The sequence below is a fragment of the Arachis hypogaea genome, chromosome 12 (genome assembly GCF_003086295.3).
Source record: "Arachis hypogaea cultivar Tifrunner chromosome 12, arahy.Tifrunner.gnm2.J5K5, whole genome shotgun sequence".
Lineage (NCBI taxonomy): Eukaryota > Viridiplantae > Streptophyta > Magnoliopsida > Fabales > Fabaceae > Arachis > Arachis hypogaea.
This window is the reverse complement of record NC_092047.1, coordinates 112,107,501-112,250,317: the sequence shown is the minus strand read 5'-3', so window position 1 is coordinate 112,250,317 and position 142,817 is coordinate 112,107,501. Positions and strand designations below refer to the sequence as shown.

At 36.0% G+C, this 142,817-nt stretch overlaps 11 protein-coding genes, 2 long non-coding RNA genes, 4 other non-coding genes and 2 pseudogenes across 22 annotated transcripts in view; 15 read left to right on the top strand and 4 right to left on the bottom strand.

The window, feature by feature from the left end:
• The window catches only part of LOC112728326 (serine/threonine-protein kinase Aurora-3), a 4,277-nt gene extending 2,679 nt beyond the window's left edge, over positions 1 to 1,598 (top strand). For all 3 annotated transcript variants that reach the window (XM_025778408.3, XM_025778409.3, XM_072209752.1), the window contains 4 exons: positions 271 to 366; positions 741 to 955; positions 1,044 to 1,116; positions 1,212 to 1,598. In XM_025778408.3, coding sequence (XP_025634193.1) covers positions 271 to 366; positions 741 to 955; positions 1,044 to 1,116; positions 1,212 to 1,310 — 483 coding nt within the window. In that variant the 3' untranslated portion in view covers positions 1,311 to 1,598. The remainder of the gene's footprint in view (positions 1 to 270; positions 367 to 740; positions 956 to 1,043; positions 1,117 to 1,211) is intronic.
• Positions 1,599 to 26,157: 24,559 nt separating this feature from the next.
• Positions 26,158 to 32,127, top strand: LOC112730571 (disease resistance protein RPV1). The gene is made up of 6 exons (XM_025780642.3): positions 26,158 to 26,911; positions 27,547 to 28,048; positions 28,304 to 29,399; positions 29,518 to 29,868; positions 30,465 to 30,666; positions 31,234 to 32,127. Exons 2-6 carry the CDS (start codon positions 27,597 to 27,599, stop codon positions 31,932 to 31,934), a joined length of 2,802 nt encoding a protein of 933 aa, XP_025636427.1. The 5' UTR covers positions 26,158 to 26,911; positions 27,547 to 27,596; the 3' UTR covers positions 31,935 to 32,127.
• A 98-nt stretch (positions 32,128 to 32,225) lies between these two features.
• On the bottom strand, positions 32,226 to 33,016 carry LOC140177135 (uncharacterized). The gene is made up of 3 exons (XR_011868905.1): positions 32,881 to 33,016; positions 32,690 to 32,795; positions 32,226 to 32,608 (listed from the first exon to the last, which is right to left on the bottom strand). It is a non-coding gene; the product is annotated as an uncharacterized lncRNA (long non-coding RNA).
• A 15,965-nt stretch (positions 33,017 to 48,981) lies between these two features.
• LOC112731277 (small nucleolar RNA R71) lies at positions 48,982 to 49,088 on the top strand. The gene has a single exon (XR_003167063.1). It is a non-coding gene; the product is annotated as a small nucleolar RNA R71 (small nucleolar RNA).
• Positions 49,089 to 55,708: 6,620 nt separating this feature from the next.
• LOC112728325 (NADH dehydrogenase [ubiquinone] 1 alpha subcomplex subunit 8-B) lies at positions 55,709 to 60,001 on the top strand. Of its 2 annotated transcripts, XM_072209751.1 has the most exons (5): positions 55,709 to 56,151; positions 56,265 to 56,342; positions 57,920 to 58,020; positions 58,136 to 58,332; positions 59,634 to 60,001. In XM_072209751.1, exons 4-5 carry the CDS (start codon positions 58,145 to 58,147, stop codon positions 59,764 to 59,766), a joined length of 321 nt encoding a protein of 106 aa, XP_072065852.1. In that variant the 5' UTR covers positions 55,709 to 56,151; positions 56,265 to 56,342; positions 57,920 to 58,020; positions 58,136 to 58,144; the 3' UTR covers positions 59,767 to 60,001. The 2 variants fall into 2 exon arrangements, with proteins under 2 accessions (XP_072065852.1, XP_025634192.1); XM_025778407.3 differs by lacking the exons at positions 55,709 to 56,151; positions 56,265 to 56,342 and having other exon boundaries at positions 57,859 to 58,020.
• A 1,436-nt stretch (positions 60,002 to 61,437) lies between these two features.
• On the top strand, positions 61,438 to 61,511 carry TRNAV-AAC (transfer RNA valine (anticodon AAC)). The gene has a single exon. It is a non-coding gene; the product is annotated as a tRNA-Val (tRNA).
• Positions 61,512 to 61,539: 28 nt separating this feature from the next.
• On the top strand, positions 61,540 to 64,319 carry LOC112728324 (pentatricopeptide repeat-containing protein At4g32430, mitochondrial-like). Its single transcript, XM_025778406.3, has one exon. The coding sequence runs from the start codon at positions 61,669 to 61,671 to the stop codon at positions 63,994 to 63,996; it is 2,328 nt and encodes a 775-aa protein (XP_025634191.1). The 5' UTR covers positions 61,540 to 61,668; the 3' UTR covers positions 63,997 to 64,319.
• A 7,718-nt stretch (positions 64,320 to 72,037) lies between these two features.
• LOC112730567 (pentatricopeptide repeat-containing protein At4g32430, mitochondrial-like) lies at positions 72,038 to 74,999 on the top strand (annotated as a pseudogene).
• Positions 73,383 to 73,456, top strand: TRNAV-AAC (transfer RNA valine (anticodon AAC)). The gene has a single exon. It is a non-coding gene; the product is annotated as a tRNA-Val (tRNA).
• A 3,900-nt stretch (positions 75,000 to 78,899) lies between the features above and the next one.
• On the bottom strand, positions 78,900 to 82,584 carry LOC112730565 (uncharacterized). The gene is made up of 4 exons (XM_072208430.1): positions 82,203 to 82,584; positions 81,524 to 81,630; positions 79,847 to 80,180; positions 78,900 to 79,518 (listed from the first exon to the last, which is right to left on the bottom strand). The coding sequence occupies exons 1-4, from the start codon at positions 82,582 to 82,584 to the stop codon at positions 79,088 to 79,090; spliced, it is 1,254 nt and encodes a 417-aa protein (XP_072064531.1). The 3' UTR covers positions 78,900 to 79,087.
• A 1,598-nt stretch (positions 82,585 to 84,182) lies between these two features.
• Positions 84,183 to 88,237, top strand: LOC112730564 (pentatricopeptide repeat-containing protein At4g32430, mitochondrial-like; annotated as a pseudogene).
• TRNAV-AAC (transfer RNA valine (anticodon AAC)) lies at positions 85,527 to 85,600 on the top strand. The gene has a single exon. It is a non-coding gene; the product is annotated as a tRNA-Val (tRNA).
• Positions 88,238 to 92,034: 3,797 nt separating the features above from the next.
• On the bottom strand, positions 92,035 to 95,058 carry LOC112728323 (growth-regulating factor 9). Of its 2 annotated transcripts, XM_025778404.3 has the most exons (4): positions 94,777 to 95,058; positions 94,299 to 94,670; positions 93,008 to 93,484; positions 92,035 to 92,654 (listed from the first exon to the last, which is right to left on the bottom strand). In XM_025778404.3, exons 1-4 carry the CDS (start codon positions 94,823 to 94,825, stop codon positions 92,224 to 92,226), a joined length of 1,329 nt encoding a protein of 442 aa, XP_025634189.1. In that variant the 5' UTR covers positions 94,826 to 95,058; the 3' UTR covers positions 92,035 to 92,223. The 2 variants fall into 2 exon arrangements, with proteins under 2 accessions (XP_025634189.1, XP_072065851.1); XM_072209750.1 differs by having other exon boundaries at positions 94,299 to 94,899.
• A 603-nt stretch (positions 95,059 to 95,661) lies between these two features.
• On the top strand, positions 95,662 to 99,463 carry LOC112728322 (peptidyl-prolyl cis-trans isomerase CYP18-1). The gene is made up of 5 exons (XM_025778403.3): positions 95,662 to 95,834; positions 95,957 to 96,031; positions 96,841 to 97,002; positions 98,694 to 98,852; positions 99,004 to 99,463. The coding sequence occupies exons 1-5, from the start codon at positions 95,832 to 95,834 to the stop codon at positions 99,085 to 99,087; spliced, it is 483 nt and encodes a 160-aa protein (XP_025634188.1). The 5' UTR covers positions 95,662 to 95,831; the 3' UTR covers positions 99,088 to 99,463.
• Positions 99,464 to 109,504: 10,041 nt separating this feature from the next.
• Positions 109,505 to 110,637, top strand: LOC140177376 (uncharacterized). Its single transcript, XM_072210472.1, has 2 exons — positions 109,505 to 110,133; positions 110,221 to 110,637. Exons 1-2 carry the CDS (start codon positions 109,558 to 109,560, stop codon positions 110,407 to 110,409), a joined length of 765 nt encoding a protein of 254 aa, XP_072066573.1. The 5' UTR covers positions 109,505 to 109,557; the 3' UTR covers positions 110,410 to 110,637.
• Positions 110,638 to 112,130: 1,493 nt separating this feature from the next.
• On the top strand, positions 112,131 to 118,254 carry LOC112728321 (uncharacterized). 2 transcript variants are annotated; one of them, XM_025778402.3, is made up of 13 exons: positions 112,131 to 112,528; positions 113,209 to 113,381; positions 113,618 to 113,721; positions 113,935 to 114,015; positions 114,274 to 114,377; positions 114,464 to 114,550; positions 114,716 to 114,918; positions 115,613 to 115,814; positions 115,923 to 115,973; positions 116,057 to 116,155; positions 116,247 to 116,306; positions 116,584 to 116,705; positions 116,941 to 118,254. In XM_025778402.3, exons 1-13 carry the CDS (start codon positions 112,265 to 112,267, stop codon positions 118,070 to 118,072), a joined length of 2,682 nt encoding a protein of 893 aa, XP_025634187.1. In that variant the 5' UTR covers positions 112,131 to 112,264; the 3' UTR covers positions 118,073 to 118,254. The 2 variants fall into 2 exon arrangements, with proteins under 2 accessions (XP_025634187.1, XP_025634186.1); XM_025778401.3 differs by having other exon boundaries at positions 116,581 to 116,705.
• Positions 118,255 to 133,605: 15,351 nt separating this feature from the next.
• On the top strand, positions 133,606 to 135,714 carry LOC112728319 (uncharacterized). The gene is made up of 2 exons (XR_003166211.3): positions 133,606 to 134,176; positions 135,275 to 135,714. It is a non-coding gene; the product is annotated as an uncharacterized lncRNA (long non-coding RNA).
• A 585-nt stretch (positions 135,715 to 136,299) lies between these two features.
• Positions 136,300 to 139,522, bottom strand: LOC112728318 (4-hydroxy-tetrahydrodipicolinate synthase, chloroplastic). Its single transcript, XM_025778400.3, has 3 exons — positions 139,013 to 139,522; positions 137,670 to 137,750; positions 136,300 to 137,386 (listed from the first exon to the last, which is right to left on the bottom strand). Exons 1-3 carry the CDS (start codon positions 139,111 to 139,113, stop codon positions 136,459 to 136,461), a joined length of 1,110 nt encoding a protein of 369 aa, XP_025634185.1. The 5' UTR covers positions 139,114 to 139,522; the 3' UTR covers positions 136,300 to 136,458.
• An 877-nt stretch (positions 139,523 to 140,399) lies between these two features.
• On the top strand, positions 140,400 to 141,656 carry LOC140176872 (uncharacterized). Its single transcript, XM_072208429.1, has 3 exons — positions 140,400 to 140,493; positions 140,545 to 140,920; positions 141,305 to 141,656. The coding sequence occupies exons 1-3, from the start codon at positions 140,400 to 140,402 to the stop codon at positions 141,654 to 141,656; spliced, it is 822 nt and encodes a 273-aa protein (XP_072064530.1).
• The last annotated feature ends 1,161 nt before the right edge of the window (positions 141,657 to 142,817 follow it).

Below are 142,817 nucleotides of genomic sequence, written 5' to 3'. Positions count from 1 at the left end.
TATGGAACTACACAGAGAGGAAAAAGATAATTGTGCACCATGTTCATGGTAGCGATTAGCCTGCAATTAATCTGTGTCGTGGTGCAATATGTGGTGTTCCTAGAGAATAACTGATTGCATTATGTGGTGGTCTGTGAGTTATACTATTGTGTGATTATCTAATATACACACACTCTGTAGTGAGCAATGTGTATCACCTGTTTCACTGGCTCTTTGAAGTAAATCTCTCATTTATGTTGACTCTAACTTCTGTTTTTCTGAAAATTTTAGTATATTTTGAGTCTCACAGAGGCATTGGCATATTGCCATGAGAAGCATGTTATTCATAGGGATATCAAGCCAGAAAATTTGTTGCTTGACCATGAGGTATTCTTCTCCCTTTGCACCTCCTTGGTCTTTAACTTCTTATGCAAACTATGTGGATACTAAGTTATCTATCGAGTTATTGGCAACACGACATTTTGTAGTTCATTATTCTCCTTTTTCTGCAACTCTTCTTTTGGCCTCTTAATGATTATTTTGTGTTTTGCAAATTATAAGATTCCCTCCGAAGTTTTCACATTTTTGTCCAAAACATTTAGCTTTTTTGCTCACTTAGGGAGTGGAAAGGAAAAAAAAAATCTTACTGAAAATTTACTATACTGTGTATGATGATAACATTTAGTAAAGTTGAATCAGCTAATTAGATTTGGAAATTTACATGAACTTGAGTAACCAATATGATAATGGCTTCATTGCAGGGTCGTCTTAAAATTGCAGATTTTGGTTGGTCTGTACAATCTAGGGGCAAGAGACACACTATGTGCGGAACATTAGACTACTTAGCTCCCGAAATGGTAGAAAACAAAGCTCATGATTATGCAGTCGATAACTGGACTCTGGGTATCCTTTGTTATGAGTTCCTCTATGGCGTTCCTCCATTTGAGGCCGAGAGTCAAGCTGATACCTTCAAAAGGTATATATGGAAGTACATGATGAGACTAGTCTGTAGTCAAATAATGCCACTTTTGTTATGTTATTTAATGTATTTAATTTTTGTATAGGATCATGAAGGTTGACCTATCCTTCCCTGCTACGCCAGTTGTTTCTTTAGAAGCAAAAAATCTGATTAGTCGGGTATGTTCACATTTACATATCCATATTCAGGCGTAATCATACACCTTCTATCAACATAATTTGTTGTTCTTACTACAATATGTAAATTGATGTAGCTCTTGGTGAAAGACTCCTCAAGAAGGCTCTCGCTTCAGAAAATAATGGAGCATCCGTGGATAATCAAGAATGCAAATCCCATGGGTAGCTGCACCTAGCGTCAATTTTAGCCATTCACGTTGAAGTTTAGCTGTGTCCTTGAGGATAAAGGCTGTATTGTACATCAAGTACTGTAGTAGTATGTATGAAAAATTTATGATATTGTTGGAGTTCAAAGTATACTACCAACTTGAACAACATTAATCACTTCCAGTGGTTTTAGGATTTCAGCTAGGTAGTTGAAATTGTGTGTACAGAATGTACATGAGACTGAGTTCCATCTATAGGAGTTCATTCATGTATCATTAATCATGCATAATATTGATTTTTCCTTCTCTTTGTTTTAATTTTGGTTCCAGGCATTCAACTTTACAACCTGGATGCACTCCATAATAGTATGTTAAAAATGTTAACAGGGTCCTTTTGTTTTAAAATCTTGACAAACAGTAAACATATTCTTCTGACTTCTGCTTTGCACTTCTCTCCCCAATGCACAACACAAATACGAAGTTGTACAAATGGCTTCCATCTTGGAGCTCAAATCAGCTTTAGTTTGGCAATTGGTCCTCTAGCATTTTTGAGCTTCCCATTTCTTGAGAACTTTTCGTTTGTGAAGTTGAATCTAAAATGTGACTCTCTCCTGCAAATAACGATCATCCCAATGCCATGATTATATAACAGAATGTTCATAACTACCACCTAAATGCCTCAAGAGGACTAAGTAATTGATTATGACATATTCACAGGCAAAGCCCTGATCATAAAAAAACAAAAGGCTTGGTGCTCTGCAAATTAAGCTATATAACGAACATGCAAACAACTTACAACTAACAATCTGCAAGGAGTCAGAAGCAATTAACTTTAACTAAACATCTTCTAAACTTTGACTATCTTATTTTTAGATGATTATAGGGGTAACTTTTTTGTATCTTATTGTGTAATTTTTCTTTATTTGACCATTAGGCCAGTTTAACCCAAAAAAAAAAAGGAAATTTATATATATAATATATATATATAACCCTCACAACTCACAAGAGCCCTCCTACATAATCATACTCGGGTACGAAAACAACACAAAAAGGTGATTGGGGTTTGAGACTAGTGATTACGTGTTTGCCTCTTAAGTCCACATATTTTGGGTTTGAGGACTAGGTCACTCAGTGGAGAACTCTATAGTGAGTGTGTCTCTGTGTGTTAGTTAACCGTTATGTGTTATTCTGTCCAAAAATAATAAAAAAAATTTCTCCCTCGTGCAGAGTGGGTCCCAGTCGAAAACGGTCTCCTGCAAATTACTGAACTAGCACTGTTACCAATGCTGGCCCCAACGTTACACTTGTCACATGAAGAAGTGGTATAAAAGAGAATGGAAACTCAGTAATCAGAAATCAGAAAAGAGACTGAGGAATTCTCCTCCACTTCCCCTTCTGGTTCTTGATTCCATTCTCTAGTCATTTGCAGCTATGACTTGAGGTGGATCAAGATAGCCTGTTTTTGTCACTAGACCTTCAGTTTTGCTGCAATTCCATTTATTCCATTTTTCAACACTTCATACATATACCTTCAAATACACTTTCCCTTACATCACACATCACAGTGTATTCCCATATAGTCTTACTCAATTTTGTACTAACATGTTCTATTTGAGATTTTTTGACACTATATTTATACTTGGCTTCTAGTATTTGACTTTAAGCCTTCGAGGAGTTCTTCAAATCATGTGTCGTGGAAGGGATGATACGAACCATTGTTGAAGAAAGATCAACAAATACAGTTTGTGCTACTTAACTTTCTTTTTATTTGATATTGAATCTGTGCTCTTAAGAATATGATCTTGGTCTTAAGATCTAAGAACTTGGTTAATTATTTTAAGCTTGGCTCATGTTTTTGTTCTTGTTCTGTTTTATTGCTTTTATTTTGTTTTAACTGCAGATGTTAAAGAGTTGGGACAGGTTTGAGTACTTCCCTCAAATGCCAACCATGATCTCATCTTTGTGAGTTTTTTATATCTAGTTTATCTACTTATTTAGTTTAATTAATTGTAGAATTCTATGAACTATGATGATTATTGTAGATAGAGTACGGTGATTATGATATTTCGATAATATTATATTAAAAATTTACATAGTTAATGATGATATTTTTTATTATTTAATAATTCTTAATTTAGTTCTACTTTATTTTTTTAATTAAAAAATATCACTAAACAGTAAAATATATAATCTTAATCAAATTTAACTACTCTTTTGAAACTTTATCAAAATAGAATACACTTTACTAATTAATTATGTCTGTTCTTTACCATGAAACCTCGTACTACCGGCAAGTATTTTAATTATGTCTGTTCTTTACCATAAAACATACTGCTGGCAAGTGCCTTGCTTTATCTTGTTGGCATATGTTGTTGTTAAATAAATTTAAAATTATGTTGCCTTTTTCTTTTGTTAGAGAATCATTAGCATCAATTAGGATCCATTAGTATCGTCTATATTTATGTAGTATATCTGTATATTAATTATAGGATTCTATGCCTTTATTACTCTGATTCATTTAGCAGCTATAAATACCTCTTGTATATTGTACTTTCGATCACAACTCAATAATACACTTTTCATATTATTCTCTCAGTCTCTTGTTTCTAACATGGTATCAAGAGCTTAGGTCTTTTTTTTTCCGATGAATATTAGTTCATAGCCCCTTTGTTTTTCCTTGTCGGCAGTGTTCTTTGGCCTCCTTTTTCGTTCTCTTTTTGACGCTTTGGTTCGTCACCCCATAACCATCTTGTTCGTCTTGTCGCCGTGATTCCAACGCAACCAGAACCGTCGCCATCCGCCTCTGGACGCGCCTCCACGCGCCGCCGAAAGTCGCTGCCACGACCAGTTTGATCTTCCCTCCCGCTGCCACTCGTGCCTATTTGATCGCAATTTTCGAGCTGTTTCCGACGCTTTGGTTTGTCACCTCCAGCATCATCGTGTTCTTCTCTCCGTCAGCTTTCCAAAGCCGCCGAGATCGTCGCCAAAGACCACCGCACTCGCCCCCACGCGCCGTCAGAACATCGCTGTCCACCACCATTTTTTCTCATCCAGAAGCTTCAGCAGCCGTTGGATCTTCGTTCAGATCGGACGTCCCTAGAGCGTCCACGTGTCACCCGGTAAGCTGGTTGGCAACCCTGACCCGCGACGACCCGACCCGAACCTCCCTTGACCCGCGTGTCACCTGTGCGCCAACGTGCCCCCCTTCCGCCTATCCGGTACTGCCACGTGTCGTCGCTCGCTGACGTGGCGCTGACGCATCGCTGACGTGGCGCTGACACATCACTGACGTGGCGCTGACGTGGCAGACAAGTGGGACCCTCCCTAAGGTTTTTTGGTGAGCTCTTTCCGATTTTGCCATCCGTTTCCTCATTTTCTGCTCCGAAATTGCAGTTTTTCTCTCCTCTCCTTGTTCTCTATGACTACTTTTATGGAAAAATCAGATGTTTTTGCTACCACAGACAGAAAGGGGGCCTTCTGTCGCAACTGTAACCGTTTCGGGCACCCGTTCTCCAGCTGTCCCTCTGTTGAATGTCGCACATGCCACCAGAAAGGGCATATTAGCTACCATTGTTCACAGTTGTTCTGCCGTTATTGCAAGCTCTCGGGACATTTGCTTACTACCTGTCCTACTCGTCCACCACGTCCTGCGCCTGCTTCTGCTGTTGCTGCTACTACTGAACCTACCACTGTCTCTCTATCTGATATTGCATCTCTTCTACAGCGTCTTCTCTCTGTTTCTGGTAATACCCCTGCTGCTTTATCGAGCCCTCCAGGTACTTCTAAATGGTACTTTGACTCGGGTTGCTTTAATCACATGTCTCCGTTGCGTAATATTTTCTCGTCCATGTCTGCAACTACACATGGACCTTCTGTCAATACTGCAAATGGCTCCCTCTTGCATGCAACACACAAGGGTTCTATATCTCAGTCATCTCTTAATCTTCCTGATACTTACTACATTCCCAAATTAAACTTCAATCTTATTTCTGTTGGTCAACTTGTTGATCTGGGTTTTGACGTCACCTTTTCTGTTTCTGGTTGTCGTGTACAGGATCCTCGGACGGGACAGATCATCGGGACTGGACGTAAGGTCGGAAGGTTGTTTGAACTCGAAAGTCTTCATATTCCTCCTGTACCAAATCTCTGTGCTGCTTCTTCTCCCTCTACCCTTCACTTATGGCATCAACGTCTTGCCCACACCTCCTTAGGAAAACTGCGTCCTCTTGTATCTCAGGGTGTTTTAGGTCAGGTTCCGAATGAATCTTTTGACTGCATTTCTTGCCAAACTGCCAAACAACCTGCTTTATCTTTTCACAATAATTCATCTCTTGCTTGCTCTCCTTTTGATCTCATTCACTCTGATGTTTGGGGCCCCGCTCCCACTTCCTCTATGGGCGGAGCTCGATACTTTGTTGTTTTCATTGATGATTATTCCCGTTTTACTTGGGTTTATTTGATGACTAATCGCCATGAGTTACCTCAGATCTATATCAACTTTGCTACTATGATTAAAACTCAGTTTTCCAAGGCCATTAAGGTTTTCCGTCGTGATAATGCTATGGAATACCGTGATTCCAAACTCTTAGCCTTTCTTGCAGAACAAGGTACTCTGTCTGAATTTTCTTGTCCTGGTACGTCTCAACAAAATGGTAGAGCTGAACGCAAACACCGTCACATTCTTGACTCCGTCCGTGCAATGCTCCTTTCCTCTTCGTGTCCTGAGCGTACTTGGGGTGAAGCTGTTCTTACTGCTGTTCATGTTATCAATAGACTCCCTTCTTCTGTTCTTGGTAATGTTACTCCCTTTGAGCGTCTTTTTCATACCCCCCCAGATTACAGTTCTCTTCGAGTTTTCGGTTGTGTATGTTTTGTTCTTCTTCAGCCTCATGAACATAGTAAACTTGAACCTCGGGCTCGTATGTGTTGTTTTCTTGGTTATGGCACTGAACACAAGGGTTATCGTTGTTGGGATCCTCTTTCTAAACGTATTCGTATATCTCGTCATGTTGTCTTTTGGGAGCACCACATGTTTTCTCGGTTCTCATCCTTTGAGTCGATTCCTACTACTCAGTCACCTTTGTTTACTAACCCCAATGTTGATCTTTTTCCTAGTGATGATTCTACAGGTTCTATCTCGAGTGACCCTCCACAGCCTCCTGTTCCTCCGCCTTCTCCATCTCCCAATGATTCCAGACTGGACGATGATCCTGCTCCTACCGTCATGCCTCCTCCTCCCGCTCGTTCTTCTAGGGTAAGGAATCCACCTCCTCATCTTCTTGATTACCATTGCTTTTCTACTATTCTTCATCAACATGAACCTAAGACATTTAGAGAAGCCTCCTCAAACCCAAATTGGCAACAAGCAATGCAAGAAGAATTACAGGCACTTGAAAAAGCACACACTTGGGATCTGGTTGATCCTCCTTCTGATCAGGAAGTTGTGGGCAGTAGATGGGTATACAAGATCAAGACTCGCTCTGATGGCTCTATTGACCGTTATAAGGCCCGCTTGGTTGCTCAAGGTTGTACGCAAGAGTATGGTATTGATTATGAAGAGACTTTTGCCCCTGTCGCTCGCCTTACGTCTGTTCGAGCTCTTCTTGCCATTGCCGCGGTTAAAAAATGGTCTCTCAGTCAGATGGATGTGAAGAATGCATTTCTTAATGGGGATTTGAAAAAGACAGTCTATATGAAACCACCTCCGGGATATCCTTGTCCTTCTGATAAGGTTTGTCTCCTTCGCAAGGCACTTTATGGACTTAAGCAAGCTCCTCGTGAATGGTTTGACAAGTCCAGCACTACCATATGCAGTCTTGGTTTTACTTCTAGCCCTCATGAGAATGCGCTCTTCATTCGTAAAAGCGAACGTGGAGTTGTTCTTCTACTTTTGTATGTTGATGACATGATAATCACTGGGGATGATGTTGATGGTATCTCTGCTCTCAAGGCCTCACTTCACCGTACCTTTGAGATGAAAGATCTTGGTTCTCTCAGGTATTTTCTTGGTCTTGAGGTCATCTCCACCGATGATGGCATCTATCTCTCTCAGGCTAAGTATGCTTCAGATCTTCTTGCTCGCGCTGGGATTACAGATAGTCGCACTGAGTCTACTCCTCTTGAGCCTAATGTTCGATTTACCCCTATGGATGGCACTGTTTTGGATAATCCGACACTTTATCGCCAGTTAGTTGGAGGTCTCGTCTACTTGACCGTCACCCGACCAGACATTGCCTATCCGGTTCATGTCCTCAGCCAGTTCTTGTCAGCTCCTCGTACTACTCACTATGCGGTAGTTCTTCGCATTCTTCGGTATGTCAAAGGCACTCTATTTCATGGCCTTCATTTTTCTGCCCATTCCTCTTTGACCCTTCAGGCATACTCTGATGCTGATTGGGCTGGTGATCCCACTGATCGTCGTTCTACTACTGGTTACTGTTTGTTTCTTGGCGACGCTCTCATCTCTTGGCGTGCTAAGAAGCAAACATTCACTGCTCGCTCAAGCACAGAAGCTGAGTACCGTGCCCTCGCTAACACCACTGCTGAGGTTATCTTGGTTCGTTGGCTTCTCAAAGATCTGGGTGCTCCTCGGTCATCTCCTACTGATGTTTTTTGTGATAACCGCAGTGCTATTCAGATTGCCCATAATGATGTGTTTCATGAACGCACCAAACACATTGAGATTGATTGTCACTTTGTTCGACAACGTATCCTTATTGATGCTGTTCGTCTCATTGCCGTTGGGACACTGGATCAGACTGCTGATATCTTCACGAAAGCTCATCACCCGACTCGCTTTCGAACTTTGTTATCCAAACTCAAGTTGGTATCCTTAGCTCCCACTTGAGTTTGAGGGGGGATGTTAGAGAATCATTAGCATCAATTAGGATCCATTAGTATCGTCTATATTTATGTAGTATATCTGTATATTAATTATAGGATTCTATTCCTTTATTACTCTGATTCATTTAGCAGCTATAAATACCTCTTGTATATTGTACTTTCGATCACAACTCAATAATACACTTTTCATATTATTCTCTCAGTCTCTTGTTTCTAACATCTTTCATGTATGCTAATTTTTAGTAAATGAGTTCTTTCTACAATTATGTGTCGTTACTTGTTTGAGAATTTTAGAGGTGATATGACTCAAATATCTTTAATTTCATAGTAACTTTTTTGAAAAAGGGACAAATAGGTCCCTAACCTTTTGTCTTACGGACATTTTTGTCCCTAACCATTGAAAAATGCTTTTAAGTCCCTGACCTTCACAAAACTTGGACGGATCAGTCCCTCCGTCCAAATGCCTCCGTTAGGGACTGATCCGTCCAAATGCCTTCGTTAGGGACTGATCCGTCCAAGTTTTGTGAAGGTCAAGGACTTAAAAGTATTTTTCAATGGTCAGAGACAAAAATGTCCGCGAGGCAAAAGATTAGGGATCTATTTGTCCTTTTCTCTAACTTTTTTAATCTTTGTATCTTTTAGTAATTATTTAACAAAAATTTAATTAAGTAAAAACATTTTATCTAAATATTCTAAATATTTTTAAATATGTAACTTAATAATTTATTAATATGTATACTAAAATCTTAAAAAGAAAAAATTAAGTGTGTAAATAATACAATTTTGATTTAATTATTCGATTACAAGAATTTAATTTGAATAACCTAGAACTCTAAAAAGAGGAATGTGAGGAGTTATCAAAATTTATGATTTTTAGTTATTATTTAATTATTAATATTTAAAAATATAGACTAAAAATATGTTATTAGATTATCAAACTAAATAATCGATTGATGACTAAAAGTAGAGATATTCATGAGCTAAATTAGATCGAGTTTAATTAGACTTGGATTCGATTCTAAAAGGTCACTAGATCTATTTTAACCCAATTCACTAGATCTATTGTCACGGCCTTGGACACACTCTAACGCTACCGTACCAACACTCGAACTTACTCAACCTCTTGAGCTAAAACCAAGTCAGCCTAACCCTCAATACTTAGCAAGAAAGCTAAGAATACAAGAGAACACAAGAGAAAGGAAGCTTTGGTGGAAGAACACTTTATTGCCTAAGTGTTTGTTACAAATGATTCACACGTAACAAACTCTAACTCTCACCTCCTATTTATAGCCATCCACCTTCTTAATGGATGGTTAGGATTAAATCTAATCAACGGTCTAGATTAATCATCTAGATCCTTCACTACAAATATCTATCCTACCATATTTTTCTAAATATTTCTAGATTATTCCATACCACTCTTTATACTTCTATATACATCTACACTCTTCTAGAATACTCTATGACCCTCCAGAGTCTTCTAGAACCTTCTAGGGTATTTCGGGATCTTCTAGGACATTCTAGAACATTCTGAAACCATCTAAAGCATTCTCAAACACTCCAGAAAACTATACAAACACTGTTAAATTTAACCTTCTAAAATTTACCGTGACATTCTCCCCCACCAAATACGCAGACGCCCTCGTCGCGTTCTGTTCATGATAGCGCTCTAGGTGTTCTTGGAATTGCCACAGATCTTCATGAGCTTTCCAGCTAGCTTTAGTTATCGGGAGTCCTTTCCACTTGATCAAGTATTGGATACATAGTGGTACTCCTCTTCGTCGCACGATGCGATTAGCTAAGATCTCTTCGATTTCTTTGTCAAATGATCTAATCACCACAGGAGGAACACGACTCGAGTCACCTCTACTCAATTCATCTTGGTCTCCATGATATGGTTTAAGCATACTCACATGGAAGACCAGGTGGATCTTCATAGAGGGAGGGAGTTGTACTTTGTAAGCAACCTCCCCAACATGTCCAATGATCACAAATGGTGCTTCGTATTTGCGGATTAAACCCCTTATGAACTTTGCGAAAGGCTTTGAATTGTTGTGGAAGAAGTTTGATCATTACCTTCTCCCACTTGATAGCTTGCATGCCTCCTCTTCTTATCTGCCTATTTCTTCATCCTCTTGGCAGCTTTGTCGAGGTAAGAACGAGTGCCATCTGCTTGTTCTTCCCATGACTTAATCATATGATAAGCTCCAGGGCTCTTCCCTGAGTAAGAGAAAGAAAGAGAGTGAGGTGTAAGCGGCTGTTGTCCAGTCACAATCTCGAATGGGCTCTTCCCTGTAGACTCACTCCTTTGCAGATTGTATGAGAACTGAGCAATGTCTAGGAGTTTTGTCCAATCCTTCTGATTAACGCTTACAAAATGCCTCAAGTAACACTCAAGTAAGGCATTCACTCTCTCAGTCTACCCATCGATTTGAGGATGGAAGCTTGTTGAGAAATGAAGCTCCGACCCAAGGAGTTTGAACAGATCTGTCCATAGTCGTTCTTTGAAGCGTGGATCTCAATCACTAATGATGCTCTTAGGCAATCCCCAGTATTTCACCACATTCTTGAAGAATAGTCGTGCTGCTTCCTCTACAGTGCAGTCAGTAGGGGCATGTATAAAGGTAGCATACTTCGAAAATCGATCCACTACCACAAGAATAGATCCAAACCCCTCGGACTTCGGTAAGGCAGAGATGAAATCTAGAGAGACACTTTCCCATGGTCGTTCTGATGGAGGCAGAGGTTTCAACAACCCGCTTGGTGTCTTATTTTCAATTTGATCTTGTTGGCACACAAGACAAGTCTTCACATAGCTCTCCACTTCATCTCTCATTTGAGGCCAATAATAAGAAGATTCAATGAGTGCTAAGGTCCTTCGCTGATCTTGGTGACCAGTCCACTTGGTGTCGTGGCATTCCTTCCCTAATTTTATTCTTATATTTTTCCATTTAGGGACATAAAGTCTTCTCCCTTTAGTGTAGAGAAGGTCATTTTCTAACCAAAATCTTTTGGTCTTACCTTCTCTAGACAACTCCACCAACTTATTGGCTAATGGATCGTGATGCAACCCTTCCTTGATGGTATACATAATATTTCCTTCAACCATAGAAATGGCCGCTAACTCAGCCTTGCGACTCAGCGCATCTGCTACCACATTAATCTTGCCTGACTTGTATTCAAATTTGAAATCATACTCAGCCAAGAAATCTTGCCACCTAGCTTGTTTAGGGCTTAACTTCTTCTGAGTTTGGAAGTAGCTTGTAGCTATATTGTCTGTCTTGATGATGAAGTGTGAACCAAGCAAGTAGTGACGTCAAGTTCTCAGACAATGCACTACCGCGGTCATCTCCTTCTCTTGGACGGTGTATCGCCTCTCTGTATCATTCAACTTACAACTCTCAAAGGCAATCGGATGTCCTTCTTGCATCAGAACCCCTCTAATAGCATAGTCAGAAGCATCAGTATGGACTTCAAATACCTTTGAGTAGTCGGGTAGTGCTAGTACTGGTCCTTCTGTGATAGTAGCCTTCAACTCATCAAAGGTCTTTTGACACTCCTTTGACCATTCCCAAGAGTGATTCTTCTTGAGAAAATCAGTTAATGGTGCAGCCTTGGCGGAGTATCCCTTGATAAACCTCCGATAGTAATTAGCCAACCCAAGGAATGACCTCAATTTAGATACCTTATTTGGCGACTCCCACTCTTTGATAACCTTCACCTTTCCTTGATCCATACAGAGAGTTCCATCTTTAATGATGTGTCTCAAGAAGAGGTCTTTGTCCCTTGCAAAGGAACACTTTTCCTTCTTCACATATAGGTTATTCTCTCGCAAGATCTTGAACATTGTTCGTAAGTGTTCTACATGTTCCTTCAAGGTATTACTATAGACAACAATATCATCCAAGTAGACTACTACAAACTGATCAAGGTAAGGTCAAAAGATCTTGTTCATCAAGGTACAGAAGGTCGCAAGAGCATTGGTCAAGCCAAAAGGCATCACCAACCACTCATACGATCCATACCTCGTGATACACGTGGTCTTAGGCTCATAACCATCGGCAATTCTCACTTGGTGATATCCTGACCTCAAATCTAGTTTTGAGAACCACTTGGCTCTACCAAGTTGATCAAACAAATCGGCTATCAAAGGAATGAGGTATTTGTTCTTGATGGTTACCTTGTTAAGTACTCGATAGTCGATGCATAGTCTCAATGGACCATCATGCTTCTTTTGGAACAATACTGGTACACCACAAGGTGCCTTTGATGGACGGATGAACCCATCATCTAGCAAATTCTTGAGTTGCTTCTTCAACTCCTCGAGTTCTGGCAGTGCCATCCTATAAGGTGTTGAGGCAGGCGGCTTTGCTCCTGACTCCAATTCAATCTTGTGGTCCACCTTCCTCCTAGGTGGTAGTTGTTTTGGTAACTCAAGAGGCATCACATCCTTATTTTCTTCAAGGACTTCCTTGATTTTCGGAGGAATGTCTTCTCTTTCGTAAAGGAGTTCATTACTCTCATGCTTCAAATCCCCAACTTAGCATCAGATGATGCATTGTTCTTCTTCATTGATGGACTCCAACCTTTGGCAAAGCAAGAACTATAAAGAATGAATGTTAAGGATGTCAATGAGGTCATCGTGGTGGCCGAATCACTCACTGAGTATCATAGGGAAGATTCTAAACCCAAGTCTTCCTCCAAGCCTAGTTCTGCTAAATGTGGGGGAGACAAGGGAGAAGGATTTCTCAACCAAGAAGGAAGGAAAATACTCTTCAAAGAAAGAGTACGAAGAAAAGAAGAAGGCTTTTGTGCCCAAAGGAAGATGCTTCGTGTGCAAGGGACCACACCAAATGAAGAATTGTCCTAAGCTAGGGACTTTGGCATCTATCGCCGAGGAACGAGAAGCTCAAACTCAAGTAACTGAGTGTGTTGGATCTATCCAACACATAAATACTGTGAAGGGCAAAGAGGGAAGCACTACAGAAAAGAAATGCTTGATATATGTCGAAGCCTTTATCATTGAAAAACCTGTCATGGCTATGATCGACACTGGTGCTACACACAACTTCATCACGCCTAATGAAGCAAAGAGGCTTGGGTTGAAGATCAGCGAAAAGAATGGCTGGTTCAAACCCGTGAATACCAAGGGTGAACCCCTTAAGGGAGTACAAAAAGAGGTTGAGATGACTCTTGGTTCTTGGAAGGGCCTTCTGGATTTCTCAGTAGCACCCATGGACGATTTGAAAATAGTCATCGAGCACAATTTGCAAAGGAAGACAAATATAATACCTATGCCATACTACGACGTAGTATGCGTCATGGAGAAAGAGTCTCCATGCATGGTCCCTACAATCTCTAAAGTTGGTGGACCACCGATACTTTCTGCTATGCAACTCAAGAAAGGGTTCAAGAAAGGAGAGATTACATATTTGGCTCTATTACAAGATGAGTCAACATCCGAAAGAGAAGACGTTCCTCCCAAAATCAAGAAAGTCCTTGAAGAAAATAAGGATGTGATGCCTCCTGAGTTGCCAAAACAACTACCACCTAGGAGGAAGATGGACCACAAGACTGAATTGGAGTCAGGAGCAAAGCCGCCCTCCTCAACACCTTATAGGATGGCACCGCCAGAACTCGAGGAGTTGAAGAAGCAACTTAAGGATTTGCTAGATGCTGGGTTCATCCGTCCATCGAAGGCACCTTATGGCGTACCAGTCTTGTTTCAAAAGAAGTATGATGATCCATTGAGACTATGCATCGACTATCGAGCACTTAACAAGGTAACCATCAAGAATAAATACCCGATTCCTTTGATAGCCAATTTGTTTGATCAACTTGGAAGAGCCAAGTGATTCTCAAAGCTAGATTTGAGGTCAGGATATCACCAAGTGAGAATTGCAGATCGGGAATGAGCCTAAGACCACGTGTGTAACGAGGTATAGATCGTATGAGTGGTTGGTGATGCCTTTTGGTTTAACCAATGCTCCGGCGACCTTCTGTACCTTGATGAATGAGATCTTTTGACCTTACCTTGATCAGTTTGTAGTGGTCTACTTGGATGATATTGTTGTCTATATACCTTGGAGGAACATGTAGAACACTTACGAACCGTGTTCAAGATCTTGCGAGAGAATAACCTATATGTGAAGAAGGAAAAATGTTCCTTTGCAAAGAACGAAGTCCACTTCTTGGGACACATCATTAAAGATGGAACTCTCTGTATGGATCAAGGAAAGGTGAAGGCTATCAAAGAGTGGGAGTCACCAAATAAGGTATCTGAATTAAGGTCATTCCTTCGGTTGGCTAATTACTATCGGTGGTTTATCAAGGGATACTCTGCCAAGGCTGCACCATTAACTGATCTTCTCAAGTAGAATCACTCTTGGGAATGGTCAAAGGAGTGCCAAAAGGCCTTTGATGAGTTGAAGGCTACTATCACAGAAGGACCAATACTAGCACTACCCGACTACTCAAAGGTATTTGAAGTCCATACTGATGCTTCTGACTATGCTATTGGAGGGGTTTTGATGCAAGAAGGACATCTGATCACCTTTGAGAGTCGCAAGTTGAATAATACAGAGAGGCGATACACCGTCCAAGAAAATGAGATGACCGCAGTAGTGCATTGTCTGAGAACTTGGTGTCACTACTTGCTTGGTTCACACTTCATCGTCAAGACATACAATGTAGTTACAAGCTACTTCCAAACTCAGAAGAAGTTAATCCCCAAACATGATAGGTGACAAGATTTCTTAGCTGAGTTTGATTTTGAATTTGAATACAAGTCAGACAAGACTAATGTGGTAGCAGATGCGTTGAGTCACAAGGCTGAGTTAGCGGCCATTTCTATGGTTGAAGGAGATATTATGCATACCATCAAGGAAGGGTTGCATCACGATCCATTAGCCAAGAAGTTGGTAGAGTTGTCTAGAGAAGGTAAGACTAAAAGATTTTGGTTAGAAAACAACCTTCTCTACACTAAAGGGAGAAGACTATACGTCCCTAAATGGGAAAATCTAAGAAGAAAATTAGTGAGGGAATGCCACGACACTAAGTGGGCTGGTCACCAAGGTCAGCAAAGGACCTTGGCACTCATTGAATCTTCTTATTATTGGCCTCAAATGAGAGATGAAGTGGAGAGCTATGTGAAGACTTGTCTTGTGTGCCAACAAGATAAGATTGAAAACAAGATACCAAGCGGGTTGTTGGAACCTCTGCCTCCATCAGAACGACCATGGGAAAGTGTCTCTCTAGATTTCATTTCTGCCTTACCGTAGTCCGAGGGGTTTCGATCTATTCTCGTGGTAGTGGATCAATTTTCGAAGTATGCTACCTTTATACCTTCCCCTACTGACTGCACTGCAGAGGAAGCAGCACGACTATTCTTCAAGAATGTGGTGAAGTTCTTGGGATTGCCTAAGAGCATCATTAGTGATCGAGATCCACGCTTCACAGGAGGACTATGGACAGAACTGTTCAAACTCCTTGGGTCGGAGCTTCATTTCTCAACAAGCTTCCATCTTCAAACCGATGGGCAGACTGAGAGAGTGAATGCCTTACTTGAGTGTTACTTGAGGCATTTTGTAAGTGCCAATAAGAAGGATTGGACAAAACTCCTAGACATTGCCCAGTTCTCATACAATATGCAAAGGAGCGAGTCTACAGGGAAGAGCCCATTCGAAATTGTGACTGGACAACAGCCGCTTACACCTCACTCTCTTTCTTCCTCTTACTCAGGGAAGAGCCCTGGAGCTTATCATATGATTAAGTCATGGGAAGAACAAGCAGATGTCACTCGTTTTTTCCTCGACAAAGCTGCCAAGAGGAAGAAGAAATGGGCAGATAAGAAGAGGAGGCATGCAAGCTATCAAGTAGGAGACAAGGTAATGATCAAACTTTTTCCACAACAATTCAAAGCCTTTCGCAAAGTTTATAAGGGTTTAATCTGCAAATACGAAGGGCCATTTGAGATTCATTGGACGTGTTGGGGAGGTTGCTTACAAAGTACAACTCCATCCCTCTATGAAGATCCACCCGGTCTTCCATGTGGTTATGCTTAAACCATATCATGGATACCAAAACGAACCGAGTAGAAGTGACTCGAGTCGTGCTCCGCCCGTGCTGATTAGATCCTTTGATAAATAAATCGAAGAGATCTTAGCTAATCGCATCGTACGACGAAGAGGGGTACCACCAACTATCCAATACTTGATCAAGTGGAAAGGTCTCCCGATAATCGAAGCTAGCTGGGAAACTCGTGAAGATCTGTGGCAATTCCAAGAACACCTAGGGCGCTATTATGAACAGAACGCGACGAGGACGTCTGCGCATTAGGTGGGGGAGAATGTCACGGTAATTTTTAGAAGGTTAAATTTAACAGTGTTTGTATAGTTTTCTATGGTGTTTGAGAACGCTTTAGATGGTTCCAGAATGTTCTAGAATGTCCTAGAAGGTCCCGGAATATCCTAGAAGGTTCTAGAAGACTATGCAAGGTTGTAGAGTATTCTGGAAGAATGTGGATGTATATAGGAGTATGAAGAATGGTATGGAACAATCTAGAAGTATTTAGAAAAATATGGTAGGAAAGATATTTGTAAAGAAGGTTCTGTATGATTAATCTGAACCGTTGATTAGATTTAAACCTAACCATCCATTAAGGAGGTGGATGGCTATAAATAGGGGTGAGAGTTAGAGTTTGTGTATGTGTGAATTATTTGTAACAAACACTGGAGCAATAAAGTGTTCCTCCACCAAAGCTTCCTTTCTCTTGTGTTCTCTTGTATTCTTAGCTTTTATTGCTAATTATTGAGGGTTAGGCTGACTTGGTCTTAGCTCAAGAGGTTGAGTAAGTCCAAGTGCCGGCACAGTAGCGTTGGAGTGTGTCCATGGCTGTGACAATTTGGCATCAGAGCAAAGTTTGAGAGGGAGCACAAGTCGCTTGTGGGTATGGCTTCTAGTATCACCATGGAGCATGTTGAATCTCAAACGGGAAGGACTCTAACTTCTTAGAAGAGAGAGTTTCTGTGTTGGAGAATGTTCTATCCTCTATGGATAAGCGTTTCCAAAGGATAGAACATGATAAGGAGACCCTCGAGGCACACGTATTAGGAGAACTAGATGCTTTCAAAGAAAGCATGCTCCAAATCGAAGAGATGCTTGAAAATTCCTTAAAGCTATTTGAGGAAGTTCGAATTTGGTTCGAGGAGGCAAAATCTCGACCAACCATTATAAGGGAGACCACAAAGATTGATCTCCCCAAGCCAAAGGAGTTCAAGGGCGTAAGGGACGCTCGCGAGGTGGAGAACTTCCTATGGCAAATGGAGAGGTACTTCGAAGGCCAAGTGGTGGCCGAAGAAGCAATAAAGGTACGTACTGCAGTTCTCTACCTTTCTGATAATGCTACTTTGTGGTGGAGGAGAAAGTGCGTAGATATGGAAAAGGGTACTTGCAACATAGCCACATGGGAAGATTTCAAAAGGAAGTTGAAAAGACAATTCTTCCCTGAGAATGTGGTTTATGAAGCAAGGAAGAAGTTGAGGGAGTTGAAGTACAAGAGTACAATTAGCGATTACGTAAAGGAGTTCACTACTCTCACGCTTCAAATCCCCAACTTAGCATCAGAGGATGCATTGTTCTTCTTCATTGATAGACTCCAACCTTGGGCAGAGCAAGAACTACAAAGAAGGAATGTTAAGGATGTTGATGAGGCCATCGTGGTGGCCGAATCACTCACTGAGTATCATAGGGGAGACTCTAAACCCAAGTCTTCCTCTAAGCTTAGTTCTGCTAAAGGTGGGGGAGACAAGGGGAAGAGTTTCTCAACCAAGAAGGAAGGAAAATACTCTTCAAAGAAAGAGTACGATGTAAAAAAGAAGGCTTTCGTACCCAAAGGAGGATGCTTCGTGTGCAAGAGACCACACCAAATGAAGGATTGTCCCAAGCTAGGGACTTTGGCATCTATCGCCGAGGAACGAGAAGCTCAAACTCAAGTAACTGAGTGTGTTGGATCTATCCAACACATAAATGCTGTGAAGGGCAAAGAGGCAAGCACTGCAGAAAAGTAAAGCTTGATGTATGTCAAAGCCTTTATCAATGAAAAACCTGTCATGGCTATGATCGACACTGGTGCTACACACAACTTCATCACGCCTGATGAAGCAAAGAGGCTTGGGTTGAAGATCACCGAAAAGAATGGCTGGTTCAAACCCGTGAATACCAAGGGTGAACCCCTTAAGGGAGTACCAAAAGGGGTTGAGATGACTCTTGGTTCTTGGAAGGGCCTTTTGGATTTCTCAGTAGAACCCATGGACGATTTTAAAATAGTTATCGGGCTCGATTTGCAAAGGAAGGCAAATATAATACCTATGCCATACTACGTGGAGAAAAGGTCTCCATGCATGGTCCCTACAGTCTCTAAAATTGGTGGACCACCGATACTTTCTGCTATGTAACTCAAGAAAGGGTCCAAGAAAGGAGAGATTATATATTTGGCTCTATTACAAGAGGAGTCAACATCCGAAAGAGAAGACGATCCTCCCAAAATCAAGGAAGTCCTTGAAGAAAATAAGGATGTGATCCCTCTTGAGTTGCCAAAACAACTACCACCTAGAAGGAAGGTGGACCACATGATTGAATTGGAGTCAAGAGCAAAGCTGACTGCCTCAACACCTTATAGGATGGCACCGCCAGAACTCGAGGAGTTGAAGAAGCAACTCAAGGATTTACTAGATGCTGGGTTCATCCGTTCATCGAAGGCACCTTATGACACACCAGTCTTATTCCAAAAGAAGCATGATGGTCCATTGAGACTATACATCAACTATCGAGCACTTAACAAGGTAACCATCAAGAACAAATACCACATTCCTTCGATAGCCGATTTGTTTGATCAACTTGATAGAGCCAAGTAGTTCTCAAAGCTAGATTTGAGGTCAGGATATCACCAAGTGAGAATTGCCGATGGTGATGAGCCTAAGACCACCTGTGTCATGAGGTATGGATCGTATGAGTGGTTGGTGATGCCTTTTGGCTTGACCAATGCTCATGCGACCTTTTGTACCTTGATGAACGAGATCTTTCGACCTTACCTTGATCAGTTTGTAGTGGTCTACTTAGATGATATTGTTGTCTATAGTAATACCTTGGAGGAACATGTAGAACACTTACGAACCGTGTTCAAGATCTTGCGAGAGAATAACCTATATGTGAAGAAGGAAAAGTGTTCCTTTGCAAGGGACGAAGTCCACTTCTTGGGACACATCATTAAAGATGAAACTCTTTGTATGGATCAAGGAAATGTGAAGGCTATCAAAGAGTAGGAGTCACCAAATAAGGTATCTGAATTGAGTTAATTCCTTGGGTTGGCTAATTACTATCGGAGGTTTATCAAGGGATACTCCGCCAAGGCTGCACCATTAACTGATCTTCTCAAGAATAATCACTCTTGGGAATGGTCAAAGGAGTGTCAAAAGGCCTTTGATGAGTTGAAGGCAGTTATCACAGAAGGACCAGTACTAGCACTACCCGACTACTCAAAGGTATTTGAAGTCCACACTGATACTTTTGACTACGCTATTGGAGGAGTTCTGATGCAAGAAGGACATCCCATCGCCTTTCAGAGTCGCAAGTTGAATGATCCAGAGAGGCGATACACCGTCCAAGAGAAGGAGATGACCACAGTAGTGCATTGTCTGAGAACTTAGCGTCACTACTTGCTTGGTTCACACTTCATCGTCAAGACAGACAATGTAGCTACAAGCTACTTACAAACTCAGAAGAAGTTAAGCCTTAAACAAGCTAGGTGGCAAGATTTCTTAGCTGAGTTTGATTTTGAATTTGAATACAAGTCAGGCAAGACTAATGTGATAGCAGATGCGCTGAGTCGCAAGGCTGAGTTGGCGGCCCTTTCTATGGTTGAAGGAGATATTATGTATACCATCAAGGAAGGATTGCATCACGATCCATTAGCCAAGAAGTTGGTGGAGTTGGCTAGAGAAGGTAAGACCAAAAGATTTTAGTTAGAAAACAACCTTCTCTACACCAAAGGGAGAAGACTATACGTCCCTAAATGGGAAAATCTAAGAAGAAAATTAGTGAGGAAATGCGACGACATTAAGTGGACTGGTCACCAAGGTCAGCGAAGGACCTTGACACTCATTGAATCTTCTTATTATTGGCCTTAAATGAGAGATGAAGTGGAGAGCTATGTGAAGACTTGTCTTGTGTGCCAACAAGATAAGATTGAAAACAAGGCACCAAGCGGATTGTTGGAACCTCTGCCTCCATCAGAGCGACCGTGGGAAAGTGTCTCTCTAGATTTCATCTCTGTCTTACCGAAGTCCGAGGGGTTTGGATCTATTCTCGTGGTAGTGGATCAATTTTCGAAGTATGCTACCTTTATACCTGCCCCTACTGACTGCACTGCAGAGGAAGCAGCACGACTATTCTTCAAGAATGTGGTGAAGTACCGGGGATTGCCTAAGAGCATCATTAGTAATCGAGATCCACGCTTCACAGGATGACTATAGACAGAGCTGTTCAAACTCCTTGGGTCGGAGCTTCATTTCTCAACAAGCTTCCATCCTCAAACCGATGGGCAAACTGAGAGAGTGAATGCCTTACTTGAGTGTTACTTGAGGTATTTTGTAAGCGCTAATCAGAAGGATTGGACAAAACTCCTAGACATTGCCCAGTTCTCATACAATCTGCAAAGGAGCGAGTCTACAGGGAAGAGCCCATTCGAGATTGTGACTGGACAACAACCGCTTACACTTCACTCTCTTTCTTCCTCTTACTCAGGGAAGAGCCCTGGAGAATTAAGTCATGGGAAGAACAAGCAGATGTCACTCGTTCTTACCTCGACAAAGCTACCAAGAGGATGAAGAAATGGGCAGATAAGAAGAGGAGGCATGCAAGCTATCAAGTGGGAGACAAGGTAATGATCAAACTTCTTCCACAATAATTCAAAGTCTTTCGCAAAGTTCATAAGGGTTTAATCCGCAAATGCGAAGGGCCATTTGAGATCATTGGACGTGTTGGGAAGGTTGCTTACAAAGTACAACTCCCTCCCTCTATGAAGATCCACCCGGTCTTCCATGTGAGTATGCTTAAACCATATTATGAAGACCAAGACGAACCGAGTAGAGGTAACTCTAGTCGTGCTCCACCTGTGGTGATTAGATCCTTTGATAAAGAAATCGAAGAGATCTTAGCTAATCGCATCGTACGATGAAGAGGGGTACCACCAAGTATCCAATACTTGATCAAGTGGAAATGGCTCCCGATAACCGAAGTTAGCTGGGAAACTCATGAAGATCTGTGGCAATTCCAAGAACACCTAGGGCTCTATAATGAACAAAATGCTACGAGGATATCTTTGATAGCCTTCACCTTTCCTTGCAAAGGAACACTTTTCCTTCTTCACATGTAGGTTATTCTCTCGCAAGATCTTGAACACGGTTCGTAAGTGTTCTACATGTTCCTCCAAGGTATTACTATAGACAACAATATCATCCAAGTAGACCACTACAAACTGATCAAGGTAAGGTCGAAAGATCTCGTTCATCAAGGTACAGAAGGTCGTAGGAGCATTGGTCAAGCCAAAAGGCATCACCAACCACTCATACGATCCATACCTCATGACACAGGTGGTCTTAGGCTCATCACCATCGGCAATTCTCACTTGGTGATATCTTGACCTCAAATCTAGCTTTGAGAACCACTTGGTTCTACCAAGTTGATCAAACAAATCGGCTATCAAAGGAATGGGGTATTTGTTCTTGATGGTTACCTTGTTAAGTGCTCGATAGTCGATGCATAGTCTCAATGAACCATCATGCTTCTTTTGGAACAAGACTGGTGCGCCATAAGGTGCCTTCGATGGACGGATGAACCCAGCATCTAGCAAATCCTTGAGTTGCTTCTTCAACTCCTCGAGTTCTGGCGGTGCCATCCTATAAGGTGTTGAGGCGGGCGGATTTTCTTCTGACTCCAATTCAATCTTGTGGTCCACCTTCCTCCTAGGTGGTAGTTATTTTGGCAACTCGGGAGGCATCACATCCTTATTTTCTTCAAGGACTTCCTTGATTTTGGGAGAAACGTCTTCTCTTTTGGATGTTGACTCCTCTTGTAATAGAGCCAAATATGTAATCTCTCCTTTCTTGAACCCTTTCTTGAGTTGCATACCAGAAAGTATCGGTGGTCCGCCAACTTTAGAGACTGTAGGGACCATGCATGGAGACCCTTTCTCCATGACGCATACTATGTCGTAGTATGGCATAGGTATTAAATTTTCCTTCCTTTGCAAATCAAGCCCGATGACTATTTTAAAATCGTCCATGGGTGCTACTGAGAAATCCACAAGGCCCTTCCAAGAACCAAGAGTCATTTCAACCGCTTTTGCTACTCCCTTAAGGGGTTCACCCTTGGTATTCACGAGTTTGAACCAGCCATTCTTTCCGGTGATCTTCAACCCAAGCCTCTTTACTTCATCAGGCGTGATGAAGTTGTGTGTAGCACCAGTGTCGAACATAGCCATGATAGGTTTTTCATTGATAAAGGCTTTGACATACATCAAGCTTTTCTTTTCTGCAGTGCTTGCCTCTTTGCCCTTCACAACATTTATGTGTTGGATAGATCCAACATACTCAGTTACTTGAGTTTGAGCTTCTCGTTCCTCGGCGATAGATGCCAAAGTCCCTAGCTTTGGAGAATCCTTCATTTGGTGTGGTCCCTTGCACACGAAGCCTCCTTCTTTGGGCACGAAAGCCTTCTTCTTTTCATCGTACTCTTTCTTTGAAGAGTATTTTCCTTCCTTCTTGGTTGAGAATCTCTTCCCCTTGTCTCCCCCACCTTTAGCAGAACTAGGCTTAGAGGAAGACTTGGGTTTAAAGTCTCCCCTATGATACTCAGTGAGTGATTCTGCCACTACGATGGCCTCATCGACATCCTTAACATTCCTTTTTTGTAGTTCTTGTTTTGCCCAAGGTTGGAGTCTATCAATGAAGAATAATGCATCCTCTGATGCTAAGTTGGGGATTTGAAGCGTGAGAGTAGTGAACTCCTTTATGTAGTCGCTAATCGTACTCTTGTGCTTCAACTCCCTCAACTTCTTCCTTGCTTCATAAACCACATTCTCAGGGAAGAATTGTCTTTTCAACTCACTTTTGAAATCTTCCCATGTGGCTATGTTGCAAGTACCCTTTTCCATATCTACGCACTTTCTCCTCCACCACAAAGTAGCATTATCAGAAAGGTAGAGAGCTGCAGTGCGTACCTTTATTGCTTCTTCGACCACCCCTTGGCCTTCGAAGTACTCTCCATTTGCCATAGGAAGTTCTCCACCTCGCGAGCGTCCCTTACGCCCTTGAACTCCTTTGGCTTAGGGAGATCAATCTTTATCGTCTCCCTTATAATGGTTGGTCGAGATTTTGCCTCCTCGAACCAAATTCGAACTTCCTCAAATAGGTTTAAGGAATTTTCAAGCTTTTCTTCGATTTGGAGCATGCTTTCTTTGAAAGCATCTAGTTCTCCTAACACGTGAGCCTCGGGGGTCTCCTTATCTTGTTCTATCCTTTGGAAACGCTTATCCATAGAGGATAGAACATTCTCCAACACAGAAACTCTCTCTTCTAAGAAGTTAGAGTCCTTACCTCTAGGCTCACTTGAAGAACGAACCTTCTTGCCTCCCCATTGAGAAGGAATAGCATTCCTTCCCCTTTGAGACTCAACGTGCTCCATGGTGATACTAGAAGTCATACCCATAAGCGACTTGTACTCCCTCTCGAACCTTGCTCTGATGCCAAATTGTCTAGCTTGGGACAATCCTTCATTTGGTGTGGTCCCTTGCACACGAAGCATCCTCCTTTGGGCACAAAAGCCTTCTTCTTTTGGTCGTACCACCAAATATCCAATACTTGATCAAGTGGAAAGAGCTCCTGATAACCGAAGCTAGCTGGAAAACTCGTGAAGATCTGTGACAATTCCAAGAACACCTAGAGCGCTATCATGAACAGAACGCGACGAGGGCGTCTGCGCATTAGGTGGAGGAGAATGTCACGGTAAATTTTATAAAGTTAAATTTAATAGTGTTTGTATAGTTTTCTATGGTGTTTGAGAACGCTCTAGATGGTTCCGAAATGTACTAGAATGTCCTAGAAGGTCCTGGAATACCCTAGAAGGTTCTAGAAGACTATGCAAGGTTCTAGAGTATTCTAGAAGAGTGTGGATGTATATAGGAGTATGAAGAATGGTATGGAACAATCTAGAAGTATTTAGAAAAATATGATAGGATAGATATTTGTAGTGAAGGATCTAGATGATTAATCTAGACCGTTAATTAGATTTAATCCTAACCATCAATTAAGGAGGTGGATGGCTATAAATAGGAGGTGAGAGTTAGTGTGAGATGTGTGAATCATTTGTAACAAACACTTGAGTAATAAAGTGTTCTTCCACCAAAACTTCCCTTCTCTTGTGTTCTCTTGTATTCTTAGCTTTCTTGATAAGTATTGAAGGTTAGGCTGACTTGATTTTAGCTCAAGAGGTTGAGTAAGTTCGAGTGCCAGCACGATAGCGTTAGAGTGTGTCCAAGGCCGTGACAATATGGAAGGAAACTAGATACTATCCTTTTTTTTTTTTGGAAAATACTCACATTATGACATTTTCATGGCTTAGCATTCGATGGTTCCAGAACGTTTGGATCATTAAATTATCCCATAACAAAACATGTTTTTTAAGTTTTTTTAATAATTGCTAAATAGTCTTTTTTTTAGTTTTAATTACAAATTAACCCCATATATTTTATTTAATTATAAAAACTATTTTTTATTTTATAAATTATTATTTTATTATTCATCTATCATGTTTATTAACAATAAAAAACAAAAACAATAACGAATTAGATATTCCATTGATCGTAATAAACCTTTTGGTCATTCCAATCAATTAAAAGTTTATATTTGATCCGTGACGTTCGTGATGAACCATAAAATCGTGTTTCCTTGAAAATCAATCGATTGAATTATCAAAACAATCAATTGAATTATAACTCAATCGATTGGATTACAATTTATCACAAAACAATCGATTAAAAATTGCAAGGCAGCATGGTTTTCGCATAAATCAATCGATTGGTCATATTACCCAATCGATTGAACGATGAATTAAATGTGAATTTTTTATAATTCAATCGATTGTTTATACTTTTCCAATCGATTGAATGCTTTATAACAACCTGAGGTCTCACAATTAAATCGATTGCTTTTGTTACGTGAATTTGGCAAATCCATATTGTTTTGGTGAATTCAATCGATTGAATCGTGAGACCTCTGGTTATTTTGAAGCATTAAATCGATTGAAAAGTATAAACAATCGATTGAATTATAAAAAATCCACATTTAATTCATCGTTCAATTGATTGGTAATATGACCAATCGATTGATTTATGCGAAAACCATGCTGGCCTTGCAATTTTCAATCGATTGGTTTTTAAGGAAACACGATTTTATGGTTCATCACGAACGTCACGGATCAAATATAAACTTTTAATCGATTGGAATGACCAAAATGTTTATTACTATCAATAGAAGATCTAATTCGTTATTGTTTTTATTTTTTTTATTTTTATTTTTTTTTACCAGAGATAGGAGACTCGAATCCGCAACCTCTTAATTGAGTATGTGGAGACTATGTCATTTGAGTTATAACTCATTGGCTTATTGTTTTTATTTTTTATTGTTAATAAACATGATAGATGAATAATAAAATAATAATTTATAAAATAAAAAATAGTTTTTATAATTAAATAAAATATATGAAGTTAATTTGTAAATAAAATTAAAAAAAAAGACTATTTAGCCGTTATTAAAAAAACTTAAAAAACATGTTTTATTATGGACCATTTAATAGTCCAAACCTCCTGAGACCATCAAATTCGATGTCCATTTTTATATATATTGTAAACTTTTAGATGATTGATCAAACATATTTAATTAAACATATCAATTCACCTTATAGTCCACAATGCTATCTTCACGCAAATGTGTCATGAAAGTATTCACCTTTCTTTTTTGGTCATGGGATTTGCCCTACAATCAGATCCGACCCAGAACCCGCCCCACCCAACTATCGTATCATGGCAATCGTGCAACTAGACAACTAGATTCCTCTGATCTCCTTCCGATTTGCCACCTGATGCTTCACGCTCTGCCCAGGTTTCCGCCATCAATACCCGATTCCTCTGATCTCCTGAAATCTGGACTTGTTCTGGCACAAGACCTATCATGGACGGCCGCTGCTATCTCCGCGAAAAGATCGGCACTCGGGCAGCGCACACACCTGACACTACCTCGGACAGTGACGCGCCGTCGCTCACTCCGGCGAGCCCAGCCCCTCCTGGCATCGAATCGGTCCCTTTCTCCTCTTCTCTGGATGGCGGCGTCGAGGCTGATTCAGAAAGCGCTCTCAACCGACGAGATCCGCTCTTTGACACGTCATTAATCTGTTCTTTACTCGTTGCTGCTTGCTTTCTTCGCTCCACTACTAATGACTCCATGAACGCTGCTCATGTTCAGCGCTTCATTTCTATTTCTTGCCCAATGAACTTGCCCTTGTTGGAGTACATTCCCTTCTCCTTCGGTTGAGTGCTGCCATTTACTTCCTTGCTTCAACATCGCTGCTGGGGATTCACTCCCGGATTGGCTCTATTCTGTTCTCTTGATAGGTTGAAACCGAAACCTGTACATTCATGCTTATTTGGCGAACCCTAAACCTGTTCTCTTCCAAAGGTAAACAATCATATTCCCTTCCCTAAGTTGTTATATTCTGCTGTCCAGTTAGCTGCACTAGTTATAGCTCCCATAGGACTGACCTCCTGTCTTTGAAACATAAATTGGTTTCTGATCTTCCATATTGCCCACCATGTAAAACTGATGCTGCTTATTAGTTCCCTCTGCAAATAACCTCCTTCCTTCCTAATCCTTTTCATAGTTTCTAGGAACCAACTGCCAAACGAGGTGACTATCTTATGAGTAATGTATTTTTTTTTAAAAAAAAAAAAACACTTCTTTGAGGGACACCGTTGGTCTTTGTACACAACCAAATGTCAATATGTGACTTTTATTATTGGTTTATATTTTAAAAATAAACCTAAAATTAATTTATATTATTAATTATTAATAAATAAAAACATTACACTTTAATATTATTAAGATATTATTATAATTTACTTGTATATTATTAGTATATTTTTTGGAGCCAATAAAAATATATATTGTAATTTACCACAAAGACCAGGATTAACCTGTATATATAGATGTAGATTCAAACAGTCATCAATGAGATTCTTCACATCATCATTATCTGCTCCATATGTTTTTCAATGCTTGTTATTTTCTCTAAGTCAAAATCTTCTCTGTTGTAGATCATAAAGAAGACTGCTGCTGACTACATTGGCATATTGGTTTCTATAAGATGACTTCTTCTTCTTCTTCTTCTTCTTCTTCATCCACTGCTCCTCAATTCAAATATGACGTCTTCATAAGTTTTAGAGGTTCAGACACTCGCTGTGGCTTTTTCAGCCATTTGCTTACAGCATTACGTCAGAAAAAGATTCATGTATATGTAGATTATAACCTTAAAGAAGGAAATGAAATATTACCAGCACTTTTCGCAGCAATTGAACAATCACAAATTGCATTAGTTATTTTCTCGAAAGACTATGCCTCTTCGAAATGGTGCTTAGAAGAGCTTGTCAAAATAACTGAATGCCAAAAAGAGAAGGGTCAAATCATCATACCTATTTTCTACAATGTAGAGCCTTCAGAAGTGCGACATCAGAAGAGGTCCTATGCAGAAGCATTTGTTAAACATGAAAACATGAAAATGATTTCAAGGACAAAGTCAATAAATGGAGAGCTGCACTGAAGGGAGTCTCAGGTTTATCAGGATTCCATTCCAAAAATTTTAGGTTTGTGTTTCTTTTTTTAAATATATGACATTTTTGTTCTAAACTTTTGAAATGCACGAGCTATTTTTTTTATTTTTTAGATAGAAATTAAACAACAAACATCCAATCATAGGTGAAACTATAATTAATCTTTTTATAAGTTAGAAGAATTTTTCAATTTCCATTAATAATAATGATGATATGATAATGATGATGCTCTTTTCTTTGTCAGCAGAAGTGAGGAAGAAGTTGTCAAACACATTTTGAAAACTTTAGATGATATGCACCCAGCTTATGACTTTCAAGGCCTTGTTGGAATTAATAAACCAGTCGACGAACTTGAGTCAATAGTTTTTGCCAATGGCTCAAAAGATATTCGTGTTATAGGAATTTGGGGCATGGGTGGCATTGGTAAGACTACTATTGCCACTGTATTATTTAACAAATTGTGTTCTCAATATGAAAGTCGTCATTTCCTAGCAAATGTCAGAAAGGAGTCAGAGAAGTGGGGAATAATTCAATTAAGAGACAAAATTCTTTCTGTATTCACAGACGAAAAAGATTTAAACATTGGTGTTCCCAACGGAGTACCGAAACATGTTTTGAGAAAACTTCGTCGCAGAAAGATTCTTGTTGTTCTTGACGATGTTAGTACTTCTGATCAAATCACAAACTTAGTTGGAGGACATAATTGGTTGGGTCCTGGTAGTAGAATCATTGTTACAACTAGGGATAAACATGCAATTTGTAAAGAAGCAGATGACATATACAAAGTAAAGGCATTGGAATCTAGTGATGCCCGACAGCTGCTAAGTTTGCATGCCTTTGATGGAACTGATGGGCATTGCCTTGAATTGCACTGGCATAATCTTGTGTCGAAAATGGTTGAATATGCTAAAGGCATCCCATTAGGATTGAAAGTTTTGGGTTCTTTTCTTTATGGCAAATGCTTTGAAGAATGGGAATGTCAATTCCAGAAGCTTCAGAAAATGCCCTTTCCAGAGATTCATAATGTGTTGAGATTAAGTTATGAAGGATTGGATCACCAAGAGAAGAGCATATTTTTATATGTTGCTTGTTTCTTCAAAGAGGATGAAGGAAAGGATACTGTAGAGAATTTATTAGATGCTTGTGGTTACTCAACATCTATTGCATTAAAAACTCTCCAAGATAGAGCTCTTATAAGTATTCAACATTGTGTATCCATGCATGACTTGATTCGAGAAATGGGCCGATGGATTGTGCGTCAACAAAGCATCAATAAGCCTGGAGAACAACGTCATTTATGGGATCCTCATGACATTCATCGTGTATTGAAACATAGAGAGGTATGAAAACTTTTATTGTGACATTTTTCCATTTAAAATAGATAAAATAATTAAAGAAAATTCTATGGTTATTATTCCATGATACATATAATTAAGTAGATTTAGTTGTTTTGGACAGGGCACGGACCATATTGAAAGCTTAACCTGGAACATGTCAAGTGTTAGTGCTGACATAAGCCTAAGTCCTCATTTGTTTGCTAGAATGGAAAATCTAAAACTTCTGAGGTTTTATTTCAATAATAATAATAATAATAGCAGTGATTATTACTATTATTATTATTATTGTTCGGATAATAACACATGCCAAGTGCATCTTCCAGAAGGTCTTGAAATACTGCCACAGAAACTACGACTCTTTCATTGGGACAATTACCCTGCGAAATCCTTTCCAACAACATTCAATGCAGAGTGTCTTGTTGAACTTCGTATGAAAGAAAGTCGCGTTGAAAAGCTCTGGGATGGTGTACAGGTAAGTGAAAAATTATATTGTACTATATTATATGTGGGTTTACTTCAATTCTTTATTCAACTGCATTCAATTCATGCGAAATCAAATTATATTACACGAAATAGATAATGTCATTCTTATTTTTGATAATGCCGATATACAATGTAAAAACATCAAGTATGATCATGTGTGAAATGACATTATCAAATTATGAAAAAGAGAATCACCGAATTGGCCACTGAGTTTCCAAAACGGTTCCCTCAGATGAAAACTTTTTAAAACATAGTGATGTCATTTCTCCCACACTCTGAATGATTTTCCAAAATCAACTACACTTTTTCAACGGGTTCCATTTGCATATCTGAATATCCGATGACTCCACCATTGCACATGCATGATGATGCATTTATAATTCAAATCATTAATTAGATGGACGACTAGGATGTATACAAGATATTCGATGCCAAAATTATAAAAGAAAGTTAAATGAATGAAAGTCAATCTATTATCCTCTTGCCAGCTAATCCTTAATTTTGTAGAGTTTAATCTAGTTATTTATTTTCTGAATCAATTACTAGCATGAAGCATCTAATTTTGTATATTTTTATTCATTTTAGGATATACCAAATATGAAAAGGATTGTTCTTAATGGATCCAAACAATTGATCGAGATTCCAGATTTATCTAAAGCCTTGAGTCTTCAAGAATTAGAACTCATGGGATGCATAAATTTGCTTTCGGTTCACCCATCAATTTTTTCTCTCCCAAAACTTGTTACGGTGACCCTATGGAATTGCCGAAGGCTTGAGAAACTTCCAGGTGAGATGCCTTAATATAAAAGTAACATTATTAGTGTTAAATGAACAAATCCCTTTTTAATATCTCCCAATCAAGTTTTCTTTTTCAGCTTTTTTCCCCCTTCTCATATGTTGCACTAATTTTTTCCTCTTTCTCCTCCCCATCCTTATGATTGTTGTGTTTTCTTTTTAACATTTTCATTCTTTTGTGTTTTTTTTTTCTATTTTTTTATTTTATTTTTTTGTATTGATTATAGTATTGTTAAAGATATAGCTATCAGTATAACTTCTCCTCTCAGCTCAATTTTTCGGAACAAGTAATTTTGTAACATGGTATTAGAGTTTCAATAACAAATTTCAAAATTCACATAATTTCAGAAAAAGTTTTCTGTGAGAGAAAGTATGCTAGAGATATAAGTAATTTATATGACATCAATGCTTTAAATATATTCCCTTAAGATTTTACTAATAATTGTCATTTGTTATCTTGTTAAATTTATTAATATTGGAAACATCTAAATTCTTTTTAATAAATACATTATAAGCTCATTGAAATTTTTTTTTTCTTTCTTACGTTTACATGGTTTAGGGTGGTGTGAAGTGAAGAAGGAAGTATTGAGTGAAGCATCAGCATCATCAACATCATCGTGCTCAGGATCATCACATACTTCCCGCTCCAAGCTTCAATACTTAAACTTGGATGGATGTGTGAATCTGATGCATCTGCCAGACAGCTTTTCTAATCTCACCACTCTTAAAGTGCTTTATCTTGGAGGGTGCATAAAGTTAGACGCATCAAATCTATACATCTTATTTGATGCCTTATCTTCTTTAACACAGCTAGACTTGGATCAATGTGATAAGTTGTATGAAATCCCACATAACATCAGCAACTTATCATTGTTAGAGTCGTTATCACTCAGGGAAACTAACGTGAAGAGCATTCCAGAAACCATCAGACACCTTCCACGCCTCAGAAATCTCTACTTAACCAGTTGCACGGTGCTCCGGTCAATGCCTCGAATTCCACCATCCCTCCATTGTTTAACAGCCAATAACTGCAAATCGTTGGAGAGAGTGTTCACTCCAACACCTGAACTACTCCAACAACACCTCGCATTCTACGAAAAGGAGTATTATATTGGAGGCACGGTTTTTTCATTCAGGAATTGCCCAAATTTAAAGAAAGATTCAATTGATGCTATTCGTGAATATGTCAAGTGCTGCAATGAAGAGAAGAGATCAATGAGAGATGCTAGGAGTGTAGGGAATAAGAGAAAGCGTCATTGATGCATGCATGCACACACAAGAAACATTTCCCATGCTCACCTCTCTGTTTTTGTTTGTTTTTGTTTTTTGTTGCTTAATTGCTGAGTTCTATTTTCTTGCTAGTTGTAGTATGTATGCACATTTCTGAGATTGTTGGAGTTCTGACTACAATTTTTGGTTAATGAAGACAAGCTGACTATTTTTTGTTATCAAATATTTCTGTTCGTAAATTACACACCGAAATCATCATTTACCTGTATTACATGTACATAATTATCATATCAGAAAAAAAAATCTCAAGTTCTCCATGCATTTGTGTTACCTTAAGCATTAGTATAGCTTGTTTTTTTTTTTAACTTTTCATTACCTTATGAAACAATTATAGTAACATTACAATCATTATTAATTAAAATTCGCCTAACTAACCATATTGACCCAATAATAATCAAAAGAAACTAAGACAGAAGATGGTAATTGACAAGTAGTCAAATTGTATCTTGTTTAACTAAAGGGTGATTTTATTGGAGGAGATACGACCGTGGAGGAGGCTGACCAACTGCAGAGGAGCAAGAAAAAACTTTGAAATGATGGGGGCACTTATATCGGAGAGACTTTCAGGATCCCCAGAAAGGAGGATTGAATGTACGAGAAGACCACTTTTGTGGGAGTCAAAGGAAGAAGGAACATATGCTGACCTGGTAATTCATGGTAGCACAGAAAACAATGAGGACTCTGAAGACTCGGATGAGGAAATGACCAACGAAGGGGAGTCTTACGATGAAGAGGAATCGGGGATGATGGAAGAAATGTTGGATTGGAGCCAAGCACAAAGGGAAGCTTACAGGAGGGTACGAAAGGAGGAGAGAGCAATTCCTTCCATCACTGTGAACCGTTTACAGAATGGCATTTTCAACATCCAAGTAAATAGAGCTGAGAAGAAAAGACTAGAAAGGTCGTGGAAACATACCTTGATTATCAAGTTGTTGGGAAGGAGTAGTGTTTCTTACGGGGTACTTAAGAGAAGGCTCGACACAATGTGGGCGAAATCTGGAGGGCTAGACTTGATTGATCTAGGGAATAACTTCTTTGCGGTCAGGCTATTCAATGAAGATGACTACTGGTATGTTCTAGAAGTAGGATCATTAGTGTTCCGGTCAACCCGCTCTCTGCAAGTCTATCGTGCTCCATATGCTCTAGGGCCAGTGGGTTCTGGCGTTCTGCTTTGACGGATGGTTAGTGACTTAGTGTTCCGGTCAACCCGGTGAGAATTGGACCGTACCAAACTGCTTCGGTTGAAGGCGAATCTACAACGCTCCAGCTCTCTGCAAGTCTACCGTGGTCCATATGCTCCAGTGCTACCAAGTGTCAAACTTGTGATATTTGGAAAATTTGTCAAAATGCTTCAAAAGGGGTTCAAATGCTTGCCCCAAAAAATACAAGGAAGATAATCATAGTTACCACTATGATGGGATGCTTCTTACTATTATATAAACAAATTATAATATATATAATAATCTTTTATTTTACTTATATTCAATTTATTTTAATTTTAAAGTCTCTCATTTTAAAATTAATTATATTTTATTTAATTATAAATTTTATTAAATATATACAAATTAAAAAAATAAACAAAAAAATTTATTAATCACAATTTATTTTTTTTATGATTATATGATATCTATTAATATTATTTTTTTAATAAATACTCATAGTATATAATAATAGGTAAAGACTCACATGTAGTTGTCTTCATATGAAGTTAATAATTGAAAAATTTTAGATGATATTTACTTATTTAGTCAAACTTGTCAAATCATCTAATAGTTCTTAAATATCAATTTCACATGAAAATAATTGTATGTGAGTTTTTACCTATAATAATATAATAATACAATACATATAAACTAATTAATAAAGTATTAAAATTTAAAAATGATAATTATTTTTATAAAAATAAAATAAGAGTACTTATAATAAAAAAATAATTAAATTTTATATAATTATTTAATTATACCGGATTAATCGGTTCAACCGGTAACTCACCGATTGAACCAATGATCCAGTAACCCAATAATCTTATACCGGTTCGGTTCTCATCCATTAGGCTGGTGTGGAACGCAATAATTTGCATGAGTTTAATGTAAGATAGACTTGTAATTACATTGCTCAACAAATATTTTTATGTTTTGGCCTTGCAAGTAAGTGGACAAATTTGGCCCACTTTTCCCCCATACCTTGGAACTCTGGCCTGTTTCAGTTTCTCAGGCCAATCAACCAAAAGAAACCTTAGCCCATTTTTTCCCTATACCTTCCTCAAACATACCCAACCCTTTTCAAACCCAACCCACTCTTTCAAATGAAAAAGTGATAGAGGAGACCCCTATGGACCCAAACCTTAACCCAAAACCTTCGGACCCAAATGTTTTGTGCTTCTCTAGATCAGACTTAGATGAATTTATGGCAGAAGGCACTTCGGCTGTGATGGAATGGGGTAATAGAGATGCTCCCGCAGGGGAGGATATGAACTTGGCCTAAATAGGCCCATATGGTTCTCACAGTACATCTTTGAACACTGAAGCCTTAAGCTTCCTTCTTTTCTTTTTATAGTGATGATTATTTTCTTATGCAATGCTAGAGGGGCTGTCAGCCCAAATTTTACTAGAGTTTTGAAGGATTATGTGTCTAAATACAAACCGGACTTAGTTACGATACAGGAGACGAGGTGCAGGGGTACAGTTGCACACAATGCTATTAAAAAAAGGTGTTTGTTATGGTGTCTAAAAGATATTGTCTAATTGTTAAAATAGGTTAAATAATTAATTAAAAATTTAAAAGTATAAAAGTTAAAATTTTTTTAATATTTTAAAATTACTATAAAAGATAATTTAGACAAAAGTTGGACACCAAACAAAAGACATCATAGAATTGGCCATTAAAATAACAGGTTTTAACTTCAGTTTGGTGATTGATGCTCAGGGGTTCTCAGGAGGAATATGGCTCATGTGGAATAATCCCAATCTTTCGATTCAAGAGATAAGTAAAAATGAACAACCTTTGCACATCTCGATTTCAGACAATCTAAGGGAATGGTTCCTTACTATCGTCTATGATAATCCAAACGAAGAAAGGAAAAGGGAGTTGAGAAATTATATTGTTGATCTAGTCCCTACGATGAACTGTCCTTGGATGCTCTGCGGGGACTTCAATGATATCAGTGACATAAGTGAAAAGAAAGGAGGAGCACCTCCTAACTTAGCTCAGATAAGGCATTTTAGGGATTGGATGGACTCGTACGGGTTCATGGATTTAGGTTTTCAAGGTACGTGCTTTACTCTCAGAGAGAGAGAGAGAGAGATTGGAGGATTTGTTTTCATGAGGCACTTGTAGAGACTCTATTGCGAATAAAATTCGATCACCATCCCATTCTGATTAAGTATATAGGTAACAGTCATGTTCTTAAAAACAAGCCATTTCGGTTTGAATACATGTGGATGCAGCACAATGAGTTTCAGCCTTTTCTCAAGAATACCTGGAACAGAGATTTAGCCCTTAATCAATCTATAAAGGTGTTTGTGGAGAAAGTTAAGCAGTGGAACCACAACACTTTTGGAAATATTTTCAATCAGAAGAGGATAATTCTCATCAAGTTGAAGGGGATTCAGAACTCTCCTATATATGGGAAAAGTGAGTTCTTGGACAATTTGGAGGAAGATCTTAACAAAGAACTAGTGGTGATGTTGGACAGAGAACAAATGCTTTGGATTCAAAAATCCAGAGAGACTTGGATGGTTGAAGGAGATCATAACACAAGATATTATCACACCAAAGCCATTATCTGCCGAAGAAGAAACAAGATTTTCAAGCCAAGAGACTCCGGTGGTAGCTGGATAGATAACCTGGACAATCTCAAAGTTCATGTTTGTTCCTACTTCAAGAATCTGTTCCAGGAAACCAATCCCAATAGAGATTGTAATATTCATACGCAGACTATCTACCCAAAGATGGAACCAGGCTACATGCTCAAAATGAGAAGCATTGTAGAGGCTGATGAGATAGAACAAGCCATATTTTTCATGGGTTCTCTCAAGGCCCCTGGTGAAGATGGTTTCCATCAAGTTTTTATAAAGATAATTGGGAACTAGTAGGTAGCAGTTTGAAGAGTTTTGTCATGAACTTCTGGTCTAACCCTAGTAATATTAAGGAGGTTAATAACACTTTCCTTGCTTTGATCCCCAAGATTGATCAACCAGAATTCGTTACTCAGTTCAGGCCTATTTCCTTATATAACATTTCTTACAAAATGATTACAAAGGTAATTGCCAATAGAGTTAAGTCTATCCTAGATAAAATAATTTCTCCTGCTCAATCAAGCTTTATTTCAGGTAGAAGAATACAAGATAATATAGTGATTGCCCAAGAGATTATTCATAGTATGAGAAGATCCAATGCGAGAAAAGGGTCCATGGCTATAAAGATAGACCTAAAGAAGGCTTATGACCATCTTAATTGGAATTTTGTTGAAAAATGCCTTATGGAATTCAGCCTGCCCCGAGAAATGATTCACATTATTATGCAATACATTCGGACAACAAGCTTCCAGGTTTTATGGAATGGGGAGCCTTCGAAAAAGTTTACACCGTCTTGTAGTATTAGACAAGGGAACCTTTTGTCTCCCTATATTTTTGTTATTTGCAAGGACAGATGATCACATTTGATTGAAGATAAGGTTGTCGAGGGTGAATGGAAGCCTTTCAGAATTGGTAAGTATGGTTTGGCCATCTCGCATTTGATGTTTGCAGATGACTTGATGCTCTTCGAGGAAGCTTCTTGTAACCAAATGGAGGTTATTAAATCCTTTTTGGATCATTTTTGTGAAATATCGGGACAAATAGTGAATGGCCAAAAAATACAAGTTTTCTTCTCCAAGAAGGTTAACCCAGTTAAAAAATAGGAGATTGTTGATCTTGAAGGTTTCAAAGAGACGAGGGAAGTTGGTAGATACTTGGGGGCCTACATCTTAGAAGGAAGAGGCACTAAACAAAGATACAATCATATTATTGACAAGGTGAAGGGTCATTTGCAGGGACAGAAACGAGATAGCTTATCGATGGCGGGGAAAGTTGTTATAGCTCAATCAGCCATCACACCTATAGCCTTTTTTTATGCAACATAGCAAAATCCAAAAGTCTATCTGCAATCAGGTGGAGAAAGAGCAGCGACGCTTTATCTGGAGCGACGATCAAAATAGGAAAAGGGCACATCTCATAAATTGGAACACTTTGTGTTTTTCCAAGGAGGCAATGAAGGGAAGAGATCAATGAGAGATGCTAGGAGTGTAGGGAATATGAGAAAGTGTCATTGATGCATGCACGCACACACAAGAAACATTTTGTTAGGATTTGGTTGAATTAGTCCCACATTGCTCAGGATAGCAAATGGAGTGGGTGGCCTAGGTTATAAATATGAGGCTAAGTTCTCCATTTATTTTTGCACCAGTCAGAAACACTTTAAGCTTGTATCTGATTTTTCTTTTCCTCTGTACTCTTTGACTATAGAGTGTTGTGAGGTGTAGTTAGATATTTGCTTTGAGAGAGTGTGGGTGTACTGGGGTGCCGGTGAGAGAAAGAAGTCTATGTGTTGTAACAATTTTCACATAGTGATATTCTCTGGTTGTCATTTGACAACGGCCGTGGTTTTTTCTCCGGTAATTGGAGTTTCCTCGTTAAATTCTTGTGTTGTGATTGTGTCTATTTTATTTCTCTGTCAAAGGTGTTTTCTCAAGGGGAATGGTGTCTTATTCCCAACAAGTGGTATCAGAGCTTCGGTTCGGTAGGATTTATTCTTAGTATGCTCTGTGGTTGCAGCCTAGTCTGACCTTCCACATCAGAAAAGAATTTTGTCCTGTGGCTTGAGGTTGATCTTTGGTTGCTGTTGTTGTTGCTGGAAGGCAGTGTGACACTGTGAGAGTGCAGTTTGGAAAGGTTCTGACTAAGGAAAGACTTGGTATTTAAGTGTGTCCATTGTGACCCACCTCTCTTTCCTGGGGACCCTTCCTAGTGCACGGTTGAGTTATACTATTCCAGTATACGGTTGCAACAATGTCAGGATATTCAAGTGCTGTGAAGCTTGAGATAGAGAAATTTGATGGAAGAATCAATTTTGGCTTGTGGCAAATACAAGTCAAGGATGTGTTGATACAATCAGGTTTGCACAAGGCGTTGAAGGAGAGGATCTCTGGTATGAAGGATGAAGAATGGGAGGAACTAGATTTGAGAGCTGCAAGTGCTATTCGCCTGTGTTTGGCTAAGAATGTTCTTGCAAATGTGCAAGGAATGAAAACAGCCAAGGAACTTTGGGATAAACTCGAAGGGTTGTATCAGTCAAAGGGCATCTCAAATCGGTTGTTATTGAAGGAGCAGTTCCATAATCTACGCATGGATCACAATGTGAAAATCTCCGACCATCTTAGTGCTATCAATGGTATTGTCTCTGAATTAGAGGCAATTGGAGTGAAAATTGATGATGAAGATAAGGCACTAAGGCTCATATTGTCTCTTCCCTCTTCCTATGAGTATATCAAACCTGTTTTAATGTATGGGAAGGAAACTCTGAATTTTGAAGAAGTTGCCAGTAAGCTCATTGCTGAAGAAAGAAGAATGAAAAATGAGGGTAGTACTTCATCAGATTTGGCGCTTGTAGCTAGAAGTGACAATTATGGAAAAGGAAATCGTGGAAGGAGTGTAACATGCTGGAAATGTGGAAAGTCTGGGCATGTAAAGAGAAATTGTCCAGGTAATGCGGTTTCAGAAAAAGACTCTCAATCTGATACTTGTAATATTGCTCTCTCTATGAGAGAAGACGATGTTCTCTAGAAGACAAGAAGTATCCTCATGGTATTACCGCACTGCCATGGATAAGGATAAGTTGTGGCAATCGGGTCCACAATTGCACACGGGCATTGGTTGGCGTTGAGATGCAAGGTGTGTGGCGGAGTTAGGTCGATGGCTGAAGAACTTCCAGGAAAAGCCAATTTGGAAGTTGCACCATGAATTTTCAGCAAGGTTTCGATCTGTACCAAGGCGAAATGCTTGGAGTGGTCTAATTCCAAGTGAGTATACTTTCATGGTGGAGTATGATAGTTCTCTGAACTATGATTGTCGGTATAGACAATGGCAGCAAAGAATTGTCGGTGTTGACAATAGAAACTGAAGATGTGTGACTATTTCAATCAAGGTGGAGATTGTTAGGATTTGGTTGAATTAGTCCCACATTGCTCAGGATAGCAAATGGAGTGGGTGGCCTAGGTTATAAATATGAGGCTAAGTTCTCCATTTATTTTTGCACCAGTCAGAAACACTTTAAGCTTGTATCTGATTTTTCTTTTCCTCTGTACTCTTTGACTATAGAGTGTTGTGAGGTGTAGTTAGATATTTGCTTTGAGAGAGTGTGGGTGTACTGGGGTGCCGATGAGAGAAAGAAGTCTATGTGTTGTAACAATTTTCACATAGTGATATTCTCTGGTTGTCATTTGACAACGGCCGTGGTTTTTTCTCCGGTAATTGGAGTTTCCACGTTAAATTCTTGTGTTGTGATTGTGTCTATTTTATTTCTCTGTCAAAGGTGTTTTCTCAAGGGGGAATGGTGTCTTATTCCCAACACATTTCTCATGCTCACCTGTCTGTTTTTGTTTGTTTTTGTTTTTGTTGTTTAATTGCTGAGTTCTGTTTTCTTGCTAGTTGTAGTATGTATGCACATTTCTAAGATTGTTGGAGTTCTGACTACTATTTTTGGTTAATGAAGACAAGTTTTGACTATTTTTTATTACCAAATTATTTCTGTTTGTAAATTACACACCGAAATCATCATTTACCTGTATTACACGTACATAATTATTATATCAGAAAAAAAATCTCAAATTCTCCATGCATTTGTGTTGCCTTAAAAATTAGTATAGCTTCTTTTTTTTTTTTTAACTTTTCATTACCTTATGAAACAATTATACTAACATTACAATAATTATTAATTAAAATTCGCCTAACTAACCATATTGACTCCTTAGCTGTATTTATCTTTTTTTTTTTGTCCCCTTCAATCTATACTATGATACCAATAATAATCAAAAGAAACAAAGACAGAAGATGGCAATTGATAAGTAGTCAAATTGTTTCTTGTTTAACTAAAGGGTGATTTTATTATAATCAAATTGGAATATAATAATGCGGGAGCTTGACAAAACGAAAGAAAGATCCTTCGTACAACACTCCAAAAATGCCAATTTCAATTTTCAAGTTCATAGCAGTTTCAGAATATGGCTAACATATTTCGAGGACTAAAAATAGGTTACCAAAATGACAAGTAAAATACGATGGAGATGTATGCAGCTGATCAGCGATCAATTAAGTAACTAATATCTACCTAATTTTTAGGAGTAAAAATCTAAAATAATTCCTGAAATTTACATCATATCTCAAGTTTACGTGCTCTTTGCCACTACAAAAAAAAAAAAAAATAGCGATAAATTTTTAAGAGCAATAACATAATGGCCACTATATTTTTTATTTAACTTGTATTTTTACGACAATTATATATTTATTGTTATTACTGTATGTTATAATGATAATTATATAATTTTTGCGACCATTAAAAATGTCTTTACCGGTAATTATATAATTACGGCTAAAACTTTTTAGTGACAAAGTATAAGATGATTAATTTTTAACTGCTAGTAAATATATTAGTAACTATTTTTATTGCCGTTAAAGGTAAAACAAATGACTGCTAAAAGTATTTTTTTTTTAATAGCGTGTGAAAAGAAGCAAAATTATTCTTTTGATTTTAAAGTAAAAATTTGTGATTAGTGACTAAAGCAGTAACAAGTGCTGACATATAGAAGCTTTAACTTAGATAATCATGATTGCCAAATATGAAACTTGATAAGTTTAGAAGAAATAAGTTAATAAAATGGTGATTTGCATAATTAAACTAGTCAAGTTATAATTTTTTATTTGATCAAAATTGAATAACAAGCTTAGTTAAAATCTTTGACTTAGTAAAAAATTCAATCATTAGCTAATCATGTATTAAAAATAAGGTGTACATGATGATACGATTAAGTTGATATTTATCAATTTGTTATATAACTTGATAAAATTGTACAAGATGACAAATTAATAAGATTAAGTTGATATTTATTAATTTGATAAAAATTGAACAAGTAGTATGATAAGTTGTATGCACATTTCTGAGATTGTTGGAGTTCAGGTTTACTATCAACTTGAACAACATTATCCACTTCTAGTGGTTTTAGGATTTCAGCTTGGAAGTCGAAATTGTGTATACAGAATGCTCATGAGACTTTAGTTCCATTTATAAAAGTTCATTCATATCATCGTATAATGCAATTGCATTTGTGGTCTTTAATGTTCATGGATAGGATTGGTTTCTCCTTCCTATTGTGACATATTTTGCTTTCAGGCATTCAACTTTATCTAGCAATATTGATTCCTAGTTCTAAGGAATCCTCAACACCAAGCCATGCAAAGAATGGTGCAACTAATTCTGCACGACTCCAGCTCTTGAAATTTGCCACGTATCTTTATTAAAAAGTGATATATCTTTCATAGTTATAATTGAAGTGGTCTAATATTTGGGTGTAATAATATATCTTAAAAAATTTTAAATAGAATTTTTTTTTTGGTATTGTACAAATTTTGAACGAGAATCTAAACTAGTTATACAATTTAAATAAAATATTACTCAACTACTCTAAGTCTCAAGCAATACCAAAAATAATTCATGGGAATCTAAACGAGTTAGACACTATATATATATTACATATAGTTATTCAAATGAATGTTCTAGATTATAAAGAATAGCAAGCCCAAGTTGTTCAATAGTTGGTTCTCATAATTACAAAATCGACTCACATCAAATCACTCATCCTTCTATTCCTCTTGATACCTCCCATGCTCTCCGGATCAAATATGATGTTTTTAATAGTTTTAGATGTTCAAGCACCCAATACAGTTTTTTTAGTCATTTGCATAAAGCATTGGAAAGAAAAAAAGTTAAAACATATGTTGATTACAAACTTAGAGAAGGCAATGTATAATTATCAACATTTTTTTACGACAATTGAGCAATCACAAATTTCACTGCTCATATTATCAGAAGATTACACATCATCAAAATGATGTTTAGATGAGCTCTTCAAGATAATTGAATACATGAAAAAATATGGACAAATTGTGATACTCACATGCTACAATTTGGATCTATCAGATATACATCATAAAAATTTAATATATATTGAATTGAATAATATAAAATAAACGAATTAATACGATATAAATTCAAGAACTTTAAATAAAAATATAAACTGAATAGAAAATTTTTGTGCATGACACGAGGATCGCACGTACATTGCACGAGAATCTAAATTAGTTATACAATCTCATCAACACCAATTGGATTAACAATCTCGCTGCATGCTTGTTAATCACATGTCTAGTAATATAGAAGTTGTTCATCTGGATCATCAAATCTATTTTTAACGTAGAATGAAGAATTTTTAAAGTGACTATAAGCTACAATAACTTCAAATATCTTACCAATAATGATATCTATTTTATTAGCTGCTCTATTAATGACACCACATATCCTCTCAACTAATGGTGTTATATTGAGCGATAGTACAATACACATGATACAAATAATCCTTCAGAACATCAACCTTTCTCATTTTTTTCCAAATCTTAAATCTCTTGCAGAGAATTGAGAGGTCGTGAGGCTTCTTGGCTATTTTGTCAAATTTATACTAAGATTTCCGTATATAGTATGGTAGTAGCTCTCACTTGTTTCTCTAAAATCTTAGGTTACAACATAGTAATATCCATGTTGTGGGACTACACTATCAAAATAAAGAATTGGAGCTGATGAAGCCAAAACACCATGAGCAATATGAGGATACTTTTGACGAAATCTTGCTACAAGAATTCCACCATAAGAGCCTCCATAATCAAGTTTAGGAGAATTATAAGCATTTAAACTTTTCTTGATGTGTAGATAGCATAGTCTGCTAATGCATGTGCTGAGTTCAAATACTCCATAGTACTTGAATTTCTCAATATATAGCATTATCTTTGAGAAATCCAACAGTATTGATTCCCAATTCTAAGGAATTCTTAGCACCAAGCCATGCAAAGATTGGTGCAACTGATTTTGCACGACTCCAGTTCTTGAAATTTGTCACGTATCTTTATTGGAAAGTGATGTGTCTTTCAGGGTTATAATTGAAGTGGTCTAATCTTTGGGTGTATTAATATATCTTAGGAAATTCTAAATAGAAATTTTTCTTGTGGTATCGCACAAATTTTGAATGAGAATCTAAACTAGTTATACAATTTATATATAATATTACTCAACTAATATAGCGGTACTGGTGCGAGTTTTTTTACAACCACACTTACTAACCGGCAAGTGCACCGGATCGTACCAAATAATACTTTACGTGAGTAAGGGTCGATCCCACGAGGATTGATGGACTAAGCAACAATAATGTTTGATAGGCTTAGTTAGACAAACAAAAATTGGTGTTGAGATGCAGTATAAAAGAGATTAAACAATATAAAAAATATTGAAGAAGGGCAAGTAATTAAGTTGGGAATAATATATGGAGAAGACAGTTAAGGCTTCAGAGTTATCTATTTTCTGGATTAACTTTTCTTATTAACTATTTTAATTATGCAAGATTTAATTCATGGCAAACTATTTATGACTAGACCTTAATTCCTTAGACCTTCCTAGTCTCCTCTAAAATTCATCAACTGCCAATTCCTTGGTCAATTAATTTCAATTAGAGGGTGATGATCGAATCCTAGTTTATATGCCACAAGAATCCTAATTATTCAAAGATAAAGGGATTATATGTCACGTATCCCGTTAAATACAAACAATTAGAAATTCAGGATAATATGTTTTCAAGCTATTGTTCAAGTAAAGAGCTTTTCCAAGTTTTACAAGAACTCAAATAGAACATGGGTCATACTTCCGTTCCACCCAAATTCATAAAATAAAGAACGAAAACAATTATTGAATTATAAATCAAAATATGAATTAAAATAGAAAAATAATATTATCAATCCATACAATAGACAGAGCTCCTAACCTTAACAGTGGAGGTTTAGTTGCTCATGGAAAAGAGAAAATAAGGATTCAGGTAAAAATGTACCGCGTTCAATCTGATGGCATCAGATACCTTTTTATAACTAATCCTAATAAATTTAAAATCTAATATTTAAAATTAAACTTAAAATAATATCTTTTCCTAATTTAAGATTTGAATTTAAATTCGAATTAATTAACAAGTCTTCAACTGATGGGTGGAGACCACTTGATTTGTCCATTCTGCAACTTCTAATATGTGATTTCTGGGCTAAGAACTGGGTCAAAACGGTCCAGAAATCGCCCCCAGCGTTTTTCTACATTTTCTGCATGTGGCGCATGTGACGCGTCTGCGTCATCCACGCGTTCGCGTCATTTGTGCAGATTCCAGTCCACGCGTTCGCGTCAGGCACGCGATCGCGTCATTGTGATTTCCTTCATTCCGCGCGGTCACGTGAGCCATGCGTCCGCGTCGGTATTCGCTGGTCATATCCTTGGCTTCTTCTCTTTCTCTGCAGAAACTCCATCAAATTCCGCCAAATGCTACCTAAGATAAACAGTATTGTACAAAACTCAAAATAGCATCCATAGTGGCTAAAATATAATTAATTCTTAATTAAATTCAACAATTTAGATGCAAATTCACTAGAAAAAGATAGATAAGATGCTCACGCATCACAACACCAAACTTAAACTGTTGCTTGTCCTCAAGCAACCCAAACTAATATAAGCTTAGGATGTGAATTTGCGTGAGAATGAGAGTTCAATTAAGCCCATATCTTCTCTTATAGTGGGGTTTACAACTGCAATCCTGAACAGTTTTTGCATCTCACTTTATCCTTTGAAGTTCAGAATGATTGGCATCCATAGGAACTCAGAATTCAGATAGTGTTATTGACTCTCCTAGTTCAATATGTTGATTCTTGAACACAGCTACTTTATGAGTCTTGGCTGTGACCCTAAGCATTTTGTTTTCCAGTATTACCACCGGATACATAAATGCCACAGACACATAACTGGGTGAACCTTTTCAGATTGTGACTCAGCTTTGCTATAGTCCCCAGTTAGAGGTGCCCAGAGTTCTTAAGCACACTCTTTTTGCTTTGGATCACGACTTTAACCGCTCAGTCTCAAGCTTTTCACTTGACACCTTCACGCCACAAGCACATGGTTAGGGACAGCTTGATTTAGCCGCTTAGGCCATGATTTTATTCCTTAAGGCCCTCATATCCATTAATGCTCAAAGCCTTGGATCTTTTTTACCCCTTGCCTTTTAGTTTAAAGGGTTATTGGTTTTTTCTGCTTGCTTTTCTTTTCTTCCTTTTTTTTTTATATATATATAAATTTTTTTTTCGCAAGCTTCGTGTTTTTCACTGCTTTCTCTTGCTTCAAGAATCAATTTTATGATTTTTCAGATTATCAATAACATTTCTCTTTTTCATCATTCTTTCAAGAGCCAACAATTTTAACATTCATAAACTTCACTATAAAAAAATATGCACTGTTCATGTCATGCATTCAGAATCACAGAAAATACCACCACATTTAAGTAAATAAGACTATTATTCAATATAGACCCACTTTCTTATGCAATATATCACTCCTATATTTTTTTATTTTTGATTTAAGCTCAGTGAGTAATACATGAGACATCTTTCAGAATTAAAGCAATAGGAAAACTAAACTAGTCCTAGGATTCTAACTAATAAAGGATCATGCAGCAAACAAAGCAAAATAACAGGAAACCGAAACATAACATAGAAAAAGAGGGGAGGAATAAAAATGAAAGGAACTCAACCACCTTAATTATCCTAGCGGTCGCTTTATTCTTCAGGTTGTGCTCCTTCGCGAAGATGATTTGCCTCCCTTTTGTACTAGAAAACCTATAAGCACAGCGTCAACACCAAACTTAAAGGTTTGCTTGTCCTCAAGCAAAGAAGAACTGAAAATAGAAGAGACAAATATTTAAATGAAAGAAAAAAATAAATGAATAAGAGAATAAAAGAGAATTAGGATTGGGAGAGAGAGAAAACTGGGCGGCGCAAGTGACGCGGCCGCGTGGGGCACGCGGTCGCGCGCATTGCTCTTATACTGATTGACGCGATCGCGTCGGTCACGCGGTCGCGTGACCCAGTTTGTGCTTCTGGCGCGAGTGCAGCCTCGCGCCAGCACAACTCTCTGTTCAAATTGATATAATTGCCAAAATTGGGGTGACACGATCGCATGGGGCATGCGATCGCGCGAGTGGGCAGTTAATGGGGTACGACGCGGCCGCGTGGGGCATGCGGTCGTGTGAAGGGAATTGCGCGTCCAGCACCGGTCCAGCACCACTCTAGCACAACTTTCAGCTGTGCACCCGTTTTACGTCGAATTCCATGGCACGCGATCGCGTGAGCGACGCGGACGCGTGGGTGGCGAAAATCACAAGCGACGCGAACGCGTGGGGCACGCGTTCGCGTGGGATCATTTGTGCAAAAGGCATAAGTCCAGCGCCACTCCCTCGCAACTCTCTGTCAAATTTATTTTTCACGCACACATGATTGACGCGTTCGTGTCAATGACGCGATCGCGTCGTGTGCCTCTTTTTTTTTCTTTTTTTTTTTTTTGAGATATAGCTTGAGGTGTTCGGTTCCTGGAAGAACATAGCTGCATGATCAGAAAAATTAGTAAGAACTCAATAAAAATAAATTAAAATAACTAAGAAAACTACTACGATGAAAAATAAATAAGGATACGAAATTATCGGGTTGCCTCCCGACAAGCGCTTCTTTATCGTCACTAGCTTGACGATCAGTTCCTCTAAGGAGGAGGATCATAGGGGCTCAGCTCTTCACCCCTTACTTTGAACTTCTTTCCTGTGTCTCTATAACGTAGCTCAATATGCTCCAGAGAGAGGATTCTGATTACTGTATAAACCCATGCTGGATTGCTGGTCAACACCACCTTCATTCCTGGGGAGAAATCTTCAGTGGGGATCTTTTTGTTTCTCCATCCTCTGGGTATTTTTTTTCTTTTTGGGGACCTCCTCCTTGGTGGATGATGCAGTTCCAACACCAAACTTAGGTTTGATGTCAGGCGGAATTTTATCGGTTGTCACCATAGGAGGTTTGAGTTGCAAATTCTGCTGTGCATCATGAGGGGGTTCTTGAAGGTTTGGATCAATGAGTTCAGCCTGCATGCACCTCTCTTCTTCACCTGTTGAATGTACATCTTTGAAGACATGAAAGACCAGTTGCTCATTATGCACTCTAAGCACTAATTCACCCACTTCTACATCAATCAGAGCTCTTCCAGTGGCTAGGAATGGTCTTCCTAGAATTATAGAGGCATTCTCATCCTCCCATGTTTCAAGAATCACAAAATCTGCTGGGAGGAAGAACTTACCCACTTTGACCAAGATATTCTCCACTAATCCGTATGCAGGCTTCATAGATTTGTCTGCCATCTGTAATGCTATCTTTGTGGGTTGTGCCTCTTGGATATGCAGCTTCTTCATCACAGATAAGGGCATTAGATTTATGCTTGCCCCTAGATCACATAGGGCTTTCTCAAAGGTTGTGCTCCCAATGGTGCATGGAATTTGAAAGCTCCCTGGATCTGGCATCTTCCTTGGCAAGTCATTCTGGATGACAGCACTACATTCCTTAGTCAGGACTACTGTCTCATCTCCTTTTAAATGCTTTTTCTTTGACAACATCTCCTTCATGAACTTGACATAGATAGGCATTTGCTCCAAAACCTCAGCAAAAGGAATATTGATTTGTAACTTTCTGAAGATTTCCAAGAACTTTGAAAACTGCTTGTCCTTGGTCTCCTTTTGAAGTCTCTGAGGATACGGCATCTTAGGCTTGTACTCAGGAGCCTTTGGCAGTGTAGGATAAGTGTCAAGAGAGTCTGGGAATGGGTTGTCTGCACGCTTTGGAGGGGCGTGCTCCACTTGTCCTTTCTTCTCCTCTGGAGCTTCCTTTTCAACTAGCTCTTCATTGGCCTTGGCCTCAGAGCCAACTACTTTACCACTTCTCAATTGAATCACTTTGCAATCTTCTCTTGGGTTCACCACTGTAGCCTCTTGAAATGTACTTGCAGACCTCTCAAGTATTTGCTGCTCAGTTGGCCCACTAGCACCTCTAAGTTTGTAATAGAGGCTCTGGTTTCCTGTATAACTTGTGCTTCTGTACTTGCCACTTGTTCACTTATTACAGTGATAGCCTTGCATTCCTCTCTTGGATTTGGAATTGTATTACCAGGAAGGCTATTAGTGGTCCTCTGATCAATTTCATTAACCTTTGTGGCTAATTGACCCATTTGAATCTCCAAGTTCTTAATGGATGCTCTGGTTTCCTGTCTAAAACCTGTCAATATTGCTTCCATATCATTGTTTTGCTGGAAACCACCCTGAGAACTATTGTTGAAGTTCTGAGATCTCTGAAGTTGGTCCCTCCACCCAATGTTTGGGTGATTTCTCCATCCCGGGTTGTATGTCTTAGAATATGGATCATTGTTGGGATTCCTAGGACCACTCCCCATGTAATTCACCTGTTCATAAGAAGGCTGAGCATAATCATGATTATCATTTTGAACAAAATTACCTGCCCCGTCATAGGAGATTTCTTGGGGTGGATTTTGAGTGTTGATAGCTAAGACTTACTTGCCACCCATCTGTTGAGTAAGAAGAGCATTGGCAGCTTCTACTTCCAACACGCCTCTCTTTTGAGAGGTCTCAGAGTTCACAGGATTCCTGTTAGATGAATATAAATATTGGTTGCTTGCAACCAATTCAATCAGCTCAATAGTCTCCTCTGGTGTCTTCTTCTTGTGCAATGAACCGCCTGCAGAGGTATCTAAGCTCATCTTGGACATCTCACCCAAGCCTTCATAAAATATATCTAGTTGAGTCCACTTGGAGAACATGTCTGGAGGGCATTGCCTAGTCAGCAGCTTGTATCTCTCCCAAGCTTCATAAAGAGTTTCACCCTCCTTCTGTCTGAAAGTATGAACCTCCAACCTAAGCTTAGTCAGCTTCTTTGGTGGGAAAAATTTAGTGAGAAACTCTATAACAACCTTTTCCCAAGTATTCAGACTCTCCTTTGGTTGGGAATCTAGCCATAGCTTTGCTTTATCCCTCAAAGCAAATGGAAAAAGCATGAGTTTGTACACCTCTGGGTTCACTCCATTTGTCTTCACAGTATCACATATCTGCAGAAAATCATATATGAACTGATTTGGATCTTCATGAGGAAGACCATGATACTGGCAATTTTGTTGCACCAGGGTGACCAATTGTGGCTTCAACTCAAAGTTGTTTGCAGTTATAGGAGGCACCACAATACTTTTTCCATAAAGATCCGCAGTAGGGGCAGAATAAGAGCCAAGCACTCTCCTCTGTTGATCATCCCCATTCAGATTTACCACATTGGCATTAGCATTATTTGCCATAGTGGATTCTGCAGCCTTGCAAAGTCTTGCTTGTTGTAAACGTCGCCTGAAAGTTCTTTCAGGTTCAGGATCAAAGTCTAAGAGATGTTCTTTGTCTCTGTTCCTGCGCATACACAAGCAGAAAACAAGAAAAAATGGGACTCTCTACGTCAGAGTGCAGAGACGTCCCTGTGAGGTAATTTGTGTAAACAAAATAAAAATGCCAAATAAATAAAAATTCGAAAATTTTAAAAAATAAAAATAAACAGAAAAAAATAAAATAAAAATAAAAATAAATAGAAGACACCAAACTTAATTTCAAAAATTAAAAAAAATATTAGTGCTACTTTTTATTTATTTAAATATTTTTTTTAGACAAAAATAAAGTAAAACTAAAAAATTATAGAAAATAAAAAATATAATAAAAGAAAAACAAAATAACACGGAAGTAAATAAAAAAAAAAACGAAATTAAAAGGAAGTAAGAAAAAAAAAAGAAAACAGGGGATACGGGGAATGGGAAATATTAAGGTAAAGAAAGAAAAAAAATGAAAAATAAAATAAAAAATAAAAATAAAAATAAAAATAATAATACTAAAGGAATATAATTAAAGAAAAAAAATATCTAATCTAAGCAATCAAACAACGAGTAGTTGTCAATCACAGTCAATCCCCGGCAACGGCGCCAAAAACTTGGTGCGAGTTTTTTTACAACCACACTTACTAACCGGCAAGTGCACCGGGTCGTACCAAGTAATACCTTACGTGAGTAAGGGTCGATCCCACGAGGATTGATGGACTAAGCAACAATAATGTTTGATAGGCTTAGTTAGACAAACAAAAATTGTTGTTGAGATGCAGTATAAAAGAGATTAAACAATATAAAAAATATTGAAGAAGAGCAAGTAATTAAGTTGGGAATAATATATGGAGAAGACAGTTAAGGCTTCAGAGTTATCTATTTTCTAGATTAACTTTTCTTATTAACTATTTTAATTATGCAAGATTTAATTCATGGCAAACTATTTATGACTAGACCCGAATTCCTTAGACCTTCCTAGTCTCCTCTAAAATTCATCAACTGCCTTGGTCAATTAATTCCAATTAGAGGGTGATGATCAAATCCTAGTTTATATGCCACAAGAATCCTAATTATTCAAAAATAAAGGGATTATATGTCACGTATCCCGTTAAATACAAACAATTAGAAATTCAGGATAATATGTTTTCAAGCTATTGTTCAAGTAAAGAGCTTTTCCAAGTTTTACAAGAACTCAAATAGAACATGGGTCATACTTCCGTTCCACCCAAATTCATAAAATAAAGAACGAAAACAATTATTGAATTATAAATCAAAACATGAATTAAAATAGAAAAATAATATTATCAATCCATACAATAGACAGAGCTCCTAACCTTAACAGTGGAGGTTTAGTTGCTCATGAAAAAGAGAAAATAAGGATTCAGGTAAAAATGTACCGCGTTCAATCTGATGGTATCAGATACCTTTTTATAACTAATCCTAATAAATTTAAAATCTAATATTTAAAATTAAACTTAAAATAATATCTTTTCCTAATTTAAGATTTGAATTTAAATTCGAATTAATTAACAAGTCTTCAACTGATGGGTGGGGACCACTTGATTTGTCCATTCTGCAGCTTCTAATCTGTGATTTCTGGGCTAAGAACTGGGTCAAAATGGCCCAGAAATCGCCCCCAGCGTTTTTCTACATTTTCTGCACGTGGCGCATGTGACGCGTCCGCGTCATCCACGCGTTCGCGTCATTTGTGCAGATTTCAGTCCACGCGTTCGCGTCAGGCACGCGATCGCGTCATTGTGATTTCCTTCATTCCGCGCGGTCGCGTGAGCCATGTGTCCGCGTCGGTATTCGCTAGTCATCTCCTTGGCTTCTTCTCTTTCTCTGCAGAAACTCCATCAAATTCCACCAAATGCTACCTAAAATAAACAGTATTGTACAAAACTCAAAATAGCATCCATAGTGGCTAAAATATAATTAATTCTTAATTAAATTCAACAATTTAGATGCAAATTCACTAGGAAAAGATAGATAAGATGCTCACGCATCAGGTACTAAACATAATTCATGGGAATCCAAACGAGTTATACACCTATTATATATATTACTTAGTTATCCAAGTGAATGTTCTAGAGTATGACGAATTGCAAGCCCAAGTTGTTCAATAGTTAGTTTTGATAATTACCAAGGTGATTCACATCAAATCACTCATCCTTTGATTTCTTTTGATACCTCCCATGCTCCCTAGATCAAATATGATGTCTTTAATCATTTTAGATGTTCAAGCACACAATGCAGTTTTCTTAGTCATTTGCATAAAGCATTGGAAAGAAAAGGAGTTAAGACATATGTTGATTACAATTTACAAACTTAGAGAAGGCAATGAATAGTTATCAGCATTTTTTACGGCAATTGAACAATCACAAATTTCACTGCTCATATTATCAGAAAATTATACATCTTCAAAATGATGTTTGGATGAGTTCTTCAAGACAATTGAACATGTGAAAAAATATAGACAAACTGTGATACTCACATGCTACAATTTTGATTTATCAAATGTACACCATAAAAATTTAATATATATTGAATTGAATAATATAACATATACTGATTAAATGAATTACTACTATATAAATTCAAGAATTTCAATATAAACTAAGTAGAAAATTTTTATGCAAGACACGAGGATTGCACGAGAATCTACACTAGTTATACATTCTCATCAACACCAATTGAATTAACCATCTCGCTGCATGCCTGTTAGTCACATGCCTAGTAATATAGAGGCTGTTCATCTGGATCATTAGATCTATTTATATCATAACATAAAGATTTTTTAAAGTGGCTATAAGCTACATTAACTTCAAATATCTGACCAATAATATCTGTTTTATTAGCTACTACATCAATGACACCACATATCCTCTCAACTAATGATGTTGTACTGATAGTCCTTCAGAACATCAAATGTTCTCTTCTTTTCTCTTACCAATATTTTTGGATAGTATGGTAATAGCTCTCACTCGTTTCTCTAAAATCTCAGGTTACAACATAGTAATATCCATGTTGTGGGACTACACCATCAAAACAAAGAATTAGAGCTGATGAAGCTAAAGCACCTTGAGCAATATGAGGATACTTTTGACAAAATCTTGCTACAATCACTCCACCATAAGAGTCTCTACAATCAAGTTTAGGAGAATTATAAACATTCAAAGTTTTCTTGATGTGTAGACGAACAATAGCATAGTCTGCTAATGCCTACGCTAAGTTCAAATACTCCATGGTACTTGCATTTCTCAAAGCTTCTATATATGATCCAAATGGAAATGATTTTTCATAATACTTATGCTCAACATATAGAAGATCATTGAAATGAGGAGCATGATCTTTGAAAAATCCAGCAATATTGATTTCCTGTTCTAAGGAATTCTTAGCACCAAGCCATACAAAGATTGGTGCACTTGATTCTACATGACTCCAGTTCTTGAAATTTATCACGTATCTTTATTGGAAAGTGATGTAGCTATCAGGGTTATAGTTGAAGTGGTCTATTCTTTGGGTGTAGTAATATTTCTTAGAAATTCTAAATAAAAATTTTTCTTGGTTTCGCACGAATTTCGAACGAGAATCTAAACTAGTTATGCAGTTTACATATAGTATTACTCAACTATTCTAGAGGTAATAAAAATAATTCATGGGAATCTAAATGAGTTATACAGTAATTACATATATTACTTAGTTATGCAGGTGAATGTTCTAGATTATGATGAACAACAAGCCCAAGTTGTTTAATAGTTGGTTCTGATCATTATGAAGGCAATTCACATCAAATCACTCATCTTTCGGTTTCTTTTGTTACATCCCATGCTTCCCAGATCAAATATGATGTCTTTATTAGTTTAAAAAGTTCAAACACCCAATACAGTTTTCTCAGTCATTTGCATAAAGAAGTGGAAAGAAAAAGAGTTGAAACATATGTTGATTACATAATTAGAGAAGGCAATGAATAGTCATTAGCATTTTTTACGGTAATTGAGCAATCACACATTTCACTGCTCATATTATTAGAAGATTATGCATCTACAAAATGATATTTGGATGAGCTCGTCAAGATAAAAGATATGGACAAATTGTGATACTCGCATGCTACAAATTTTGATTTGTACGCCATAAAAATAAAATATATATTGAATTGAATAATATAAAATATACTGATTAAATGAATTAATACTATATAAATTCAAGAACTTCTAATAAAAATATAAACTGAATAGAAATTCTTTGTGCATGACATGAGGATCGCACGTATATCATATGCGAATCTAAACTAGTTAAGCATTGTCATCAACATCAATTGGATTAACCATCTGGCTACATGCCTGTGAATCTCATGCATATTCATCTAGAGACTGTTCATCTGGATCGTCAGATCTATTTATATCATAGCATGAAAAATTTTTATAGTGATTAAAAGCTACAACAACTTCGAATATTTTACCAATGATATCTGTTTTATTAGCTGCTCCATCAATGACATCACATATCCTCCAAACTAATGTGTACTGTACTGAGCAGCAGTGTAATACACATGATGAAAATAGTCATTTGAAACTTCAACTTTTCTCATTTTTTTTCAAATCTCAAATCTCTTGCTAAAAATTGAGAGGTCATCATGAGGCTTTTTAGGTATTTCCTCAATTTTATACCAAGATTTTTGTATATCATGATAGCAGCTCTCACTTGTTTCTCTTAACATGTTGTGGGACAATACCATCAAAATAAAGAATGGGAGCTGATAAAGCCAAAACAGCATGGGCAACATGAGGATATTTTCAATGTAACCATGCTGCAAGCATTCCACCATAAGAGCCTCCATAATCAAGTATTGGAGAATTATGGCATTCAAAGTTTTTTTGATGTGTAGAATAACAGCATAGTTTACTATTGCTTGCGCTGAATTCAAATACTCCATGGAACTTGCATTTCTCAAAGCTTCTTTATGTGATCCAAATCTATATATGCTCAATATATAGAAGAAGATCATTGAAATGAGGAGCATTTTCTTTGAGAAATCTATCATTATTGATTCTCTGTTCTAAGGAATCCTCAGCACCAAACCATGTAAAAATTGGTGCACCTGATTTTGGACTACTCTAGTTCTTGAAATTTATTAATATCTTTATTGGAAAGTGATGTAGCTTTCAGGGTTATAGTTGAAGTGGTCTAAATATAAACTAAATAGAAATTTTTTGTGCATGACATGAGGATCGCACAAGAATCTAAACTAGTTATACATTATCATCAATACCAATTGGATTAACCATCTCGATACATGCTTGTCAATCTCATGCCTAGTCATCTAGAGACTGTTCATCTAGATCATCAGATCTATTTATATCATAGCATCTAGTCTGCAAAAAATTTCTTCGTTATTCGTACGAGAATCTAAACTAGTTATACAATTATTATATATTACTCAACTATTCTTGCGATAATAAAAATAATGCAAGGGAATCTAAACTAGTTATACACTTATTACATATATTATTTAGTTATGCATGTGAATTTTTTAGATTATAATGAACATCAAGTCCATGTTATTTCAACAGTTTGTTCTGGTAATTACATAGGCAAGTCACATCAAATCACTCATTCTTTGATTGGTTTTGATACCTCCCATGCTCATCACATCAAATATGATGTCTTCATCAATTTTAGAAGTTCAAATACTCAACGCGATTTTCTCGGTCATTTGCATAAAGCGTTGGAAAGAAAAGGAGTAGAAACATATATGTTGATTATAAAGCTTTTTTATATGATCTAGATGGAAATGATTTTTCATAATACCTATGCTCAATATATAAAAGAGGAGCATTGAAATGAGGAGCATTATATTTGAAAAATCCAATAGCATTGATTTTCTGATCTAAGAAAATCTCAACACCAAACCCTGCAAAGACCGGTGCACTTGATTTTGCACATACTTTTATCAATTAGTCATGTAGCTTTTAGGGTTATAGTTAAAGTGGTATAATCTTTAGATGTAGTAATATATCTTAAAAAATTCTAATGAAAATATAAATTTAATAGAATTTTTTTTGGCATCACATGAACATCGTACGAGAATCTAAACTAGTTATATAATTATTTTCAATTGAACCAATTTATACCCTAAACTTTAAGACGTGACTTAGATTGACCCTTCCATCTAGTTCTGTCATACAAAAAATGACGTGACACCCAAACCTTACCACATACCTCTTCTTCTTCCTCTTCCAGGATAACGCCTCTACCTCTTTCATTTTCAACTCTTCATCTTTTTGTCTCTCAACTCGTAACTCCCTCTCTCAACCCATAACTCCCTCTCTCCCAACAATGCCGCTGTCTTCCTCCTCAATACGTCACAGCCCCTCCCTCTAACCCGTCGCAGCACCTCCGTCCAACTCTCCTTCATAGTTGCTCATTCCTCACACCGCCATCTGCGTCTTTGAACTCGTCACGCCGTTGTGTCCGTCCCTGGACTCGATGCGTCGCTGTCTCCCTTTCCGCCAGTAATCACGCTGCCGTCTCCCTCTCTCAACCCTCCTCCTCACCGCTCTCACCATTCAACACAGTGGTACTTCGCCCGCTACTTATCTTAATTTTTGTTGATTGGTATTGATGGTTTGATTTAGTTGTTCAGAGTTTTCAAATTTTGGATTTTGTTTGGTTTAATGTTCTTCTTCAAAGGATAACGATGCAGAAGATCCGGCGAGAGGCACGACGAGCGTGCATTGGCGATAAACGGAGGTGGGTCAAGTTGCTAAGGTGAGCTTTGATGGTGTTGTGGTATTTGGAATGAGCAGTGAGCTCCGAGCAATTTGTTAGAGACTGAGTGTGAGAGAGATTGGGGTGTGGAGAGTGTGTTTGGACCGCGCGGCAATGGGAGGGAGACAGTGGAGGAAAATGGCTCGGTGGTGGGTTCACGGTGAAAGAAGAAAGGCCATGAGAAAGAGGGTGAAAATGGAGAATGGAAGAAAAGAAAAGAGGGAGGATGGTGGTTCGAGAGTTAATGTTTTATTCTATTTTGTCCCTAATATTTTCGATTCATTCAATTTTGTCTCTAATGTTTTTTTATGTGTTAAAACTATCCTTAGAAGTTTTCAATTTTATCCCTGACATTCTATATAGAGTTAATGCCTAGGGATAATTTTGATGAAAATCGAAAACATTAGGGACAAAATTAGATGCAACTAAACGTTAAGGGTATTTTTGAAAGAAATTGCAAAAAGTATACTTTACTCTAATAATAATAAGAAATAAATTTTGAATTTAATTTTGATGCATCGACAGTAATGCAATCTACTATTCACGCTGTCAATAAAAATAATAATTATTTTTTATTATATAACGTAATGTAATTAGATACACGTGTAAAACTATTTTATACTAATAATACATCAAAATTGAATTCATAAATTTTATGGTTTATTTCATTCATAATAATGTAAAATATACTTTTTGGTTCATAACATTTAATCGCATTTTAGTATTTTTACCTGATTTAGAGTGACTCTACTCTCACTCCCCTTACAAGAAACCAGATCTTCTCCGATGAAAAAAAAAAAAATGGATAGTCTTAATTGTTGAATCTTGTCCATTCAAATTCTTTTAAAAAAAAATTTCTAAAAAAAAAAAGAGAGAGATTTACATCTTTATTCTAAGGCGCTTTTTGAATTTCTTATATTGATTTGGTTTTTTTTATGCAACTCATTATTTTTTTAATAATTATGTCTTTCAACAAAAAAATCTATTTTTTATATTCAACTTCTTCTTTAACTTTTCTCCTTTTTTTTCTTTTCTACTGTCAACAATAAAATAATTGCTATTATTTTTTAATTACAAAATAATTCAACCAAAAACAATTTTTTTGTAAATAATGGAAACAAGTTTCTATCAGAGATAGATATTTGTTGAAATGTTCATGAAATAATTTTAAGTTTGAATTTCTAAAACAAATTTTTTATCTGTCTTCTGAAACAATTTTTTTTTTTTACAATTGAACTTACAGGATATTATTTTAGGTAATAAAAATATACTCAGAGAGAGTAAATAAGTTGAAATTAAATTACGTGAAGTATTTTTCCAAACTAATGAAATTGTTTATGATAAAGTTTATTCAAAGATTAATGATAACAAATTAAATTAAAAAAAACATTATAATATGAATAATTATTAATAGCATTGGATTTCATGGAGACACTCCATGAAGAGACCAGAAGTAAAAAAGCTAAAGGAGAGAGAATTAAAAATAAATCTCTTTTAATCTTGACAGTTGATTTTTTTAAAAGAATTTGGACGGACAAGATTCAACAACTGACACCATCCAGTTTTCTTCATTGTAGAGGATCCGCTCCCCACTTACAGCAAGAGCACTGCCCTAATCTTCATTCTGTTCTCTCCTTCCTCAATTCACAAATACGACTTCAAATTACTCAAATTCAAGGTAGAGGCTCCTCTAATGTCAATTTGATTTCATGTTTCCAATTAAAAGTTCCATTCTTTCCTCCGATTTTTCCGTTTCTTAGTAGTTTTCTTTCATTTTCTCGGGAACCAAACAGAATTCGGATATGGCGAGTGCGGTAGATGCATCTGGAAACCCGATCCCGACATCATCGGTTTTGATGGCGGCATCGAAGCACATTGGGGTAAGATGCCAAGCAGAGAACGTGGAGTTTCTCAAATGCAAGAAGAAGGATCAGAACCCTGAAAAGTGTCTCGATAAAGGGCGTGACGTCACTCGCTGCGTCCTTGGCCTGTGAGTTTTTCTTTTTTTTTTTTTTTTTTTTCTTTTTTTGCGGAAAAAATTTATGCTTTTTTCTATTTTCTTTTTGTTGGATTTTATGTTTATGATCTTATGGTTTTGAAATGATAAATGGAACCATGTATTCAATGCGTATTATTTAGCTGAAAAAAAAAAGAGAAACATTAGGTGGCTAGAGTAGCAATGAGAGAGTTTCTGGTGTTGGAAACTGTAGTTATTGTGCTGTTTATGTTTGTCTCGAGACTGCAGTTAGTTGTGTAGAATGTGTTTCTGGTGTTTGAGAGGGTGGAATTATAATATTAAAGATACACACCAATTTGTATTGGCATGGTTTTTTATCTGCTTCTTACGGGTTGATTACAAGTCATGGATGGGGCGATTAGCTTAATGGATCTGTCGTGTCGGACATTAGCTAGTAACTTGTAAGACATTCATCGAATGCAATCTTTATTGAAAATTCTACACTCATAACTTATTGGCTAAGAAAGATGCTGACATTCTTGTTGACTGTTGGATGGATTATATTAACTTATTCAATCCAAAAAGTGATACATATCTTGCTGAACTTTCTCAAAATGTCGACATTTTTTGTGGAGTGCTTATGACCTTATCTTAAATAGACTGGTTTTGGCATGTTTCCGATCGACCGATTCTATCAGATTGTTGGATTTTCGGAATTCATATGAAAAATTTTAATTATTCGCTTTGAGTATAAAATTGTAATTTAGATATGGACCAGAGCCTAGGATGTTTGAAATCTTAGTTTCAATATGTTGGCAACAGAGATATAGATTTCAATTCTAACTGAGGTGCTTGTTTTCATACTATTTGTCATGAGGGTTCATCATCATCTTTGTCTACTGCTAGTTTTTACCCTTGTTTCACCTCCAAATATGTATTTCATGCAAATTTATTCACAATTAGTCCTTTTAGTCACATGTTATAATTGAAATTGTGAGCCATGTTTGGAAGTACCATATGTTTTACTCCTATTATGAGTCTCTACCTCCTGCTGGCACTTGGAATTACTCTATGTTTATTTCCAGATGTCACAGCTTACGATACTCCTGTTTCTTTTGAATTTATTTTACATGTGAACTGTGATAAATAATAGTAAATACCTTACTGAAGTTTTCATTGGATGATTCCTTGGCCTTTGAAAGGAGTGCTTTCGGTGAAAAGAGGAGACCTTTATGATCTAATTACGGTTGCATAATCCAATCCCTCTCTTCACCAGCAATGCATATTTTTTGTAATGATTTCTAAGTGGCACTAATTCAATGAATTTTCTGCAGTCTCAGGGATCTACACCAAAAGTGCACAAAGGAGATGGATGACTATGTTGGCTGCATGTACTACCGCACAAACGAATTTGACATGTGTCGCAAAGAGCAGCAAGCTTTCGAAAAAAAATGTACATTGGAATGAAACTATGCACTTTGTCATTGTTGGAAAAAATAACTCCACAGGCAATTTGGAGTGAGCAAAATGGGCCTGTGTCACAAATGTTCATTGATCATGTGTTTGTATGAATCTTTTACCTTTGGCTAAGTTGGTCATCTATGTTTTCCTAGAGAAACATTTCCAAGCAGAACAAAACAATCATCTTCAATCACAATAACTAATGAGAATTTTTTGATGTGGGAACATATGCTTATAACTCCATGTTACGTGTGAATGCAGCGTTTTCTAGTGTTTTATGGATACAATCTCGTTATTTCATTATGAATTGAGAAGCAGCTTATACAAAATTATTGTTTTATAAGTTTGGACTGTTTGGTATTAAACATGTTGAATATTATCATCTTTTTAACCGTATTTTCAAATGATTTCTCATAAGCATTAATTAGCAAGCAGACTCGGGTGGAAACCGGAGACATACATTGAACTCCCGAGTTAAACAGGTTATTCTCCATGAAGCGACAGAATTAAAATCCGCCTCTTTCCATACACAAACACCGAATCAAGCATGAATGAGTAATAATGTTGGATTGGAAATGCTTCTGACTAGAGTAATAATGAGTTATTACTATTATCTTTTTCTTAATAGAAATCCGAAGTTAGACTTAGTGGGACATTATTTTAGTTGTTGATCCCTACATGATAGTAAACAATTTAGATTAATACCAATTAAAATCACAAAAGAAGTACTTGTGTACTCTACAATTTGCGTAAATAAATTTAAGGTTAAAGTATATTTTTTGTCCTTAAAGTTTGGTAAAAATTTTAAAAATATTCATAAGTTTTATTTTATTTCAATTTTGTCCCAAAGTTTTCGATTTGCATCAAATATACACTCGACGGCTAAATTTTCAAAAAAAATTAAGACCAATCTAACAATAATGCATGAAAATTATGCTTGATTTGCTTGTGTTGAGCGTTGTTCTTATGAAATTGTTGTTGAATTGGTCTTAAATTTTTTGAAAAATTAGCCGTTAGGAGTATATTTGATGCAAATTGAAAACTTTTAGGACAAAATTGAAACAAAATAAAACTTAGGAGTATTTTTAGAACTTTTGTCAAATTTTAAGGACAAAAAATATATTTTACCCTAAATTTAATATAATTGTTCAAGGGGCACTCTACTGTACAGATTGGAGTGATATAGAGAGAGAATATAATTCTTTTTATAGTTATTTTTTATTATTTTATTATTATTCAAAATGTGGATCCTATTTTTATTAATCTCTCTTTCATTCTATTAAAAGAAAAATCTGTAAACTTACATCTTTACCATATAATTCACCATTGTTCAATGGCAATCTGAATGTTCATTTTTTATATACTTTAATTGCTTTCTCTTTAATTAAGATCTAAAAATTTGATCATCATAAAAAGATATATACAAAAAATAATCATCATATATTTATGTGTATATACATGTATTATTTTATATATTTTTAATGTATATTTTGTATTTCAACGTATATTTTATATAGTAGTTGATTTTCACTGCATAAAGCATGACTGAAAAATATAATATGAGATTTATGTTGTAATGAAATAGTTCGATCTAAATAAAATAATCAAATCTAGTCAATTGCAATTGATTAATCCTGTATTAATAATTTAATACAAATTAGAGACATTTACAACAAAGGTGTCGTGGTGTAGTTGGTTATCACGTCAGTCTAACACACTGAAGGTCTCCGGTTCAAGTCCGGGCGACGCCATTTTGTTTTACTATTTTCTTCTTTCCACAATAACTCTTTGTTACTTTTAATCTCAGTTCTTAGTCATTATAGATTGTCAGTTGTTTTGCCTCGAGTTTCAGCTTGGAAGACATATAATGAACTTGGTTTTAGTTTATGCATACCAATTAGTACTCTCATGTTACACTCCCAGGTTTCCTTCAAGATCCTGCAACGGTTGCCATTACAATCATTATTCAAACATGGGTCGAAGTTTTTACGCTCACTCAAACATGAACACCAGGTGTTCGATCATATTCCTCACCCAAAAGTTGCATCGATTAAGCGTTCCATGCTTACCCTTTTGCACAACAACCTTCCCTTTCGTGCCCTGTTTGTATTCAAGACCCAGTTCCAGCTGTGTTCGCTCGACTGTGTTGATGAGGTCGGTGTTGCCTTGGCTCTCAAGGCTTGTCAAGGAGAGCTGAAACTTGGGTGCCAACTCCATGGTTTTGCAGTGTCCAGCGGGTTCATTTCATTGGTCACCGTGTCAAATTCGCTGATGAAGATGTACTGCAAGTCAGGGAATTTTCGGAAGGCCTTGCGTGTGTTTGAGAATTTGAGTTGCCCTGACATTGTTTCTTGGAACACTGTGCTTTCAGGGTTTGAGGAGAACATAGATGCTTTGAGTTTTGCTTGTTCTATGCATTCAAATGGGATCGTGTTTGATCCTGTGACATACACCACTGCTCTTGCCTTTTGTTGGGGTGATCATGGGTTTTGTTTTGGGAGCCAATTGCATTCTCTTGTTGCAAAATTTGGATTTAATTGTGAAGTTTTCGTAGGGAATGCTCTGATAACCATGTATTCAAGGTCAGGGAGTTTAGCTGAGGCTAGGAGGGTGTTTGATGAGATGCCCCGGAAGGATTTGGTTTCATGGAGTGCAATGCTTTCGGGTTATGCTCAAGAGGGGGAATGTTATGGGCTGGAAGCAGTTTCACTGTTTGTTAGCATGGTTAGGCAAGGGATGTCCCTTGACCATGTCTCGTTTACAGGTGCAGTTTCAGCTTGTGGTTATATGAAAAACTTAGAGCTAGGGAGGCAGATACATGGTTTGACACTTAAAGTGGGGTATGGAACACATGTTTCGGTTTGCAATGTGTTGATCTCGACTTATTTGAAGTGTGAGGTCGGCAGAGATGCAAAACTAGTTTTTCAGCTGATGAATAATCGCAATGTAGTCTCTTGGACGACAATGATTTCAATTGAAGAAGAAGATGCAGTGTCTCTTTTCAATGAGATGAGAAAAGATGGTGTATATCCAAATGATATTACATTTATAGGACTATTGCATTCTATTACACTCAATAATCTGGTGGTGGAAGGTGAAATGATTCATGGATTATGCATCAAAAGCAGCTTCTTGTCGGAACCAAATGTCTCCAATAGCCTTATTACCATGTATGCCAAGTTTGAATCTGTTCAAGAATCGAAGAAAATTTTTGAGGAGGTTAACCATAGAGAGATAATAGCATGGAATTCATTAATTTCAGGGTATGCTCAGAATAGCTTATTCAAAGATGCTTTCCTTACATTTTTGGCTGCAGTGAATGAGGTAAAACCAAACCAATACACTTTTGGCAGTGTCTTAAATGCTATTGCTGCTGCTGAGGATATATCTTTGAAACATGGGCAACGATGCCATTCGGAATTGATCAAACGTGGGTTAGACACTGATCCGATTGTTTCAGGTTCTCTGCTTGACATGTATGGCAAGCGTGGGAGCATAGCCGAGTCTCAAAGAGTATTTGACGAGACACCTAGAAAAAGTGAGTTTGCTTGGACTGCAATAGTATCAGCCTATGCTCGACATGGGGACTATGAGTCAGTGATGAGTTTGTTTAAGGAGATGGAGAGTGAAGGAACCACTCCTGACTCCATCACTTTCCTTTCCATTTTAGCTGCATGTTGTAGAAAAGGCATGGTTGATGTAGGCCATAGAGTCTTTGACTCCATGGTGAAAGAACATTCAATTGAACCAACTCCAGAACATTATTCTATCATGGTGGACATGTTAGGCCGCGCAGGACTGCTAAATGAGGCAGAAGAGTTGATGCACCAGATTCCAGGAGGACCTAGATTGTCAGTGTTGCAAAGCTTGCTTGGTTCTTGTAGAATACATGGGAATATAGAGATGGCTGAGAGGGTTATTGATAGGTTGGTTGAAATGGATCCTGCGAGTTCAGGTTCATATGTATTAATGGCAAACTTATACGCTGAGAAAGGGAAATGGGAGAAAGTAGCTGAAGTGAGGAAACTTATGAGAGAGAGGGGAGTGAAGAAGGAAGTTGGGTTTAGTTGGGTGGACGTTGGTGGTATTAATTCCTTGTATTTGCATGGTTTCTCTTCCGGGGATAAGTCGCACCCGGAGTCTGAGGATATTTGTAACATGGCAGAGTTTATTGGATTGCAAATGAAAGTTTTGAAAGGGAGCAAAGCAAGGGAAGGAGACTGGCATCAGGAATAACAAATTCCGAAATAAACTGGAATTTGTGATGTATTTTGCAATTGATATTTAACCTAATCATGTTCACTCTAAAGAAATCGAATCTTGTATTTTCCCTTTTACCTTAACATAAATAGGGGATTAGACAGGAAATTCTATACATACTGACTAGCGACTATGAGTACTTGACTTCTGATTCATAGAATCACTTTGATGGTGTAGTCAGTGCACATCACTAAACATGTTTCTGAGATATGCAAGTGCATAGAATCATTCATGGAGTGCAATGCTTGTTTCTGAAAATGCTCTTTGGAATGAAATGTGTAGTGTCTCAAATATTCATTAATCATGTATTTGTATGAATCCGTGTCTTTTGCTAGTCTTCTAATTTTTTCAGCAAAGAAATTTCCAAGCAGCACAAAACAATCATCTTTAGTGATAAGAATGTTTTAAGTTAGAGCATAGCTTATAGTTTGATATCTTTGCTAGATGCATGTGTTTTGGTTTCTTATAGATGCATAGTCTTATTTTTTGAACATCAAGAATCAACAAAAACATTGCAACAACTATACAAAACAGACTTTGATATAGCATCTATCTATCTATCTATCTATCTATCTATCTATCTACCTATTCTTATATATAAAAGTTTGATACCTAAATTTTTCTATATTGTGTTTAAGCCATATTTTTTTTTCTAACGATGTCATGTTAGTAATTTTGTTTACTTGGCAAAATTTGGAAATCAACCAATCATCTTCTAGTGAAAGATTTTAAAAAAAACAAAAGAAATTTTTTTTATCTATTATTATTCAATTAAAACATAAAAATACTAATTAAATACAATAAATTTTACAACTTATACATGTTAACACTCTTACTACTACTTATGCATGCTACATAAGACTCTATTACTCTTTATTTCTTAATCTCTCATACCAATTAGCGAAAACTCTTTCAAGTAAGTTTAAATTTGTCACATTTTCTTACTAAATACGTTCAAATATATATTATTATAAAACAGAATAGTTAAAGTTTGGAGGGAGGTGAGGTGGGCAAGTCCCTTGCATTCCAACATCAACTGTGAGAGACTCCAACCTTCCTTTGGGAGGCTCTTCACACACACGCTGTATTCATGAATGCTTCAAAGCTCACCAGTTTCTCGCTGTAGCTGATTTGAAGATGGGGGGAATAGCACTCACTGGAAAGTGGAAACCATATGTGGGAGGAACAACGTGAGATGTGTAAATATTTGAGGCAACTCTGTTGCATGTGCTTAATGGCCTCCAATTGATAGTTCACGCAGTAAAGGAGGTAGCACAGATGAGAATAACATTGATGAATATAAACAATGTCATTGATGCTATCATAATAATACTTACAATTGTTTCAAGTCAATTCCAAATTAACTACAATCAAAAATTAAAATTGAACAATGTCAGAAAATTTCTCCTTCTTCCAAATCCTCACTAAGAAAGTTGTCGTCTTCAAAATCTTCTTCCCTAAGAACCAAACCTGTGAGGTTCTTCAACAATGGATTTTCCTTTGTGCAATAATGTGTCAGTGAATGGCCACACAAGTTTTCCAAATCCTGAAAGGACTTGAAAGCATCATCAAAGGAAATTGTTCTCTCCATCTTCTGCAGCATCTCCCTCTGTTTCTTCCTTTGCAAGAAAACTCTGTTCTGTTGTGCAGCTTCATTGGTTCTCTTCTTCTCCAATATCAATTTAGCTTTGGCAATAGCAATTGAAAAATCTGAACCAGAAATTTGTTTCCTTTTCTCCCCTGCATTCGATTTCAAAGGCTTTGAATTTGGCTTTGGCTCTTCTTTCTCTAACTTGTTTTCCTTCTCAGCTACCCATCTTCCCTCCAAATTCTTCCACTTTGTCTCGAAAAGATCGCTTAACTTCGCTGCGGTTAGATGAACTTCATGCCCTGAGGGGTACTGGGACATGACATTGCGAAACACCATTCTGATATCAGTAGCAAATTGATCAGTTTTGTTGTACAAATTGTTCCATAACTTTCGCTGAACCCTCTCCAAATCCATCAAAGCCTTTCCTTTCTTGAAATACACTCCATCTGGATGAACCAATAGCCTTTTCAGCATTACTGAACACTGCATATTCTTGAATCCATCCATACCCGAAGAACTTGGTTTCTTCTTCTCTTCACGTTCCTTCACTGCATCAGTAGCAGTACCCTTCTTCATCCTAGGATTTTCTTCACTCTTTTCCACCTTAGCTCTCTTGTTGGCACAAGAATCAAGAACAACTCTGTTACCGTTGTTGTTGTTGCTGAATCCATCAACGTGGCTGGATAATTCTGAAGAGGAAAAAACTCTTTTTTTGGATACCCTTTTGTTGGCAACATCTGAAGATTTCTTGGGAGGAACAAAAGTTGAAGACTTTGGAACACACAACATCGTACTCAGTAGAATGCAACACTAACAGAAAATTCTTGATTAGATGAAAATAGAAAACCCCTATCGAGTGAAAGGTTTATGTTTTGTAAAGTTGCTTGGAACACAAGGTAATTAAGAAATCTTGGTTCCTTAATTAAAATGGAAGATTTTGCAGTTTGACGGTTTTTTTTTATGATTTTTATTTTATTTAAGATAATCTTCTTGTGATTTAATATCTTATCTTTCGAAGAAATTAATTGCATCTTGTTAAAAATTAAATTTACATGAATTGTTTTTAAATAATGTCCTAAATTTAATGACAAAATAATTTTTATTATAAATCATAAATTATAAATTATAAATGGGTACTAATTGAAAAGCAACTTTTCTAACAATATAGTTTTAAAGGCGTTCGTATTTATTATTTTCTTAATATGTATATATTTTTATTTTTAAATAGTTAATTTAAAATGAGAAGAGTATTTGTTCTCATCATCATTTGGATTGACTTTTTTGAAGAAAGAATTAAAAAACTATTTTTATATAAAATTATAGGTTTTATTAGGATTTTTTTTAAAAATATTTTTAACTAAAAAAGCAATGCTCTTGTTATTTTAAGTAAGCAATATGTTGTTTTATGAGAAAACTAAATTTTAAAAATAGTTTAATGAAATGTGTATTAAAAAAATTAAAATTAAAATTACTTCTTAAATTTTTTATCTAAAGACAAAATTACTTTTTTGATAAAAATATTTTTAAAAAAAGTTAATCCAAACTACTATGTTATTGATATAACTTTATATATATATATATATATATATAACAATCCTTCTAATTTAAATTTTTACTTATGATATGAATTGTAGTCATAATAATTCAAAGCTTCTTAGACAAATTTATGACTTCACATATATACTCCTAAGTTTACAATGATAAAGATCAAATAAGAAAATGCGAGTTAGGAATTCTAGTAATCCTTAATTATTTGTATCCAATTCATCGACTAATCTTGTTTAATTTTATTAGAAAGAATTTTTGTTACAGTAGCTAAGTGAATGCTTTTTGCCAATGAATTATAGCTCAAATGGCATAGTCTCCCCATACTCAATTAAGAGGTTGCGGGTTCGAGTCTCCTATCTTTGGTAAAAAAAAAAAAAGTGAATGCTTTTTAGTGGAACAAGGATTTCAGAAAAATCAGTCATGTTGAAGAGATGCATTACAACTATAGCAGTTCAAAGTTGACAAATTGATAAAATTGTGAAAGAATAGAAAAAAAAATAAAATTTTTATTGATTGTTGATTAATTGAATTGAATTGATTTGAATTGTAAATTATGAAGGTAAAACTAAATATATATAGAACATTGGCTTAAGAAAGATAAAAGTAAATAAAGATAAAATAAAAACAACTAAAGATAAGATAAAAAAAGATAAGATAATAAAGACTAAAATTATAATTGAATTGATGTATTCTGTTGGGCTGAATTTGTGGGCCACGAGACCTCTTTATTATTGTCATAGACTAAAGTAGAAAAGTAATTTAAAACAAATTATTGTTCATATCACAAAATTTTATTTCAAAGTTTTCTTCTCTTTATTTTTTTATCTACTAAAGGTAGAAACATTCCAAACAAGAAAAGATGATTATGAAAATGTTTAATTCACATTCAAATGAACAAGCTTAAGCTTAAGTAAGACATTTGATTCATCAGATATCCCCTACATCAAGATCTCATTGTTCACACTATACACAAAACTGATATTCAAATGCCTAAACAGTAATAAGTAGTCCAACTTGTTCATACAAAAAGCATTAAACAGGTTTTAGATACATGAAATTGAAAATACTGCTTCTTAGAAAGAAGCATAGCTACACTCATTGATGGTGTCAGTGATGGTGGTGTCTGTGTCACTGCTCCTATTAGGACTCTTCCCATTGTTGTGTCTCAATGGTGCACTTGCTGGGATTGACATAGAAAGTTTTGTGTTGGGAACTGTGCAAACTGTTTTCCGAGCTTCGGTTATCGTTGTCCTGTTCGCGGCCGAGTAAATCGGCCGAGAATTGGTATTGGCATAGCGAGGAGTAGGAGTAGGAGTAGTGACTGGCTCATGATCTGTGGAACAACGCCTTTTAGCTCCTCTGTGCACGTGAGTGGTGCAATACTTCTGACCAGGGAGAACAGCACTCTTGCACCGCCACTTCTTGCCGTCTGTTCTCCGGCACCTGCCTGGTTCAAGCTCTGTGCCGTTTGTGTAGTTGTGGTGTGAACTATTGCAACCAGAAACTTTAATCACAGTAAAAGAGAAACAACAAAGTTAAATCAGCTTTTCTAATGAACAAACCTCAACCTCATGATTAGTCTTGTTCTAAATTTCTTACATGTATAATTTGGATGTTGTCCTAAATCAGAATGAGTGCTATTGAAATTAATCCTAAAATATTCTCAAATAACAAAGCAAAAATATGTGACATATGCTCGGCGTTCGGCGTTCGCAACTACTCTGCTGTTGGATTAGGTAAGTCCCAGCAAAGTGCACTTTGTTGTTTAATGGCAGCTAACAACACAATATATTAAGTGAAAATATGTAACAGAAGTTGTTGCGAAGTCACGAATAGTACCTTGGAGAACACTCCTTGGGGAGAAGCCTATGCCGGTAGAGATGCAATTACTATCATTGGTAACACTTCCTTTACCACTACTCATAACACTGATACTGTAGCCGACACAGTTCTTGATCTGGTTATCCTTCTTGCATAAATCTCGGCTACTTCTGTTATTCGAAGCAACCGATGTCCTGTTGCCAAAGTTTGTTACCTTAGGTGTTGGAATTGAAACAGCAGATTTTGTGTTTGAGGCTATGGCAGTATGTAGCTTGCTACAAGGCTTTGTTATCGAATTTGAGTTAACAACTTTGGATGTTTCCACAGGCTTTCTTGAACGGTTCCGGCCTCTGTGCACGTGTCGTTCACAATACTTATGATAAGGTACTGTGTTCTTGCTGCACCTCCGTTTCTTTCCATCGGTTCTTCTACACCTATTCGGTTCAGGATCCATCATACTTCCATAGTCAAAACATTGGTAGTGATTGTATTCTCCTGACACAGAAATGAACAAAATTAGCAAATTTAGAATGTCTTCATAAAATCTCACATTCTTGGCATAAAAATTAGCAAATTTAGAATGTCTTCACACCTAAAATAGTGACTTGAAGGTGCAAACTGAATTTTAATTCATTTCAACAAATTTGGCAAAACCATGTTGATATATTACATTTTAACATGTTTTTTAGTCTTAAAACATGATTTGGCTTAGAATAGAAAGTAGTGATTTTGGTTGGAATAAACCATAATTTTCAAATTATAAACCAAACATAACCTGAAACTATTTCTAAATTCTTGAAATAAAAAGCACAAAACAAAACTTTATCATTAATTAAGTCCAAATGAAACAATGAATTCATTCCAAGACAATCTAACATGAGGTACTCTAATAAACCACCATCCAAATTAAGGTAATGAATAAAAGGGGAAAGGGGAAAGAAACTAAAAGTTCAAAATAACATAGACATATACCTATAAGCAAACTAATCAAACTCAAGAGTTCACCTAAATTCATGAAAAGTAAACTTGAATAGTGAAACTCAACTTATAAACTTGATGTTCAGAACCAATGGAAGATGGAGCAAGTTGATCGGGACTCTTCTCAGGAGCCTTTGAAGAACTCGGGGCATCTTCTGATCGGGGAGGGGATTCCACTATCATCTGCCTCCGAGTCTTCAGCTCGGATTCGGAAACAGGTCGGGGAGGAGAAACAATGGCCCCATCAACCACGATCTTATCAGGATCCAGAGGAGAAATATCCAAGTCTGGAGTAATAACCCCGACCTGTTCCTTGAAGTTCCTCCATGCCTCCTCGGCTCCCTCAGCAATGGAGTCCTCCAGATCCAAATAGGCCTCCCGACATCTCGCTAACTCCTTCTTCAGGTCCACGTGATCCCCAAACAAACTTATATAACTCTGCTCTGCCTTCTCCTTCAGGCCCTCCGCCATGGCGCACTAGCCCAGCAACTTCTTATCCCTCTCCCGGAGACGATCCCTCTCCTCCTTCAACTTGGCGACCTCCACCTTCAACCGCTTTTCCTCTTCTTGATATAAGAAAATTCTACCCTCTAGCTCCTCAACCTTCAGGGATGAACCCAAAGAGCTGAGGGGAGTCTTCTCAAAAATATCCAGAAGCTTTGTACACACCCCCGCCGCCCTGACACTCCCCTGAACCAGAACATTAAGGTGGTTTTGGATGGAAGCATCATCCATACTTATACGAGTATGAGGATAGATATGATTCCGAACAAACTGAGGCGCATTAGACTTGGCCTCACCCTCAAAAGAAGAGCCAGACTCTAAAGTCTTGCACTTCTTCTTCTCTGGCTCAGGGGAAGATTGGGGTGGAGGGGATGGAAGAGAAGAGGCTGAAGAGGATATAACAATAGGTTGGGAGGGGGTCCCCAAGTTGTGAGGAGAAGAAGGAGGGGGAGGAGGAGGAGGAGGAGGAGGGCCAGCAGCCCTGGCAGCAACAACCCTCGCGCGAGACCTCGATTTGGCCTCCTGAACTCTCTGATAGGACTCTCTAGAATTATTCTTCGTCATTTCTGCAAAAAACCATTAGGAAATAGAAGAATCAACATACAAGTCGGAACAAACAACTCGGATGTTAATCAGGTTGGAAAACAGCAATAAAACGAACAAAAAATGTAAAGCTACCTATCTGGGCCTGCACAAAGGTCGGAGACCCCTGGAGGAACTTTTTCGTATCAAGATATGGGGCTCTCCCCCACACTTCTCGGAAAAATCCCACAATGGCCACCTCCACCTCATCCAGGGCATCCAAACTATATTTTTCCACTGGAGAAGCCTCCAACCAGTACAGGGGAAAGCGAGGAGATAAATTTTGATCCAGAAAAAAGGGGTGGTGACCCTCTACAGCTCGAACTTTAAAAAAGAAGTTTTTAAATCATGAAAGGATTCATCGAAGAGAGTAAAAACTCTCCGGCCTTGTATAGCCCGGAAATACACCCACTGCTGCTTGTTATTTTGCCCACTGAAGGGCTTGGTCATGTGAAAGAGGAAAAAGAAAATCTTCAAAGAGGTCGAAAAATCTAGTGCATGGCTGATGAATTGATAAATTTTCAGAAAACCTCAAGAGTTGGGGTGAAGTTGGGTAGGGGAAACACGACAATGAGATAAAACGGCTATCTCGAAGTCGGAAAAAGGAAGAAAAACACCCAAACAGGTGAACAGGCTTTCATACATAAAGAAAAAATAAGGGTCTGCGTCAGATGCTCTCCCAAAACAAACCCGGTCTTCCGGATCCGGGGCAACCAGTTCGTACTTCGGCTTGTCCTCATCAAGAATGCAGACTCTGTGATGAGTACAGAAATCAGTAAGATAATCGGTATCTACCAGAGGGCTCTCCCCTAGAACAGTGCCATCAACCCATGATGAAAGAGACTCTAGGGTAGACATCTTTTTTAAAAAAGGGTGACGAATCCTACAAAAAAAAAGAAAAAGAATCAAAATAGGGTCTCTGAGGGTCTGAGGCAAGTTTTTCAAACCAGCAGAATCGCTAGAACTACAGTCAACACTCCTCTAAACAAAAACATGCAAATAAAAGCATTTGTAAAAGAGGAGAAGAGAAAAGAACTGACCTTTACTTTCGAAGTAACGGGTACAACAACAGTTGACCAAAGAAAAACGAAGCTTTCTCCAGAACAGAGTGTGTGAGTGATAAAGTCTTCAGAAACAAAACAAGGGAAGAGAGGAAAAAGTATTTATAAACATGTTAGGGACATAAAGGTAAAACGACGTAACCATTTAAGAGGTGCACCGTTACCAATGTAACTGCTCCCCGTGTGTAAATGCTCAAACCCCCGAAGAGACGCGACGTTTGATTAGACGCGACGGTTGAAAAACTTAAATCACGTCGGTTCCTGAAAATCACGTCGGTTCCTCAACACGTCGGCTAGAGTCCCAAGCTGCATACTCGAGCCCAACTCACAAAGATTTTGGACTCGAGTAGGGGCACTGTTGATACCCTGACCCAATGACCAGGCACAGATCCAAATAATATAAAAAGGCCCAATCTATGAGGTTGATCTTCCCCCGCAACCGACCTCCTCGTAAGGGGTCGGCTTCAACGCAAGGAAGTCGGTAAAGAGGGTTAGCTGGCAGATAACACTCATTCAAATAGGTAATTGCCCCTAGAATCTCTCAACCCACTTCCAGGAGCCATATCTCAACTTCCCTTAGACAAAGGGACGGTTATCCCCCTTAAAAGGTGGAACTACTTCAACGGTGGTTATTGGTTCACCACTATAAATACACTGACACCCCTCAGGTATCACTAAGTCCCAATACATTATAAACCTGCTTAGCCCCTTGCTGACTTAGGCATTAGAGTGTCTTTGCAGGTACCACCCCTATTTTCTCACGCGCACAAGTCGGACGGAGGCCCAAGAGCACAAACCTACTCGGAGGCTTCCATCCTCAGACGATTGGGCCAACCTAACGAGTCCAGCCCACTAATCTTTAGTACATCGTAACATAACACTAATTACTTGTGTACTCTACAATTTGCGTAAATAAATTTAATATTATTGTTCAATGGTAATCTGAATGTTCATTTTTTATATACTTTAATTGCTTTCTCTTTAATTAAGATCTAAAAATTTGATCATCATAAAAAGATATATACAAAAAATAATTATCATATAATTATGTGTATATACATGTATTATTTTACATATTTTTAATATATATTTTATATTTTAACATATCTTTTATATAGTTAGTTGATTTTCACTGCATAAAACATGATTGAAAAATATAATGAGATTTATGTTGTAATGAAATAGTTCGATCTAAACCAAATAATCAAATCTAGTCCATCGCAATTGATCAACTCTGTATTAATAATTAAACAAAAATTAGAAACGTTTATAGCACAGGTGTCGTAGTGTAGTTGGTTATCACGTCAGTCTAACACACTGAAGGTCTCCGGTTCGAGTCCGGGCGACGCCATTTTGTCTTACATCTCATTTCTTAGTCATTACTCATTAATCATTATAGATTGTCAGTTGATTTGGCTCAACTTTCAGCTTGGAAGACATATAATGAACTTGGGTCGAAGTTTTTACACTCACTCAAACATGAACACCAGGTGTTCGATCATATTCCTCACCCAAAAGTTGCATCGATTAAGCGTTCCATGCTTACCCTTTTGCACAACAACCTTCCCTTTCGTGCCCTGTTTGTATTCAAGACCCAGTTCCAGCTGTGTTGATGAGGTCGGTGTTGCCTTGGCTCTCAAGGCTTGTCAAGGAGAGCTGAAACTTGGGTGCCAACTCCATGGTTTTGCAGTGTCCAGTGGGTTGTGTTTGAGAATTTGAGTTGCCCTGACATTGTTTCTTGGAACACTGTGCTTTCAGGTTTCGAGGAGAACATGGATGCTTTGACTTTTGCTTGTTCTATGCATTCAAATGGGATCGTGTTTGATCCTGTGACATACACCACTGCTCTTGCCTTTTGTTGGGGTGATCATGGGTTTTGTTTTGGGAGCCAATTGCATTCTCTTGTTGCAAAATTTGGATTTAATTGTGAAGTTTTCGTAGGGAATGCTCTGATAACCATGTATTCAAGGTCAGGGAGTTTAGCTGAGGCTAGGAGGGTGTTTGATGAGATGCCCCGGAAGGATTTGGTTTCATGGAGTGCAATGCTTTCGGGTTATGCTCAAGAGGGGGAATGTTATGGGCTGGAAGCAGTTTCACTGTTTGTTAGCATGGTTAGGCAAGGGATGTCCCTTGACCATGTCTCGTTTACAGGTGCAGTTTCAGCTTGTGGTTATATGAAAAACTTAGAGCTAGGGAGGCAGATACATGGTTTGACACTTAAAGTGGGGTATGGAACACATGTTTCGGTTTGCAATGTGTTGATCTCGACTTATTTGAAGTGTGAGGTCGGCAGAGATGCAAAACTAGTTTTTCAGCTGATGAATAATCGCAATGTAGTCTCTTGGACGACAATGATTTCAATTGAAGAAGAAGATGCAGTGTCTCTTTTCAATGAGATGAGAAAAGATGGTGTATATCCAAATGATATTACATTTATAGGACTATTGCATTCTATTACACTCAATAATCTGGTGGTGGAAGGTGAAATGATTCATGGATTATGCATCAAAAGCAGCTTCTTGTCGGAACCAAATGTCTCCAATAGCCTTATTACCATGTATTCCAAGTTTGAATCTGTTCAAGAATCGAAGAAAATTTTTGAGGAGATTAACCATAGAGAGATAATAGCATGGAATTCATTAATTTCAGGGTATGCTCAGAATAGCTCTGAGGATATTTGTAACATGGCAGAGTTTATTGGATTGCAAATGAAAGTTTTGAAAGGGAGCAAAGCAAGGGAAGGAGACTGGCATCAGGAATAGCAAATTCCAAAATAAACTGGAATTTGTGATGTATTTTGCAGTTGATATTTAACCTAATCATGTTCACTCTAAAGAAATCGAATCTTGTATTTTTCTCTTTTACCTTAACATAAATAAGGATTAGACAGGAAATTCTATACATACTGACTAGTGACTATGAGTACTTGACTTCTGATTCATAGAATCACTTTGATAGTGTAGTCAGTGCACATCACTAAACATGTTTCCGAGATATGCAAGTGCATAGAATCATATTCATGGAGTGCAATGCTTGTTTCTGAAAATGCTCTTTGGAATGAAATGTGTAGTGTCTCAAATATTCATTAATCATGTATTTGTATGAATCCGTGTCTTTTGCTAGTCTTCTAATTTTTTCAGCAAAGAAATTTCCAAGCAGCACAAAACAATCATCTTCAGTGATAAGAATGTTTTAAGTTAGAGCATAGCTTATAGTTTGATATCTTTGCTAGATGCATGTGTTTTGGTTTCTTATAGATGCATAGTCTTATTTTTTGAACATCAAGAATCAACAAAAACCTTGCAACAACTATACAAAACAGACTTTGATATAGCATCTATCTATCTATCTATTCTTATATATAAAAGTTTAATACCTAAGTTTTTCTATATTGTGTTTAAGCCATATTTTTTTTTCTAACGATGTCATGTTAGTAATTTTGTTTACTTGGCAAAATTTGGAAATCAACCAATCATCTTCTAGTGAAAGATTTTAAAAAAATAAAAGAAATTTTTTTTATCTATTATTATTCAATTAAAACATAAAAATACTAATTAAATACAATAAATATATACATTAAAGGTGTCATAATAATAATAATAATTATGAAAATTTTCATTTACAAATATTAAAATTTTACAACTTATACATGTTAATACTCTTACTACTATATTATTTGTCCTACTTATGCATGCTACATAAGACTCTATTACTTTTTATTTCTTAATCTCTCATACCAATTATCGAAAACTCTTTCAAGTAAGTTTAAATTTGTCACATTTTCTTACTAAATACGTTCAAATATATATTATTATAAAACAGAATAGTTAAAGTTTGGAGGGAGGTGAGGTGGGCAAGTCCCTTGCATTCCAACATCAACTGTGAGAGACTCCAACCTTCCTTTGGGAGGCTCTTCACACACACGCTGTATTCATGAATGCTTCAAAGCTCACCAGTTTCTCGCTGTAGCTGATTTGAAGATGGGGGGAATAGCACTCACTGGAAAGTGGAAACCATATGTGGGAGGAACAATGTGAGATGTGTAAATATTTGAGGCAACTCTGTTGCATGTGCTTAATGGCCTCCAATTGATAGTTCACGCAGTAAAGGAGGTAGCACAGATGAGAATAACATTGATGAATATAAACAATGTCATTGATGCTATCATAATAATACTTACAATTGTTTCAAGTCAATTCCAAATTAACTACAATCAAAAATTAAAATTGAACAATGTCAGAAAATTTCTCCTTCTTCCAAATCCCCACTAAGAAAGTTGTCGTCTTCAAAATCTTCTTCCCTAAGAACCAAACCTGTGAGGTTCTTCAACAATGGATTTTCCTTTGTGCAATAATGTGTCAGTGAATGGCCACACAAGTTTTCCAAATCCTGAAAGGACTTGAAAGCATCATCAAAGGAAATTGTTCTCTCCATCTTCTGCAGCATCTCCCTCTGTTTCTTCCTTTGCAAGAAAACTCTGTTCTGTTGTGCAGCTTCATTGGTTCTCTTCTTCTCCAATATCAATTTAGCTTTGGCAATAGCAATTGAAAAATCTGAACCAGAAATTTGTTTCCTTTTCTCCCCTGCATTCGATTTCAAAGGCTTTGAATTTGGCTTTGGCTCTTCTTTCTCTAACTTGTTTTCCTTCTCAGCTACCCATCTTCCCTCCAAATTCTTCCACTTTGTCTCGAAAAGATCGCTTAACTTCGCTGCGGTTAGATGAACTTCATGCCCTGAGGGGTACTGGGACATGACATTGCGAAACACCATTCTGATATCAGTAGCAAATTGATCAGTTTTGTTGTACAAATTGTTCCATAACTTTCGCTGAACCCTCTCCAAATCCATCAAAGCCTTTCCTTTCTTGAAATACACTCCATCTGGATGAACCAATAGCCTTTTCAGCATTACTGAACACTGCATATTCTTGAATCCATCCATACCCGAAGAACTTGGTTTCTTCTTCTCTTCACGTTCCTTCACTGCATCAGTAGCAGTACCCTTCTTCATCCTAGGATTTTCTTCACTCTTTTCCACCTTAGCTCTCTTGTTGGCACAAGAATCAAGAACAACTCTGTTACCGTTGTTGTTGTTGCTGAATCCATCAACGTGGCTGGATAATTCTGAAGAGGAAAAAACTCTTTTTTTGGATACCCTTTTGTTGGCAACATCTGAAGATTTCTTGGGAGGAACAAAAGTTGAAGACTTTGGAACACACAACATCGTACTCAGTAGAATGCAACACTAACAGAAAATTCTTGATTAGATGAAAATAGAAAACCCCTATCGAGTGAAAGGTTTATGTTTTGTAAAGTTGCTTGGAACACAAGGTAATTAAGAAATCTTGGTTCCTTAATTAAAATGGAAGATTTTGCAGTTTGACGGTTTTTTTTATGATTTTTATTTTATTTAAGATGATCTTCTAGTGATATAATATCTTATCTTTCGAAGAAATTAATTGCATCTTGTTAAAAATTAAATTTACATGAATTGTTTTTAAATAATGTCCTAAATTTAATGACAAAATAATTTTTATTATAAATCATAAAATATAAATTATAAATTATAAATTATAAATGGGTACTAATTGAAAAGCAACTTTTCTAACGATATAGTTTTAAAGACGTTCGTATTTATTATTTTCTTAATATGTATATATTTTTATTTTTAAATAGTTAGTTTAAAATGAGAAGAGTATTTATTCTCATCATCATTTGGATTGACTTTTTTAAAGAAAGAATTAAAAAACTATTTTTATATAAAATTATAGGTTTTATTAGGATTTTTTTAAAAATATTTATAACTAAAAAAGCAACGTTCTTGTTATTTTAACTTTTAAGTAAGCAATATATTGTTTTCTGAGAAAACTAAATTTTAAAAATAGTTTAATGAAAAGTGTATTTAAAAAATTAAAATTAAAATTACTTCTTAAATTTTTTATCTAAAGACAAAATTACTTTTTTGATAAAAATATTTTTAAAAAATTAGAAATATTTAAAAAAAAAGTTAATCCAAACTACTACGTTATTGATATAACTTTATATATATATAACAATCCTTCTAATTTAAATTTTTACTTATGATATGAATTGTAGTCATAATAATTCAAAGCTCCTTAGACAAATTTATGACTTCACATATATACTCCTAAATGTACAATGATAAAGATCAAATAAGAAAATGCGAGTTACGAATTCTAGTAATCCTTAATTATTTGTATTCAATTCATGGACTAATCTTGTTTAATTTTATTGGAAAGAATTTTTGTTACAGATATACTGAGGGTAGCTAAATGAATGCTTTTTAGTGGAACAAGGATTTCAGAAAAATCAGTCATGTTGAAGAGATGCATTACAACTATAAAAGTTCAAAGTTCACAAATTGATAAAATTGTGAAAGAATAGAAAAAGAAAAGAAAAAATAAAATTTTTAGTGATTGTTGATTAATTGAATTGAATTGTAAATTATGAAGGTAAAACTAAATATATATAGAATATTGGCTTAAGAAAGATAAAAACAAATAAAGAACTAAAGATAAGATAAAGAAAAGATAAGATAAGATAATAAAGACTAAAATTATAATTGAATTTATGTATTCTGTTGGGCTTAATTTGTAGGACACGAGACTTCTTTATTATTGTCATAGGCTAAAGTGGAAGAGTAGTTTAGTACAAATTATTGTTCATATCACAAAATTTTATTTCAAAGTTTTCTTCTCTTTATTTTTTTATCTACTAAAGGTAGAAACATTCCAAACAAGAAAAGATGATTATGAAAATGTTTAATTCACATCATTCAAATGAACAAGCTTAAGCTTAAGTAAGACATTTGATTCATCAGATATCCCCTACATCAAGATCTCATTGTTCACACTATACACAAAACTGATATTCAAATGCCTAAACAGTAATAAGTAGTCCAACTTGTTCATACAAAAAGCATTAAACAGGTTTTAGATACATGAAATTGAAAATATTGCTTCTTAGAAAGAAGCATAGCTACACTCATTGATGGTGTCAGTGATGGTGGTGTCTGTGTCACTGCTCCTATTAGGACTCTTCCCATTGTTGTGTCTCAATGGTGCACTTGCTGGGATTGACATAGAAAGTTTTGTGTTGGGAACTGTGCAAACTGTTTTCCGAGCTTCGGTTATCGTTGTCCTGTTCGCGGCAGAGTAAATCGGCCGAGAATTGGTATTGGCATAACGAGAAGTAGGAGTAGGAGTAGTGACTGGCTCATGATCTGTGGAACAACGCCTTTTAGCTCCTCTGTGCACGTGAGTGGTGCAATACTTCTGACCAGGGAGAACAGCACTCTTGCACCGCCACTTCTTGCCTTCTGTTCTCCGGCACCTGCCTGGTTCAAGCTCTGTACTGTTTGTGTAGTTGTGGTGTGAACTATTGCAACCAGAAACTTTAATCACAGTAAAAGAAAAACAACAAAGTTAAATCAGCTTTTCTAATGAACAAACTTCAACCTCATGATTAGTCTTGTTCTTAATTTCTTACATGTATAATTTGGATGTTGTCCTAAATCAGAATTAGTGCTATTGAAATTAATCCTAAAATATTCTCAAATAACAAAGCAAAAATATGTGACATATGCTCGGCGTTCGCAACTACTCTGCTGTTGGATTAGGTAAATCCCAGCAAAGTGCACTTTGTTGTTTAATGGCAGCTAACAACACAATATATTAAGTGAAAATATGTAACAGAAGTTGTTGCGAAGTCACGAATAGTACCTTGGAGAACACTCCTTGGGGAGAAGCCTATGCCGGCAGAGATGCAATTACTATCATTGGTAACACTTCCTTTACCACTACTCATAACACTGATACTGTAGCCGACACAGTTCTTGATCTGGTTATCTTTCTTGCATAAATCTCGGCTACTTCTGTTATCCGAAGCAACCGATGTCCTGTTGCCAAAGTTTGTTACCTTAGGTGTTGGAATTGAAACAGCAGATTTTGTGTTTGAGGCTATGGAAGTATGTAGCTTGCTACAAGGCTTTGTTATCGAATTTGGGAATAATACACCATTCCCCCTTGAGAAAACACCTTTGACAGAGAAATAAAATAAACACAATCACAACACAAGAATTTAACGTGGAAACTCCAATTACCGGAGAAAAAACCATGGCCGTTGTCAAATGACAACCAGAGAATATCACTATGTGAAAATTGTTACAACACATAGACTTCTTTCTCTCACCGGCACCCCAGTACACCAACACTCTCTCAAAGCAAATATCTAACTACACCTCACAACACTCTCTAATAAAAAGTACAGAGGAAAAGAAAAATCAGATACAAGCTTAAAGTGTTTCTGACTGGTGCAAAAACAAATGGAGAACTTAGCCTCATATTTATAGCCTAGGCCACCCACTCCATTTGCTATCCTGAGCAATGTGGGACTAATTCAACCAAATCCTAACAATCTCCACCTTGATTGAAATAGTCACACATCTTCAGCTTCCATTGTCAACACCGACAATTCTTTGCTGCCATTGTCTATACCGACAATCATAGTTCAGAGAACTATCATACTCCACCATGAAAATATACTCACTTGGAATTAGACCACTCCAAGCATTTCACCTTGGTACAGATCGAAACCTTGCTGAAAATTCATGGTGCAACTTCCAAATTGGCTTTTCCTGGAAGTTCTTCAGCCATCGACCTAACTCCGCCACACACCTTGCATCTCAACGCCAACCAATGCCCGAGTGCAATTGTGGACCCGATTGCCACAACTTATCCTTATCCATGGCAGTGCGGTAATACCATGAGGATACTTCTTGTCTTCTAGAGAACATCATCTTCTCTCATAGAGAGAGCAACCAGAGATCTTCTCCTTCAACGCCTTGTGCAAACCTGATTGTATCAACACATCCTTGACTTGTATTTGCCACAAGCCAAAATTGATTCTTCCATCAAATTTCTCTATTTCAAGCTTCGCAGCACTTGAATATCCTGACATTGTTGCAACCGTATACTGGAATAGTATAACTCAACTGTAGACCGTGCACTATGAAGGGTCCCCAGGAAAGAGAGGTGGGTCACAATGGACACACTTAAATACCAGGTCTATCCTTAGCCAGAACCTTTCCAAACTGCACTCTCACAGTGTCACACTGCCTTCCAGCAACAACAACAGCAACCAAAGATCAACCTCAAGCCACAGGACAAAATTCTTTTCTGATGTGGAAGGTCAGACTAGGCTGCAACCACAGAGCATACTAAGAATAAATCCCACCGAACCGAAGCTCTTGATACCACTTGTTGGGAATAATAAGTATGTAGCTTGCTACAAGGCTTTGTTATCGAATTTGAGTTAATAACTTTGGATGTTTCCACAGGCTTTCTTGAACGGTTCCGGCCTCTGTGCACATGTCATTCACAATACTTATGATAAGGTACTGTGTTCTTGCTGCACCTCCATTTCTTTCCATCGGTTCTTCTACACCTATTCGGTTCAGGATCCATCATACTTCCATAGTCAAAACATTGGTAGTGATTGTATTCTCCTAAAACAGAAATGAACAAAATTAGCAAATTTAGAATGTCTCCATAAAATCTCACATTCTTGGCATAAAAATTAGCAAATTTAGAATGTCTTCACACCTAAAATAGTGACTTGAAGGTGCAAACTGAATTTTAATTCATTTCAACAAACTTGGCAAAACCATGTTGATATATTACATTTTAACATGTTTTTTAGTCTTAAAACATGATTTGGCTTAGAATAGAAAGTAGTGATTTTGGTCGGAATAAACCATAGTTTTCAAATTATAAACCAAACATAACCTGAAACTATTTCTAAATTCTTGAAATAAAAAGCACAAAACAAAACTTTATCATTAATTAAGTCCAAATGAAACAATGAATTCATTCCAAGGCAATCTAACATGAGGTACTCTAATAAACCACCATCCAAATTAAGGTAATGAATAAAAGGGGAAAGGGGAAAGAAACTAAAAGTTCAAAATAACATAGACATATACCTATAAGCAAACAAATCAAACTCAAGAGTTCACCTAAATTCATGAAAAGTAAACTTGAATAGTGAAACTCAACTTATAAACTTGATGTTCAGAACCAATGGAAGACGGAGCAAGTTGATCGGGACCCTTCTCAGGAGCCTTTGAAGAACTCGGGGCATCTTCTGATCGGGGAGGGGATTCCACTATCCTCTGCCCCCGAGTCTTCAGCTCGGATTCGGAAACAGGTCGGGGAGGAGAAACAATGGCCCCATCAACCACGATCTTATCAGGATCCAGAGGAGAAATATCCAAGTCTGGAGCAATAACCCCGACCTGTTCCTTGAAGTTCCTCCATGCCTCCTCGGCTCCCTCAGCAATGGAGTCCTCCAGATCCAAATAGGCCTCCCGACATCTCGCTAACTCCTTCTTCAGGTCCACGTGATCCCCAAACAAACTTATATAACTCTGCTCCGCCTTCTCCTTCAGGCCCTCCACCATGGCGCACTAGCCCAGCAACTTCTTATCCCTCTCCCGGAGACGATTCCTCTCCTCCTTCAACTTGGCGACCTCCACCTTCAACCGCTTTTCCTCTTCTTGATATAAGAAAATTCTCCCCTCTAGCTCCTCAACCTTCAGGGATGAACCCAAAGAGCTGAGGGGAGTCTTTTCAAAAATATCCAGAAGCTTTGTACACACCCCGCCGCCCTGACACTCCCCTGAACCAGAATATTAAGGTGGTTTCGGATGGAAGCATCATCCATACTTATACGAGTATGAGGATAGATATGATTCCGAACAAACTGAGGCGCATTAGACTTGGCCTCACCCTCAAAGAAGAGCCAGACTCTAAAGTCTTGCACTTCTTCTTCTCTGGCTCAGGGGAAGATCGGGGTGGAGGGGATGGAAGAGAAGAGGCTGAAGAGGATATAACAATAGGTTGGGAGGGGGTCCCCAAGTTGTGAGGAGAAGGAGGAGGGGGAGGAGGAGGAGGAGAGCCAGCAGCCCTGGCAGCACCAACCCTCGCGCGAGACCTCGATTTGGACTCCTGAACTCTCTGATAGGACTCTCTAGAATTCTTCTTCGTCATTTCTGCAAAAAACCATTAGGAAATAGAAGAATCAGCATACAAGTCGGAACAAACAACTCGGATGTTAATCAGGTTGGAAAACAGCAATAAAACGAACAAAAAATGTAAAGTTACCTATCTGGGCCTGCATAAAGGTCGGAGACCCCTGGAGGAACTTTTTCGTATCAAGATATGGGGCTCTCCCCCACACTTCTCGGAAAAACCCCACAATGGCCGCCTCCACCTCATCCAGGGCATCCAAACTATATTTTTCCACTAGAGAGGCCTCCAACCAGTACAGGGGAAAGCGAGGAGATAAATTTTGATCCAAAAAAAAGGGGTGGTGACCCTCTACAGCTCGAACTTTAAAAAAGAAATTTTTGAAATCATGAAAGGATTCATCGAAGAGAGTAAAAACTCTCCGGCCTTGTATAGCCCGGAAAGACACCCACTGCTGCTTGTTATGTTGCCCACTGAAGGGCTTGGTCATGTGAAAGAGAAAAAAGAAAATCCAAAAAGGTCGAAAAATTTAGTGCATGGCTGATGAATTGATAAATTTTCAGAAAACCTCAGGAGTTGGGGTGAAGCTGGGTAGGGAAAACACGACAATGAGATAAAACGGCTATCTCGAAGTCGGAAAAGGAAGAAAAACACCCAAACAGGTGAACAGGCTTTCATACATAAAGAAAAAATGAGGGTCTGCGTCAGATGCTCTCCCAAAACAAACCCGATCTTCCGGATCTGGGGCAACCAGTTCGTACTTCGGCTCGTCCTCATCAAGAATGCAGACTCTGTGATGAGTACAGAAATCAGTAAGATAATCGATATCTACCAGAGAGCTCTCCCCTAGAACAGTGCCATCAACCCGTGATGAAAGAGACTCTAGGATAGACATCTTTTTTAAAAAAGGGTGACGAATCCTACAAAGAAAAAGAAAAAGAATCAAAATAGGGTCTCTGAGGGTCTGAGGCAAGTTTTTCAAACCAGCAGAATCGCTAGAACTACGGTCAACACTCCTCTAAACAAAAACATGCAAATAATAGCATTTGTAAAAGAGGAGAAGAGAAAAGAACTGACCTTTACTTCCGAAGTAACAGGTACAACAACAGTTGACCAAAGAAAAACGAAGCTTTCTCCAAAACAGAGTGTGTGAGTGAGAAAGTTTTCAGAAACAAAACAAGGGAAGAGAGGGAAAAGTATTTATAAACATGTTAGCGGCATAAAGCTGAAACGACGTAACCATTTAAGAGGTGCACCGTTACCAATGTAACTGTTCCCCGCGTGTAAATGCTCAAACCCCCGAAGAGACGCGACGTTTGATTAGACGCGACGGTTGCAAAAACTTAAATCACGTCGGTTCCTGAAAATCACGTCGGTTCCTCAACACGTCGGCTAGAGTCCCAAGCTGCATACTCGAGCCCAACTCACAAAGATTTTGGACTCGAGTAGGGGTACTGTTGATACCCTGACCCAATGACCAAGTACAGATCCAAATAATATAAAAAGGCCCAATCCGTGAGGTTGATCTTCCCCCGCAACCGACCTCCTCGTAAGGGGTCGGCTTCAACGCAAGGAAGTCGGTAAAGAGGGTTAGCTGGCAGATAACACTCATTCAAATAGGTAATTGCCCCTAGAATCTCTCAACCTACTTCCAGGAGCCATATCTCAACTTCCCTTAGATAAAGGGACGGTTATCCCCCTTAAAAGGTGGAACTACTTCAACGGTGGTTATTAGTTCACCACTATAAATATATTGACAACCCTCAGGTATCACTAAGTCCCAATACATTATAAACCTGCTTAGTCCCTTACTGACTTAGGCATTTGAGTGTCTTTGTAGGTACCACCCCCATTTTCTCACGCGCACAAGTCGGACGGAGGCCTAAGAGCACAAACCTACTCGGAGGCTTCCATCTTCAGACGATTGGGCCAATCTAACGAGTCCAGCCCACTAATCTCTGGTTACCCATCGTAACACCAATTACTTGTGTACTCTACAATTTGCGTAAATAAATTTAATATTATTGTTCAATAGCAATCTGAATGTTCATTTTTTATATACTTTAATTGCTTTCTCTTTAATTAAGATCTAAAAATTTGATCATCATAAAAAGATATATACAAAAAATAATTATCATATAATTATGTGTATATACATGTATTATTTTACATATTTTTAATATATATTTTGTATTTTAACATATATTTTATATAGTTAGTTGATTTTCACTGCATAAAGCATGATTGAAAAATATAATGAGATTTATGTTGTAATGAAATAGTTCGATCTAAACCAAATAATCAAATCTAGTCCGTCGCAATTGATTAACCTCGTATTAATAATTAAACAAAAATTAGAAACGTTTACAACATAGGTGTCGTGGTGTAGTTGGTTATCACGTCAGTCTAACACACTGAAGGTCTCCGGTTCGAGTCCAGGCGACGCCATTTTGTCTTACTGTTTTCTTCTTTCCAAAACTCTTTCTTACTTAATCTCAGTTCTTAGTCATTACTCATTATAGATTGTCAGTTGATTTGGCTCAACTTTCAGCTTGGAAAACATATAATGAACTTGGGTCGAAGTTTTTACACTCACTCAAACATGAACACCAGGTGTTCGATCATATTCCTCACCCAAAAGTTGCATCGATTAAGCGTTCCATGCTTACCCTTTTGCACAACAACCTTCCCTTTCGTGCCCTATTTGTATTCAAGACCCAGTTCCAGCTGTGTTCGCTCGACTGTGTTGATGAGGTCGGTGTTGCCTTGGCTCTCAAGGCTTGTCAAGAAGAGCTGAAACTTGGGTGCCAACTCCATGGTTTTGCAGTGTCCAGCGGGTTCATTTCGTTGGTCACCGTGTCAAATTCACTGATGAAGATGTACTGCAAGTCAGGGAATTTTCGGAAGGCCTTGCGTGTGTTTGATAATTTTAGTTGCCCTGACATTGTTTCTTAGAACACTGTGCTTTCAGGGTTTGAGGAGAACATAGATGCTTTGAGCTTGTTCTATGCATTCAAATGGGATCGTGTTTGATCCTGTGACATACACCACTGCTCTTGCCTTTTGTTGGGGTGATCATGGGTTTTGTTTTGGGAGCCAATTGCATTCTCTTGTTGCAAAATTTGGATTTAATTGTGAAGTTTTCGTAGGGAATGCTCTGATAACCATGTATTCAAGGTCAGGGAGTTTAGCTGAGGCTAGGAGGGTGTTTGATGAGATGCCCCGGAAGGATTTGGTTTCATGGAGTGCTATGCTTTCGGGTTATGCTCAAGAGGGGGAATGTTATGGGCTGGAAGCAGTTTCACTGTTTGTTAGCATGGTTAGGCAAGGGATGTCCCTTGACCATGTCTCGTTTACAGGTGCAGTTTCAGCTTGTGGTTATATGAAAAAGTTAGAGCTAAGGAGGCAGATACATGGTTTGACACTTAAAGTGGGGTATGGAACACATGTTTCGGTTTGCAATGTGTTGATCTCGACTTATTTGAAGTGTGAGGTCGGCAGAGATGCAAAACTAGTTTTTCAGCTGATGAATAATTGCAATGTAGTCTCTTGGATGACAATGATTTCAATTGAAGAAGAAGATGCAGTGTCTCTTTTCAATGAGATGAGAAAAGATGGTGTATATCCAAATGATATTACATTTATAGGACTATTGCATTCTATTACACTCAATAATCTGGTGGTGGAAGGTGAAATGATTCATGGATTATGCATCAAAAGCAGCTTCTTGTTGGAACCAAATGTCTCCAATAGCTTTATTACCATGTATGCCAAGTTTGAATCTGTTCAAGAATCGAATAAAATTTTTGAGGAGGTTAACCATAGAGAGATAATAGCATGGAATTCATTAATTTCAGGGTATGCTCAGAATAGCTTATTCAAAGATGCTTTCCTTACATTTTTGGCTGCAGTGAATGAGGTAAAACCAAACCAATACACTTTTGGCAGTGTCTTAAATGCTATTGCTGCTGCTGAGGATATATCTTTGAAACATGGGCAACGATGCCATTCGGAATTGATCAAACGTGGGTTAGACACTGATCCGATTGTTTCAGGTTCTCTGCTTGACATGTATGGCAAGCGTGGGAGCATAGCCGAGTCTCAAAGAGTATTTGACGAGACACCTAGAAAAAGTGAGTTTGCTTGGACTGCAATAGTATCAGCCTATGCTCGACATGGGGACTATGAGTCAGTGATGAGTTTGTTTAAGGAGATGGAGAGTGAAGGAACCACTCCTGACTCCATCACTTTCCTTTCCGTTTTAGCTGCATGTTGTAGAAAATGCATGGTTGATGTAGGCCATAGAGTCTTTGACTCCATGGTGAAAGAACATTCAATTGAACCAACTCCAGAACATTATTCTATCATGGTGGACATGTTAGGTCGCGCAGGACTGCTAAATGAGGCAGAAGAGTTGATGCACCAGATTCCAGGAGGACCTAGATTGTCAGTGTTGCAAAGCTTGCTTGGTTCTTGTAGAATACATGGGAATATAGAGATGGCTGAGAGGGTTATTGATAGGTTGGTTGAAATGGATCCTGCGAGTTCAGGTTCGTATGTATTAATGGCGAACTTATACGCTGAGAAAGGGAAATGGGAGAAAGTAGCTGAAGTGAGGAAACTTATGAGAGAGAGGGGAGTGAAGAAGGAAGTTGGGTTTAGTTGGGTGGACGTTGGTGGTATTAATTCCTTGTATTTGCATGGTTTCTCTTCCGGGGATAAGTCACACCCAGAATCTGAGGATATTTGTAACATGGCAGAGTTTATTGGATTGCAAATGAAAGTTTTGAAAGGGAGCAAAGCAAGGGAAGGAGACTGGCATCAGGAATAGCAAATTCCAAAATAAACTGGAATTTGTGATGTATTTTGCAGTTGATATTTAACCTAATCATGTTCACTCTAAAGAAATCGAATCTTGTATTTTTCTCTTTTACCTTAACATAAATAGGGATTAGACAGGAAATTCTATACATGACTATGAGTACTTGACTTCTGATTCATAGAATCACTTTGATGGTGTAGTCAGTGCACATCACTAAACATGTTTCTGAGATATGCAAGTGCATAGAATCATATTCATGGAGTGCAATGCTTGTTTCTGAAAATGCTCTTTGGAATGAAATGTGTAGTGTCTCAAATATTTCATTAATCATGTATTTGTATGAATCCGTGTCTTTTGCTAGTCTTCTAATTTTTTCAGCAAAGAAATTTCCAAGCAGCACAAAACAATCATCTTCAGTGATAAGAATGTTTTAAGTTAGAGCATAGCTTATAGTTTGATATCTTTGCTAGATGCATGTGTTTTGGTTTCTTATAGATGCATAGTCTTATTTTTTGAACATCAAGAATCAACAAAAACATTGCAACAACTATACAAAACAGACTTTGATATAGCATCTATCTATCTATCTATCTATCTATCTATCTACCTATTCTTATATATAAAAGTTTGATACCTAAATTTTTCTATATTGTGTTTAAGCCATATTTTTTTTCTAACGATGTCATGTTAGTAATTTTGTTTACTTGGCAAAATTTGGAAATCAACCAATCATCTTCTAGTAAAAGATTTAAAAAAAAAAACAAAAGAAAATTTTTTTATCTATTATTATTCAATTAAAATATAAAAATACTAATTAAATACAATAAATACATATATTAAAAATGTCATAATAATAATAATAATTATGAAAATTTTCATTTACAAATATTAAAATTTTACAACTTATACATGTTAACACTCTTACTACTACTTATGCATGCTACATAAGACTCTGTTACTCTTTATTTCTTAATCTCTCATACCAATTTTCGAAAACTCTTTCAAGTAAGTTTAAATTTGTCACATTTTCTTACTAAATACGTTCAAATATATATTATTATAAAACAGAATAGTTAAAGTTTGGAGGGAGGTAAAGTGGGCAAGTCCCTTGCATTCCAACATCAACTGTGAGAGACTCCAACCTTCCTTTGGGAGGCTCTTCACACACACGCTGTATTCATGAATGCTTCAAAGCTCACCAGTTTCTCGCTGTAGCTGATTTGAAGATGGGGGGAATAGCACTCACTGGAAAGTGGAAACCATATGTGGGAGGAACAATGTGAGATGTGTAAATATTTGAGGCAACTCTGTTGCATGTGCTTAATGGCCTCCAATTGATAGTTCACGCAGTAAAGGAGGTAGCACAGATGAGAATAACATTGATGAATATAAACAATGTCATTGATGCTATCATAATAATACTTACAATTGTTTCAAGTCAATTCCAAATTAACTACAATCAAATACTACTCAAAAATTAAAATTGACCAATATCAGAAAATTTCTCCTTCTTCCAAATCCTCACTAAGAAAGTTGTCGTCTTCAAAATCTTCTTCCCTAAGAACCAAACCTGTGAGGTTCTTCAACAATGGATTTTCCTTTGTGCAATAATGTGTCAGTGAATGGCCACACAAGTTTTCCAAATCCTGAAAGGACTTGAAAGCATCATCAAAGGAAATTGTTCTCTCCATCTTCTGCAGCATCTCCCTCTGTTTCTTCCTTTGCAAGAAAACTCTGTTCTGTTGTGCAGCTTCATTGGTTCTCTTCTTCTCCAATATCAATTTAGCTTTGGCAATAGCAATTGAAAAATCTGAACCAGAAATTTGTTTCCTTTTCTCCCCTGCATTCGATTTCAAAGGCTTTGAATTTGGCTTTGGCTCTTCTTTCTCTAACTTGTTTTCCTTCTCAGCTACCCATCTTCCCTCCAAATTCTTCCACTTTGTCTCGAAAAGATCGCTTAACTTCGCTGCGGTTAGATGAACTTCATGCCCTGAGGGGTACTGGGACATGACATTGCGAAACACCATTCTGATATCAGTAGCAAATTGATCAGTTTTGTTGTACAAATTGTTCCATAACTTTCGCTGAACCCTCTCCAAATCCATCAAAGCCTTTCCTTTCTTGAAATACACTCCATCTGGATGAACCAATAGCCTTTTCAGCATTACTGAACACTGCATATTCTTGAATCCATCCATACCCGAAGAACTTGGTTTCTTCTTCTCTTCACGTTCCTTCACTGCATCAGTAGCAGTACCCTTCTTCATCCTAGGATTTTCTTCACTCTTTTCCACCTTAGCTCTCTTGTTGGCACAAGAATCAAGAACAACTCTGTTACCGTTGTTGTTGTTGCTGAATCCATCAACGTGGCTGGATAATTCTGAAGAGGAAAAAACTCTTTTTTTGGATACCCTTTTGTTGGCAACATCTGAAGATTTCTTGGGAGGAACAAAAGTTGAAGACTTTGGAACACACAACATCGTACTCAGTAGAATGCAACACTAACAGAAAATTCTTGATTAGATGAAAATAGAAAACCCCTATCGAGTGAAAGGTTTATGTTTTGTAAAGTTGCTTGGAACACAAGGTAATTAAGAAATCTTGGTTCCTTAATTAAAATGGAAGATTTTGCAGTTTGACGGTTTTTTTTATGATTTTTATTTTATTTAAGATGATCTTCTAGTGATATAATATCTTATCTTTCGAAGAAATTAATTGCATCTTGTTAAAAATTAAATTTACATGAATTGTTTTTAAATAATGTCCTAAATTTAATGACAAAATAATTTTTATTATAAATCATAAATTATAAATTATAAATGGGTACTAATTGAAAAGCAACTTTTTTAATGATATAGTTTTAAGGACGTTGGTATTTATTATTTTCTTAATATGTATATATTTTTATTTTTAAATAGTTAGTTTAAAATGAGAACTGAGAAGAGTATTTGTTCTCATCATCGTTTGGATTGACTTTTTTGAAGAAAGAATTAAAAAACTATTTTTATATAAAATTATAGGTTTTATTAGGATTTTTTTTAAAAATATTTCTAACTAAAAAAGCAATGTTCTTGTTATTTTAAGTAAGCAACACGTTGAGAAAACTAAATTTTAAAAATAGTTTAATGAAATGTGTATTAAAAAAATTAAAATTAAAATTACTTCTTAAATTTTTTATCTAAAGACAAAATTACTTTTTTGATAAAAATATTTTAAAAAAATTAGAAATATTTAAAAAAAAAGTTAATCCAAACTACTATGTTATTGATATAACTTTATATATATATATATAACAATCCTTCTAATTTAAATTTTTACTTATGATATGAATTGTAGTCATAATAATTCAAAGTTCCTTAGACAAATTTATGACTTCACATGTATACTCCTAAGTTTACAATGATAAAGATCAAATAAGAAAATGCAAGTTAGGAACTCTAGTAATCCTTAATTATTTGTATCCAATTCATCGACTAATCTTGTTTAATTTTATTAGAAAGAATTTTTGTTACAGATATACTGAGGGTAGCTAAGTGAATGCTTTTTAGTGGAACAAGGATTTCAGAAAAATCAGTCATGTTGAAGAGATGCATTACAACTATAGCAGTTCAAAGTTGACATATTGATAAAATTGTGAAAGAATAGAAAAAGAAAAGAAAAAATAAAATTTTTATTGATTGTTGATTAATTGAATTGAATTGATTTGAATTGTAAATTATGAAGGTAAAACTAAATATATATAGAAAGCATTGACTTAAGAAAGATAAAAGCAAATAAAGATAAGATAAGAACAACTAAAGATAAGATAAAGAAAAGATAAAATAAGATAATAAAGACTAAAATTATAATTGAATTTATGTATTCTGTTGGGTTGAATTTGTGAGTCACGATACTTCTTTATTGTTGTTATAGGCTAAGGTGGAAGAATAGTTTAATACAAATTATTGTTCATATCACAAAATTTTATTTCAAAGTTTTCTTCTCTTTATTTTTTTATCTACTAAAGGTAGAAACATTCCAAACAAGAAAAGATGATTATGAAAATGTTTAATTCACATCATTCAAATGAACAAGCTTAAGCTTAAGTAAGACATTTGATTCATCAGATATCCCCTACATCAAGATCTCATTGTTCACACTATATACAAAACTGATATTCAAATGCCTAAACAGTAATAAGTAGTCCAACTTGTTCATACAAAAAGCATTAAACAGGTTTTTAGATACATGAAATTGAAAATACTGCTTCTTAGAAAGAAGCATAGCTACACTCATTGATGGTGTCAGTGATGGTGGTGTCTGTGTCACTGCTCCTATTAGGACTCTTCCCATTGTTGTGTCTCAATGGTGCACTTGCTGGGATTGACATAGAAAGTTTTGTGTTAGGAACTGTGCAAACTGTTTTCCGAGCTTCGGTTATCGTTGTCCTGTTCGCGGCAGAGTAAATCGGCCGAGAATTGGTATTGGCATAGCGAGGAGTAGGAGTAGGAGTAGTGACTGGCTCATGATCTGTGGAACAACGCCTTTTAGCTCCTCTGTGCACGTGAGTGGTGCAATACTTCTGACCAGGAAGAACAGCACTCTTGCACCGCCACTTCTTGCCGTCTGTTCTCCGGCACCTGCCTGGTTCAAGCTCTGTACTGTTTGTGAAGTTGTGGTGTGAACTATTGCAACCAGAAACTTCAATCACAGTAAAAGAAAAACAACAAAGTTAAATCAGCTTTTCTAATGAACAAACTTCAACCTCATGATTAGTCTTGTTCTTAATTTCTTACATGTATAATTTGGATGTTGTCCTAAATCAGAATTAGTGCTATTGAAATTAATCCTAAAATATTCTCAAATAACAAAGCAAAAATGTCAAAGGCATGCAAAATATGCGACATATGCTCGGCGTTTGGCGTTCGCAACTACTCTGCTGTTGGATGAGGTAAGTCCCAGCAAAGTGCACTTTGTTGTCTAATGGCAGCTAACAACACAATATATTAAATGAAAATATGTCACAGAAGTTGTTGCGAAGTCACGAATAGTACCTTGGAGAACACTCCTTGGGGAGAAGCCTATGCCGGCAGAGATGCAATTACTATCATTGGTAACACTTCCTTTACCACTACTCATAACACTGATACTGTAGCCGACACAGTTCTTGATCTGGTTATCCTTCTTGCATAAATCTCGGCTACTTCTGTTATCCGAAGCAACCGATGTCCTGTTGCCAAAGTTTGTTACCTTAGGTGTTGGAATTGAAACAGCAGATTTTGTGTTTGAGGCTATAGCAGTATGTAGCTTGCTACAAGGCTTTGTTATCGAATTTGAGTTAACAACTTTGGATGTTTCCACAGGCTTTCTTGAACGGTTCCGGCCTCTGTGCACGTGTCGTTCACAATACTTATGATAAGGTACTGTGTTCTTGCTGCACCTCCATTTCTTTCCATCGGTTCTTCTACACCTATTCGGTTCAGGATCCATCATACTTCCATAGTCAAAACATTGGTAGTGATTGTATTCTCCTAAAACAGAAATGAACAAAATTAGCAAATTTAGAATGTCTCCATAAAACCTCACATTCTTGGCATAAAAAATAGCAAATTTAGAATGTCTTCACACCTAAAATAGTGACTTGAAGGTGCAAACTGAATTTTAATTCATTTCAACAAATTTGGAAAAACCATGTTGATTTATTACATTTTAACATGTTTTTTAGTCTTAAAACATGATTTGGCTTAAAATAGAAAGTAGTGATTTTGGTTGGAATAAACCATAATTTTCAAATTATAAACCAAACATAACCTGAAACTATTTCTAAATTCTTGAAATAAAAAGCACAAAACAAAATTTTATCATTAATTAAGCCCAAATGAAACAATGAATTCATTCCAAGACAATCTAACATGAGGTACTCTAATAAACCACCATCCAAATTAAGGTAATGAATAAAAGGGGAAAGAAACTAAAAGTTCAAAATAACATAAACATATACCTATAAGCAATCTAATCAAACTCAAGAGTTCACCTAAATTCATGAAAAGTAAACTTGAATAGTGAAACTCAACTTATAAACTTGATGTTAAGGACCTAAACTTATAAACTAAGTTAATTCAAGATTTTGAAAACCTTGCCAACAAGGGTGTGACATCATGATAGAGGCATATTATGAGTGTGACCAACCATATTCTACTCCTAAAGAGAACACTAGTTGGGAGAACAAATCCAACTTAAATCTAAAAATATCCAAAAATAATATATAGGTTTACACAGATATATGTATATATTGAAAAGGGCCTTATCAGAAATACTCCAAAAAAAAAAAAAATAGTTACAAACCTGACATATAGCTTGGAAATTGCTTATGAAAAACACCAAAGCCAGAACCAAAGGGTAGCACAAGGTGATGATGAGGGTGAGGGAGAGGAAGAGGAAGAGGAAGAGGGAGATTATAAGCAAAGTAGTTGAAGGTAAGAACTTGATGATGAAGCTCACGCCTTTGAGCTTCTGTGAACAATAAACAACAGCACCTATCTTCTTGTTGTTGCCATGCTTTGTTCATAGCAGGTTTTCTTATTGCTCCTCCTTCTTCCTCTTCTGCTCTCTTCAGTGTTTCAAAACTTGTTGTGTTCTTCTTCTCTTCTTTGATCACTCCAACACCACCACCACCATCCATCTTTTGTCCCATGTCAATCTTCTTCTGGGGTCCACCTAGAAAATATAATAATGAACAAAAACACCAGAAGAAAACACATAAAAGTGAGAAAAGAAAAGAAAAAGCACAAAAAAACAACATGGGGTGGAAGAGAAAAGAAACCAGAAGTGTTGTGTGAAGGGGGAACAGCTTCAAGAGACTTGGCTTCCATTGTCACATTCACATAAGGAAAAGGAGAAACCAAAAAAGTGTCCCTTTAAAATCTTTCTTTCTTTTTTCAGTATCAATTGAAAATGTTAAAATCAAAAGTAGTTTTTTCATAAAGAAAGAAGTGACAGTAGCACTTGTTCTTCTTTCTTTATTTCCCGTGATGACTCACTCACTCTACTGAGTACACTACTGACACTGTAGATAGAAAGTGAAGTGAGAGAGAAAGTGGAAAACAGAAGTGTACAGAACAGATAAACATTATCAAGATTTTGATCCCATTAATTAATTTTTATTTCAGACACATTTAATTATTCATTTATTGTATTCGGTTCATTGCAAGTGAACATTTTAGCATTGAAAAAGTGGGAGTTTCTGACAAATATTATTATTATTTTAGGGATCATGAACATTTCCTATAGTTGATACTTGATAGTCTAAAGTAGTTTTAAACTTTTATAATGTGATCATATGTTAATTAAAATCATAATTTTATTTAATCACCACCTTCATTTTTGGATGAAACTTTATATTTCTATCAAAATAACATTACTTTTTTCTTATTGCTTTTGCTTCTGTTGATTACTAATAAGAATCTAAAAAAGATCATTTTTTTATTTTTCAGAATTGAAAAATTAAGAAAGAAATAACACCATTTGCAATTTTTTTTTATCAACCGCCATTTGGAAATTTTTTGTAGTTTGTTTCTAATATTTTGACAGAATTTGGTTCCTTAATTGGGTCTTAAGTCTTTAACTTTTTGGTCATATTGGGCCTGAAGTCTGAAAACGAGAAGCCCAAATCATTCCCCCAAAAAGTAGAAAAACAAGAACATGTCCAAAAATGAAAAATGAAAAAAAAAATCGAATATTAGTTCCAGAAGAATCTAGCAACTGGCTATCGGAGTAGCACCAGCGCTTGATAGTTCATAGCGCATTGAAAGTTGAAAACTTCCCAATCCCAGGTCTCGTTTTGCCGTGATTTTCATCTTCTCAAACATTTCACACAAAATGGTGAGTTGTAATAACTTGGAGTACTTTCGTCGAACACCTTGCGTGCGTGCGTGCATAGTTATATATATTATGTGAATGTGAATCTCACTCACTTTGGTTGTTGTTGAAACTGTTTATTTCAGTCGGTGACTCTGCACACAAATCTAGGAGACATCAAGTGCGAAATCTTCTGTGATGAGGTCCCAAAAACTTCTGAGGTAACTACCCTTTCAACCCCTTCAATTTGTGTTCCTTTCCTGTCTTAGTTTTAGTAAGATTAATCACAATTTGCTGGTTCACGCTATTTGATACTTATTTTGCTATAAACAAGTTCCAAGTTTCGAGTTGCTGATAGAGAATTTAGAGAAAGTAACCAATTTATTTAAGGGTAGATTGCACTGAACTCTCTCATAAGGATAGGTGATATTACACAATACAGACTTTTATTTGTAAAATAAGCACGATACTGAGGTTTTTTCACTTTTTACCTACTGAAAATCTTATCTCGGAATTTTTTTCCAAGAAGTTAATTTTGATGTAGTGTAAGGATGTTTCATACGTGCATCATCCAATTATGTAACATCATGGTAGCAAAAGTCACTACCTTTTACATTGACTCCATGAATGGTCATCCAAAAAAGAAGGATGTGATTGGACAACTATCTTGGTGTCTAGAAGTTTAACGTCGTCGATATACCAAAATTAAACTCTTTTTCCCATGCAAAATTTTCAAGAATGCAAAAATATTCCATGAATCAAACCTTCCCTAAGGGGGAGGTTAGTATTGGCATGACAAATCAATGGGTGTCGTGTGTAATATCGCGCAATCATTTAAGAAGTTATTGTGAATGAAACTACCTCCGTGTCACTTGTGTTTGTGAAGTTTAATAATGATAGTTTAGACTTAAGGATAGCCAATTTTGTTCTTGCATGAGGTGAAGGTGATAATTGGTTGTTTTTGTTGAAGGATGCTGTGACCTAACAATTTCAAATATTGTGGGTTTTATGTTTTTTTTTATTTATTCAGAACTTTTTAGCATTGTGTGGGAGTGGTTATTATGATGGGACTATATTTCACCGCAACATCAAAGGTTTCATGATTCAAGGGGGAGACCCAACCGGTACCGGGAAAGGGGGTACCAGCATATGGGGAAAGAAATTCAATGATGAGATTAGGGAATCTCTTAAGGTAAGTTCAGGCTCTGTGCTAATTACTGTGAAGCTATGCCATTGGTGTTATGCTTTCCTTTTGCTTCATGTTGTCAATCTGTTTTACTTGTTTTGAGTTTAAATCTCAATGCTAATGTTGGAACTATAGAATTCGGTTGTAGAAATGGCGTATTTTGTGATCTTATGATGAATCGAACATTACTAAGTACTTCATTTTTTGTGTTTCCTATCAAAGGACATAGATAATACCATCTATGTTTGATGATATTAAGGTTACAACGGAGATATACTGTTAGCAATAGGATCCATAGGAGAAAGTTTGTGCAAAGTGACTTGTTAACATTACTTCAAGCAATTTCTTCTTGTTCAAGGCTTATTTCTTACAACTTTTATCATATTTGAAAAAGTCATAACCTAGTTGGCTTCCCTTAGCTTATCAAGACCTTCAATGTTTAGGTGTATGAAATATAGTTGTTATATTGTATACTTGAAATACAGTTACTTTCGTGAAATCTCCGCAAGATGTGAAATTACCAAATGCCCCATAATTGATATAAATTGAATTCTTGGAAATTAGAATACAAGATGGAGCTTTATGTTATTTTCTTTTAAATGATATTATTTTTTTATAATGAATGTATTATGGATAGTTGTGTAAGTTGGATTGGTTTATGTTATGATTGTTAATTATTATGTTATGGTTTTTTTTTTTTTTAGATTATTATTTTCAAAATTTTCAATTAATATCCGTGAATACCCGCGGATATCCGTCTTCCCACCAGAGACAAATAAATGGGGATGAGGAGGGGACGGGGGTGCATTTCTCTTAATGGGGACGGGGGGGCGGGGACCATTGCCATCCCATAAAGAGATGACAAAAATATCCATGGAAGCGGGTACCCACGGGGATTACCCGCGATGGGGGGTTAAATGGGGACTCGTGAAATCCCCATGAGGAAGGGAATCCGCCCCGTGAATAAATGGGGACGGGGATGGGGGTAGAGGTAGAATACCCCACGGGGACTCCCAATATCCCCGAGAAGGTGGAATTTACTAAAATGTCATCACTTATATAAAAAGTTATAAGTTATCATGGTAGATATTTAATATTTGTATTAGATTATGTTAATTGTGTTTGGAACTTTGGATTGTGTTGTTTTGTGTTAAACTTTGTTGAATTTTTGAAAGATTGTGTCATGAGTTTAGTGTTAAATTGTTTTAAAAACACTTTAAAGACAATACCCAGGAATACCCGCGGATATCCGCCATCCTCGCGGAGACAATTAATCAGGGACCCGTGATGGGGATGGGGAGGGAATGGGGGCATATTCATAAACGTGGATGGGGAAGCATGAGAGGGGTACCTGCCCCCACGGGTATCCATTAAATATTCGTGGAGGCGGATTCCCTTCCGTGGGGATTTTGCGAGTCCCCATTTAAGCACTATCCATTGGGTGGGTACCTCTGCCCCTGTTCCCGTCCCCTTCTCTGTTTATTCACGGGGAGGTCCCATCCCTGTTGGGGTTCTGGGTCTCCATTTAGATTTTCGTCATGGATAATTCCCACAGGTACCTGTTTTGACATGTTTTTTTGGGGGTTGACATAAACATAGTGGGGCATTTGTGATTTATATATTGAATGCTAATTATTGACATTTCTCTTCAAAGCATGATTACAATGGCCAACACATTGCCCTTTTCTATATTCCAGCACAATGCAAGAGGAATATTGGCAATGGCTAACAGTGGTCCAAACACTAATGGAAGCCAGTTCTTCATAACTTATGCAAAGCAGCCACATTTAAATGGACTTTATACAGTATTTGGCAGAGTAATCCATGGATTTGAAGTTCTTGATCTCATGGAGAAGGTACCTGATTCTTATGCCACTGCAAATTTGCTTGTAGAAGCTAAGGCTTAGCCTTCAACTTATATCATCTTGGCTTGATAGAAAACTCAACTCAGAAAAGCAAATCATGGTAAACAATTATTAATATATACTTAACATTTATGTTGTGCAGACTCAAACAGGAGCAGGGGACCGTCCACTTGCCGAGATTAGGCTCAATCGAGTCACGATACATGCTAATCCGCTTGCTGGTTAAGTGGTTAAACTTGTCTCAGCAGTTCTTATTACAAGAATAGGGAGGGTAAAGGGAATTCTTAAATACTCAATTTTAACCAATTTCTTGACCTCTGATTAAGAGAAATACAGAAGTAAATTGTGCATCGAGTTAATTAACATGTTTGTGAGATATGAACAAAGGCATGTCGATAGATACATTTTTCAAGGATTAGTGTAAAAATGATCATGTTTCTGTAATGTTTAGGACCAAGATTCTCTTGTATTGTGTGTCTTTCTCTTATTTTCTTCTTTTATATGGAATGTCCATGGCTTTTAAGTGTTACAATCTCATCTTGTTTGCATCACCAAGCAAACTTGTACAAAGATTAATGAAAGAGGCTATAGAGATTTGTATATGTAATGTCAAACATGATTAGAATAGAGTTATCTTAATGATAGATCTGCTTTGGAATTTTGTGAATCGAAGCTGAATCACTCGTTGGCATAATTTAAAAAGGTTTAGTAGGAAAGAAAAACTATATATATACAAAAGGAAGTTTTATTCAGGACTAAAAAAAATAATATAAGGAATACAATTGTCTATTAATATTTGAAAGCAATGAATTTATCTTTATCTAAAAATTTATTCCCTATTACTTTGTCATTCAGATTTTTTTAGAAGAAAAATCATTTTCTTCATTCAAAGGAAAAAAATTGTATACGGATGAATTTTGTAAAAAAAACAAAGAATTTATCCCATATTTTTCCCAACTAAAGATAAATTTATGGTTTAACTAAAAATATTCTAAAGATATTTATCAAGCAGACAATTTTAATTGGTTTTTATTTTTATTATTTAGTTTTGTTTTTATAATTTTTTATAAACTATGAAATCAAGTCCTTGTTTTCAATAACTTTGAATAACACATGGTAGGGATATTTATTAATAGAAGAATGTTAATTTATTCTACGTAGAGTGAGTGAAACCCCATAATGGTCCCTTAGATTGAGTCCGTGCACGAGCGGGACTGAAAATCCTAGCAGAGAAAGAGTACGTACTCCGTACTCAGAGAGAATGAGAGAAGGAGAGAGCGGGAACGAGTGTTTGAGGGCGAAACACAGTGAGGATGGCGGCCATGCCGTCGGAAGAGATAAGGGGGAGAGTGTGGGTGGGGGTGCATCCGGTGTCAAGGAGGGTTTTTCACGAGGGGGTTTTTCAAATCCTACAAAGATCTCCTTTAGAGATAAAGTCATTGGTCCAGAGAAATCGAAGGCGTTTGCACTTGCAGGATCTCTATCTGGGGATAGTATAGCCACGGTGGTGGGCAAACAGGGCGATTCCCAACCTCCATGTGTAAACTTCACTGAAGAAGCCAAGCTTTGTTTGGCAGAGCCTTATCGAGAAGCTTTAGTGATTAAGGTTCTTGATAAAAATTATAGTTACACAGCTCTTTCACACAAGCTTCGGATGGTTTGGCGCATCAAAGGTGGCTTTGATCTGCTTGATGTGGGGTTTGGGTACTTCATGGTAAAATTCGATGCATGTGAAGATCGTGAGAAGGTCATGCTTGGTGGCCCGTGGTTGATTGAGGGGCACTATGTTGCTGTAAAACTGTGGGATATAGATTTTCGGCCATGTGAGCAATCCTTCGGGTCTACGCTTGTATGGGTTCGGATTTCGGGGCTCCCAATCTGGTGCTATCAGGAACAGGCCATGATGCGTATTGCTTCTGCAATAGGAGTTCCCATCAAAGTGGACTTAGCCACTAAATTGGCTGAGAGAGGACGATATGCCCGAGTATGTGTTCAAATAAATTTAGGACTGCCAGTGATCAAGCATATCATTGTGGAAGGCGTAACTCATGTAGTGGAGTATGAAAGTTTAAATTTAATTTGTAATTCTTGTGCACGTTATGGTCACGATATGGCACAGTGCTTGGGTAGAGACTCTAGGGAAGGAAAGAGTGTTGATTCCGATGCCACCAAGCCACGGGATGGTACAAAGGCAGTGCCACATCCTGAGACCAAAATTCACAATTCAAATGAAGTAGAACCTAATGTGGTAGGTGGCGTTACTGGCGAGAATCCTGCATCGAATTTGCAAGAAGATTTGGAGGCTAATAATTTGGAAGGAAATAATGTTGAGGAGGCTTGCATGCATGATGAACCAGGCTGGGAGCAAGTTGTGAGGAAAGGTAAAACCAAGCTGGGTCAGAAGCAATCTAACAAGGTCCAAAGAGGCATTCAATCCAGAATCGATTCGGGTAGAGTAATCAGGCCCACCATTCACTTCTCTCACACGAATGGATCAAGCTCCTATCGTGCTAGGGTCGGGTCACGAGTCAAGGTCGGACACAGCGCTTCCCGTGTTGGTGAGACGTCGATCTACTCAACCCGATACACCCCAGTGCCTTGCGGGTCCTCTCTCCGGAAACGACCAAGGCCGGGGTCCCTACAGAGCTCGCCAGTTGAGAAGAATGGAGGCACGGTGGTGGAAGCATCGTCATGTCTTCCTGCAACCGTGAAGGAGGGTGTTACCGTGGCGGTTCCATTGGAGAAGGAAGGCGCATTGCCGGCTGTTACTGCGTTGGTAGGCGGGATTAAGGAGATATTCCAGGGAGATCTGGCAAACCTGAAGGTCACGGGAGTCACTTCCGCTGGGCAAGCCTCGGTTGGAGGTTGGTGAAGCACTTTGATTTCCTTGTTTTATATTTTTATATTTTATATTATGGATAGTTTAAATATAATAGCTTGGAATATTAGGGGTGCTTCTAATAAGTTAGCCCGGGTGAATTGTAAAGAGCTGGTTAGGAAATTTAAACCTGTAATTTTTATTGTGGTTGAAACTCACTGTCCTTTTCAACACTTGAAAATGTTCTGGGAAAGACTTGGTTATCACCCTATTGGTATAGTGGAGGCGTCAGGACACAAGGGGGGTATTTGGTTACTTTCTGCAATACAGGGTGTTCACTGTAAATGGGTTGATGCTTTCGATCAGTGTGTTACAATTGAGGTTCAGGTAAATAATGTGATTTGGAGGTGCAGTGGTATCTATGGTAGTCCTCAATTTAATACCAGAGTTTTGCTATGGGATTATCTTGTTACTCAGTCTTCGTCTTTCTGCGGGCCATGGATTGTTCTTGGTGATTTTAATGAAGTACTATTCTCTCATGAATCTAAGGGTTGCCTCTTCTCGAGTCATCATGCAGATCGGCTTGCTGCCTCTCTAGGGGATAGTAATCTGTTTGACTTGAAGACTATTGGAAGACAATTTTCTTGGTACAGAAGGGTTAAAAATGGTGTTGAGGTGGCGAAAAAACTTGACCGGGTTTGTATCAATAGTGGCTGGCTATCTCTCTTTCCAGAGGCTTACGCAGAAATTTTAAATAGGCTTCAATCTGATCATTGTCCTATCCTAGTACGCTGTACAGGTCGTCCCCAACCGAAAAAGAATAGACCTTTTCGGTTTATTGCAGCTTGGGCAACTCATCCGGGGTACAGAAATATTGTGAACCAGTCATGGCAGGCTGGCTACAGAGAGATGCATGGCAAGCTTTCAGAAGTGCAGAAGAACTCTTTGGAGTTTAATTCTAAAGTGTTCGGCAATATTTTCATTAGAAAATGCAAATTGGAGAGACAGATTAATTTTCTTCAGAAGCGACTTGAAGTAATGGAAGATTTGTCAATGCGGCAAAAAGAAAAACAGCTGATTGAGGAATTTAATAACACGCTTGTGCAGGAGGAACTTCTATGGTTTCAAAAATCCAGAGAGCAGTGGGTAAAATTTGGGGATAGAAATACCAAGTTCTTTCATGTCCAGACTCTTGTGCGGAGAAAGCATAATAAGATTCATGGTCTCTTTCTTCAAGACGGGGTGTGGGAAACGGACCCGGATGTCCTTAGAAGGGAAGCTGAATCCTTCTATAAACGCCTATTCTGCCAGTCGGAGGATGTAGACTTAGGTTGTCTTGGTGATGTGCCGCTGCCTTCCCTGAATGATGAAGCCTGTTGTAGCCTCACAGCGCCAGTTACTCTGGAAGAAGTTAAGTCGGCTGTTTTCAGTATGCATTCTTTTAAGGCGCCGGGCCCTGATGGGTTTCAGGCTTTCTTCTTTAAAGAATACTGGAAGATTGTTGGTTTTGATGTTTGGACTATGGTTCGTCATGCGTTCTCTGGTTTGGATATGGATCCAAGGATGATGGAAACTCTTGTGGTTCTTATTCCGAAGGTAGAAAACCCGGTTTCCATGAAGGATTTCCGACCAATTAGTCTCTGTAATGTGGTTTACAAAGTTATAACGAAGGTCCTGGTCAATAGACTTCGTCCTCATCTCAAAGAGATTATTGGGCCCCTTCAAGGAGGGTTTATCCCGGGGAGAGGAACCCCTGACAACATCATTGTAGCACAAGAGGTTCTCAATTTCATGAAGAAGACAAAGTCAAAGAAAGGCACCCTGGCCTTTAAGATTGATTTGGAGAAAGCGTACGATAGAGTGGATTGGGGATTTCTGAAACAAACCCTGGTGAGTTTTGGCTTTCCTCCTCCGACAGTCAATCTGATTATGCGTTGTGTCACTGCTTCCTCACTGTCTATCCTCTGGAATGGGGATAGATTAAATAGCTTTACTCCGAGCAGGGGTCTTAGGCAAGGAGATCCTATATCACCGTATCTGTTTGTGTTGTGTATGGAGAGATTGTCATGTTCTATTAATCAGCAAGTTGATAAGGGCTTGTGGAAGCCAGTTGCGGTTTCTAGAGGGGGTCCAAGAATTTCTCATTTGATGTTTGCCGATGATTTGCTTCTTTTCTGTAAAGCTGAAAAACAGCAAGTTCAAACTGTAATGGTAGCTTTGGAAAATTTCTGCAGAGCCTCTGGGATGAAGGTTAATGTGGAAAAATCTAAAGAGCTATGCTCCAGGAATGTTTCAGCGACAAGAAAAGAGATTTTCACTGGAGTCTCCTTCATCAGATTCGTTCAGAACTTGGGCAAGTATTTAGGGGTGAACCTTAATCACTCTCGGGTGACACGCGCAACTTTCAACGATGTTTTGGACAAGATTCGGGGAAGGCTAGCCAGCTGGAAAGGAAGATTGCTTAATAAGGCAGGCAGACTCTGTTTGCTCAACTCGGTAGTGACTGCGATTCCTACTTATCGCATGCAAGTATCTCTCTTCCCTAAAGGGGTAACTAATAAGATAGAATCCATGATGCGAAACTTTCTATGGAAGGGTCAAGCTGATGGTAGAGGCCTGAATCTAGTTAACTGGAAAGTGTTGGTCACTCCTAAGAAGTTTGGAGGTCTAGGAATTAGAGATCCTTTTTGTGCCAATATTGCTCTTCTTGGAAAACTAGTTTGGCAACTTTTTCACCATCCCAACAAGCTATGGGTTCAACTGTTGACGGAAAAATACCATTCTTCTAAGGATGATTGTTTTAGTCAGTCTCGAGGAAGGGGATCTTATGTTTGGAAGAGTATATGTCGAGCTTGGGATATCCTAAAGGAAGGTTTTAGTTGGTGCATTGGGGATTTGGAACAGAACTTTTGGTTTTCTAAATGGAGAAGAGAGGGGCGACTGTGTCAGGAGATGGATTATGTTCACATTTCTGATTCGGATCTCAGGATCTTGGACCTTTGGTCATCTGGACAGTGGAACCTTGAGAATATCTATTCTCCTCTGAATCAGTCTCTGCAGAGCAACATTAACTCTTACAACCCAGATGTTCAAGCTGGTTCAGAGGTCGGTTGGGGTTGGACTGGTGCGGCCTCAAAGGTTTATGATGCTCATAGTGGTTATTTATGGCTCAGTAAGAATATGTTTAGTTGGGAGGATAGGGGTAATTGGCTTTGGCTTTGGCGTCAACATGTTCCGAAAAAGCACAAATTTTTGGCCTGGCTATGTCTTCGGGAGGCTCTTCCTACTGCTGCATTTCGTTTTAGAAGGGGCATTTCGCACACGGATAGCTGTCCACGATGTTTCTCAAGTCAGGAGTCAGTTTTACATTGTATTCGGGATTGTCCAAAAGTCCAACTTGTTTGGCAAGCTTTAGGGATCTCCGATCAACCAGTGGATTTGATGAGTTGGTTCTTACATAATAGCAAACAGCGCCCCTTTAGATTCTTTTCTGGTCTCTGGTGGATTTGGTGTTCGAGAAATAACGAGATCTTTCATCCTCACGAGCATTGGACCACAGACAAGGTGATTGGTATGGCTTTGTCCTTAGAAAAGGAGCTCCGAAATATTTTTGAGTTGCAACGACTATCTATCCCCTCAACCATTAGTGGCTCTTGGATTCCCCCCTCAGTGGGTACCTTTAAGATTAATTGTGATGCTAGCTATCCTAGCAGTGGTGCTCGAGTTGGTTTTGCTTGTGTTAGCAGAGATTGGAAGGGAAGGTGGCAACGAGGCTGTCTGGGAACAATTGAGAGTCGTAGCATTTTGCAAGGAGAGTTGTTTGCTATTTGGAGAGGCTTTCTTTTAGCATGGGACTCGGGACAAAGAGACATTATATGTGAGACAGACTGTGTGGAGGCTTTTACTATTGTCAATAATTTACAAGATTGCTCTGGGTTTATTGATCCTTTGGTGTTAAAAATCCGAGATATCATGTCTTGGAAATGGCGTGCTGATCTTCGGTTGATCTTGAGAGATGCAAATACAGTAGCAGACATCATGGCAAAGACTGCAATGAGGACTATTTCTCCCCAAGTGGAGCTTCCATTGCCTTGGAAGGAGTTTGAGAGTAGTATTCAGCGGGACTGCCTTTCTTAAGCAGTTTCTTGTTTTTTTTTTCTTTCTTAGTTTTTGTTTATTTTCTTTTAAGTCACCAAAAAAAAAGATTGAGTCCGTGCACCAATGTTACCCTTGACTTTCGAAATGCTCTAATTGCACCCTTCAGATTGAGCTCCGTGCGAAATCCTGGTCCCTCCACCCAATTCCGGCGTGACTCAGCAGCCGGAGCGCTGAGCTGGCTGTTTATTGTCCATGTAGGCAGCCTTAAACGGCGCCGTTTTGCGTGGATGGCCTTAATGAATCAACACGACGTTGTTTTGCCTTGGAGGGGAATTGAAACGTTGCTTGGGGAGGGGGTTGATCATTCGTTAGGCTTTCTCCTACTTCTCTTCAAACGTTTCCTCTCGCTGTCGTCCAGAGAATGGTGTGACATTAGGGCACTTTCTGGCTATTGCTTGAGTGAGTTCATTGCCAGGAGAAGGAAGTACGCCACAGGTACGAAGTGGTTGAAGCAGAGGCTATCGTCATCGTCAGCTACAACAAGGTTAGTAATACAGAATGTGTAGTTGAAGTTTAAATTTTTTTTTTTTGGTTTTCACTGATGGATGTTCACGTGGTGTCTTGATTGAAGCAGAGTTGATATTCGTTTGGTGTCTTGTTTAGATTTCTGTGTTGTTAGGTTTTTGTGGTTACGTTGTTAGGCAGGGGTTTGGTTTGCTCTGTTTTTTTTCTTCCTCAAAGAAAGGTTGCATGTGTTTAATTTGTTTGTTAACTTATCTAGCAGATGGATGAAGTACTGGACATTATGTTTCATCATGGAGGAAGTTTTGAGAAGGGCGTGGATGGAAAGATTGGTTACTATCCGGACAACAGAAACTGCGTAGGTGATGTTGAGGTGGATAGGTTGGATGTATTTTACCTGAGAAACTATTATAAGGAGCTAGGTTATGACAGAATGAAGGAAGTCTGGTGGCTTGTACCTGGAAAGAGCATAGGGGAGGGATTGAGGAAGTTAAATAGTGATGCAGACCTAAGAGAGATGTGTGAGATGGGTTCACAGAATGCCGGCCTTGTTGATATCTACATTGAACATCAGGTTTCGTCACCTGAACTGATAGAAGGGGAGGAGGTTATGGTATACATTGATGATCAAGTAAGGGACCTTGGGACTCAAGCTAAGGAAAATGTTGCAGCTGCCCCAGATGATGGTTCTAGGCCAAATCATGGAAAGAATCCTACTGCTAATGTGAGTCGACCTAGAGAGGAAGGGGTAAAAGCATCAGTTAAGGTGCCGTCTGAACAAAAAGTTAAAAAGAAGGCCAAGAACACCTCGAAACCAAGTCAAACAAAAGTTCATAGGAGGTATTGCCTCAGGTCTGCCACTAGGATAGGAGGCACAAAGGCTCAGAAAAGAGGGCAGCGTAGCAAGATCCCAGTGATGTTGATGTCATCTGATGAGGAGTCCTCTAAAACTGATGATAGTTCAGAAGATGAGCCCTATAAACCAGTAAGGGAAGACAGCTCATCTGATTCATGTGTTGCGGACCCTGTTCCTTCACCTAAGGTAAAGGGTAAGAAGAAAACAAGTAAGGGGAGTGCTTCACAGGATAAGGGTAAGGGAAAGAATAAGATGAAGGAGAAGATTTGTGTTGATGAAGATGCTTATGTGGAGGGTAATTCTGATATTGAAGTGGATTTTGGAAAAGTTGGAACTGATAAGAATGATGATTATGATGCATACGATCCTGGGACTGATTCTGATGGTGCCAACTCTTGGCATTCATTGGAGATGAAAACCCCACCCAATTCTGAAGACGAACTAGAAGAGGAGACCGAGTCTGATGAGGTGTTTCCTGTTTTTAGAGAGGGGGCTAGGTTCGGGGAGCTTCACTTGGAGGTTGGAATGAAGTTTAATACAAAGTGGGATTTCAAAGAGGCTGTTAGGGAGTACACCATCCAGGAGGGAAGGCGTATTCGGTTCAATAAAAATGATAGGAATAGGCTTAGGGCAGTTTGCAAGGTGAAGGAATGTGGTTGGGTCATCTTTGCTTCCAAGGACCGAGACGATACTTGCTGGCAAGTGAAGACTTTCAGAGATGATCATAGCTGTGCAAGGGAGGATAAGAACAGAGCAGCCAATCGTAACTGGGTTGCTAGTAAGCTGGTGAAGAAAGTCAGAAAGTATCCCAACTTCAGGCATTGTGATGCAAACACCTTCTTCAAGACCAAGTATGATCTGTCATTGAATAGGAACTCGATCTCTAGGGCACTGTCTGATGCTAGAAACCTTGTATATGGTGATGAAAAGGCTCAGTATGCAATGGTGAGGGACTATGGGGAGACACTGCTGAAGACAAACCCGGGTTCAACTGTCGAAATTTGCACCATCCCACAGCCAAACGGTGATGTGATATTTGAGAAAATGTATGTGTGTTTAAGTGGCTGCAAGAATGGATTTAAGGCAGGATGTCGTCCACTCATTGGACTTGATGGTGCTTTCCTGAAAACTGTCTTTGGAGGGCAGATTCTCTCAGCTATTGGGCAGGATGCAAACCACCACATATATGTCATTGCTTGGGCAGTTGTAGAAGTTGAAAACACTGCCAACTGGAAATGGTTCCTGGAACTACTGCACGCAGATTTGGGAGATTACAAGACACATGATTGGTGTTTCATATCCGACATGCAAAAGGTACACTACTGCTAATCCTTTCTAATTTAGTTTCCAGTTTATTTGCATCACTGTGTTACAATATCCTTGATCTGTAAGAGGCTTGCTGATATCTGAGTAGGACTACTGTAGATGCACGATAGTAAAAGTTAGGGACAATTATGGTGCCTTTGTTAGAAACTCAGGGACTATTATGGTGAAAATTAACAAAGTGAGGGTCTAGTATGGTGAAAATAAAAAAAGTAAGGGTCTAAATGGATGAGCATATAACTATGTATTCAACATACTTCTCTCTGTTGTATCTGTGTTAATTATTATTGGCATCCACTCTGTGTTGTAGGGACTCATAAATGCTGTACAGGAGGTGATGCCCAATGTGCATCACCGTTTCTGTGTGTGGCATTTGTGGAAGAATTTCAACAAGCAATGGAAAGATCTGGAGCTAAGAGGGTTGCTATGGGATTGTGCACGAGCCACAACATTTGAGGAATTCAGGGAACATAGGGAAAAGTTAAAGAGGCTTAATCCGGAGGCATGGGCATACCTAGAAAAGTGGCCAACACATTCTTGGACAAGATCTCAGTTCAGTCACAAGCCAAAGTTAGACTCAATTTGTAACAATGCGTGCGAAGTATTCAACGCAAAGATTAAGGAAGCTAGGAGGAAGCCTATAATCACACTGCTGGAAGAGGTTAGGATGTTCGTAATGAGGACGATGGCCAAAAATAAAGTGAAGTTGGATAATCATGTGGGGATACTTCCCCCAGTGATCAAGAGCAGACTGGAGAAGCTGAGGAAGGAATCTAGGCAATGGCAACCAATCTGGGCTGGAGACACCGGATACGAGAAGTTCGAGGTACATGGACACCCTACACACCATGTAGTGGATCTGGGGAAAAGGCTATGTACTTGTCAGTTTTGGATGCTAACAGGTAATGTCTTTAACTGTTACTTAATTATTAAATTACTCTGCCTAGTGAGTCTAATTAACTATGCACCTACTTGTTATTGCTGATGATGGTGTTGCAGGAATCCCATGTGTGCACGCATGTGCTGCTATTGCAAGGGTCAACAAGTGGCCTGAGGATTTCTGCCACAAGCTCCTCACAATGGAGTCCTACAAAGCCACTTACTCCCACCACATAAATCCTATACCTGGCCAACAATTATGGGAAAGATCTGAGGCCAACAGACCATTGGCACCTTTGGTTAAGAGGAAACCTGGACAGCTCCAAACCAAGAGAAGGAAGGATGCGGATGAGGGGGGTCACTCTAGCAAGAAATCCAAGTCAACCACCACTCTGAAGAGACAGCTACGACCATTCACTTGCAAGTATTGCTTGCAGAAAGGTCATACAAAAAGAGGGTGTCAGAAGAAGAAGGCGGCTGAAGCTGCAAAGGCTGAGAAGAAGAAAGCTGCGGAGGCTGCTGCTAAAGACCCTAAGGCTGCTGCTCAGAATGTCACTGCAACTGCCACTGCTTCAGCTACAACAACTACTTCCAATGCACCTCAAGCTGCAACTGCCTCTGCTACTGCTACAGGCTCTGGAATTGCAACAGCGTCCGCTACTGCAACTGCTACTGCATCTGCCCCTTCTCCTGCCACTCTTGTGGATATGGATGTCCAGCAGGCTGAAATTGATTTGTCTCAGCCCTCATACTCTGAAGCTGAAAACTCCCAAAAGGTATTTGTTTAATAATGTTTCATGTAATGTGTTTTTATTACTTGTCTTATTTTATAGGCTTTATGTCAAATATTGTCTATATTGCAGCAGCATGAACAAACCAGGAACACACCTACAAGACCTGGGAAACTGCCACTTAGAAGAAGGTCACCTCCTCCAACTGGCTCTGCATCATTCAATCCAATGGAGGGAGCTAGTGAGGCAACTGCAGCAAGGCTTGCCAACTTCCTGAAGTTTGTACCCACCCCAGGGTTCAAACCGCCAAGAAAGAAGTGATGCAGATCCTAGCTTTAGGTTGAGATTATGAAAGATTGTAATATTTTGTGAAACAATTATCTTAGTCTCTTTTGTTTGGTCATGGTGATTTATAGACACCTCTGCAACTTTTAAATACTAATTAAGTTGCTGGAATCTAGCTGAAACAATGCTCAGAATTTTTTGGCTTGTTATTGTCATCAATGCATTATTGCAGAATTTTATATGAACTATTTTTATTGTGATTCAGTTATGAATTGTGCCTTATGTAAGCTCATCCTACTGTTGCTTATCCATATCAATTATGTTTACAAGAACAAAACCAAATAGTCATTCATTATATCAAAAACAATCTAATGTCAATTACATTATTCATAAACTGGATTACACTGGTTGTGTGTTTCAACTCTCACCCTAATCAAACCTTCAACAGTAACATCAACACAAACACAACTAACATAAATACCCCTAAACCAAGCACTTGGACCATCAGCTTTACATTTCTCACATCTGCTTCCAGCTTGCCCACCTTCCATGCAATGTTCATCTTCATCCCACCTTGCTCATCTTCTTCATCAGATTTCAGCGGCACCTCATCCTTTGCCGAATCTGCCCAGACAAATAACCCACACCAATTCTTTCCACTAGTCTGCAAACAAGCATCAACCTTATCAAACAACTACCTCAAGTAACCAACACTATAAATTTCAGCCAAATTTCAGCTAGTAATTGCACTCACGTTATAATTCGGACACCCGAAGAACGGCTTATTAGGATGACTCTCCGTCCCTGACCACCGAAGGACAGGCCTACACCCACAACCACACCACTCTAGAACTGCTGAACGCCGGGCACGCACATTGTTTCCTCTCCAGATTCCAGTTGCAGATGAGCGATTCGACCTACGAGAAGCTTGACTGTCACTCATGGCGGGAGAGGACGAAGAAGAATAACAGGGAAGAAGAGGGAGAGTTGGACGACGAACCAATACACATAGAAAGAGGGAAGAACAACTTAGGGTTTATAATTGGTACCAGGGACTACTTTAGGGAATTTCGACATTTTTTGAAGATCCTCCACATCAGCTAGCCGTTTAAGGCTGCCTACGTGGACAATAAGCAGCCAGCTCAGCACTCCGGCTGCTGAGTCACGCCGGAATTGGGTAGAGGGACCAGGATTTCGCACGGAGCTCAATCTGAAGGGTGCAATTAGAGCATTTCAAAAGTCAAGGGTAACATTGGTGCACGGGCTCAATCTGAGGGGCCATTATGGGGTTTTACTCAGAGTAAGGAGCATAACATTTTTTAAAAAATGATTTGCTATTATCTTTTTAACGGGATATTTTATTAAATTTCATCTATAAAATATAATAAAATAAGAGTTAAAATTTATTTTGTTAATAATGAATATAATATTTTTTATGTAATAAAAACTAAAAAGTATTTAAGACTAATATTGTTTACAAGAGGTTAAATTTATTTATTCAGAGGTTTTGTTGAAAACTTGAAATTAACCATCCATTTTAGTAGAACGAACATGAGAGAACATTATTTACGTAAATGAATCTTTTCAATTTTTTTTATATTTTTTGTAAAATATTATCTTTTATTATATATTTTTTAAATAAGACCAAAAATAAATATATGAAAAAAAATATTAAATAAAAAAAATCATATTTTAAAAACAAAATTTAAGAAAATGCATTTCCCATTAGTTACAAGTCTTTGTTATCACTTATCACTCAGTGCTCAGTAGTCAGTTCATCTGTGTTGACTAAACCAGCAACCACAATTCAGTGTTGACTTTACCACCAAAATTAGGTGACTACATAACTAGGGTTTCAAATTCCCCGCCAATTCTCTTCTCTCTCTCTTCAATGGCAACAGAGGAGAATGACGCCAAACCAGAAACCACCCCCAACACCACCGTCCCTCATCTCCCTACCTCTACACCCAACGACGTCGTTTCGGAACCCATCCAGAAACAGCAGCAGCAGCAGCAACAACCGCCATTGAACCCTAGAGACTTCATCCTCTCCGTCGCTTCCAAAATCGCTACCCAGCCACTTCATAACACTCCCGACCCTCACGTCTGGGGCGTCCTCACCGCCATTTCCAACAATGCTCGCAAAAGAACCCAGGTAACTCGTAACCTTCTCTCATTACTTATATTCACTTTTTCTTTAGCTTTAATTCGAATAGCACTTTTGGATTTCCTCAAATTGTTTGAAAAAAAAAAAGGTTAACTTTTCTTGTTGGTTTCGAAAATACAAAGTAAAAAATAAAAACCATGTACTTGTAAGTTACTATTACGTAGGACAATATGGAAAGGGAAAAGGCATAACTTTTAATTGAATGTATAGTTAGCCATGTAGGTTTTACAGATTATTTGTATTCAACTTATAGGCGAACTTGGATTTATTCACATTATAGGCGAAAAAGTCTTTTTTGTTTTAAATTTTTTAGAATTGTCTAAGAAGTAATTTTTTATTAAATGATTTTGAAAACGAAAGAAGCTGATTCATATGTAGGACTATATGCAATAAGGGAAAGCTTTTTTTCTCTTTAAAAGGAAATAAAGGGTATAGATATCACTTATTCAATGATTTTGCTATCGACATGGTTCATGATTGGACAATGTGGTATCATTTGATCCAATAACATACTTCACATGGGCTGTGGAGATAAAAGTTTTGTGGTTGTTTGGTGAACTAGTTAATTTTTGGTACATAACAATCTTTGCTTTTTCTTTGATAGAAGCATCAATCTTAATAATTGCAGCATTGTTTGATTTTCATCTGACTGGGAGAACTGTAAGCAGGGAATAAATATTCTGTTGACTGCTGATGAGCACTGCATTGGGCGATTGGTGGAGGATGTGCGTTTCCAGATTGATTCCAACTCTGTTAGTGCAAACCATTGCAAAATTTATAGGATGAGGGTTACCAATGAAAATATGGAGGACACTATGTCTGTATTCTTGAAAGATACGAGGTTGTTGCCATTTCTTTTTTGGATTTATTTTACATGCATTCTACCGAGGTGTAATTTACATGTAGCTTGTCCCACCTAGTGGTATAGATTTATTATTTTTGTTGTATCATCCATTGCCAAGTCATTTTAAATTTTTTTTCTGAATCTGTTGAAGATGTGTCAGTTTGTATTTAAGTGCTGCAAGTTGTCTAATTTGGAATTTGTCTTGCTCCCTTCATGTTTTGTTTTTTGTTTAGCACAAATGGAACTTATCTGAACTGGGAGAAATTGAAAAAGAATAGTGCTGCTGTAAAAGTTCATCATGGAGATATTATATCATTTTCAGCTCCCCCTCAACATGGTAATATGAGTTCCTTTGGAATTCAGTGATTCTATTACGATTTTATCTTTTATACCAATCCCGCCATTGTACAACTCACTCTCATCACACACACACACACACACACTTGCATCGATATTTGTTAGAATTTGCAATGTATCTTTGTTCTCTTTCCAAAAGGAAACTTTTTTTGTTCTCTTTCCCTATTGAAAAACTTTTGTCTTATCTTAACAGAGCTTGCATATGCTTTTGTATATCGAGAGGTGGTTGTGTCCACTCCCACAACAGATAATGCAGTTCCCAAACGGAAAGCAGGTAGCATTATGATTAGCAGCTCACATACATACTATTCTTAGTCATTCTTGCATTATACTCTGGTTAATGCTCATAAGCAGAACTCAGACCTCTATTTTGTCAAAGATTAAAGCTTCATATGTGATGAATGTCATAATTTTGCTATGCTTTGTTGCAGGATGTTGCTTTGAGACAAATTTATTCGATTGTATAGGTTATATTGTATCGAGATTGATACTGATTTTCTTTTTGCTTTAACTTTTCCCCCCTTGTATGTAGAGGAGTTCGTTTCTGAAAACAAGAGATTGAAGGGTTTAGGCATTGGTGCTCCTGAGGGTCCTATATCTCTTGATGATTTCAGAAGCCTTCAAAGATCAAACACGGTGTGTTAATTTTGAAGGATTGAAGTATAAATGAGTGAAGCAAACCTTTTTTTTTTCTTTAAGTTATCCAATGTTCTTGTTGCCAGGAACTGAGAAAGCAATTGGAGAATCAAGTTGTTTTAATTGATACCTTGCGTAATGAAAATCGTGCAGCTGTTGAACTTCATGAAAATGTACGTAATTTCATTCATTTTATGACTTACTTTTCCAGTGTGATATTTAATGGCTATTTGTGCATCTAATGGATTTCAGAACAAATCTTTGTCTTAATTTAAACTTATTTATTCATGTTGCTTAAAACCTACAATATCTTACCTAATATATGATCCATTCTCTAGGAGCTGAAATCAGTCAAAGAGTCGGTAGCAAAAGGTTACCTTGATCAATTGAAAGAGTTACAGCTAATGGTCGATCTCAAACACAAGGAGTTGGGAGAAGCTAACAAAATATCTGCTGAACAGAAACATGCATTGGAAGACCTTAATGAGAATCTTAGTGTTTACATGCAGTCATGTGCTGAAGCAAATGCTATAATACATAGGTATGCGTTGTTGGATTCAGAATTTATCATTGATGTAGATATTGAATGGTATGAATACTTCATATTATGTAATTTCTTGGGCTGGCAATGGATACCCGTGATGCTCCCCATCCACGTTTATGAATATGCCCCATTCCCGCCCCATCCCCATCACGGGTCCCCGATTAATTGTCTCCGCGAGGATGGCGGATATCCGCGGGTATTCATGGGTATTGTCTTTAAAGTTGTTTTAAAACAATTTAACACAACTCATAACACAATCTTTCAAAAATTCAACAAAGTTTAACATAAATCAACATAATCCAAAGTTCCAAACACAATTTAACATAATCTAATACAAATATTAAATATCCACCATGATAACTTATAACTTTTTATACAAGTGATGACATTTTAGTAAATTCCACCTTCCTGGGGATATTGCGAGTCCCGGTGGGGTACCCTACCTCTACTCCCATCCCCGTCCCCTTCCCCAGTAATTTCAGGTTGTCCTGATTCAAGTTTATTGATATTTATAGTGGCTTCTGATTAGAGCTTATCAAAATGGTTCAGCCTGTCTTTTTATGTTGAAGTTGTTAAACTAATTTTGAATCACTTTTGGAGCTCGTTTTCTATATTTATTTCTTTTTAAAATTTATTTTCCTGGTATTTGAAGTGCTAATATTTATGTTGGTCTATATGGTAACTCTCTCAGTCAAAAGGTAAATATTACTGAACTGAAGGAACAATTAGATGAAGAGAAAACTAAGCGAAAAGAAGAGCAAGAAAAGGCTGCAGATGATCTAAAGGCTGCAGTTCATAGAGCTCAGTCTGAGGCTCAGGAAGAATTAAAACGACTTTCTGATGCTGCGTCAAGAAGAGAAAGAGAACTACAAGAAACAATAAATAAGCTCCAGGTTTGAAAGTTTTGATACTAATATTGAAAAAAAATAATAAAAAAATCTTAATTACTTTTTGGGTCAAGTTTAAGTTGCCTACTGGTGGTTTCTTGTGATCTGTTGCAGGAGTCAGAGAGGGAGAGTTCTTCGCTGGTTGAAACCTTGAGGTCCAAGCTGGTACGACTACGATGCTGATGCTGTTAGCCAAGCCTTAGTGCCAAATTTTATGTACTACAAATGTTATTCCTTTTCTAATGCAGGAGGATACTAGGCAAAAGTTGGTTGTCTCCGATAATAAAGTTCGCCAGTTGGAAACACAATTACATGAAGAACAGCTGGCCTCTGCAAATGGTGAAAAGGTACAAAGATAACTTTATATGGAGTTTCATGTTACTTATCCATATTTTGGTTTAGCTGCGAATAACTAATTCTCTGCTGATTGATGAGCAGAGAGTAGAAGAACTTGAGCTGGAGACAAGAAGTTTAAAGAAAGAGCTTGAAAGTGAAAAGGTATAGACGAAAAGGAAGTTCATGGTATAGAATACAGATAGCTTTTGGTACAAAACCATTTATGAAAATAATGTCTGCTTTGCAGTAATTCCTGTGTTCTTATCTTATTTTTCCTAATGTCATTTCTATGTGAATGCAAAGTTATTCTATGAGTTGTGCTGACAGTGCTTATGGTTCCAGGAATACTGAATCCCATAGCAGATCTGTTTCTTCAGCATTCCATCTGATTAATTTCTTTTCCACCTGAAGTTTCTTTCTTTGTTGCTGTTGTTAGCAGGTAGCTAGAGAAGAAGCGTGGGCTAAAGTTTCAGTTCTTGAGCTTGAAATAAATGCTGCAATGCGAGATCTTGATTTTGAGAGACGGAGGTTAAAAGGTGCCAGAGAAAGGCTTATGCTTCGGTAAGGTTTTTATATGATTGCTAATATTCATCATGGGTGACATGGCTAGTCTCGATAGGATAATGTATATAAGGGTTGAATGGTAGATTTTTTTTTAGTGTGAAATGCTGATTGACGGTGTAGCTGTTTTTTAATGCAACATGTATGCTTCTGCCTCAATCTTCATGGTGATGATAATTTGATACACTTTGGCTGAAGCTCAATCACTAAATAACCACAACTATTTGTGATGCAGGGAAACACAGCTACGATCGTTTTATTCTACAACCGCAGAGATACAAGTACTTTTCGCTAAGCAACAAGAGCAACTAAAGTCTATGCAGAGAACTCTAGAAGATGAAGATAATTATGACAACACATCAGTTGATATGGATGGAGCCATGGGTGGAACATCACCCAGAGAAAAAGAAAATGCTGCAAAGGCAGGATCTGTTAACTCTGCACAGAAGCTTAACAGAGATCAAGTTGAAACATCAAGCGATGAAGCCAGTGTCACCGAGAAGCATGACTGCGGTTTAAGAAGTGAAGAATGCCAAAATACGCAAGAAGCCGAATTCACCAGTGCAGATCATGACCATGGTGTTAGAGATGGATTCGGTTCGAATATAGATGGTGTTGGCACGGCACCTATGATTGAGGGAGATGCCATATGCACCGAGCGAGTTGTTGAGACTGAAAGTCCTGCAAATTGTGGTGACCGGAACTTCGATTTGAACAGGAATGATGCTTTAGCTGGGGACACTATGCAGCTTGATGATGATGTTAATGGACAAGAAACTGAAGACCATGTTCAAACAACTACTAGGCAAGTTTTACATCACTCGCAATCAAATAATCATGTCGACACTCAAAAGACCATCGAGGATACACAAGCCAGAGACACAATCCAAACAGCAGACCTTATAACTTCCGAAGTTGCCGGTAGTTGGGCTTGCAGCACAGCTCCATCTGTGCATGAAGATAATGAATCTCCAACCAGAGACAACAATGCAAGTTCTGGACCATTGCATGATTCGAATGGTATGGTGGCCGAGAATCAGATCACTCCTACTTCAGATGCTGATGGTGCCGGAAGAAATAATGAACAAAAACTACAAAGCGAGACGATTGGCATTGTTGCTACTGATTCAAGGGGGCAATCTGGAGGCTCTGCCAATCAAGAGAGAGACAATGTTGCGGCTCTATTTGACTCGGAAACTGAGAGTTGCAGCGACACTGGCGATGATGACATAGCTGATGCAAAACATGGATCAATGTCTGATGCAGAAACTCAGGGTGGTGAGCATGATGAGGAGGATCAAAAGCAGGATGATAATGATTCCATGGATGAAGATGATGAAGCCACTCAAGAAGATTCTGTTGGATAGTAGTGGGGAATAGGGTGTATCCAATGAGTCTTCATTTTGTTCTAAGTTGTATATTCTTACTTCTTAGGGTTCTGCATTTCTAACACCAATATCTCTTCTATTTTTCCTCTCTAATTATCATTAGGCTATTTTATTGTATATAAGCTTTCATTCAAATTTCAATGAAAATGTGTTAATATGAATGTCTATGAACATGGTATTCATAATTGGAACTTGGAAGACTCGACAACAATTCACCACATTTATTTAGAATTTAGCACATTAAACATCTTACAAGTTAAGACTTAAGAGCATTAGCCACAATAGCAGAGAATTGGTATTTATTTATTTTTAACCCCTACATTGAATCAATACATAATTCTCCACTATTAAATATACTATAACTTATGTAAAATAAATTTTACCCCAAATTTAATAATAAACAAGATATTGTATCAATGTACAATTCATACAAAAATGTTATGTTGACTTATTAGACATCTAATATTCCTCACACAAGCACATGGAACACACCTTAAGTTTTATATATTTATATATTTATGTAAGGGTGTTACTCCTATAGGAGTTTGTATAAAATAACCTAATGAATCTGTTATAGATCATTATTAAACCTAAAAAGTAAAAACCTGCATGAAGCCTAGGAGGTGGTAGAAACCGACCATGTACGATGGTCGGCGTGGGCTGAGCAAGAAAATTCCCAATACCCAAAATTGAGTAGTCATTAGTCAAAGGATAGTAACAAAGTTTTTCACACAAGAAGGAAATAAAAAATCAAAATTATGAATAATGCAAACCCTGGCAATAATAATAACTAAGATTCTCAAATCTCAATGAACCCGGACAAGCAAATTAAAGGACGTTTTATTATTTCATATATGATTTCAAACATTATGGTATTTATATATATAGAATGATGCCATTTGAAATGTTCACTATTGCTCACGCTATGACTAAAAAATAAAAAAAATAAAAGAATGCATGATTGATTAAATTATGAAAATAATAAGACATACCCTAAAGTCAAAGGCTACTAGTGTAGGAACTAAAGGAGTAAAAGTTAACGGGCCAAGAGTTATTAGAAAACTGAAACTAATAATACACGTAGATTGCTTTAGCTATATCAAAAGTCAAAGAACAAGTAAGGGTTCACGATAAAGAAATTGTTTATGAATTAAATAAATAAGGAATATATATTCTAGAAATTATTGTAACAAAGAAATTTTGAGAGATTTCTAATCAATTCAAAAAACAAAAAAAGTAGTAGTTGGAAGAACAAGCTAATCAAATATGATTATTATATCTTATTTCCTAAATCCTTATAATAAGAAAGAAAATACTCAAAAAACAAAATGTGTCATACACTGTACGCATGCATGCATTCGGTCAATTTCTATGATTCAATTTTTATATATGTTTATAATTCATAGTGATAAATAATTTGACTAATAAGTTTACTCATTTTTTTTTCTTCTTCAAAATAATGTACATATACACTGAAATAATATAAGTCCAAACTATACTCCAATGGAATATATACTACTTTCCTTTATTGCATGATTCCGAATCAATATATATGGTACAAAATTCCATATATAGATATAAATAATTGTAGATGTTTTAAAAACGTAATGATGATAATGTTAACACAAGAAGAAATAATGTAAGTCATGATGATGATGAAGATGTTTACCAATTTTGCTGAGGGGTAATCAATGGCATAGTGGATAATTGAGTGGCAGAGAGAAGAATAGAAAGATCATATAGATTTCTAGTTATTTGAATAATAATAATAATGGAAATGGAAGAATAAAAATTGTGTGATGCATGTTGAGGTGGACCACAAGGGTTATTAGTTTGATGGTGAGAGGTGCATGTAAACTCAGCTAGCAGTCAATACTTATTATAACTATTGCATGTGAAACTACTGCCCCCCTCTTCCAACTCAATTCAACTTATGTATACTCTCTTGACATGCATCCCTATCCATCTATATTATATTTTATTATTTTAATTTTATTTATCATGAAAATTTTTCCACCACATTGATAAAATAAAGATATTTACTATGGGTCAATATCTAAAATACAGAAAAACAAAATCAAAATACATTAAATTAAAATATTCTAAAAATGTAAATTAATATCTTCTAAATAACACTTAAACTCTTCATATTACGAACATTTGAAGCACGTATCATTCACAAAACCAAAAAGGGATTTTGAAACTTTTAAAAATTCTATGCTACGACTACAATAGCTAAGTAGGTATTTATAATCTCTTATTAGGTTAAAACAAAGAAAAACCCTAAAGCCCATAAACATAAGGCCCAATCTAGTAATTAAATAAACAAAATCAAAATACATTAAATTAAAATATTCTAAAAATGTAAATTAATATCTTCTAAATAACACTTGAACTCTTCATATCACGAACATTTGAAGCACGTATCATGACCAGTCGATCAACTCAAATTAATTAATTGAAATTAATATCTAAAAAAATAGTTTTATAAGGTGTACTTGGATTCTTTCACAATACTGTATAGTTCTTATGTTAAACTTTTTTTTTTTATTTAATAACTCATTATATTGGTGTTTTCGTTGAGAATCAACTAATCTATTAAAAAAGGCTACTTTTTGAAAAATTCTACTTGTAGGAAATAGTGAAGTGCCACTAAATAAAATACTGCAAAGTGCAAAGCGCGCAAAACCAATTCTTAAAAGAAAATGTATTGTTTTGCTTGATGTTTTACGAACTAATTATATTGACAAACCCTAATAAGTTTATCTGTTCTTTAAGCACTTCTTTTAGAGTGTTGACTGTGGAGATATTCTAGCATTTATTACAACTTGACGAATATATTTAACATTTGAATTAAGTGGTGTTTGGATATATTAATGATTAATATGTTTCTCTCTCTCTCTCTTTCTTTCTTCTTTTTTTTGTTTTTTAGCAAAGATAGCTTTAAGAAAATGGTAAGTTAATCTTATATATATACCTAAGCTGTTATCAAACATAACATGTTATAATGTCTAAGCTCAGCACGCTTGTGTGCAACTTGAATCATAGTTATTGAATAATTCTTTCACATGCAACACTAAAATTTCTTCTTCATGCCTTCATTATTATCAGTTGGCCGGTGATGAAAAGATTGCAAGCAAATATTATTATTATTATTATTATTATTATTATTATTATTTTGACAAATGGTTTTGTAAGAAGTAGTAAAATTCTTCCTTTTTTTTCCATTATAAATATATTACTATCTCTTTATTCAACTTCACTTCAACACACACATATATACACACTATCATCTACTGACTTGCACTGGTCTAGTAATTATTAGTTTGGATTAACTTATTTGAATAAAAAAAAGTGTTGTTAATAAAAATTAATTTTATTAAATTTTAAATTTATTTGAATATATTTTTAAGAAAAATTATTTTTATAAAAAAAATAAAGGATTAAGTGCTATTTTGATCCTCAATATTTTAGATTGATTCTAGTCAATTTTTCGGTACGACTTTCCATCAATCGAGCGATGAAGTTCAAAGAGAAGAGACCCAAAGGGTGCTGCTTGAACTACAAGTAGAGCTGGCAGCCGAAAAATTAAAAAGAAAGGCAGTGGAGGATGAAATAGCAACCGATAAAACAAAAGGACAGACAATGAAAAATGAAATAGCAGCCAAAAAGATAAAGATGCCGGCAATAAAGAGTGCTCTGAGATGACTAATTCAAGTGCAAAGTGGAGAGTCGTCACAAGACGTCGTTGCATGGATGAATTTCTTGAAGGGACAGAGTGAAAAGTAGATATAAGATTAGATTTTTTTTTAAATATACACTTTTTTAAAGTTGACTATACAACTCTTAGTAATTGATACACTTTATTGATATTTATATAAATATATGAATTTGCTTCGTAATTTTTTTAATGCCATTTCGCCATCAATTTATTTGTTAAGAGACAAAATAATTAAAATTTGTAATATTAAGAAAAATCCTAAAAATAAAAAAACACAAATTAAAAAACAATACCTAGTACATCCGAATTAAAAACAATGTTGATGTGCGGTGCAAAATATAATATTTTTACGGTCGTTTAGCCAGAAAAATAGCGGCGGTTACAAAACGGATAAAATTAAATTTAAAAATTCTACGTTGTTAGATAGTGATGGTTTCTAACCGCCGCCAAATAAATTTGAAAAAAATAACGGTCCTTAAATAGTGGCGGTTCATAACCGTCGGTAAATTTTGACGAATTCGAAGTTGGTGATATTGCCGCTATATATTGATTTTGCGGCAGTTGTGCCAGTAGTTCATGAAAACCCCCGCAAAATCAAATAGCCACATCCTAAACTGCGACGTTTATGGAACCGCTGGCATGTCGTTTTGCGGTGGTTTTAGAAAAAAAAAATAAACGCCGCTATTTCCCGATTCTCTTGTAGTAGTGTTATTTCTGTCTTAAAAAATTTTAAACAGGTTCAATGTAGTCTTGTCGTTAAATTTGACACTAATAGTTAATGGAATGATGAGTGATGTGGATGTTAATAACGTTACTAGTTAAGTCATATCTTTTTTCATGCATGTGTTAAAAAAAATATAAACAAAACCTTCTTGTAGCACTTATTCTCTTCAATTTCCTTTTTATACAAAACTCCAAATCCTAACAATCAATCATCAATGCTCCAAAATCAAAGAAAAAAATGTTTATATTAGTAATTGTTGGTAAATCGGTTTTACTTACATATTGAAATCGAATACTATTAACTCTTCAATATGCAAAATTTTTGTATCAAATTTAATGGTGAGATAATATTGAACCCATTTAAAAATTTCTTAGAATTGAAATAAGATGTTTAAAAGTTTTTGGGACTAAAATAAGACGTTTGAAATATTAGAGACTAAATTAGAATTCAGCCCAAACGACGTTAGGAACCAAAATAATATTTTATTCAAAAATAAATTATTTATCTTTTTCTAAAAATTAATAATATCTTATTTTTTAAAAAAAACAAAAAAATATTTTTAATATTTTAGTTTTTTAAAGTTTATTTAAATATAAATTTTTTTATTTTTTAAAAATAATAAAATAAATAAATACTTTTTAAATATTAATCTAAACTAACCATAAATAACATATTAATCCATTTAAATAGATATAAAAAATTTGAATTTCATTTTATGTATACAATAATTCACTGATATAATGCAAAATTAAAAATGTACGCTACCTTATGAAAATTAGAAAGTTACCTTCTATATCATACATTACATGGTAGAATTAACTAATTGTATACATATTTAACCCGTGAAATAAATTTATTACATATTTTATTTGAATCCGAAATATTGTATTTTGAATTAGTATATGTATTCAGTTCTCATTATTTCAGTTTAAATAAGAAACCAAAAGAAGAAGAAGAAGAAGTTCAAACGTGCAGAAATTAAAATATCTAGTAATTTAAAGTAGAAAAAAAATGTTGTGAAAGAAGACAAGCCTAAAATAATGATATATATTCCTAATTAAATTGAAAAACCAGTCCGATCCTACTCACTCAAATAATTCTAAAAACCAACCAAAAAATAGATATATATTTCAAGATATTGGTGAGCCGACAAAAGAATCTCCTCCTTAATTAGAAGAAAAGAGATATGGATGGATGCATGTTATAAGCAATTGTCCTACTCCATTTTAATTATTATTATAATATAACTACCATATACTAAAACCACAAAAGCAATAATATCATATTGAATATATTTATATGTATGGAGGGATTTTGATACCAAGGTTGACTATTGCAACATGTTGAAATATAATGGCCGTAGTGTGCATATATATGAATGTAGTTTGGTGTTAGTAGTAGTACAAGAAATGATAGTGAAGCCCTAATGCCCTATAGTGTAGTGTGGTTATTAGTAGTTCTTGTGTCCTCACTAACCTTTCTTCTTCAAAATCCCCATCATGGGTGACTCATCTATCAATAACCCTATCTTTAATGGCCATCTACTTTTGTACATATGTCAAATAAATAATAATACATATACGTACGTATGTATGTACACGTATATACTACATATATACGCTCTAACATGACGAATCATACACACCATCATTTTACGTGAGAAAAAATATTAGGAACTAACACTTTTATTAATATTAACTAATATTTTGTATTAATATTTTATTTTTACACTTTTTTTTTTTGTTTATGGTATTTTTCAACCTAACAGGTCAAAGGCTAACCCGTCGCAGATCTGAACTCTATTTAAAGATCTGTCGCTACTAGCAGGGACGGACATACGGGGGCGAGTGGAGGCCTCGGCCCCAATTTTTTTAAAAAAAATTAATAGTAATAAGTTATTAAGTATGATTTAAATTTTTAAAAAATTTATTTAGTATTTAGTTTAATATAAATAAAATTTCAGTCTAACTTAAATATTAATGATTTCTAATATTTAAAAAGTAAGTAATAATATTAAAAAAATTTGAAAAGATATTATTACTAATATTTTTTAATTAAATAAAATTCTTCAAATCCTATAAAGTGGATTTTTTTTTCTTGTGAGCGTCTTTCTTGATTCGTTTGGTATTAATTCTCTTTGTTTTAACTACTACAATTGAGAGATCTTTTTTAGCTATAAATATTGTGAAAAATAACTCAGAAACAAAATGAAAGATGAATTTCTTGCTATTTGTATTTTAATTATATTGAAAAGAAAATTGCTGAAAAATTTGACACAGATTCTATTACGGATGAATTTTATGATACGAAGAATCGACCATTTCGTTAATAAAAAAATACATACATATTTTTTGTACTTTAAAATATATTCTCTATCGGTATATTTTTGTAATACATTTTACATTATATAATATTTGTATAATTTTTTAATATTATATATGTTATTAGCCCCATGATAATATTTCTGGATCCGTCCCTGACTACTAGCCAATGAATTTCTGTATATACAAAATGATATTCGAATTCTCAATACTTATTTAAATAAACGAGTGAGTTGATCACTCTACCAACTCAAATTGATTTATTTTTACACTATTAAATTTAAAATTTAATTCAAAAATATTTTGTTGACCAAAAATATTGCCTGTTGGACATATATAGGATTGCTCTTATGTGAGAGCACAATATATTATCTTTCCTTATTACTAATATTTTGTTTAAGCGCTTAATTGCTTAAAGTACAATATATTATCTTTATAAATAATATCACATTCCGTATTACTAATATTTTTATAAAAGTTGATGTTGAAGTAATATATAAAAAGCAAAATCAATATCATATAAATGCTAATAGAATAGCATATGTAAAGTGCACAGACCCGGCCCGGCCCGAAGGCTCGGCCCGGTCCCGAATATTTTATGGGCTAATTTGGTGTGATTTTATCGGGGTTTAGGATCGGGTAAGGGTCTCAAAAATAGACCCAGTTATTATTTTGGGTCGGGTCCGGGCCATAGCTCGGGTCACCCGGTGTCCCAGTCATCATACACAATTAATATTTTGTGTTATTAGTGATGGATAATGACTATTCTTATGTAAAATTTAAGTATTGTAAATCTTAATATTTTGTGTTATTAGTCATTATAAAACTATAAGTTAATGTTTTATATTTAGAATGCATAAGACTTTAGACTAATGCATAATATTATGTTATTTGTATTGATTTAAATATTTAGTATTATTAGACAATATTAGTATTGATTGTGATTATACTTTAATTTTAAAGAATGGTTGGTTCTTATTATATTTTTCTAAGTGAAATTTACCATGTTAAATAATGGTTGGAGTCTTAGAAATTTGAATATTTTTACATGCTAGCTTACAAGAAGGTATCAACGTAATGTAATGTTAACGGCCCGATTTTCACCCGGTATAATTGTGACCCGAAAGTGTATTGATTTCATCGGATCTAGGATCGGATTCGGGTCTAATAAATAGATCTGGTGTATATTCCGGGTCGGGTCTGTGTCACATCAAACCCAGCTTCACCCGATCCATGTGCACCCCATTATGTATGTACACCTTATTCAAGAGAAATGAATAATGCAATGTATTATTGTACTCTTCAAATCATCACTTAGGTCCTTTATTAGTTTCTCTCTACTAACTTGAAAATGACAACATTTAACGTCAAAGTAATCCCCACAAACTTTTTGCGCTATACCATGACATTTCGTTTTCCTGCAAGCAATACCATCTTAGCTCTATTATGTTGCATCACTGCCACAAATCACAATCAACTCATAACTAATTAAGTATTGCTTAGGGATGCCAATATTTTCCACTACACTCGGGTTTTCTTACGGGAAAACACTTTGAATAAGACTCCTGTTTAGAGATATAATTATTTATTTTATATTTTTTTATTAACTTAAATTTTTTTTTAAATTAATATCGTGACATAGTATCAAAGTTTTATATTTAAAAAGTTTATAGTTTGAATTTTAGTAAAATTTAAAAAAATAAATAACATAAGACAAATAAAAAAAATAAAAAAAGTTTATGAAAAAAAAGATCAAATAAATTTAAAAAAGTTTTTGTTTAAAAAAAATATCAAAGATATAACTATTTATGTTACTTTCTTCTATTAACTTAAATTTTTGAGATAAGTAACTAGTATCATAACAACTCCAAAAACAAAAATTAATATCTGCTGGAACAAAATATTTATGAAATATGTTCGAAAATTCGAAGAGAGATTTCTATCTTATTTTTTCTGTGTATGATCTACGAAATATATAAAATGTCTAAATTGTCTTTTATCTATAATATCTATTTAGATTTTGTAATATTAATTACACACACACACACACATATATATATATATATATATAAAATGTTGTATCATTGTTTTTTTTTTTTTTTTTGAATTTTTTATTCTTTTTCAAAAGGTTTCTTAACTAAAAATCTCTATAGGAGTGATCACTAGGATATGATACAATATTCTCCTAGATAGGGATAATTAGGACAGAGATGGAGAGCAAAAAGACACTCTCACCCCATCTTCGTCCAACTCTATTGATATCTTTGCAGTACAAAAAAAAAATCACCTTTTAATGGCAATTTTATATTTTCAACAAAATAAAAATAGTCGGTACAACATTCATTAACAATATATTTGTCTTTTTATGCATTATTTATAAAAAAAAAATTAGTAGTAATTATAATAATCACAAGTAATTTTTTTTAATAGTCACAAAATTTCTATAACTTGTCAATATATTATATAATAATAATAATAATAATAATAAAACATATATAATTGTTACAAAAAAAAAAACCTAATAAAAAATAATAATCATAAGATTATTATCACAAAATATTTGTCACTAGAACTAGTATCTCTTATGGTTGTAGATACACTCCACTCTATATATGATTCACTTTATTAATGGTAGGTGTGTAACAATACTCAATCATAATTAATTGAGGTGTAGCAATATACTTTATTATTTATCACTTTTAATTTCTTCTCCTACACATAATCTCATACACAATCACTATTTTTCTATTAATTAACATTATTTTTTAATAAAATAAAGTAATATATATAATTCACTTGTGTATGATGATATGAAAACAAAAAAGACATCGAATGGATGGAAGAAAGGGAGGGGGGCATAGTGATGATAATGATGAAGAAGAAGATGAAGCCAAAATGGGTTTCATTTTCCAAATAAATGAGTATGGCTTTGGTACTCAATTACATGAAAGAAAAGGGACAAATAAGGGACCTAACTATATTGACTATACTGCCCCCTTAGTTTTATCCTCATCATACTTACTTGTACCCTTCCAATACTCCACTCCTACTCTCCCCACGTGATTTTCACGTGCAAATCCCATGTGACCTACTTTTGAGTTTTCAATTTCAGATTGCTTTGCCCCTCAAGTTGATCATGTGTTTTAACAAAATTGTTTGGAAGTCATAGTTTGAGAACTATAAATATTTAGATAGTTAAAACTTATTTTTTTTATTTTGGTTGTATTCATTAATTATTGTTAAATAAATATATAATATTAGATATAATAAGTATAATTATGGATGTTATATATACACATAAAATTATAAATATTAAATTAAATAAAATAATTTAAAATTATTATCTCTCTAGCATTACTCATATTTTAATTACTTTCCAAAAACTTAAGTTATATGTTCTTTAATCTATGAACCTTAAAAATATGAAAAATGTCTTTGTTTTATCTTCAAAGTGTTAATGTTGCAAGTGTGAGGAGTGTTGAAGTTAGTCTCACATCAAAGAAAATAAGGAAGAGTGAGAAGTTTATAAGATGAGAGACCCATTAACTTATTACTTTAAGGTTTAAGGTTTTGAGTTGAATGTGGTGTCTTTTCATCTAATGTTCTTTCACTTAATTTCTCCCAATGGTGGAGAGCTCTCTACGGTTTTTTTTTTTTACTTGATGAATTTTAGATCTTTTTATTATTTTTAATTTTAAATAATTTTTATTCATTTCTTTTTAATTATTGGCTGATTTAAATTAATTGACTTAATTAATGTTGCCTTTCTAGGCTTTTTTTCATATATAAATTGTTAACAAACATTGGGGTGTCCACGTAACATCATATATTTAGAGAAATTAAATTATTTGCATGTAATCCAAAATTTGAATAAGTATATAATAAACTTATTTTTTGTATGTATAAAATGCATATTAGTACATACATAGTATAAAGTTCATATATAGGGATGAAGTGAAATGAATTACCCTTTTATTAATTAATACGGATTACTAATGCTAATATATATAGAGAGTAAAATATGTGCTTATCATGTCAGGTTGACTATTTATCTATAAACACAATGTTTTGTGGTTATATTTTCAAATCAAGCAAATGATGATTAGTTATAATGACAATGTTTTGGCTTTTCATTTGTTGAATTTAGAGATCAGAATTCCCAACAATTAATTAAAGACAATTTCGCAATGCGAAAATAAAACAACATACACCACCATAGAAAAGTTGCATCTTCTTTTTAACCAAGAGTCTCGTTAGGGAGACAATGACTTATTTGTACAATGACTATATGAGTTACAAAATGAACATCTCTTATACTATCTAATGATTATATCTTTAATACTCCCTAAACCTCTATTGTATACATTGTACAAATATTTCATTGGCTCCTCATACTTTCCCTTTAACCAAACAATATATATATATATATATATATATATATATATATATATATATATATATATATATATATATATTAAAACAAGAATTTAATTTTAAAGCATTATAAGTATAAGACCATTTTATATTTGCATCAAATGACATAATGATACATTAGTAAAAGTAACTATTTTTTACATTGATTACATAAGTAATTATTTTTTACATTAATTACGTAAATGATCATTCAAAAAACCAATATATATTAATTGAGCGATTGTGTAAATATTTTATGCTGTGGGTATATTAAAATTAAACTCTTAAAATAAACCTTTATAACTTATTATATATATGAAACAAATGGTTACTTTTCGATCATCTAATGTTAATTATAATTAATTTATATATATATAGTTGAATGTTATGTCTTGGCCATTTAGGTTAAGGTTGTTAAATTTACGAGTCTAAGTAAACTCGTGGAACTAATCTAAATTCGACTCGTAGACTCGTACGAGTTTACTTGTTATGAATTTTAAAAAAAAAAAATATATATATATATATATATACACTCAAATTTAGGCATTCAAAATTAATAAGTTCAACTTCAAAACATATAATAAATTAAAATAGTACCACAATCATAACAGGTACTTTAGAACATACATTCAAATTCTTCACAAGTATGCATCTAGTTTAACATTGAACCCACACACAATCAAAGCTTCAAATAACACAACCGGAAAAAAGAAAACAACAAAATAATAAGTAAATGGCCTAATAAACTAAAAGTCGAACTGAAATCCTTCAATATCTTCATACCTGAATGAAGGCAGTGAAGCAGCGTGGTCATGCAGGAAGAGAAGCGGCAAGGTTGTGCAGCATTGGAGGTAGAGAGAAACGGTGAACGATGACAGCAAAGCATAGCAGATCAACAGAGGCAGCAGAGGCTCGACGAACGTATACAACTCTACACGACGGTAGAGGCTCAACGACAGCGTGGCAGACACAGCAGAGGCTCGACGTGCATAAAAGAGAACAGAGAGTAAGATAAGGAGAAGGCGAGAAGCAGAGCAGAGAGTGAGACGCGGGGTTGTGCGCGAAACTGAGCAGACAAAGGAGCAACAGTGTCAGCCGGCGGAGAACGGCGATGAAGGCAAACGAGTGAAGTCAGAACAATGAGTGAGGGAGAGAGAACATCAGCGAGTGAGGTAAGAGGGAGTTACTGAGCCAATGCAATTAGGGATTTACGATAACTGGGTAGCATTTTTTCATTTTTGTTTGGGCCAAAATGCCAAAACAACGTTTTTGGCTAAAATGGGCACCTAACGCAAACTCGCTAACTCGCTCTCAAACTCGCGAGTTTGACCGAGTTTATGCGAGTCTAGCCGAATCTACCCGAATTTACTTAAAAACGAATTTGTGTTCGAATTAACTCGATTTCACTACCTAAACTCGTAAACTCGAGTTAACTCGAGAGTTTGACAACGATTATTTAGGTTATTAGGTTAAGATGGAAATGGAATGCTAGATTGTAGCGTAATAATTTCGGTGTAATGATTTTGTGTCGATGCTAATGTGAAAAGATTTCATGATTTTTTTTCTTTTTGGTGTTATTATTTGTCTATTTAAGACAATACACAACAAAGGCATGTGCCATTCATGATTTGAATCAATTGAGATGCTTAGATACAATTTAGCAGAAACACGTGCACCAAATCAAATGGCATTATTTGAAACTCAAATAATTGAAACTTAATTATATATGAATCTTTGTGAAAATATATATGAAAAGAAGTTTCTACTTTAATAATAAAAAGAGTATATACTAAGAAAATTATGCATTGTTTTTTGAATATTTCTATGAAGATATCCTTGTCTATAAGTAATTCTATCTCTTTCATTTCCATATTTTCCAAATTAGTTGCAATAGCTCTTCTAAATTAAACTATATAAGGAACCATACAATAAAATGTCATTTTTAAATAAAAAAAAATTAAGAACCAAAATAATTCAGTCATAACTAGCCAAAAATTTTTTAGTTTCACTTCATTTATATAACTTTTTTACATTTTAATTTTTTATCTCACTTTTTTATTACTCAACTTATCATATTATATCCTTAATATAACTATTAGGATGTAACATATCATATATTAATAAAATTTTTTATAATTTGATTTTCATATATACTATTGCATTAAGAACTAACTATAATAATATACTTTGAATGTCATTAACATTAATTAATTTTTTTTGTAACCATTAATTTATTTATTTTTTTATCGTTTCACTGCACCTACATAATATTATAGAGGTTGGAGCAATCTAAATTTTAATTATCATTAATTTTTTTGTAATTACTAATTTATTGTCTTATTTACTAATATTTGTTTCATATTTTTCAAAGTGGAATAATAATTTATTCTGATTTTTTAACACAAATATTTTTAAATTTTATCATAATTAGATTTTAAAAAATCAAATACTTAAATTAATTTATTCAATTGATAAATTTATTCATAATATCCATAAGTTCATACACATAACATTTATAATTTTATATTAATAATATCCATAATTTCATACTCATAACATTCATAATTTCATATATATGATGTTCATAATTAATAAACTTTTATAATTAATATTACCAAATTTTTAACTATGAGTCTTATTGTATTTTTTAAATTATTATCTTATATGTGCACTAATATATCATAATTTTAATAATTTAATATTTTTATTTAATATTTATATGTATATTTATTTATTAATTTTAATATAATGAGTTAATAATTATTTTTAAAATTTTATTTCTTAATTTTTGTTTATATTTTATTTTTTATTTTTTATTTTTTAATAGTCTATATATAAAATATGAGTTATATAGCAGAAGTTGTTAAATTTTTTAATTTAATATCTATAGTTTTTTATATGTATAACATCTATAATTTTAAACACATAATATCTATAATTAATGACTTGGTGTTAATTTATTATTTATTATTTTATTTTGTAGGTTAAAAACTAATAATTTTAAACGTTTTTAATAAATAAAGACTAATCAAATATAAGATGCTTTTATTTTTTATAAAATTTATTGAGGTGATTTGAGATTTTTTTAGGATTAAAAATATTAAAATTTAAAATTTTTATTTGAAAAAAAATTATGGAATTATGAATGTAATAATAATAATAATGAAAGAGTATTTTTTGAAATTTAATTCACATTAAATTTAGAATTAATTTTTAGCGTAATTAAATGAAAAAAATAATTATAAAAAGAAATTAATTGTATCAATTAAGTCCGAAAAATAATTCACACTTTTTTATAAATACAAATATTATTGATTATATATTTTTATTTATTATTTATAATGTTTTGGTTACTTAGTATTACTCTTTAAATAATAGACTTGTAACATAATTAAGCATTAATGTGTATGTAATATGCATTAATAATAACATTTAATCCACTATGTATTAGTACCTAGTTTTGCTAGCTCTTACTTCCAAATTATTATAATTATTCTTAAGGTTCAAATTTGAAGAACCAGCAGTAAAATAGTGGTGAGGGCTTAAACGGCACTGATGAGAACTAAAGTGGGGAAGGTTCTAAACTTTCAAAAGGTTGTAACAACTAACAACACAATCTTAAATAGAGTACTTTGAATGTTTTTGATGGTGGATGATGCATACTGTTACATCATTATATGTTGGAGTCTAGCTCAAAAGATAGACTATTCTAATACATTTAAATAAGCTTCTCTTTTCCTAATAAAATAATGTTTTCGCTTTATATTTTTATTATAAAAAGTATTTAATTTTTATCCTTGTAAAGTTTATATTTTTCTTTTTAAAAATTGTTTGTTTACAGAGATAGGAATTAAAATTGAAGACTGAAACTCAGTATTATATTTTATGGTTACACATTAAAACTAAAATTTTGGTTTTGCGATACAAAATTTCAATACATTATTCAATACTTCTAGAAAGTGAGGATACAAGAGAATAAAATTTTTAAAAATTAAAATTAAAATTTTAATAATATTTTTTTTTAAAAATATTCTTATTTAACTTTTTAAATTCTAATTTTACTCCTCTTTAAAATTTAATAGAATATCGATCTCTCAATCTATATCTCTTAATTTTAATCTCTTTTTCAAACACAGCCTAAAAAATACTAATTATAACGTGTGACAAATTGAGATGTGTTACATCATTGTTTAACGATAAAAACAACAACAAAATATTATAATAACCCGATAAAATATTAAAACAGCATATTTTACCAAGGCAAAAGGCTATATAAGTCAATAAAATAATAATGGTAATAATAACTAGTTAGAAAAAATTAATAATTAAAAAAGGACCAAGCTAAAAAATCAAAGGATTAAGAGCTAGCAATGCAAGGTATAGGAACATTATTTTTTTTTTTTCCCTTGAATCCTTCTTTCTTCTGCCGTTGCTCCTCATCTAATTGCTGCCCAATGTAATGATGATTCCTTTGTGTCATCATTGCTATGAAAAGTCTCTCTCTTATGGCAGATACAAACACATCTTACAGCTATATCACTTTTCTTGTGTTTTCTTATCAAGATTCTCACCATTATATATGTTATATATTATATATGGCTATATAAACCAACCCTTCAATTCCATTTCTTAAACCCTCTTCACTCATATAAGTTATATTTCATCAACTATACATATACAAATTCACCCATGTAGTATTACTACTATAGTTATTAACTACCTTTTCTTTCACATTGAAGCTTTTTAATTTGTGATATCTTCTTTGATAGAATAACACAACAATAGTAGTGTGTTATAGAAGAAAAAGATATGTGCTATTCCTCTTCAAAACATACCCTAAATGTTCCTCTTGTTTCTTCATGTTCATCAAAGACACAACATCTTCAGTTGAGCTTCCTTAGAAGGTATTAATTAACTACTCTTCAATATATATATAGTTTCATATGCTTTTTGTGTTGTATATGTGTATGTATGTCTTACTAGCTATATATGCTTGTGTGTTCATGTGTTAATGTTACCATGTTTTGATTTATTGAGCTTAATTAACTTGCTACTAGTTATTAGATAGGTGATTTCTTTTTTGTCTTTAGTTCTACTAGTATTAGGTTCAACCAGTTAATTATGCATAATTTGAATTGTTTTCCTTTAGGTTTTCATTTAAGTATTAATTGACATATCATTAAGTTATTAATAGTTAGACATAATTAATATATGTTGTTGTAATATATATAGTTATTCATTTATACTCCTTCCCTCTACCCATATATATGTTCATCATTTATAGTTTCATTTTTCAAACTAAAATGGCCATATATATATAACGTCACTATTATTTTTTTCCTTTTTTTTTAATTCTATCATATATTGTTAAATATATTTATTAATAGAGCTACTAATATAGTATTAAAGATGAAAAAAAAAGCGTTTTTAGTTTCAATATAATATAACAATTTTGTAAGTTAGTTTTATTTTTACTATTTTCATGGTCATTTAATTATTATTTTTTATATATTGATGGTAATGATTTCTCTAATGAATTCCATACTATATATCTCATGAATTCGTTAATATATATATATATATATATATATATATATATATATATATATATATATAGACTATATTACAGTGGCTCCGATAACTATAGTATTTTAAAAAATTATTAAAATTAAGATAATGCTTTTCACTGTTAAACAACCTTTTTTAAATAATATTGTTTAAAAAAAATATTACCAAAATATTAAAAAAGTGTGATTCTAATTTTTATAAAATTTGTGTAATCATGGTAACTATCGTAGTATAGTCATATTAGAATTCACCATATATATATATATATATATATATATATATATATATATATATATATATCAACATGGATAAAGCAGTTTGATGAGTATACAACTAAAGAAATATTTGCAAACATAATCATAATAATCACTAAATAATTTTTTTTATGTATATAATTGTGTGTGATATTGATCCCCTTTCTTTTATTGATACAGAAGGAGAGCACAATTGAAAGAAGCAAGAGAGAGGAGAAAGATAACTGTGGTGAAGACACAGATTAAGATGAGAAACTTGAAACTTTACAAAGAGAACCAAAACTTATTAAATGAGAATGAGAGGTTGAGAAACCAAGCCATGCTTCTTTACAAAGAGAATCAAGACCTCTTATCTAAGCTCCAAAAGAAGCCTTCACAACAAAATAACAAGAATAATTGATTAATTATTAGGTTTTGCCTAATACAAGTTCATGTTTAAAGGGTATTTGTTGTTATTGCTCTATTTCTTCTATTTGAAGCCCAAAATCTGATCTCTCATATTTTCCCTTTATTTGTTTCTTTATTTTATTTGAGGTTAAATTAATTTTTCTTGCAATAAGTTTTGAGAGTATAATTGTAAACCATTACTTGGTAATGAGCAATGCTACAATTAGTTTTAATCTGTCAATTCCTTTTATTGCAATATAGTTAATTAATCATTGTTGAAAGAAAGCTAGTAAAATTATGGGACTTCTACTACCACAAAAGAACAATATGGGACAATTGGTTTATACACACAGGAGATTGTAATATTATAACTTTTCCAATAAAATAAAAAATAAATAAATAGTACTTACTGCTAGTTTCTTCAAGTACTAATTAATAAAAGGTTCTTAATTTTATTTTATTTTATTTTAATTTAATATATTTTATTTATGAGTCGATTCTGTGTATGTCAAGTAAACCTGAAAAACATGATCCCTTTCTCTGAATTCTAGCATTGAAAATCACCCCTCAGTGTTGGGCCAAGATTCAGTCTGTTAATCTGTTTGTTCTATTCATTTCAGTGCTTCATTATTTTGATGGCCCAACTACTCCTATCTTTCTATCTTTGTTTGATGCTCTGAATATGTAATTACATCATTTTGCTTTTGTCTGCTTAAGTGTATAAGGAAAGTTCATGACCCAAAAAAAAAGAGCAAGGTTCATTTTATCATGCAAAAGTAGCATGAACCAGTTAACACTCAACAGCTACAAATAGATACTTAAAAGAAACACCAACTTGTATTATTATTGGTTTATTTTAACCGACTCTATTGTACATTAATTGGTTTAAAACTTAGGCAAAATCTGGAAAAGGATACAAAACTCAACTAAGAACATCTGAAAATGCAAACTACAACAAAGTAAGGTAACACAATAAACTAATATCGACCAACTAAGATAAAATCATCATCATCAAGAACCTGAACATCTTTGTCTCCAACAAAATGCTCTCGGCCAATTTGCTTCACCAAGTTCACAAACTCAATCCTTTTCTCCGCAGGGAGCGGCACGTACGGCAGCCTGAAAACCGGTCTGACAACCCCAAGTTGGGCAAGAGCTGTGTTTAAACCAATCGGGTTTGGCTCCTGGAAAAGCCAGTCCATCAGAGGAAGGAGCTTTGAATTCAATGTTGGATTCTTCCCTGCAAACATGATGTCTCGCATCAAACCAGGAACAAGGTTGCTGGTGACAGATATCACTCCGGTGGCACCATAGCCCCATCTAGCATCATGGCATTGATCATCGTTGCCACTCCACACAACAATGCCATCATCCGTGTACTGTTTGATCCGATCGTTTCCAACACACTCCTTGACACCGGCCAAGGTAGCACTTTGAGCCAAGGTTTGAATCACGTGAGGAGGAATATCTTGACCAGTCCTCGAAGGAACATTATATATGATTGTAGGGCCCATGGAAATCACGCTTTCGAAGTGAGAAATCATACCGTCCAGGGAGGTTTTGCCGTAGTAAGGGTTTATATGAAGGGCAGCATGCATTCCAACTGCAAAACCCTGCTCACTGGCATGGATTGCTTCCCTCGTGGAGTTACTTCCGGTGTTACCAACAACCTTGATTTTACTGCCAAAACAATTGACCGTGTGCCCGATAAGCATGATGTGTTCATCCCAGCTCATTAATTGGCCTTCACCAGTTGTGCCACCAACAATAATACCTTCTACACCGTTTTCAATTTGCTTGTTCACCAAATCATCATACGCTTCTAGATCAAATCGGCCATCAGGTAGGTATGGAGTTTTGAGCGCAGTTATCAATCTCAGACACTTTATGTCCTCAGTTGATGTCCTGTACATAAAGTACATGTAAAATACTTATTGTGAAGATCAGACACAGAATATTGTTTAATGATACTTATGTCAGTTAGATTAAAAATATCAAGTCCAGCTGCCTTTTAAAATTCTACCAAGGCAAGATTCAAAATAAAAAAATTTCTACTTAATCTACAAATTGTACACATAATACATAAATAAAATAACCTGCAAATGAAAACCCAATGTTAAGTATAGAATTTAACAAGAGAATGATTCTATTTGGAACAGCACATTGACAATTCATTAGTCAAACACACCTATTTTTCACCTCAAAGCTGCGCATTGGGAGATGCAAATTGGGTATGATAGCTGCCTGTGGAGGCTTCCAGTTTGAGCTCCTGGTTCATACAAATAAACATTAAAATTTAAAATGATCAATGAATCGACATTTAGATCAATAGCATTATGGCAAGAAAACTTGGTATCTGTCTCATTGCAATTGGCACCAACCACCAGTCTAATAATTCTGAAGTGGAAAACATACATACAGGGGTGCTGACCAAGGTTCACAAAATCCTTATTTCTATTTATGACATTAGCCCTTTTAAAACTCTATCTGCACACCCCATTTTTTTGTTAGTTGAAAATCACCTTTTGCAAATAAATAATTGCACAAAGGACTGTGACAGAACAATATTGCAAACAAGAAACAAAGACATCATTTTACATAAACATGCATTCATCTTAACAACAAATTAAGGAGTTTCACCTAGGAAAACAGAGGTAGCTGGATGAATGCACATGATTCACCGAATAAATCATTTTTACTTGTTTTATGGCAAGTAAAAGGCATTCTTGATCATAAAACTGGGAAATGGCAACCAAGTAATGACAAAATTCTAAATCCAAACAATAAGACAAAGGCAAAAAGACTCGGAACATAAGATAATCACAAATCTTCTAAACTCATTTAGCTCCATACACTGTTTAATTTCTCATTTGACTACAATGTCAGGATTGGCTTTAGCTAAATGCTGAAAAGAAACAAGTATAAAAAAAAATGGTGTTTCTAAAAGTGAATAAGTTGAAGGAGATAAAATGTTCAACACAGAAATTCCCCAAGGAGTTAACTTGATTTGAAAAACAAAAAATTACAAATTAGTAATCATGTAAATAAATATAAATACAACCCCAGCAACCAGAATCATATTATTTACTTATTTAGCAAACCCCCATTTTTAAAGTAAGTTACAAACTAGGTAGCATTGCAAGTATACACCTAATAGAGCAAAATAAAACCCAAATCAAAACAAGGAAATACTCAACAACATAATCCATCGACCATCACAAACCCCACTATAGTAAGAGCATCTATTAATCAATTGACATGAGCACTAAGTAAAAAACAAATACTCAAATTGCTCCAATGTGAGATATTTAAATTTATTTTTTTTCCCTATCAACTTAGTCCCTTACGTCATACATATAAAATCACCAATTAACCAAAAATCAAGTCAACATCTAAATACACATTGAAATGAGAACTAGAATAAGTAACACATATATGAGTGACAAACACAAGAAGATACCAAAAAAACGATATTTTTATAAAAGAAATGACATATTAAGCAAATAAAAAATCGATATTTTTTATTATAACCTCTTGTTACTGGCGTTGGTGGCATTGTTGGAGCGAAAAACAGCGAAACCAGAAGCAGGGAAGCACGCATTGCTACTATAGCTCTTCAGCATCGCCGCCATCACTATTCAACTAAAAAAGTGACGAATATTACGACCGGTCAATGAGAAAATCCGATAATGAGAGTGAGATCCGAGTCGAAATAGAGAGAGAGAAAGAGGGATAGGGAGGGTTGAGCTTCTTAAATGATAATAATGGTAGTAATTAGGGTCATAATGGTGGTGGTGGTGGTGGTAGAAGCGGAAGAATGGATTACGAGAAGAGGAGAGAGGCGGTGGGCAACGGAGGTACGGCACGGCAGAACATGATGTCAGATTCCGGCAGAGAAGGGGAAGTGAAGAGGAGAGTGGTAGGGTTTTATTGAACCGCGTGATGATCGTTTCCCTCTTTCAGTCAATAAAACTGATAACAAAGCTAAGGTACTGTGTGCACTATCCGCTACTCCGTTTTTTTTTTTTTTTTTGCGTCTCTGAAATCTCACTGAATTTATAAGTAGATTGTTATACATTTTTTTTTATTAAATTTTTATATTATATTATATTTTGTAATTACATTTTTTTCGTGATAAAAATATTGGAATTAACAAAATATTATATTAAACAAAACGAATATACATAATATTTGACTGAATATTTTATATAATTTAATAAAATATTCTATTAATTTTAACATTTTTGTCACGATAAAAATTTAATTACAAAATCTAATATGGTATAAAAATTTAATTTAAAAAATTATAAAAATTTAATTATAAATTCGATAAAATTATAATAACTAATAGAATAATTAAATCTTTTTATTTTAGCATATTATTTTTAAAAACTCCCTTAAACATAGTATATAGGTGAATTTTAGTATAATTATGTTAGAATAATTTGTAAATATTATCAAACTTAAAGTTATATTTTTTATATTTTAAGTAATATTTTTTAAAAATATTGTTTAACAATAAAAGAATGATATTTTAATTTTAATAATATTTTTTAAAATATCATAATAATCACTAGAGCGATTTTATTTAAAATGTGAATATATGTTATATTAAATAGCTTAATTAAATATATTAAATTATTTTTTAAGACAATTATTTTTATAAAAATACAATTTTATCAAAATGTTACGTAGTTAATTTTTTTTGAATATTTTCAAGTAAAATTGTAATTAAATCCAACTACTATTGTTAATTTGATGTTTCATTAGTTTAAATTTGAGTTTGTGAGAGATGAAAAACTTTTAATATGGGAGGAATTAAGTTATATTACAGGATTTAAGATTGTGTCAAGTTCCATTTTATTACATGTGAAATTTCAATGAAATTATGCACATAAAAGAAAGAAAAAGGGCGACCATGCCAGCTTTTGTTGAAGAATTTAGAGTATGGATCAATGATATGGAGTTGGTGGACTTGACACTCAATGATCGCAAGCATACATGGTTTAGAGGTCAGTCCTGTAGTCATATTGATAGAAGTCTGGTCAGTTTGGAATGACTAGATGCATACTTGGACACTCGCCTAAGAGGAGGATCGAGAGGCTTATCAGATCATTGCCCTTTGATAGTAGAAGATAGAAGAATAGTTCAGGGTTCAAGACCATTCCACAGTTTAGACTCGTGGTTCACACATGAAGACTTCTTAAGGATGATGAAGGAAGAATGGAGGGGATTGGGAGATGTACAACTTTTGGATAAATTGAAGGCACTGTCGAAATCACTGGGTAGATGGCACAAGCAGTTCTTTGGGAATATACCTGAAAAGATACAAAAGTTTGAAGACGAGATCAAGAAGGTGGATGACATGATTAGCAATAGAGTATATGATGGTACAGTAGAAGCAAGGATAAAAGCATTGATAAGGTGTTGTGAAGTACGGTATACGAGACAAGATATACACTGGAAGTAAATGTCTAGATCTCAACAGGCCAAGGAGATAGACAAGAATACTAGATACTTCCACAATATTGCATCAGCAAGAAGAAGGAACAACCGGATTAAGTCCTTAGTGATAAATGGAAGGCTGGTAAGAAATTATGTAAAAATTAAGGTCGTCATTGGAGATTTTTACAGGAAATTATACCACCAGGAAGTGTCGCCAAATATTAGCTTTCGAAATGGGTTAGTCAATCGGTTGGAGATGGAGGAAGCTCAAGCACTAGAGATATTACCGTCAGAGGAGGAAGTAAATGATGCAGTTTGAGAATGCGAATCATCTAAGGCTCCGAATAGTGATGAATATAAGATGAACTTTATAAAAAGGTGCTGGGAGGAGATTGGAGTGGAATTTACTAAAGCTGTGATGAGTTTTTTTGTGACGGCGAGGTTACCAGTAGAGTCCAATGTTACTTGGGTAGCGCTGGCTCCGAAGTTTGTGGCCGCGAAGGAGATAAAGAATCTTAAACCGATCAGTAAGGTTGGGTGCGTGTATAAGGTCATATCAAAAGTGTTGACAAGAAGAATAAGGAGTGTAATACCAGGGTTAGTGGGGGAATCACATAGTGCATTTGTAAAGGGCAGGAGGATACATGATGGAGCGTTAATAGCATGTGAAACTGTACAATGGCTAAAACTGAAGAAGAATGCATCAACAATCCTCAAATTGGACTTATAGAAAGCCTATGACAGAGTCAAACAAAATTGTGTTGATATTGTGCTAGAAAAGATGGAATTTGGTAGTAGATTGAGGGAATGGATTGCAGAGAACGTTAGATCAGCATCTATTTCCATAATGGTTAATGGGACACCATTGAAACCATTCAAGATGGAAAGGAGACTTCGACAAGGCGACCCGTTATCACCATTTATATTCGTACTTGTTGTAGATGTGTTGAATAGGATGATCGGAGAGGCGGTAAGAAATAGGAGAATAACCTCTCTTTTAGTTGGTAGGGATAATATAGAGTTATCACACCTTCAATTTGCTGATGACACTATATTGTTCTGTCCACTGGAAGAGGAGTCAATGAGAAATTTCAAGAGACTTTTGAAGTGTTTTGAAGTGATGTATGGATTGAGTATTAGCTTCGAGAAGTCTAGTTTGATACCGGTGAATTGTAGTCAGGAGTGAGTTGGTCGGATGTGTCGATTATTAGGGTGTCAGGTGGCGAGTCTACCAGTGAAGTACCTGGTATTAATCTAGGAGCAAACTCGAGGTTATTTAAAATATGGAAGCCAGTAATTGATAAGGTAGAGGAGAAACTTAGCTTGTGGAAAGCAAATGTGCTCAGTAAAACAAGAAGGTTGGTTCTCATCAATTCAGTGATTAATAGTTTGCCTACTTAATATTTGAGTTTGTATAAAATTCCGGTTACAGTGGCAAAAAAAATAATCTCATGGCAAAGAAAGTTCTTTTGGGGGAAGGACGATGGACGACCTGGGCTGGCCCTTGTGAAGTGGGAGTTGATACAAACACCGAAGAAGCTAGGAGGGTTAGGTGTGAGAGATACGATGATTCGTAATACCGCATTATTGTTTAAGTGGTGATGGCAATTTTCTAAAAAAAATTGTCCTTTATGGAAGAAGGTTGTGTGCTCCTGCAATAATCTGAACCCTGAACAGTTATTGTCTACTCAAGCTTTAACAGTAAAAGGAGGTCCGTGGAGAGACATATGCCACTTGCAAATAAAAGGGTAACATATCGGCCAAAAGATTATTGACGGTCTGGCTAAGGAGGTAAGTGATGGTAGATAAACCAGATTTTGGGAAGATACATGGTTACAGTCGAAGAAGATGAAAGACTCATTTCGGAGGCTCTACTTGATTTCAAATAATA

Bases quoted from the DNA above. Each gene is read 5' to 3' on its own strand.
- LOC112730571 (XM_025780642.3), top strand. From the start codon at position 27,597: ATGACTTCTTCTTCTTCTTCTTCTTCTTCTTCATCCACTGCTCCTCAA. The intron at 28,049-28,303 runs AAGGGAGTCTCA...TTTCTTTGTCAG, and splicing joins ATAAATGGAGAGCTGCACTG to CAGAAGTGAGGAAGAAGTTG. The intron at 29,400-29,517 runs GTATGAAAACTT...TGTTTTGGACAG, and splicing joins GTGTATTGAAACATAGAGAG to GGCACGGACCATATTGAAAG.
- LOC112728325 (XM_072209751.1), top strand. From the start codon at position 58,145: ATGGCGAGTGCGGTAGATGCATCTGGAAACCCGATCCCGACATCATCG. The intron at 58,333-59,633 runs GTGAGTTTTTCT...AATTTTCTGCAG, and splicing joins ACTCGCTGCGTCCTTGGCCT to TCTCAGGGATCTACACCAAA.
- LOC112728324 (XM_025778406.3), top strand. From the start codon at position 61,669: ATGTTACACTCCCAGGTTTCCTTCAAGATCCTGCAACGGTTGCCATTA.
- LOC112730565 (XM_072208430.1), bottom strand. From the start codon at position 82,584: ATGGTGGAGGGCCTGAAGGAGAAGGCGGAGCAGAGTTATATAAGTTTG. The intron at 81,631-82,202 runs GTTCTGAACATC...TTTCTGTTTTAG, and splicing joins ACTTGCTCCGTCTTCCATTG to GAGAATACAATCACTACCAA. The intron at 79,519-79,846 runs GTACTATTCGTG...CTGTGATTAAAG, and splicing joins CCCAAGGAGTGTTCTCCAAG to TTTCTGGTTGCAATAGTTCA.
- LOC112728323 (XM_072209750.1), bottom strand. From the start codon at position 94,755: ATGTTGTTTTTTTGTGCTTTTTCTTTTCTTTTCTCACTTTTATGTGTT. The intron at 93,485-94,298 runs GTTTGTAACTAT...TTTCTGTTTTAG, and splicing joins ATTTCCAAGCTATATGTCAG to GAGAATACAATCACTACCAA. The intron at 92,655-93,007 runs GTACTATTCGTG...CTGTGATTGAAG, and splicing joins CCCAAGGAGTGTTCTCCAAG to TTTCTGGTTGCAATAGTTCA.
- LOC112728322 (XM_025778403.3), top strand. The intron at 96,032-96,840 runs GTAACTACCCTT...TTATTTATTCAG, and splicing joins AGGTCCCAAAAACTTCTGAG to AACTTTTTAGCATTGTGTGG. The intron at 98,853-99,003 runs GTACCTGATTCT...TATGTTGTGCAG, and splicing joins TTCTTGATCTCATGGAGAAG to ACTCAAACAGGAGCAGGGGA.
- LOC140177376 (XM_072210472.1), top strand. From the start codon at position 109,558: ATGGAGTCCTACAAAGCCACTTACTCCCACCACATAAATCCTATACCT. The intron at 110,134-110,220 runs GTATTTGTTTAA...TCTATATTGCAG, and splicing joins AAGCTGAAAACTCCCAAAAG to CAGCATGAACAAACCAGGAA.
- LOC112728321 (XM_025778401.3), top strand. From the start codon at position 112,265: ATGGCAACAGAGGAGAATGACGCCAAACCAGAAACCACCCCCAACACC. The intron at 114,378-114,463 runs GTGTGTTAATTT...TCTTGTTGCCAG, and splicing joins GCCTTCAAAGATCAAACACG to GAACTGAGAAAGCAATTGGA. The intron at 114,919-115,612 runs GTATGCGTTGTT...TAACTCTCTCAG, and splicing joins GCAAATGCTATAATACATAG to TCAAAAGGTAAATATTACTG.
- LOC112728318 (XM_025778400.3), bottom strand. From the start codon at position 139,113: ATGGCGGCGATGCTGAAGAGCTATAGTAGCAATGCGTGCTTCCCTGCT. The intron at 137,751-139,012 runs GTTATAATAAAA...TGTATGAACCAG, and splicing joins ACCAACGCCAGTAACAAGAG to GAGCTCAAACTGGAAGCCTC. The intron at 137,387-137,669 runs GTGTGTTTGACT...CTTTATGTACAG, and splicing joins AGCTTTGAGGTGAAAAATAG to GACATCAACTGAGGACATAA.
- LOC140176872 (XM_072208429.1), top strand. From the start codon at position 140,400: ATGCCAGCTTTTGTTGAAGAATTTAGAGTATGGATCAATGATATGGAG. The intron at 140,494-140,544 runs GTCAGTCCTGTA...TGGAATGACTAG, and splicing joins CAAGCATACATGGTTTAGAG to ATGCATACTTGGACACTCGC. The intron at 140,921-141,304 runs GTATACGAGACA...CTTTATAAAAAG, and splicing joins ATAAGGTGTTGTGAAGTACG to GTGCTGGGAGGAGATTGGAG.